Raw genomic sequence first — 119,609 nt, 5'->3', positions numbered from 1 at the left:
GTGACTCTCCTCACAAGGACACTGCCTGGAAGCAGATGGGAACTGGCTTGCTACAAGCATGAAAGATACTCCTCCCCTTTCTGAGGGTCCTGGAGTCTACACTGGCTAAGACCCATCCTGCAGAATTCTGCCTCTGTCACAGAATCACCAGGTGGGAAAAGACTTTTAAGATCATCAAGTCCAACCATTCCCATCCTGTGCTAAACCAGATCCCTGAGCACCTCCTCTACCCTTTTTTAAAAACATCCAGGGAAGGTGACTCAGCCCCCTCCCTGGGCAGCCTGTTCCAGCCCTGACAACTCTGCCAGGGAAGAATTCTCTCCTAACAGCTGCTCTGACCCTGCCCTGGGGCAGCTTGAGCCCATTGCCCCTTGTCCCATATCCTGGCAGGTCAGTGGACATGGGGATAAGGTCTCCCCTCAGCCTCCTCTTCTCCAGGCTGAACACCCCCAGCTGCTCCTCAGAGGATTTGCCCTCCAGCCCCTTCCCCAGCCTGTCACTGCATTAGTAAATCTCTCTTTCTACCAGTTCCCCCCCCAAGTCGCTGCAATCAAGCCAGCCAATTAACACATTGGTCATCAGACCCACATTGAGGGGACTTTGAAGTCTTTTCCTTCTTCCCCTTAAGAACAGCTGCTGTGGAAAGAAAGCACAGCTAAAACACTGCTGGCAGGCAGCAGAGCTTGAAATGGATGGAACTCATACACACTCAGTTAGCATCAGACAGCACAAAGATATGAAAACACAAGGTGTGAAAGCAAAATACTGCAGAACAGGAGAGCCTGTTGCTCTGAAAGCTATGGACAAACACCGACACTCTGGCTATCAGTAACAAGTTGTGTCCCCCTTGCTAGGAAGCAAAGTATTCAGCAACATGTTACAGTCCAACTGGATGACTATTTCCAACACTAATCCCAAAGTCAGCGTAGAAGAGGAGCAGCACCACCTGTCAGTGAAGAAACAGAGGTTATGGAAGCTCTTTTTCCATCACCAGGACAGCACCATTTACTTCATTACCCTTCTCCTCAACGAGTGTTTTGAGGCTGAAGGGCATCTCTCAGCTGTGGGCAGTGTGCTGTTGCTGACAGAGTGCATTATCTGATTAAAAAATGCAATCAAGGGACTTACCGAATATTTCCCCTCCGCTGGCATACTCTGTCACCAGATAAATCATCCTCTCTGTCTCCATCACCTGGACACAAGGACAGAAAAGCAACAGATAAGGAGACTGCTGTGCACAAAGCGCAGCGTGAGCAGCTGAGAGCTTTTGTTCACAGAATCACCAGGTTGGAAGAGACCTTTAGGATCATCAAGTCCAACCGTTCCCATCCTGTGCTAAACCAGATCCCTGAGCACCTCCTCTACCCTTTAAGGACATCCAGGGGTAGGGACTCAGCCCCCTCCCTGGGCAGCCTGGGCCAGGCCCTGACAACTCTGCCAGGGAAGAATTCTCTCCTCACAGCTGCTCTGACCCTGCCCTGGCGCAGCTTGAGCCCATTGCCCCTTGTCCCAGCTCCTGGCCCCTGGCTGCAGAGACCATCGCCCACCTCTCTGCACCCTCCTGGCAGGGCAGGGGAGGTGGGGAGAAGGTCTCCCCTCAGCCTCCTCTTCTCCAGGCTCAACACCCCCAGCTCCCTCAGCCGCTCCTCAGAGGATTTGCCCTCCAGCCCCTTCCCCAGCCTGGTTGCCCTTCTCTGGACTCACTCCAGGACCTCCATGTCCTTCTGATGCTGAGGAGCCCAGAACTGGACCCAGTACTCGAGGTGCAGCCTCCCCAGTGCCCAGCACAGGGGCACAACCCCCTCCCTGGGCCTGCTGGCCACGCTGGGGCTGACAAAAGCCAGGATGCCATTGGCCTTCCTGGCCACCCGTGCACACTGCTGGCTCGTGTTCAGTCACAGTCACCCAACACCCCCAGGTCCTTCTCTGCCTGACAGCTCTCCAGCCAGGCTCCCCCAAGCCTGCAGCACTGCATGAAGTTGTTCTGTCCCATGTGCAGCACTTTCCCCTTGGCCTTGTTAAACTCCATCCCATTGGTCTCGACAATTCCTCCCATGACACACGTAACCAGAGCAAAAAAGTCCCTTCCCCAGGCTGCAGAGAGCCATGAGTAGGGATGGACAGGAGCTGGGGGAGAATCAGCCAGTCTTACACCCTAAATTAAAACACCACACTTCCCCACACCTTCCTCCTCTTCTATTTCCCTCCCTTTAGCACTTGCTCCTGGGTTCTGTCCTGTCCTGGCAGCCCTGGAGTGGTTTCAGAGCTGCTGCAGAGCAGTTCCCCTTTTAATCACCCTGCCCACCGCAGGGCCTAGGCCAGCCCACGCCATCCTGCCTGAGGGGGAGTGTTCCCTCAACAGATCCATGCCTTAAGCCAGGGCCTAGCAGAAACAAAACAGAGCTCAAGCTTTGCTTTGGGGAGCCCACACCTCTCAGCCAAGGCATCCTACACCTCCAGAAGCTTTTAAGACTCCTGTTGAAGCATCTCTTTGGATTTTGGGGCTGTAGCAGCCCCACACACCCATCCAAGGGACAGTGGGTGAGGGTGTACAATCACCCTGAGCACACAGAAAGCGGCACTGAACACCTCCCTGCCTGCAGATTTGGTAAGGGTGGCTCCGAGGGTGGCTCCAAGGGCTCTTTTGTGACCGGATTACCGTTCGTGACCCGCCTGCAGGCAAGTACACACATGGGTGTTCTCCAAAACCTGTAGCTGTTTGTTTAGCAGTCTCCCCAGCTTTGTCAGTGGAAAAACACACCGTGCCTCATTCCCAGGAGCGCGGCGCTCAGCCGCCGGTGCCAGGCACGGCAGGTCTCCCTCTCAGAGACAAGTGCAAGTCTGCCTTTTGAGGCACTAGCCCAGCAGGGAAGGTCAGTGCTTGGAGCCCAGCACTGCTAAGAATCAGGACTCCAACATGTAGGCTTTGTGTTTGAAAACACATAGGCCTGATCCAACCAGCAGCTGCTGAAACAGCTGGATGGCCACTGCTCTGCATGGTACAACCAGAGAGTAACAGGGGTGAAGTTCAGTTCTGCTCAAGTGCCACAGGGCTCCCACACCACAGCGGTACCACGTGGCCTTGGGTAGGTATTTCTAAGGGCTTGCTGTCCCAGGCAGAACCTCTTCTGGGGCAGACTTCTCACAGATACTTCCTCCTTTTTCTGCTTACATCTTCTAAGATTTATAAGCCCAAGGAAATGTGACTTTTAGACTTGGATTCCTGATGAGAAGCTGTGAAAGGCTCTGAATCCCCAGCACTGGGGTTTAGTAGGTTTTATCTAAGAATGAATGCCACCAGAAAGACCCCAAAAAATGGCCAGAGGAAACATATGCCACAGCTGGCACTCCCTTCTCACCTTGCCAAGCTGAGCCACGAGTGTCACCTGTTCAGTATCATGATGGAGTAAAACAGGGTGAAAAATGGGGTTTTGGCTCAAAAGAAGAAAAAGCTTGGGGGAGTCAGCTTGCAGAGAAGGGTTCCAAAGGGACCTTAAAAACACCACAAATTCTGCAGCATCTGCTGCAAACATCTCACACTTGGCAGTTTGGCCAGAATAGCTAAACATTAACCTCTGTCACTTCTACTCACTTTAACTCTTGGGAGTCTAAACAATTACTCTCACCCATCAGGCACAGCGGGGAGATCATTGGGCTGGAACAGACACAAGTTGGTTCTGGGGAACAGTCACTTCTGCTGAGGGGTACCACCAGAGATGAGTGACTCCTTGAGAGCTGGTGCCAGGACTGGCACTGTTTAACCCCAGTGTCCCACAGCTGCCCAGAACCAGGGTCACCAGCAGAGGAGAGGTCACCCAGAGCTTTTAGCACGCTGCTTCTAAGAGCCCTTGTGTCAGAACAGCCCAGGGTGAGAGCTTTTCATCTCCCCAACAGCTTTCACACTACAGCATCTCACCAAGGTGCTGTCTCCTTTACTGCTCTGCTCCCAGCTTGCCCCTGGCCCAGTGCACCTTCCCTGCTGCACCCTCTGACCGTGAGCTCAGGGGGCACGGCCGAGTACGTGCGCAAAAGGCAACGCACATGGGGCCTGTTCTCTGTGTGGGGAGAGTTGTTTGCAGACTAAAACCACCCAGTGAGCTGCTGGAAAGTCTGCAAACAGCATTCAAAAGCAGGTCTGCTGCTGCTGCTATTGATCCCCTTCCAGGAAAGGAGTGGATCACCAAGTTGTGGGGGCACAGGGTAAGTAGGCAGAGGGGAGGAGAGCTGGGGACCTGCCTGCTCAGTCCTGCTAGAGGGTACAGCTCTCTCCCTCCCATTGAGAAGGGGAGCCCGCATCCGGTTTCAACTGGGAAACTGAAAAGCACACAATAGCCATAAACAAATGGCAAGAGGCCAGCCCACAGAGGAAGTGTGATCTCCCAGAAGAGAGGGGATTAGCCACAGGCCTCCCCTCCAATCCAAAGTACTCTGAGACCTTGGAAGCATAAAGGACTTTCCCAGGATCTCACCTAGGAAAAGGGAGGGACAGCCCTAGAAGGCAGCACCGTTATTCAGCACAAAGCCACAGCACAGAGGGATGGAAAGCCTGCTGCAGAGTGCTCCTACCTGGTATAACCTGATGATATGTGGGTGGCAAAGCATCTTCATGATCTGAACTTCTCTGAATATCTTCTTCAGGTTCTCTTCATCCAGCTGCGTCTTATCAATTATCTTTATAGCAACCTAGGAGAAAGGAAAACAAGAGAGGTTGACCCAATCCCATGCTAGGATAAAGTGCTTTTTAAAACACAGACTGCTCATAAGAGTCTGCTCTGAATGCTGTACAGAGCCAGAACACACCATCACCACTCCAGGAGCCTGGGAGCCTTTGAGGCTGCTGCCTGTTACTGCAGTACCACAAATGTACTTCAAGGGAGTCCAAACCTTTGTGCTGTTGGCTCAAGGAACCAGTTTCCTAGATCCCAGCACTGAGCTTTGCTCTTCAGCCTTGCCACTTGCATTAACTTGATGCCAGTGGACGGGCCCTCATGCTGGCTTGAGCACTGTGGTGCTTTAGTGTAAAGACAGCAAGACAATATGCAGGAGCTGCCAGCTGGCTGTGGAGAGAGGGGGACAGCTTTGAGGGACCCAGCTTCGAGGGACCCACACCTGGGTGCCTATCTGACTAACAGGGCTGATAAACATGATTTAAATGTGTGTGTGTGCAGGGGGGATGTTCAGGCTTCCGACAACAGAGGTATTTATTTATCTGTTTTAAACCAGAAGTGCTCCATAACGCTACACTAAAATACTTTAAACAAGTCTAAGTGCTTCCAGCCAGCTGCTGTCCAGAAATGCCCAGCCTCACAAGGCTCCTCACTCCTCTTCCCCGAGCATCCTTGCCCAGCACCCTTCCCCAGTGCTGCCAGCTACCAGCTCTTCCGGGCACGGACAGCAAAGCCATCAGGCTCCACACAGGGAGATGGATATTTGTGCACAAAGAAGCCCAAACAGAGGTAATAAGGCAAGAAATCTCTTCTGTAAGGCCAGGCTTAGCCAGGGAGAGGAGGCAGTTGCCTGTGCTACACCTTGCCTGAGCAACCAGCTGAGGGAAGAGGCAGCTCTTGCCGGCAGCAGAGCGCTTGCACTGCTGCTCCTGCATCACATTTCAGCCCTTGCATTAATAAGCACCTTCTGCCCCACCAAGAAACATCAGCATGAGCTACAGCGTGCCAGCCTAGCTCAGGATTTGTGGGCTGAATTACCAGCCACCAGCAGGTCCTTGTTTGGAGATGGCACTTTCCCTAGGAGAAGAGCCACCGTTTCGCATCTCCCGGTTGCTCTGCGAGCCCGTTCATTCACCCACCTCGTGTGAAGGAAGCCTGCAGAACCATGCAAAGCCCTGGGGAAGGGCATGCAAAGCAGCACTGCGGTGAAAACCGCTGATGATGCACAACCAGGCAGATCTGACACAGGAGCCCAAAGCCCAATCACAGAAATGCCTGGCTTGTAACAGGCTCCAGCTCTCTCCGGAGACGAGGGCTTGTGCCGTGCCACAGACACAAAGCCAGGGTGGCACGTGATGCCAAACACACGTGCTCCTCCTTTTCTAGTGCCAGGCCCCGAGTCAAAGGATGCTCTAATGGGCACAGTGCTGGCTGAAGACTGACACACAAACAAAGGAACAGGATCTTGAGCATCGCTAAGGGAACATCCTGAAGCACATGAAGGTTCAGCTTCACACCTGACGATAAAATCTTTGCCGGGGAGTAACAGCCCTGCACAGCCTGAGCCTGAAAAGGCACCAAGCACAATAAGCTGCTGCTTTCATTTCAGACCTTCAGCTCAGCGTACAGGAATGACTCCAGACTTGTAAGCCCCTGAGCACACTTCCTACAGCAAGGACAGAAGCGGAAAGCAGCCAAGCCTGGCACTTGGCAGGAGAAGCTGCTGGCAAGAACAGGGCTAGGGGTCGAGACACAGGGTGAAACGGCAGCATCAGACCCCGGCTGTGAGGCTGCCAAGCACTAACGGGCAGTGATTGACAGGGTGACAGGCTGCTGCTGTCCTGTTCCTGGCTGGCAACACCCAGGGCTGCAGCTCCTCTTCTGCTGAGCAGCAGGCAGGCAGGGAGCCCACGTTTCATCAGCTTCAGTTCTGGCAGATCCACACCGCAGGGTTTCAAGGACAATGCTCGGCAGCGGACTGGGAAAGTTAAGAGAGCCGGAGGGGGCTGAGAGAGCTCTTCCCCTGTGCTCTGCACCAAGGATTTTCCCCACAAGAGCGCAGTCGAGCCAGCAAACACAAAAAACTGAGAGGCTTCCTCAAAGAGCAAAGCCAAGATATCCTCCAAGAGAGACGAGTCATCATCAGGCACACATACATCACTGAAAATCCACCCAGCTCCTCGGTATTCCTGAGCTCCTTGCTCATTTCCCAGCTCTAGTACTTGTTTTAAGGAAATCTCATTTCCCAGCGTAATTTATGGCTTGAGTTTGACACTCTTGGCCAAGTTCAAGGTATGCAGAGCATTTGCTTGCCTACAACTCGGTCAGTAGGGCCAGACAAGAGAGGAGAGTGGAATGACTCTGTTTTCTCACTGATAACATGGGCCAGGGAGAACCAGGCTGCCGGTGTGCCTTGCCTGCCCCGTGCCCTGTAACTCCACACCCACAAGACACACAGTACCTGAGTTGGTGGCAAGGGAACACCAACACCAGCTGGGAACTGCCTCCTTGAAGAGGACCAGGCCAAGAGTTTGGCCAGGTGAGCAAACCTCCCAAGCAATGAGGAGAGACCTGGCAGGTCTGAAGGGGTTTCTTCATCTCCATCCAAATGCCTCCAGCAAGCCACGTAACATGAAAGGTAAAAGGCTCCTGAAGAAGCCTGGGGAAAGTACCTTGTACTCTAGTTTCAGGAAATTCAGAGCTTCCTCACGACCATGCGAAGGTGGAAGTAGGAAATCCCCTCCACACTCACTTACAGAAGGAAAGGCACAGGGAATTTTGGGGGGGTGGTGGGGGCTTGCTCTTCACCTAGGGCTCCATCAGCAGAGGGGTGGCAGCAGGGACAGGGAGGGGATTGTCCCTCTCTGCTCTGCCCTGTGAGGCCCCAGCTGGAGTCCTGTGTCCAGAGCTGGGGCCCCGGTACAAGAAAGATGTGGGACTGTTGGAGAGGGTTCAGAGGAGCCACAGAGATGATTAGAGGGCTGGAGCAGCTCCCCTACGAAGAGAGACTGAAGAAGCTGGGCTTGTTCAGCCTGGAGAAGAGAAGGCTGTGGGGGGACCTCATTGCAGCCTTCCAGTCCCTGAAGGGAGCAGAGGAACAGGAGAGGAATCAGCTTGCAGCTTGAAGGGAGCAGAGACTGGCAGGACAAGGGGGATGGATTAAAACTAAAGCAAGGAAAGTTTAGATGAGATATTAGGTGGAAGTTTTTTTACAGAGAGAGTGGTGAGGGGCTGGAACAGGCTGCCCAGAGAGGTGGTGGATGCCCCCTCCCTGGGGGTGTTCAAGACCAGGTTGGATGGGGCCCTGGGCAACCTTGTGTAGCTCCAGGCTTGGAGGTTGGTGGCCCTGCCTGTGGCAGAGGGTTGGAACTGTATGACCCTTGGTGTCCCTTCCAACCTAGACCAGTCTGTGATTCACACTCTCCAGTGCTGCTTATGCAGAAAGAATCTGGCTCAGGTAGTCTCATAAAATGCTCCAAAACCCCCCAAATGAAGCTCCCTCCCTCATGCTTACACATAAAGAGCACGACTAAATGTCATTAAATAAAGCACAAATTCAGCTGTAAGTACAAGGGGAAGAAAACCATGATCTAATTTCTTAAACAATGGAATGCCATAAAGACAAAGTCTGAAGAATTAACTATTCTTTTATCAGGAGTTAATGAAGCTTACAGGCAGCAGGAGATATGCCAAGTCTGGAGCAGACATGCTGCTCCCAATTAACAAAATGTTCCCTCCATCGCTAAACATCACATTTTTTCCTTCTTGGATCCAAGTAAAACTCACACTAGTGATTAGAGGCAGAAATTGTTACTTGGAAGAAGTGTTAAGCTGCTAAAAAGCAACTAAAAGATGGCAGAGAGGTGCCCCAAGGGACCCCTGTAAGTCACCACAGAGGTCTCACGCATGTCGATTCCCGGAGCGCTTTGGCCCAACACTGCTCTGTTTTACTGCTGATTCCTGAGCCACACTGAGTGCGTGGCAAAGGCCCTTGAGAACCAGTGGAAGCTTCAAGTACAGATGTAAACAGGGTGGCTGGGCTGCTCCAGGAGGTAGAGGGACATGGCAAGGCCACAAGGGCTCAGGTGGTTATCACCAACACTGCCATGTCCCTCCGCACCGCACAGGTAGCCAAGAGGGACAGAATGAGGCCACCACACCAAGCTGCTTTCACTGCACCCCAAAATTACCAGTTCCTGTTTCACACTGAAGGCACCAGATTTTAGAAACCAGGTAGTTACCATAGCCAGAAGATCATGCCATGGGTGACAGCTCCCTAAGCCAGGCACGAGGCTTGGGAGAGGAGCCGAGAGCTGCTTGCAGCAATTGGTTTCTGCAGACATCCTGTCCAGCAGCTAATATTCAGACAGGCTTCCTTGGCTCAATACTGCCCTGCCAACAGGAAGGGAAAGGGATTGCCAGTGCCCAGGCAAAGGACATGGGCACAGGAAGGATAGTCACTGTGCTCTTAGCTGCTCTGACTCCTTGGTAAGTACCCAAGGTGGGGAAAAGGTAGGAGCAACACTGGTTTTAGTGGAAAGAAGCCACTAACCAGTGAACCTTTTGCCTCTGTGCAGTGAACAAGGGAAAAAAAGACCCTGTCCTCAGCTAGCACCTATTACTTCATAGCACACATTTGCTTGGATCCAATTATAACCATAATTAAACTATAATTAACATTTCCTGCACAGATGATCATTCCACCAGAAAGCCACCTTTTCCATTTCAGTCCAGTTGTTTCTCTAGCTGCCCAAGTCAAGAGTCAGGGAAACAAGCCCATTTCTTTTGGAATGGGACCATGGGATCAGTGTAATCAGTGGTCATTACCAAGGTGTAATTACACCAGTAAGCATTCCCATAAGTCAGCAATTGATCCCCTCAACGTAACGAGAGCCAACAGATGGCAACGACAAACTGACTGCGCTGAAAAACAACCCAAACCCAGCCTGTTTATTTAGGAAAAACATTTCCTAGAATTGTTCTGAGGAGTCCTCCTGCTCCAAATCCCTCCTGGAAAACCCTCAACAAACATTCCCTGGACACTTCTGACATGGATTTCCACAGCTATGTAACTTGGTGCCCTTGTCACCCTGAGGGCACATGGCCAAGTGCAAGCGAAGGAAAAAAACCCCACTATCTCCAAATGTGGGGTCTGGGGACTCCCAGGTGAGCTCCTTCCACATCTGCATGTGGGTCTGGGGACTCCCAGGTGAGCTCCTTCCACATCTGCACCTTAGGGCAGTTGGGAAGCCCTCTCCTTTGCTCCAGTGGGAGACAGAGTTGTACAGGCCGGTGATGTGAGCTGTCCGAGGGGCTGGTGGAGAAGAACTCCACTTTCCAACTGCTCCAGCCTTCCAGAACCACTTGGGAACACATCCCATTCGGATTAGGCAGCTGCTGGAGTGATAAAAATCACCGCTGTAAGCCACACAGGACCTTCAGGAGAACTCCAGTAGCAAAGACCAGGATTAAGACAGAAGAGGAAGGAAAAAAAAACCCCAAAAACAAACCCCAGAAGAAAAACCAGAAGAGAAACCCCCTGACATCAGCAGGAGACACAGACTGTGAGGCCCAGGGAGGCCCAGCCCAGCACTGACAGCACAACATACCTCAGGTGGTGTTTTGGCATTATCTAAAGTCTCCTCCAGAGCTCTCTGCTGCCCATGGGACAGTGAGCAGGTGCTCACCAAGGGGCTGACACTGGGGCACTCACCCTCTCCAGCATACCCCACCACATGACACACTCAGGGGGTCACACATGGCAAGCTGTGGATCCGGCTCCTTCCTCCCCTTCCCTCCCACTGCTGGGGCTGCCCAGGCAGACGAGCTCTGCACGGCTGAGAAGCAAAGCACAGAGGGAAGACAACGTGTGGAGGCTCTTGGCTGGCATATGGACAGACGTCTGTGATGAAAACAAAGCTTGAACTCCAGGCTGCTGGGGGTTGTGCCCCTTCCCAGGAGCTGGCTCCGTGTGATAGGTGTCACTCCACGGTTCCGTACGGGCAGTGGGATGGCAGAGGCACATGTTTTCCAGGCAAGCTGTCATCACAAGCCTGCTCGTGCGTGTGGGGTCACTAAAAGCCACTGCTCCAGCTTTACACAGGCAATTTGTGCAGTTTTTAGTCAAAAGAAAACGCTCAACACAAGATGCACTCTGAGTGACGTTCCAGATACCCAGATCATCTAAACAGAACTTGTTCCAGAGACTTCTCATGGGCAAAACCTCAGCATCTCCTCCTTGGAATTAACCAGCTAGCAGAATGCACCCATCTAAGTGGGATACAGCACACAAAGCCAGGCCCTTTTGCAACAACATTGGTGGCTTCTGGAGGTGGCACCAACACAACTAGGGAGCCTGCTTTGGCAGGGGGGTTGGACCCGATGATCTCTTGAGGTCCCTTCCAACCCCTAAGATTCTGTGATTCTGTGAACTATCAACAGAAGCTGAAGGCAGGAAACTGTGGACAGTGATGCACATAGAAGAGTTGCATTTGCTCAGGAAGGAAGTTATCGCCTTGTCCACATCCCTCTGCAGAATCAGTGCAGCAACTCGCACCAGGGGAAGAAAATACCCCTGGTGTACTGAGGAAAGTCAATGTGGCCAAATCCTCTCGGCCTGCTGTGCATTAATACCCTGCTTGTGTGAACGCTGTGCTTTGCTGCAACCTTTCCTTGTCCCAGGGAAACAGAACTGGGACTGCAATGATGGAGGCACAAGCCCAAGTTCATATCTACAGCTCTGCAAAGTAGGGAAGCCCAGCTTAGAGGCAAACAGTCACTTCAGTGCAAATCCCACAGCCCACCAAAGGGCTGGAAGGGCCGCAGGACTCTCATGTACAAACCCCTTTCCAGTCTCCCATCAGCACTACACAGGCAACTGCAGCTTCTCCTTTCAAGAAGCAGCCCGATGCACACGAGGTGAACGCTCCCACCCAAAAAACGCCCTGCTTCACACTGTGAGCCTCCAGTGGCAGCAGAAGCCCTGGCACAAGCTCTCCTTTTCCCCACCCTGGCAGATGCAGGGGATGACGCGTGTGCTCGTGCACGTTCAGCTGCAGCAGGTGAGAAGTGGCATTCTGCAAGCAGCAAGCAAGCTCGATGGCATCGCTGCATCTGGCTTCCAGGAACCACACTCTCCTCCACCTGCCAGCTACCTCCTGCTGCAGGTCAGCAGCAGCACGGTGCCACAGAGCTTCAGGCTGCGAGCAGGGTGCTTGGGAAGTGCTGGTGCTGAGCACCGGGCTGCAGCGCTGTGCTCAGAACTGCAGCAGGCAGCAGCTGCTGCTGCTGTTGGCTGCCAAGAGCTTCCCCAGGTTATAGGGCACTACATTGTACCACAAAAGCCAACAGCTGCTTAGTGCCTTACCTGGGCTTTGGGCTGGCAGAACTTGGCCAGAGGACCAACCTGCAGCCAAGGAGGTCAGCCATCAGCAGTGGAGGTGCAGGAACCCCTTGAGCCACACCACATCTACCTCCTGCCACAATCCTTTCCACATCCTGGTCAGACTCTGGACCTCCCAGTCCCAGCCACTACTGCCTTCCCTTCCCCAGCTCCCACCAGAGACCTGACCAGACTGAGGCAAAGGCAGAGCAAGTTTTTGCACACCGGACCACAGCTACCAACACCTAACCAATTCCCTCCCCTCTCCTCTCAATTCCACCTGGTCACTCTGCACAGTGCTGACACTACAACTGGCCCCTTCACCTCTTCATGCAGTGCTCTGTTACCAGAGGAGGAAACCCCCCAGCTCCACAGCTTGGGCTGACATCGGTGCCAGTGATTTGGTTTTAGTTCAGAAGCCCCATAAACTTGCTGTAATGCTTAACAGATGCAAGTTGAAGAACTTCACAGGACTCAGAACCACGAATTAGAGGTGCTGTGGAAACAGCATTTCTTTCTCCCAGTTGAGGGGAAAAAAACCCCAAACCCTACCCACAGGTGCCAGCCTACAGTGATGGTGACCCTTCAACATACCCACATGTCTACCCACAGAGAGTGGCATGAAAACCTGAATGCCCAACTACAGGATTAGATCAAACTCCTTCATACCTTGACTACTAATGTAGAAGATACCTAAGAACTTGTATTAGAAGTTTGCTTAAGCCTACAGGAAAAAAAAGCTTGGGTGAAAGCCAAGTAAAGGCCCCCAACCTCATGCTGAGCTCTTCCTTGGCTTCCTCACATGTTCTTTCCACCTCAGGATCTAACGAGAGGCTTTCCAGGGCTGAGGCTGAGACCTTCAAACCAGCACATGCTTTAATCAGCTCACAAAACCCAACTTGCAAATCAGGCCAGTGTCTGGCCAAATCTAAGCTGAGCCACAAGTCACAGACGTTTAGTGGGAAAGCAGCCCTTGTGTGTCACCTCAGCAGTGGCCCTGCAGCCTTCTAAGCTTCTAGGGGACGTGCCCAGGCATTGAAAGTACTCTGTGGGTTTGCTGGAGTGAAAGGAAAGAAAGCTCAGCAGTGAAGGCTGCTGCGGCTCAGCCGCACGCTCAGTCTGCAGCGCTACCTCCACGGGTGCTATGCAAATTCAAAGCAATCTTGGCACTTGCTACACAAAGACTGTGTTTGCTAATTAAAACCAGTTTTTGAATGAGCTTAGACTAGTGAGGAACCTTATGGAGGTACATTTAAATCGATGCACGCCAGTTAACCAGCTGAATGCCATGTGGAAAGGCAGATCCTGTTCTGCAGAGGAGGCTCAGACACGGCAGATGGGAACGTGGTGCTTCTGCTTCAGCCTGACCAGACTCCAGTGTATGCCACAGCTTGGCCTCCCTGCAGACTGCACGAGAGAAGCCAAGAGGATGCTCACCCACCTTGGTCCCCTTTCGATACAGGTCATCCTCTGTCTCAGGGCACCACATTCAAACTGTTTTCTTAATTACTTGATGGGTGGAGGGTGATGAAGCAGCAAGGTCAGGGCATGTCTGCGCAGCTGAAAACGTGGCACTGACCTCAGTTTAAACCAGCCAACTGGAGAAGAGGTCTGGGAGAGAGATGACAACACAGGATGCTCCTGCCTTGATCAGCCATATTCCCCACACAGGTCGAGCAGCCTGCACCATGCTGCACGTAGGAGGGGAAGCACAAAGCAGCTCCCATGTGCTCGCTCTGCGCCTCGGCACCAACATAGAGCTGAGCATCTGAGGGGGAGAGCGGCCAGGACGTCACAGGGCAGGATCCTGCGGGAGGCCAGGTTGCCTGGAGACAGAGCCAGCAAGAGAAGAGAAGGAGAAGCTGCTGCTGGAGAAGAAAGTCAGAATGCCTGTCACAAGCAGAGTTGGAGCCCATGCCCTGACGCAGTCACTGGGAGGAGTTTAATCAGAAAGGACACCACCACCATCCTCCACCACTGCTGCAGCTCTGCCAGGTTTCTTCCAAGAACCACAATACCCTGGTGACATCCAGTGTACTGCAGCAGGCTGCAACAGCAGCAGGAGATCTGATGCCTCCTGAGAAAAGCTGGCTGATACTGAGCACCCGTCTGACTTGTGGGAGTTACACCCAGAGCGATGCAGAGTAGCAGAAGGTTGAAGACACCACTTCCCCTCCATGCTGATACAGCCTTTTTCCCCCAAGCACAGTGGGGTGGTTTCATTTGTCCCTAATGTCACAATCTCTCTGAAGAGCCCAGTGAAGGAATAAGAAGAATAAAGTGGTCTGGAGAAGCGAGCTGGATCCCCTATGAGCAAAGCCAGTGTTTGAATCAGCGTGTGCACCAGCCACTCTACCCAGCTCATCCCAGCAGCCAGAGTCAAGACCTGTTTGTGAGATGACCCATACTCCAAGGAGCCAGTTCCTTACACTGCTAACGCTCCTGCCTGCAGCCAGCAGAGCTGGAGGAAAACATACAAGCCCGTTACTCACTGGCATGGCGTTAGAGCAACACTAGACTCTGGGATCGAGTTGCTTAGCAGCAGAGTTTTGGAAATGTAGTCGCAGGCAGGAAGAAATCTGTCACAGCAGGCGACGCATCAAGAATGCTGCACGGCAGCGGCCACGGGCTGCCTGCTGAGAAACTAAGCCCAGCTTGCTGCAGCACAGAGACCTCGTTTGGGAGCAGATGGGGAACGAGACTCAGCCAGCCTTCCAGGATTTTAGGCAAGACAAACATCAATAGGAAGTCTTCACAAAGCTGCTAGGACATCAGAGCAAGGAGGTTTTAGGCATTGCTGAAAGTTCCCCTGGATCATCATTTTGCTTGAATTCAGCCCTGACCTGAAAATGCAAGTGACAAAGGAAAAGCAGCACCTTTCAGGTGCACAGCTGGAAGCGAGGGTCAGGTTTGAATGCGAGCAGATGGGAGTACTGACAAGGAGAACACAAGAAGGCAGTCAGTATGCAGGAAGCGAGTGCTAAGCAGCACACCACGCTTTCAGGTTCAGAATGTATTTAAGCAGTACTTACAGCAAAGGTAGATACTCCCATCAAGGGCTGTCTGATGAGAAGCAGGAGCACTGTGACCCTGCTCATGCCAACCACTTCCACGAGCGGCCAGCGCTGCTGCACAGCACCAGGTCCCTCAACAAGTAGAGTAGTGGCTGCTTTTTAATGACAGGAGTGACACACACAGAGCAAGAACGTGTCTGGCTTGGCTCCCCAGTCTGCCACACAGCACAAGAAATCCCTTTGCCGCAAGCTGCAGTTGGGAAAACTAACTGGCACCATACCAGGATGTGCAGCGGAGCCACGGGGAGCCTTTGCACCAGCTTCCAATTTATTCCCCGAGGCTCTTTGAGGGTTAAAGCAGAGGGCTTCTGGAAGATATTAAGCCCCGATGCCTTGGCTTCCCTCCTGCAAACAGCAACAACCTCCAGAGGAATCTGTCATCCCGGATAGCAATCCCTTTCACTCAACCTCAGCAGCCCGTTCCCTCCGCGGTGGCTCCGTGCTGCGCTATTACACCGAATTATGCCCACATTCCAGGGAGGAGGCCAGGCTCCGCAGCGACGCCGGCACACGGAGAGCTCGTAACAGGGAGTCCCATTACATGCTGTTAGAGGCAGAGGCATGAGAGCTCCTGGGAGGAGAGGTGGCCACAAGAACATGCGGGATCGCTTCGGGATCACACCGGTACCAGAGAACCTCAAGGGACAGAGGAGGTGGAATGGATCAGCTCTCCACTTTGTGTGCCATCGAGCCTGCTTGGGAAGAGGGAATTCTGGGCTCTGGAAGGCCAACTTGCACAGCTATTTCCGACCATTGTAAGAGCGTTGCATTTATTTCTGCCCTTATTCTGAGAGGTGCCACTAATGCTATGGGATCTGGAGTCTCCTGAGCGGGAAGGGACTGATGTCTTGACAGGAAAGTGAAGGATAAAGCAAATGCCAGACCCAGATGATGTATTCAGAAACTCTTCGACACTGCGTTTCCAGCAACAGCCTTGCTACGCTTGCTGTGATTAGATGGCAGTTTCTATGGGAACAAATAAGCAGCAGCCCCATCACACCGTGTGCCTCCCCAGCAGCACTTCCCTGTGGCTTTGCAGGAAGCCCACCAGAGGCGCAGGCTCCAGGCCCTGCAGCCTACACACACTGCTGCGAGGGTGCCCGCTGCTCAACAAGGCTGTGCAAGCCAACCCGCTGGGCACTTGCTTTGACAGGGGCAGCTTCCTCCTGGGAGCAGCCCTTTCCTTTGGGAAAACCACAGGAAGCAGCACAGCACTAGTGCCACAACCCACCCTAGCACAGACCAGCCAGGACAAGGTGCCCGCCGTGGGAAAGGCACAGCAACGGAGAGGTGCAAAGCACCCTGACAGCCAGCATCTCTTACCTTCTAAGACAAGCATGAGAGCTCAGTTTCGCTCCAGACCACTCAGCCTCTTCCTCTCCAGATGTCCAGGGCTGAATGTAACAGCTGGCAAAGCATCTGAGCCAACTAAAGCCCAAACCACAGAGCGATTTCCCACGTGGCAGCAAAGGTGCTCTGCATCAGGTTCTCAACTTGAGGCAGAATTGTAACAGAGATGCCAGGAGTACTTCTGGTACCACACCAGCACCATCCATATGCTTGAGAGAGTCTGGTATCCATGTGCCCACAAAGTACCAATACAGACTGTGAACACTGATTTCAAATCCCAAGGCAGGGCACCTCCAGAAAGGCTAACCAAGCAGCAGCAGATACCCACTCATGCAGAGTGAGCATGAAAACCCAGCCTGGGAACACCAGCAAGGTAAGGAACACAACCCCAGCAGCTCTGCCACCAACTCACTCCTCAGTTTGACTCCTGCCTGCTCAGGATGGTTTTTGGAAGGCTGTTGGTTACCTCTCAAGGATGGTCTTCATCAACAGCAAGTTCACTACATGCCTGCAAAGCTGAGTAATTTCAGTCTCTATCTGGCTCCAGAAAGAACAGAAGTGACCAAATCAATGCAACACAAGGTTTTAGCCCTAAAACGTGGGGATTTTCACTGCAGTTATAAGAATACAGGAGAAAGCAATTTTCTTTTCAAAACCACTGCTTCTACTTACTATCTCGACTCCTTCAGTTAATTAGCCCCCCTCCCCAACTAGCTGACTTCAGGAGGATTACCAGTATTGTCAGGAAGATGTGTCCCACACCTGTGGCTGCCTGCATCCCCCCAAAGGAAGATTCTGAGAGGCAGCAAAGGTTCCAGAGCACCACCACCCCTCACTCCAAGGCTGTTATGAAACCAAGCGGAAATTTTTCAGAAGAGAAGCCAAAAGTGAAACTGTAAGGAATGCAGCCTTCAAGACATTAACCCTCAGCAACCAAGCACTGGGTAACCCCCCACCTCGCCCTGGTCTTGCAGGCACTTTGCAGAGCCTCTGAAAACCAGAGCTTCTGTGGGCCCAAGAGGAATAGCAAGACTTGAGGAAGCTCATGTTGTCTGCTCTTTGCAACCTATTGATCTTCCAAAACCAGAAAGCTCTGAACTCCTCCAAACTCCCTCTTAGGCCCGAGAACCACCAGCTGCCTTCACCCTTCTGCTTTCAGCAGGGGTTAGAGAAGCACAAAGGAAGCTGTGTGGCTGGCAACTTGCGTGCTACCATGAAGTTTGCTTTAAAATGAACTAATATTCTTCAGAGGATGATTAGGGGGAAATACTTCAGTGACATCTTAGCAAGCGAGTGGCTCCTAGCTGATGAGGACAAAACCATCCCTGCAGTCACTTCCCCTCAGTCACCAGTGATGCCAGAGCATAGTACCTGCCTCTTGTAGCTTTAGGAAGCTGATGGCTTCTCCCCAAAAAGCACACAAAGAATATAGCTTGAAAGTTCAGTTCATAAGATGATCCTCCCACAGCAGGAACTGCAGGGACCAGCTTGTGAAGGAATCACCTTTCACTGCAGTGCCCAACTGATTTACAACACCAGAGAAGCCTCCAAGCCACTTCCAACAACAGTATTTCCCTTATCAGTAGAAAGGGCTTAAACACACAGATAACACTCCTAGCTGAAAGCCTACTTCAAAGTCAAAAACACCACACAGCAACAGCCCCTCAGGGAAGTGCAGTGCAAGGAGAACAGCACCCAGACATCAGCCACTGTGCAAGGAGAACAGACTGCCAGAGCCAGGCCAGGGAGTGGGCTTGCCCAGGGGTTGGTGGGCTTCTGCCTCTGCCAGGTGTGGATGCTGCTTCACTGCCAAGAAACAGGCCTGGGAGACAGTGGGCACTGCTGCAAAGCTCCCGTCCTCCCAGACCCTGCAGTCCTGTGACACCTCTTTGCACTGCTCATGAGGCAAGTGAGAGCCCCCAAGATGCATGTTTCTCCTTTCCAAAGGTGGATAAGCTGGGTCCTCCTCCCAAAAGCTCAACGAGCCTCTGTCTGCAAAGAGAAGAGAGCCCCCTTCATGGATTATCATAAGGCACAGAGCAAAGACTTTTGTTCCAGCTTTACTAGCAAAGCAGGGACATCATCCTCAGAAGAGGACCCAACCATCACAGCAGCTGGGAAGCCAGAAGCACAACACAACTCCTGGGAGGAGTTAACCTGGGTGAGGCCAGGACAACTGCAGAGCTTCGCAGGGAGCACCCAGGCAGGCAGCCCACTGCTCTCCAAGTAACGCCTGCAGGCTGGTGACAGTAAGTGGCACCAGGCCAGAGACAACAAGTCAAACAGCAACAGACAGCATGGCCTTACTGCTGCTGCTCCATCTACACCAACAGGGCACGCTCCCACGAGCTGGCAGCATGGACAGGCAGAGCAGGAGGCAGGCAGCGACCATGGGCTTGGTGCCCACAGAGTTTGGAGTTCAAGGTTTCCGCACCACAGCAGCCCTGGCGTGGATGGTGAGCAGCCTTCACTGCACCCCTGCTCCACATCACCAAGTGAGGGACAAGGGGAGTATTTCTGGAGCACAGAGACACTGCTGATTTGAAAGCAGCCTTCAGTACTACAGTGCTGAAATTCTAATTGTGGCTGCTGCTGCTGCCTTGCCGCCGTAAACCCCGTTCTGAGGGAGTCAGACAGCAGCCAATACAGGAGCGTAGGCATTGCACAACTGGGCTTCTGCAAGCACTTGGTGTGAAGTATAATGTTCTTAAAAGATTTAATTTCTAGGGAATGTTTAAATACTGAAGAGTAAACACTGAGTCAGAGACAGGCACTAAATGCAGGTAAATGCAGCAGGGGCACGTGGAAGCAAAGCCGCAGCCTGGAATTCACTCAATGCCTCTCCTTGTACGTGGGAACCTCAGGGCCCAACAGAGGACAAAGCCTCTTTTATATGGGCAGAAACTGCAAGAAAACAAAACCCAAACAAATAAAGCCAACCAACAGATCTGTTTGGGGGTCTGCAACAAGGCTGCGCGTGTCCACCTTGTCAGCACGTGAGCTGTTCCACACCTTCAAAGCACAAGGGTCAGGCAGCAAGCACTGGGAAGCACCAAGCAGGACAGTGATATGGGCCAATGACCCCAGCAAACAGCTAGGAAACTCCTGGGCATCTTCAGGGAAGTGGCAGCCCAGTAACATCGCTCCCTTCCACCCACTACAGTTACCAGCCCAAACACACGGTGCTTTCCCCCTTCACTCTATTTCCTATTTCTTACAGGAAACGGGTCTGGGAAGCTGAGAATGCCTTTTCATTTTCCTTTCAGCAGAGTATTCACTTTCACAAGCACAAACTGATGCAGCTCTTGAACTATTTCTCATGCCAGATCTCACACTGGTTCAGAGCCAGCATGGCCAGCAGGCCCAGGGAGGGGGTTGTGCCCCTGTGCCTTTCCCTGAGCACACCACCAGGAACCAACACCACTGGACAACGTCCAGGGCTAAGCAGAAACATCCTAGCACATCCCAGCGTTCATTAGCACCCTTACACAGCTAAGCTGCTGCCTCAAAACAAGCTCAGCAGACCACGATGGAAGCATCGGGCACAGCTGAGAGCGCGCCTGATCTCCACAGCCTCAGGAACACAGAGTGGGACAGGTCAGTACAGCCAACTTGGGGCTTCCCTACCTGCTCACAGGCTGGCTCTGGGGGCTGCCCCACAGCACAGTGCCTGCTGGCCTCTGTCCTCGCTCCACAGCCAGAGATCAAGCCATTTCTGCCCATGGAATCTCTGCCATCTCCTCATCCTCCTCAGGAGACCACAGCTAGTTCTCTGCAAGTTTGGCAGACCATGTGGGAACCGACATGGCCAGGGTGGGCAAGCTGGAGCCAGGAGAACAGTTTTGGCTCCTAAACTAGAAGCCTGAAAAATTGGAAGTGGCACTCCATTTGTTTAAATTACCTCCTGAAACCATGCTCCATATGTGGGAATAAACAGTCGCTCTGGTAGCCCTAAACACAACCAGGAGTAAATTGTTCCAAGATGCACATCTGCATTTACCAAAGATTAGACAGACAGGCTGCCAAGTCCACATCTGATTCTCCTTGCAAGATTTTTTTGTATCTTTTAAGGAGCTCCTAACTGAAAATGGCAGCAGGGGAAAGTAGCTCATGCAGAACAGCACACTGTCTTTACCTTGTTCATGTGAAGGACTGGGTCTGTCCTGCTGACCACCGAACAGAGCACACCCTGCTTGCCCCTCTCACTGCCCACATCACCCTGGAGTCTGAGAGAAAACTAAGACCTCATGCATCCTGCCCACGTGGGCATTATTCTGAGGGCAAGAGAAGAAAAAGCTTTTCATTTCATCTGTGCACCAGCAAGGACTCCAAAGCCCTCAAGAGTGCCAGCTCCCAGAAAGGCATCTGACCTTCCTGAGGTCTTTTCTAGCACCATAGTGGAATGGAGCCACCAGAGTCCTGGCCACAGCCAGGAAGACCAGCAACACCAAGGCAGTAAAGCCTGTCTGGGGGTCATTTCAAAAGGTACAGTGGGCTGGGGGAAGCAAAGCCTTGGCCTGAGGTGGCTCAGCTGCCCTCACATTTCAGGCTGAGCTTTGTCTAGAGCCACCAACATGAAGGTAGAGGTTAGCTCCTATTGATCCACTTGACAAGCATGGCAGCTGCTGACAGTAAGTGCACCGAAGGGGCTTTTGGGTATGTGAGTTCTGCCCTGCATGTATGATGCTGCTGAACGTAACTGGAGGTCAGCTGTGTGGATTTGGGGCAGCAATGGCTGGGGAACAGCACTGCAAGGAGGAGCAGTTAACTCTAGAGTTTCACATGCACTCAGCCTTGCTGTGCTGTACAGTCAGGGTGGAGGGATTTTCATGAGGAGCTCATACTGTACGGGTATCGAATGACATGTCCAGTAAAACAAGCTGCTTGCCTTCTAAACCTGGACTATCACAAGACCACCACAGAAATGTCAAGAGCAGCAGCACCCGCTGAGCAGCCACAAGCTCACTCACTGCTCGGCGTGAGGACAGGGTCACAGGCAGCAGCCCCCACAGCAACACGAGCATGGTGCCCTCAGCAACCCTCACCCTGGCATATGCTGTGAGGCCTGGGGGTAGCTAAGCACAGCTATTGGGGTCTTACCTTTCCAAAAAGGGTTTTGGAAACTTTTTCCAGCACTCTAACCAACCTGGAAAGCTTTAGCTCAGTTGCAGACACCCCCTGAGCAACACCAGCTCTGCTTTTCAGCAGCTTTTGACTACTCACAGCAAGCACTTTGTACATACAAGGCCACACTCTATAGCTAAGTCTTGTTCTACTGCATCCAGACTCTCTGCTCCATGACCCTGCTGATCTGGCGTTGGCTGTGGTGTTCCCAGAACGCATGCCTCTCTCTCAAGCACATGATCACTGCTAGTAGGAAGATGATTTAAAAAGTACTTGGCAAGAGCTTTATGGCAGCTGTATGAGAAAGCATGGCAAAAGCCTCGTATTCCAGACAGTGTCACACTCAGAATCAGCACTTCACCCAGATGTTGGCTACCTGGCCTTAGCTCATTCATTTATGAGCTGTGTTCCTCCATTCCTCAGCATTTTTAAAGGTGTGAGCTGCCCAAAACAGCTGTACCACCAGAGCAAACGATGGTATCAAAGGCAGGAGAGCAGAAATCCAGAGGCTCCCCACAGAGCTCCTCCTGGCCAGCCGCACCACCATGCACCAGGGCAGTGCAGCTTTCTGCTGAGCATGTACCAGGAGCATCCAGAGACCCACAGCACCTCAGGAGCTATCACATTACAGACCCTTACGTCAGCACAGTGACGTAAATACCATCTCCCTTGACACATGGAGGGTGCGGGATGAGCGAGCCCGCAGAAGCTTCAGATCACATTTCCCATCTCCTCTATTCATTCATTTGTATCACTTGATGACCTTGCTCTCCAGGGACACCTATTACCAGGAGCAGATAAATGATATTTCTATTAGCTTAAACTAGACCAGCACAAAGAAAAAGGCGCTGTCCCACATGCTCAGTTATTATTCTTCCTCTCTCTCAATGCAGGTGAAAGCAGCTTCCTTGCCAACTGCAAGAACGGTCACACCAACGACCACTGCTGCCCCCAGTGCCAGGAACAGACAACCCAGCAAGTCTGCACTGCAGCTCCAGGGCAGAGAGAGAACACCCTGAGACACATCCAGGCCAGGGAAGAAGCCTCCAAGGCAACATGCTACCCCTTCTCTCTGCCCACTACATCTCCAGATTCTGACAAACTTCTTTCCACGAGGACCACTTGATCCCCATCCAAGGAAATTTAAAACCACACATCACAATCCTAACTGGCAGGGATCAAAAGATGGTGCTAAACCAGACCATGAGCTGATTTCAATTCCATCCCTGCACCGTGACGCAGGCAGACATCAGCCCCTGGCAGCATTTAATGCATGCCTGAAGAGCTGCTCTCCCCCTCACTGCAGAGCACACAGCAGGATCGCAGAGGCCAGGAAGGCAGCCTGCACTGCTGAGGCTGCTGAGAGCATCGAGCCCGCAGAGGCTTGTTGCTGCACCAGGCCAGGCGTGCGTGGGGTGCTGCTCAGGAGCCACACCGTGTGCCAGCAGCTTTCCAGGAAAGTCTCTTTCCACACAGGCGTTTTCCCCCAGCACCTGCCTCAGGGACAGAAGCACAGGCAAAGTTTAAGGGTACCCCATGGTGTTCAGCAGAGATACGGTGCCCTTGCCATCCCCAAGCTGAGTGTGCTTTGTTTTCTTTCAAAGGCACAGTGTTTAGAAGTGCCACATTCCATGTCCCCCAACGCCAGTGGGGCTTGGATACAGCCATGAAAGCCCAAGTCACCCAACCCTACCACTGGCAAGCCAAAGTGTGGTGGCGCAGCAAGCTGTTAGCCACCCGCTTTGCTTCTAGCTCAGAGCACCTAAACCAGACCCATCAATATAAGCTAACCACTCCCAAATCAGTGAGTGAAGCCACCTATATGCCCCCTGCCCCATGTGAAAGGCACCTTAGGGTGTTTCCTGCAAGCAGGCAGAAAGTCTTGGGCTTCCCCCACAACTGGCAAGGGGAATGTCAAGCTTCCCAGAACAGCACCTTGATCTTCAGGGCCTCCCAACCCTCGTCAGTCATGGTTCTGCTGGAGCTGGGGCGGCAATGAGGGGAAGAGTCAAGCAGAGCTGGCACAGCCAGAGATGTGTGTGGTGCAGGAGGCCTGTCTGGCTATCCAGAATGGAGCTTCAGTGGCATCAGCTTGGCTTTCTGTGGTTCAGGTACAAAATGAACATGGGTTTCTATTCCAGCACGTATGAAAAATTCCTGAAATGCAACAGCAGCCTCAGGGAAAACAAGAACTTTCCCCTGGTTATGGAACACAGCAGTCTCAGGGAATAAACAACAGTGACATCTGAGATAACTCTAATGGGCCAGGGCCAGAACATGCACCTTCTGAAGAAACCACAAGCCTGCCAGGGAGCAAGTCACTCCCATCAGCCAGGCTTCTTAGGAGCTGTGGCTTCTACCCCGTTACACACCACATTCCTCTCCTCACACCCAGGAGCAGCCGTGGGGCTCGGAGGTCAAGCCATAAAACCTGACTGTAAAGTCATCAGCTGCACCACGGTGTCACACCAGCAGCCTGCGTATCCTGGGAGCTGTGAAAGGCAGACCCATCATTCCAGCAGGATTAACAGCTTGGAAATGCTTAAAATTTTTAAAAAAATACCAAATCCACCAAACCAACCCAAACCAAAGGGAAGCACAACACCACCACACCTCTCATTAAAGGGGAGCGACAGGTTAAATACGGTGTCACACCCCAACACAGGTAAATACAGCTTGAGGGGCAGCTCTTGGGAGTGATGCAGGCAAAGTGTGCTCCAAGGCTACAGCCACGGCAGGTGACGGTGTGACATGTCCTCAGGAAAGCAAACTCTATGCTGGTCACTGCATGCATCATGCTCAGTACAGCCTGGGGGGTTCAAAGCTTCCCACAGGCACAGGGTATCAGGGGGACCTCATTGCAGCCTTCCAGTCCCTGAAGGGAGCTTATAAACAGGAGGGGAATCAGCTTGTTAAAAGGGCAGATAATGGCAGGACAACGGGGATGGAGCGAAGCTGAGGAGGGAAGGGTTAGATGAGAGATTAGGGGGAAGTTCTTTGCAGAGAGAGTGGTGAGGGGCTGGAACAGGCTGCCCAAAGAGGTGGTGGATGCCCCATCCCTGGGGGTGTTCAAGGCCAGGTTGGATGGGGCCCTGGGCAACCTTGTGTAGCTCCAGGCCTGGAGGTTGGTGTCCCTGCCTGTGGCAGGGGGCTGGAATTCTATGATCCTTGGTGTCCCTTCCAACCCAGACCATTCTATGATTCAATCTGAGTGCTGCCAAGCTGAAATAATATTCCAGCTCACTGTTCAGGACCAACTAATCCATGGCCACAGCTTCCCAGAGCACAGATGACAGCAGGAGACAGGGAGTGCACCTAAGAACAGCTGCAAGCGAGCCAGTGAGCTGGTACAGCACTCCTCAAGCAGGAAGGTGCAGCTGCTCAGCAGCAGGACAGGCAAGCAACTCTTGAAGAAGATATGGTGTATGTACATCAGGTGCAGCTTCACAGCCAGCAGGAAAAAAACCTCAAGGTTAATGGGACTCGAGGAACAGCCTGGAATTCCATTCCCACAAGCCTCCTCAGTGTGCTCAAGCACAGCCCCAGAGACGAATGTAAAACCAGCCTGTGTGTGCTGGGAGCCCATGGAAACCCAGCCACAGTGCTGATGGAATAGCTCTCGAAGCAAAAATGAACAGCAGCACAGCACCTCAGAAAGTGAGATGCAAACACAGCATCTACTCCATCTCTCTGGCCACACTCTCCTCCTCTTCCCCCTCTCACGTTCATCGTGCTGTACTTGGGAACTCTCACCTCCATCGGGCTGGGGGAAGCTGGCTAGCTGAGGGTAAACAGTTCTCCCTAGTCCCTCTGGGGAAAAAAGAAAGAAAAAAGCCTTCCAGAGTCACCAAAATGGAATGCAAGGGAACTGAGCATGCTTGGTAGGGGGAGAAAAAGGCCAGCCTGATGCTCCAACCTGCTTGTACACAGCGCTCGGCTGCAGGAAACACAAACAGAGCCTCCAACAACACATCTGGGCTTGTGCTTGAGATCCCTTTTGCTCTGAGGGTCTGAAGAGATATTTTGGTTCACAGAAGAGTTATGTTAATCGAATGAATCACTCGATAGGAATGTACAGTCATTCCAATGCAATGGAAAATCTCGAGATTAAAGCCTTCAATCTAGGCAGGCAGCAGAAAAGGTTAGAGTAACACTCCTTTCAAAAGCATTACTCATCCCTGCTTCAGCTGTACATCACTGCAGAGGTGTGGAGAAAGGATGAACAGCATCACTAGCTTATCAGCTGCGGCACACGACAGCCAGGTGAGAGTCATAAAAAGCATAAAGAGCCAGACCTCAACCACCTTGAGGCAAAGAACCTTCGTGCAGCAGGGCCACCTCCTAGTCGCTGGCCAGAGGTGCCACAGTCAAGGCAGGATTTCAGCTCTACCCTGCTCTTAACTCTGTCTGAAGGCACATGTAACAGTGGCACTCACACACATTAGGAGGCATTACAAGAAATTCCTTGTCTCAAAGAGCTGACAGAGGGTTTCTGGAAAGGCTGTAGCTATTGACCTAAGGAGGAAGAAAGGAAAAAAAAAGGAAATCATGCAAGTCTTGGTGGAAAATAGCACAAATTCCACCACTCACGTGTGCTTTCTGCACACAGCCTTTCCCAGCTACACACAGGAGCTGTGGGTACACAGTTACAGGCCAGAGTTTGGGCACCAACTGCTCAAGGAAATTCATCTACAGAGATCAGGCACCATAGCACGGCCCATTCTTTACTGGGGGGGGGGGGGAGGTCACATCACACCTTTGAGATACCCATCCCAACTTGGTTTTACAGTGCTGTACGTGGTATGATCTAGAAGCACATGAGTGGGTGAGTTCCTCTGGCAGGTGAAGCTCCCTGCCCAGCCCTTCTGCAGGAAGCCCAGCAGACAGGCAGCGAGTTGCCCTGACAGGAGGCAAACTGGAGTCACTCCCATGCCACAGACCCTTCTCCTCAATCGCCTTCTGGTCCCTCGAAGACTAATGGAAGACAGAGAGCATATGGATAGATGCAGAGGTACTCTGCTTCATTACTGAATGCCAGCAGACATATTGCTGTAATTAGCCTCAAGCTCAGTCACAAAATTTGTTCCTGAAAAGACTTTGAGCCAACAGATCTGGTTACACAAAGCTCAGACCCATCCCCTCTCAAAATGCTGGCAGTTTTCAATGGGCAACTGGCCTTCACCCCTCCTCAGAGGAACAGCCTCTCATCAGAGCAGCTTCCCAACACAACAGTCTGCCAGGGGTCTAACCAAAGCTGGCACTAGCACCCAATTGTTTGGTATCCATGATCAGAGCCTCCCTCAGAAGAGGTCTCACTGTGAAGAGGGAAACCCCAGCAGCCAGTACCCAGGGCCACTGCCAGTTCTGCACCAGCAAAAGCCTGCTGCACCTCATGCAGCTTGCATCTTGAGGCAAGCCAGCCAAAGATGCTTCAGACACAAAGCTCCTTTACCATACAGCCATGCATGTGCTCCTTCCTTCCCTGCAATACACCCGCTGCCCGTAGGTCACACATCGTGCCTTGCCACGACCCACCATCCAACTGCTCTGGCTGAGCAGGGGACCCAGCAGAGAAGGACCACGAAGTCACCCAGAGCCTGGAAAAAGCTGCAGGTTACTGCTGAACCTTCTCTGTATCTTATCTAAACAAAATGCTACAGGACCAGGCTTGTTTTATGCAACAACGCCCTTGCAGCTTCTACTCCTGATAGCAAGTGAGCTGCTAGCCCTGTACGCATCGCTGGGCCATCAGCTGCCTTGCCTTTTTCCACCCCTTACAAACTGATGCCTGGAGAAATTAGCTGTTCTCCCTTCTGAGCTGTGCCTCCCCTTTTTGGTGTCTTTACAAATGAGGACATCACAGGACACCCCATCCCCCCAGGATTCTGATAAACTCCCTGTGGTTTAGGCTTTACTGGAAAGCCTGCTTCCTACCGTGCTAGCTTGTCAGATTTCTCTCTCTCATTAACCAACTGAGGTACCCAAGCAGCAAACTGGAAGTGAAAGGAAGGTTCTTAATCACGAGATCTAAACAAAACTGGTCCTTCATCAGCTCACAGCTCCCGGTAACTACCTCATCTTCTGGTAAAAGCTGCCTAACTCTACGTTATCTTCAGCCCTTCGGATGTCTGAAGGAGGTCAGACAAGCACGTCCCATCCCTCACAGGCAGCTGGTGCTGCTGCTGTGGTTGGTTCACGCTTGCAGTGGTGATGTACTAATTCACTAAGCTATAGCAACTCAGCAGCTTGCAGTCAGCTGGAAATAACCAAGGGCCCTGTCCTAACAGCCACCATCTGAAGAGACAAGTCGAGCTGGTGAAACACAAGGAGCCATCGATCCCAGCACACCCTCCGATTACTCCTCAGACTCCCTGCTTCTCGGTGAGACTGCAGCTCTAGGTGTGCTGGATCCAGCAGTTCTCAACACCAAACCCATAAACAGTCCCTGGAGCACAGATGGGAGCTGATAGCTCTCCCCTCCCAGGGGAGTTCCCTCTTCACTAGGCTACAAAGTCATGTTCCCTCTTGCCTTCAGTCTTTGAAGATACAAATCTCGTGCTCCTTCCTACGCAGCACGCAGGTTTCAATGCAAGCAAGAGCATCCCCTCCCTTACCAGCCTGCAGCTCAGCCATTAGGGCACCCTCAGAAGCCTGAGCCAGGGCTGCCCCAAGGCTCGAGGAGAGATGGCTCCACTATCACAGTAAATGCCATTTCCCACCTCCCTTTCCCTCATCTACAGGGCACCAATCACCCACAACCGATGGCCTCGGGTGTAGCTCACGAACCTCCGAGTCATCAGAAGACACTCCAGAGATCTGCTCTTCCTGCAAGAGCAGGGTGCTGAAGAAAAGGGCCAAGCTGGTTAAAAGCAGAAGCCATTCAGTTTTTCCTCCTTGTGGCACACTTTGCATGAGGAGACTTGAGAAAGGAGAGGAAACCCTTCAAAGCCAGCTTTTAAAGGAAGGAAAGCAAACCGAGGTAGATGGAGAAGTACCGACTTGGGTATGAAGCTTTTAGGTTTTAAGCCAAACTATCTGCAGCAAGGCCAAACTCCATCCACCCAGCATCACCAGTTAAATCTCTCTCCAACACAAGGATCCCAACATGAACATCTCCATCAAACAAGAACACAGGTATGGCTCATGTTTCTGTTGCCCAAGGGCTCCATCCTCCAGACATCCTGCAGCTCAATCATCTGGGAAAAAAAAGTCAGCCATTTGCTACTTGTAATACAAGTGTCTGACCTTCAGAGTTTCTAATAACCTTTAAAACACTGCCTCTGCACTCTCCAAGCCTGGAAGACAAAGAAATCCTTTGCTTTTCCCACCCTGGCAACAACACTCTGGTACGCTTTGGGATCCCAGGCAGCCGCCTTGCTGGTTCCCCCAGTGCCAAGAGCACAGCAGAGGGTTTCCACCAGCTACTTCTCCAACCCAAGCACAGCAAACCCAGAGGTGCCACCTCTGCAGCCTCAGCCCAGGCAGCCACCTGCCCCTTCAGCCCATCTCACCCATGACTGCCCAAAACCAAGGTGTAACACAGCAGCTTTATGAGCTGCAGGACACTGTTTCAGTGGCTGACAAAATCTGGAATTACTCAGGTCTTCATTTGCTTTGGAGAAAGCCCACCTCCCAGCTAACTGGGCAGCATGCTGTCAGCACTCAGAGCTACTGCTAAGCACATTTCCCCATGGCTGCTACTTCAATGAAACTGTCTGCAGAGCCAGCCACCAGGTTCATTCATTTCAGGATTAGCTCTTCAGCACGGTTCCTTCAGGCTGGTTTCAAAGGGAGGAAATGAAGATAACACAAAATCAACAAGGTGAATACAACAAAAAGCTCAGGGATTTAGGAGCTTACTAAACAACAAGTCGTTTTTCCCTGTCAAAGCTTTCAAGCCCACATGGCTCCACTGCCTCTGGAAAGTTTAATGCATTAGAGACTGCAGAAGTCACAACGAGCAGTGGCAGATCCACAGCAGCTCAGCACACCCTCAGAATCAGGTGGGCTCAGAAGAAAGCCAGCAGACACATAGGATCTGCTCCCAGTGCCAGGGCAGAGCTGCTGTCCCAAGCATCCACTTGGGGCAGAGCCATCTCTAACACACTCTTCCCCAGCCCACCTGGGACTGCCAGGTCCCAGGAGCACATCGTCTCCCAACCAGCTCCTGGGATCATCCAAGGCTTTTGGGAAAACTCAAGCACAAGGCTCAGCAGCTCGGACACTTACTGCTGCAGACCATCACCTCCATGAAATATTGATCCCTGCAAGAAGCATCTTCCCAGGCATCCTGTTGAATCACCTCCCTCCTGGCCATGGCACAGCCCAATATCGAATGCAGCACCACCCCCAACTCACCCACAGCACCCATACAACAGTGCAGGTCATGCAAGCAAACACACAGAGCAGGGTGCAGGTACAAGGAGGTCACCTGTTACTGGAAACAGTCAGATTCAGGTAAGGGCTTGTGGGATTTCACCAGTAGAACAGTTCATACTAGTTCCCAGCCCTGAACACTAACCAGCTTCCAGGAGGCTGCCCTGGCTCTCTTCACCCACACCTACTATCCAGGTGTAACATCTCAGACTTTGACCTAAGTCAAACTGCTGTGCTGAACTCCTCTTACTCCAAGGCTACACACACAGAGCTGCTTCCACACACTCCTGACACCAAATCACTGCAAAAACATAACTCTTGCCCTTCAAACAGAAGGGGGTTTAACAGCACACAAGGAATCTTGACTCTTCCAAAGATAAAATGAAGCAGTGCTGAGGTCACCCAAAGCCCAATCCAACCTGGCCTTAAACACCATAAAAATAAATAAATAAATTTTAAAAAATCAGTTTTTACTCAGTGAAGTTCATCTTAACTAAGCAGCAACACAATTATCTGACTCTAAAAAGATGTGGCCTTGCCAGCTGGCCATTTGCAGATACACAATCAGAGCCCACCACAGAGATCTGAAGTGCCCCCAGAGCAGCAATCCTCTGTAACAGCTCCCAGAGTGACAGCAGAAGACGCTGCCACAGCCAAGCCCAGCTCATAGCTGCTACCTCTGTCAGTGAGGGGAGGTTTCCTGCCATCCCAGCTGCTGAGCCACCCTCTGCCCTGCTCACAGTAACGACTCACTGGAGAAAATACGTTCCTCAGACACGTGAACCAAAGGACAATTTTCCAGAACTCCATTAGTGGTTTCAGAATATTTCCCCGATGACTTCTAATTAGTCTTCTGACTTCTAATTTGCTTTTTATCAAACATGGATCTAAAGTGCATCACAGGTGCACAAGGCAGCTTGCCGAAAGCTGGTATTCCAACCTACATGGGTGTCTAGGCACATCTATCACAGCTGCTGAGTGAGCAAGAGCTGACAGGGACCAAGCCTGTCATTCTTCCCAAAATGAGATCTCAGGCCAGGGCTCTCCACGTGCCCTGTGGTCACACACACAGCCCCGGGCAGCTGGGAGCCTTCCAAGGCTGAGAAGGAAGGGACACGTGGGCAGACTCGGAAAGCCCTAGAAAGCATCCCTCATGGAGTCACTGAATCAAAGGCTGACTTGTGTCCACGCCAACAGACAAGCTCACTCTTACATTAGGCGCCTTCTTCTCAGGAGTTACTCAAAAGCTGGCGGCCAGTCGCCTCCTAGAGAACAAACTGCTGAAGCCTGAGCTTATCTTGTCGGCCGTTCACACTCATGCTAACATCAGGAGAGCCTGGGACCTTCTGCACTGCTCGACTTCTGCTCTGTCAGCCATCAGCAGCCGTGCAGCTGGAGATGCATGTGGATAGCTGCCGTCCTTCCAATCGCATTCCCTGGGGCTGAGCTGCCCACAGCAGTTTGTTTCTCTTCATCTTAATGCAGCTCAGAAGCTCCAGGAAAGAAAACTAGACAAGTCAGGCCTATCCTACATTTCCTAGGTCGAGTCCACCACTCCCATACCTTCATCACCACGGTCCCTACTAAGAAGCCCTTCCTCCTGCCTGCTTGGGATGAGCAGAGCATGCTGACAGGCCTCCAACCCATGCAAGGACCACAGGACACCCTTCCTAGCCAGAGAATACAGGGCATGGTCCCAGTGGACCCCTACAGTCCACTAAGGAAATTCTAAGCAAAGAGAAAACAAGAGGGGCCCTGGCACATGCTCCTGGGAAGGTTTTTCTTGCCACAGCTGGCTTCCTTGTGGAGACTCCTGCTGCTTGTGACTTCTGCACCGCTGGTGCACAGGTACCACCTCACCCTCACCTGCCTGGTCACCCCAGGCAGGCTGAAGGGGAAAGATGTGCTGCCCAGAAGTGGCAGGGAAGCAAAGGCTGGGTCCAAGGAAAAAGCATGCAGTTCATGTGCTGCAGGTTACAGGAAGCAGCCGATCTGGTGGCTCGAATGATGCTTTTCAGAAAGCCCAGCTGAAATCCAAGCTCCATCACAGCCCTGTGCTGCAGCTTCCCAGGGGTTGCCAACCAAGCACTGCGCTGTGGGATTAGCCAATGTTTATGGAGCGCTTTAAAGATTAGAAGTGTCACCTATGTGCTAAATATTTCTCTGGCACTATCAGCCCAAACAGCAGCCGAGTACCTTGTATCTGCTCCTGCTGATCTCGAGCTGGTTGCTGAAGGCGTCAGTCAACCCGACTCCCAACCACCAGCATGTTTGGCATTAACTCCACGAGAGTTTAGATGTGTTGCAGGAAAGGACAGAAGTGGAGAACTCCTGAAAGTAACTTCCAAGCACTACTAGCAGGGTAATGACAGCTGTATCACCAGAAGAGGCTGAGGGATTTATTTCTTTTAAAACATTCTCATAGGCGTGCATGAGGCTGGAATACCTTGGAAGGAAGCCCAGCCGTGCGAAGAGAGGCCCTCGCCGTCATTCACCAACAGAACTGGCTATGAAAAGGTACTTTGTAGGCAGCAGCTGGATGGGAGCTGAATGCATGTGGGTTCAGAAACATTTCAAATACCCAGAGCTTGGTCTGCCCCTCAGCCTGGGGGTCTGAACCAGCAACAGAATCCAGTGACTACTGTGAGTAGGAAAAGGAGAAATCCAGTTCTAAGAGTTGACTACACCAGAGAAAGAAAAAACAAGCTGGAAACTCCTACTGGGAAAGTGCTGTCCATAGGAAGCTGTGGCACTAAGCCCTGTATGCATTTGGCTCACAGTTTGCCAACAAGGAGAATCAACTGCAAGGAAGGATTCCCATAACATGAGCTGGGTCACCAAAACTGGAGAGGTCACAGCACAAACACCAAGGGGAACATTGCCCGAAAGGGATGCTGCACTGCAGAGGAGGAGTTCTACTGCAACAGCCTGGCCTGCACCACAACGCTCTCACCCCTACTCCTGAGCAGGACCTCACGCCAGTGTGCCAGTCATGTGCAAGCTGTGGCTGCAGCCTTGAGCTTTCAGAGCTGCTCCCAGACGCCCCAGCGAGCCACAGCAGCCCCGTGCCCAGGCTGCACCTGCCCCAGCGCTGTGTCTGCCCTCTGGCTCCCAAGGTGAACGCTCCGATAGCCACCAACGCAGACGCACAGAGCCCAAGGACAGAGGAGCCCGGCGCAAAGGCAAACATCTCCCAAAGCCAAAACAGGGTCACCACAACGCTTTCCAACTCGGCAGAGGAGCCAGCGGACAGCCAGCCTGTTAATGCTTAATGGGTGCGGAAACGGCAGCGAGAACCCCCAAGAGAAGCAGCAGCCATCAGCTGGAAGGTTCCTCAGCAGCACAGGAGAGCGTTTTGGGGTGGAATCCTATAAAAGAGGACAGGGGAAGAACAGAGCAGGGGGTGCAATGCACGTGGGTCAGAGTGGCTGACAGCTGCCTCTGACTTCAGGTAAACCACTCAGGTCACATACCATCACCTGCTCTTACTGAAGCCATGGACCAGTAGCACAGGAGAGCCCAAGAAGTCTGAAGTGAAGATGTGCTTAGTACAAGTGATCCTCCCAATAACACATGCCATTCCTGCAGAGCCACTCGCACCCTCTCTGTGAGAGGCCAACTGAAACTGAAGGAACAAACCAAACTGGAGACAGACACTGCTGTTCAAGACCTTGAAACACGTTTAACAGAAGCACAAAGAGGAGCCTAGCAAACAATAAAAACTCCATCTTAATCGGGAGCAGATCCTCCTAGTCAAATAAAGGGCTGGAGCATCCCAGGCACTGAACATCACCACTAAATTCAGCTGAGCAGCTGAGGCTTCCACCTGCGAGGAGGCGGCAGCACCACCGCAGGAGGCTTTTTTCAGAGCAGCCTTTGTTCAGGGACCCAGCAAGGAAAATCCAACCCCTCAGCCCACCCCACTTTCCCCTCCCTCCAGCTCAACAGGGTCTGAACGGGGAGGCCAGGAAGCAAGCTTTGTTTCAGGCAAGGAGAAAGGTGGTCTTATCACACTGAGGAATGAGGAAGGTTTTCAAATGTGGAGACCTCCGTGGGGTAGAAGGAAAAACGTAGCAACACGTAACGTGCTTTGAAAGAGCCTGCTTGGGTACCTCTGCTGAGCTTCTCTTGTTTGGACAAGCACGTTGCTCTGGGGACTATTTGAATGATGACTCACTCAAACAAGCCAGGGCACCCTACCCCACCAAACCCCAAATTGCTGACTTGAAGCTTTGGGATGCAAATCCACCAGGAAGCAGCGCTTCCACGCTGAACACCAAGACACCCAGGCCTGGTCACTGCCGCACATGGCAACAGGACAGGCTGTGGCAGCCGGGCTGCTCCACGTGTGGCACGCAGCCTCTGAGCCCACGCTGCAAGAGGAGCTTTCCATCACACCCCTAATATTGAACACGGCTGCAAACCACACTGGGGGACAGTCTAGGGTCTGCACTGAAACACCTAAGCCAGTTGTAATGGTCTGAGACTGTCACTACAAAGAGAAAACCCCACTTCAGCTGCAGTTCTTACCTTGAGGATAAACTTGGAGAGAAGGCATAAAGAATAAGCATGTTTTCAAAGATACTCCTGCTCTCCTAGTGCTTCTTAATTGGCTTCTTTCCTTTTTAATCTTTGCACTGTGCAGAACTCACGTCCAGACTGCAGCTCCTGCACTTGTCCTCTCAGGGCTGGCAACAAGCAGGTACAGGCTGGCCAGCCCAGCATCCTGGCTCCTCTGGAGCCCGAGCAGCACGGGCTCAGATGCAGGCCTGGTGGCACTCCTCCAGCCACCTCCACTCTTGTCTCACATGAGAGTCACAACCCGTGACGGGCCTGGCAGCAATTGCCATATCAATTTCGATGCTCCTCCAGCCAGAGCAGTGCCTGTAACTGTAAACCATAAACCTTTTAATATCCCACTCCATTATGAGGACAACAGCTTCTGAGCAGCGGCACGGCAGCAGCATCGTTCGGCACCTGCTGCCACTTATTCCTCTGGGACCTGGCTGGGGATGGGGAACCCACATGGGGAGGGATTGTGTTGAGACACTGTTAGGTGGACAGGAGCAGAGACAGTGGTGACACCAGCACTGCTCAACCCTTCTCCTGCTGACCCCACTCAAGAGCTCAAGGCCCTGGGATGCATGGGATGAGAAGGCAGAGGCAGCAGCCATCAGAATGTGATCTGGTGCTAGTGCAACCCACTGGCTGTTTACAAATGCATAAGAAAGAGCCTAAGAACACAGCCTCTGCATCGGCCACTGTCAGGCAGAGCTGTGATACAACCGCTCCTGTTGTACAGCTGTCAAGGGAAGGGAACAGTCTAAACGGCTGTTGGAGTGCACAAAACCTTCCCATCCACTGGAGCCTTTAGAAAGGAAGCCAGATGCTGTGCCAAAGCAAGAACAAGATCAGCAGAACTCACTCCCAGTCCCTGATGCTAAATCCTAAAGTTCAGCATCACCTCAATGGCCCCCTGTGTCACAGGCAGCTTTTCCAGCCCAGGAATTGAGAGGGAAGAGGGGTTCGGAGAGGCACAGGCACACAGCCTCACCAACAGCTCCCCCCTTGCTGCACAGGGCTTGGAGAGGCACAGGCACACAGCCTTGCAATGGCTCCCACCTTGCTCCGTGCAGACCTGACCCGTTTTTGTCTTGCTGCGCTGTGAGCTGGGCTTTGTTGCCATGGTGAAAGCTCTGACACATTTAGTTTTCCCACTAATTTCCTGCTGAACTACAAGCTACCGATGCTTTGCACCTCGCTGCTCATCAGAATGGTGACAAGGAACCCCAGCACCACCCTCAGAAATGAAGAACCAATTCTGCTACGTGCTGTCCTTGCCCCATCAGGCTGCCAACAGCATGTTCCAAGGCAATCCCTCCTCAATCTCTCTGAGGACAACTTATGTACTCCCTTCATGTTGTCTCATGACATGCAGGATTGGATGTACTTTCAAAGGCTTGCATCCTGAATCCCTCTGCCTTTAAATGAAGCCCTATGAAAGTTCAAGAAATCTGATCATCATCCAAAACCACTGCTCTGCAAGACAGACAGGCATGCCTGCGCTCACCTTGCCTGCAGTGACACATAGTCCCAGTCATGGGACAACCTGCCCAACCTCCAAACTGGGAGTCCCTGCTGTCACACATGCTCTCACATCATCTCCCTCTCTCACACCAGCTGCCAAGGAGCAAGAGCTCTGGTCCCTGTAACAACCCAGGGTTTCTGCAAACCCTGAGCTGCAACACAACACACAACTCCACTCTGAGCAGAGCACCCTCAAGCCTGACATTTCCTCCAGCATGCTGTAGAAAAAAACCACTAACACTGCTTCCCCATGTCCCAGAGACCCTGAAGCACAGCCAGTACAGCCCTTCCACACCTACAGTCTCCTGCAAGAGAGAGGAATGACCATTGCCACCGAACAAGAGGGTCGAAAGGGTGTGTTTCTCCAGGAAATTCACCCGACGGGGTCCACACATGGGCTTTCCAGAGCTCTGAAAATCTACCAAAAGGAAGTAGACAATTGAATCACCCTCAGGCTGCATCCCATCCTTATCTTAGGAAGGAAAAAAGGTGGTAAGAGTCTCAAATCCATGCTGGAATTCCTGAACGACCGTACTCTGCTCAGAACTCAAGCGGAGCAGCTAACTCAATCCCCATCAGTCTCAACGGTCAGCAAAGGTGATGATCCAGTTTTGTCTGCGGTACCAATCTGGGACCAACCGCACACACACCAGCAACAGAAAGTAGAGATTAAAGCCCACATTGTCTAGCAAATGACTCAAGCTGCAGAAGCGCCTACTAAGTGGGAAAATACCTATAGTCACTCTTTGCTTGCCTTTTTACTGTGTAAGGGGAGTCTCAACTTGGCTGAAAACACACTAACATTTTGTTCTGACTAAGCACAGGTTTCCCCACGTACCTCAGAGGCTGTGGGAAAGGCACACAGCCCCTGCAACTCTGCCAGGGCAGTGGGCACACAGCACCCACGCTGCAGCAAACACAGAGGTAACAGCCACAGCTTCCTTCTCCTCCAACACTGTTTCTTGTTGCTAATAACGTAGAACAGCCCAACTGATCAGCAGAAAGGAAAAGTCTCGGGGTTTTGTTTCTATCTTACACTTCCCAAAGCAGCTCAGGTGAACAACAACCACCATGGAATATTAAAATCCTCGTACACAGAGTGAATCACAATGATTTTTTTACTGGTTTCCAATCAGATTGTGCCTGAAAACAAACAGTTGCTGTGTAACTGACAACCGCCTCACTGTGTCAGAACGCACGAGACGCAGGAACAGAGATGGGCTTTGTACAGCCAAGGACACATTCCTTAATGGCTACTGGGTAACGATTCCATGTCTTTAGTGCTATGCTTACACACACAAAAAACATTGGTATGAGCTAAACTGTGTAATAATCAGCCTTACTGGGGAAGCCCAACGACCTCGGAAGCTGCTAGAGCCATCGCCAGCCCCGGGAAGGCAGGAGACAGCAGTGACAATGGGAGCTTCCCACAGGAGATCACTGCTGTCTTCTGGCCACCTGGCAATGAAAAAACCATCCATAAATCAAGTGGTACATCATCCTCTCCAGCACTCACGTTGGCCAACGTCAGGAGCAGCCTCGGCTGGGAGGTGCTGTGCGTGCTGCCAGGAGCCCTGTCCGTCAGCGGCACTCGGGTCTAGCTGATAACCTTGACAGAGCCACTTGCAAGATTACAGCCCAAGGATTTCCTACAAGCACAGCTAGAGAGGAAAGACTAAGTACAAAGACTAAAGCTTTTCATCTTCAGTGGCTGACAGTGCTACTGAGCTTAAATGGAGCTTGGAGAAGTACAGATACACAGGTCACGCCGTCAGGGTATCTGGCCAAAGCTGCAAAGGGAACTACAGGCAAGGTTAGAGATCCCTGCCTCCTCCCACCAAGGCAGAGCACAAACTCCCAGAGCAGACGTTCCAGATCTCAAGCCTGTAGTATGGCAGCTTGGTAGCTCACCCAGGCACTGCCCAGGCTGCTGTACCCAGCAGGCAGCAGCAGCCCCAGGCCTCGAGGCAAAGGTAGGTACAAAATCTCTCCTGACAGGAGAAAGCGAAGCAAACTGAAGTGCCATGAGGAGCTGCATTGCTGGCTAAAGGAGAGCATGGATGAACATCTTGGTCAGAATTCAGACACACAGACTACGATAGGTGTTTCTTCATCTCATTTCTGGACTTTCATTATAACGCAGTCTGTAGCCCAGAAGATGTAATCAGCTAAGCATCAGGCACACTCACGCTGCCCTAGCAGGGGGAACCTGTGCATCGGCACCGCTCCAGACTCCCACGAGCCTTCGACAGCAGCACCATACCCCACCAGCCCATATCCTTCCCTCCCACAAACAGGATCACTGCTGCAATTCAGCGTGTTGTCTGGCCACACCTCACAGACAATTACACACTGCTCGTCACCTTCTTCCTTCCATTAAAGAGACCTGGATGTTGAAAAACACTGCAGTTTGTTTTGAGGTGAGGCCACGCCAGTTCCAACTCAGCCACAAGCCCGTCAGCAAGGGGCTTGAGAGATGCTGTCCCCCAAAAAGGACCAGAAACAAGGCAGCAGCTACCTGACAGACCTGAGCACAGGAGAAAACTCGGGAACTTCTAATGCCTGAATGACAGCAGATCCCTGAGCCTTTCAAACCCCTGTGCCTGTGGTTCTGCTGCGTCCACCACCACCATACTTCTCTAGATGTTACATACAGACTTCTGCACATAGCATCCCATGCTTGCTAAGAGGCTGAAAAAACTTTAGGAAAGCATGTCCTGCATTCTGGTGAGGAAATCCACACATGATCTCTCAGCCCTGAAAGCTCTTCAGTGGGTCCATCTCAAAGCCAGTTCCAAGCAGGACCAACTATACTTCAAAAGCTCTTGGTAGGAGACACGAAACATCCATCTGCTTGCTGAAAGGCAGCAGACATAAGCAGCCTCCAAATCCAGGCTTTAATTGACACACTTTAATCTGGTGCCACAGCCCCACATTCTCTTTTATTCCCAGTAGCACCAAGGCATGCGTTCTCCTAATGGAGCTCTGACAGTCGCCCTGTGCCTGGCTCTCTGTCAAACCACTCTAGCCTCCAGCTCCAGGCCCACAGTCGCATGCTGATACCCAACAGAGACTCCTTTTCTTCTAAACCATCTTCGAAACTCGATAATTAATGTACTATAACTGCATCAGATATGTTAAGAGTCAAAGGCAGAGCTTCCAGTTGCCAAACCATACGGGAAAGCAGCAAACACCGAGCAGGCGTGGAACGATTATGAAAACATTCCATCAGGCTGTCAGTAACAGTCACCCCCTGCACCACACAGCATCAAAACTTGGGCCACTCACTTTACCCATCTGCCAAGCAAGGCAGTAACTCAGTGCTTCTGTGAACAGGCCCACTGGAGAGGGCTGGGGTAGGATTCATTCCGTGCCTTGCTCTGGGAAGGTGGTCACACCAGCTCCCTTCACGGGAAAGGGATGGGCAGCTTCCCTCTGTGGCTCAGCTGAATCAGTCAACCCTGGGCACTCGTGTCCAAAGGCAGGTGAAGCATCCCACCTCAGGTGGTCGATCCACTACACCCAAAAAGCATTTGGTACAGGTATCTGCATGCCTGCTTCCTTCTCCCACATCCTTCTCCTGCAGCTCCTGCCCCACAAATCCTTCAGGGGGGTTCTCAGGAACTCAGCTCCCCAACTCCCACGAGGTTTTCCCCAGCAAACTGTTCACCTAGATGGCCTTCACCAGCTCTGCAGGACCTCCAGCAAATAGGCACAAAACCAGTGCATGTCTATACCCCTCATTCCATTTCTAGTGACCAAAACACTTCCAGGAGCATATCCCACCTGCATACAATGACAGAGTCGGTATCAATACTCAAGGCTACCCTGGCCACCAATGGCAGGCTTCAGCCTGTGTCCCAGTGGCTCAGTCCTGTGCCTTGCTGGGAGACACAGAGTCACTCCAAATGCATCCATCCCATGCAAGGGCCAGGTCTGAACACTGCCAAGGAGCAGAGCAGAGCTCGGGCTCAGCTTCCCCCACACTCGCAGGCAAACGCTGCGCTATTTCTGAGCACAACGTGTCGGTGCCACCGGGCACCGTGGGAGTTTGTTTGTGTGGGTTAGGATGATTCGACTACTTTGAAACTTTGGCTGAGGCCACATAATTCCCTCCTTATGGAACCCCTTTGATGGCCATTTAACAGAGAGGGTGAGGTTTAGCCTCAGCCATAGAGACTCGGGGTCAGAGCTACTAGAAAAAGAGCCACGGTGACTAATAATGAATCAGCCTTCAGTGGTTTCTTCCTTTGAGTGTTAATGCAGCGTATTAAGCCCCCGGACTGGGATCAGCAGGAAGGCCCCCTCAGTAACAGGGTAATGGCTTCACCAGAGTTCCCAAATCGCTCTCCTTGAACCCAGGAGCGCTCCAGAGGCAGACACTTGAGCCGGTCTAACCCTTGCTGGGTCGAAGGCAGCACCTTGCTCACGCTGCGCAGACGACAGCAGGACTGATAGGTGACAGCATCCATCAGGCTCACGAGGGGAAGTCACAGCTCACACCAGAGTCTCTTCAGCTGAGGGAGAACTTCCACTACAAACTGCAGTTTCCACTCAGCTGGTGACACTGGAGCTGCTTCCTAAAGCTTCACTGTCCTGGGGAGAAACAGAGCCATTACACAACTGTCCCCACAGGAGCGGGCAGGGGCGAGCTGCTGGGGCTAGCAGATTCCTACAGCAATTGCACAAGGCTGATCCATGACCCAGCCAGAGCACATGGGCAAAGCCAGGCATTTGGCTGCTGCTTCCCTGTGGAAACACCAAGCACCCAAGGAGCACAGTCTCCCAGCAACACGCTGCTATTTCCTTGTTCCCCTCTAATGTGAGATGCCTCCTTCCAACACAAGAGAACACGAGCTCTACAAACCCTCGGCAGGGCTCCACAGCCTCCACGACACCCCTGCAAGGCACCTGCCAAGGCAAGAAACATGGATCCCTCTGCATGGCAGGGCCATTCCTCCCCCCCCTCCCAGGGCCATTTCTGTACCTGGCCAAAGACACTGAGTGTGATTCAGTTTGCTCCCATAGCTGTGCCTTGTCTCCAGCCACACCAGCCCCAAAGCTCTAGCACAGGAAACATTTGGGAGGAAGGGACCCGGGAGGTGGCCGGGTTGAAGAGGCACCAAAGATGTACCCACCTCGCCCTCCAATTTGGCTAATAACACCTCAGCTGAGAAGAAGGTACTAATCTTCTTGGCTCTATTAGCCTACTCCCACCTCCTGAAAAGGCTTGACACAGGATGGGTGCCACTCACCATTGCTGCAGGAACACCACCCCTGCCAGCTGGCTCTCCCAGCCCTGTTCCTACACATTCATGCTGTGAGGCACATCAAGGAACAGCCTGGGCTCAAGTTTAACTGAACTCTTGCACTGATCTCTCAGGAATCACAGGTTATCTGCTATGGCAAGAAGAACATTGTCACAAAACATACAGTGCTGCTACCTCAGCCTGTGGTTGATACAGTTAATGGCTCTGTGAGGGTTAAGAAGCATTCCCTTCTACCCCCAAGGGCCACACCACTTAGGCTAAGTCCACTTCTATCTTTCAGGCTTCCACTACATCTCCCCACCAAAGGAGAACTGAAGTACAACTCTCCCTCAGCACGCAGCTGATGAGAACAAAGGCCACGTGAGCGACCCACGGCCGTCAGCTTTTCTTACAGCCAAGAGAAGCAGGGCAGGCAAAGCACTGAACTCTGAAGGAAAGGGGAAATGGTTCAACTAAGGTGCCCATGCAAGGCCCTCACCCAGCCCCTCAGGAAATGCACAGCACCAGTATCCCACAGCAGCCACTGGACACACTGCCGATGGGTCGGGGTGCAGCAGCAGCACAGAGATTCTCCCAGCCAGTGCACTGACTGGAGGAAGCCCTCTGTGGTCATCCTGCAGCCACATGCCCTGTTGCTGCACGTTGAAGCTTGGGAAGAGCAAGATGGAGCAGCTGCCAAGGCTTTTCCACTGGCTGGGCTGAGCATGCTTGGCTTGTGAGGAGTGGGAAATTTCCCCGGGCAAGTCACCGCGGCTTCCTGAGCCTCTCACACTCAGCAACCAGCGTGTGTGGAGTTGAGCCTGGCTCCTTCCACTGCAGCAAAGCCCTGTCACCCACAAAAAGCCTACCAGCTGGATTTTGACCCCATGCTGCAGTGCTCACCCCCCAAGGAGTAAAGCCTGATCTGCTGCTGACTCCAACTGACCCAAAGACAAAGCACAAAACTTACACTGGTTCTCCCAGGCAAGAGAAGGGAACATCCCCTCGCTCTGAGGAAAGCAGAGATGCACCCCACGCTCCAGAAAAAGCCCAGCTCCTTCAAAACCTAGAAGAATACACATCAGCATAGCCCTGGTCTTCCTCTGAATGTTCTGGTGATGGTGGAAGAAGGGCTGCCAGCTTGGGTTACTAGCCAAGAACACACCTCAGGTAGCCCCTTCAGGAGGGTGCCGTGGCACACAGCTGGTCAGTCACACTTGTTCCTAGCTTTGGCCACTGCCCAGAGCTTACTTACAGTGCTGGGGAACTCAATAAGGGGACAACCCACCTGGACAGCCCAGCAGGAAGATCCCTGGGCTTGGGAGGTGGCCTTGTTCTTTTCCAGGACTGGGAATTCGTATCTCCAAGAGAAAAACTGAGGTGGAAATTCCCACTCCTCTGCCAGTGAAGCACTCAGCTCCACGCAGTGTGATGGTTTGAGATCACAGAATGAGGGAAGGTTTAATGTTTGGGGTAACAGGGTGCTTGCAGCAAGATCACAGGGCAAATTACCAAGGTGGGAACACTCTACAGGCTGGCTGGGTCCCACTCATGCCATAGCTAGTGGAAAGGGAACAGGAGCAGGCAAGGGAGGCCTCAGCATCACACAGCAGCCACAGAGGGTCTTCTCCTCCCTTCTCCTCCCCAACAGCCCCTCAAAACTGCAGTGTGGCATCCAAAGAGCACAGAACCACAAGGAAGGCTCTTCACAGTGCATCCACAAAGTCTCCTCATTAGGGTACAGCTCCAGAGTCCAAACAGAGCTGGAATCCTAATGACATCACAGGGACCACTTAGAAGACACTGCCTGGGAAACAATTCATGCAGTAGGTCGCTTGGGAGATCTTGATAACTGAAACCAGAACAATGGGAAGAGACAAAGGAAAGGGGCACAGAAGGCAGGAAGCAGGAGAGCAGAGCTGCAGCAAGCTACCCTGCAGGTACCCAACTAATCCCAGTCATAGAAATGGTTCCTGCTCCCACCCAGCCACCAGAACAGCCCTCCCAGCACACAAGACTCCCAACTCTGTGGAACCAGGGGCTGAATGTAAATTGCTGGCTTGGTTAACACACAAGTTGTCGACTGTTCCCTTCCATCCCCGCAGTTCCAGCAGAGACAATTATGAATACAGGCCCCCTGCCCTTTAGGGTGATTAACATTCCCTTTCGTTAGTGTCCCCAGCTCTGCTGACCCACTTGAACTGGTTGGAGTTCAGCTCCACGCAAGCTGCAGCGTTCTGTGTCAGCAGGATGCACCAGGGCACACACCCTACACCCTCCCCTCCTCTCACCCCCTACCCCCAGTAAATAAACACCATCCTTGAGTTCAGAGCAGCTGGAAGAAAAGATACATGCCCCAAACTATTCCCTGCTTCCCTTTTTTTTCTTTAGGGAAAAGGGGACACAAGCCAGGAGCGCTCAGGCCGTTATCGTGTCAAAGTCCACTCGCCCTGGTAAACATCCCTCAGAAAGGAAAACACAGCCCAGTGCCCCATGGCAGACCACCTTGGGAAATCTGGGAGCAGCAAGCATGAGCCCTCTCAGAGCAGTTCATTTCCCCCCACCCCCCCTCCATCCCCACCCCCAGAAAGGTCTCCAAAGCCAGGGTATGATATATTTTTAAGCTGACACAGGCGTGGAATTCCTCTCAAGACGTCAGAGGAGCGCGGTTCCCAAGGAGGGGCCGTGATGAGCAAACCAGCTTTTCTCTAAGAGAATGTGACACGGGGTCAAGTTTGCACAGGGATTTGGTGGCTATATTTGAACACCCCTGCCTGACTCTCCTATGCAGCTACTCGCTGCTGCAAGAGATCATCACCTCAGCAAGGGGCTGCTCAGCGACGGGGCGATGCAGCCCCTGGGATCACGGTGCAGGAGCCTTCTGTCAAAGGTTTCCTTGCAGTCAAATGACTAAAAGCATCACTGTGGGGAAAACAAGCCCTCAGTGGCACTATTTGGTAGGAGCGTTGCCACTCAGAGGCCTCCCTGGACAGACTGGCCCTTCCCAACATGTTTTACAGCAACTGCTCCCCTCAAACCTCCCAAATCCCAGAGCTTGGAGCAAGTAGCTCCCCTCGCCTTCTCCGCTCCTCTCCCAGCATCAGGACCAGAGGCAGGAGCCTTGCAGCGAGGGAAACGTACCAAAACATCACTGCTCTGGGTTTGCCAGCAATAAAAGCAATCCCTTGGCTGGCACTCCTCTGCCAAGGCTGGGATTTGAAAGGAAACCTGACCTCCCCAGCGCACAGAAAGCCTCCAGGTCAAGTTTCGGCTCCAAGCTATCCCAGCTGAGCCTTCCAGGCACCGGCATGGCTGAACAGATGGCACTGGTTCCAGCACAGGTATTTCCCCAGTCTCTGGGAGAACACCCGGAGCTCAGAGGGATTGCATTGTCTCCTCACAGCAAAGGCACAAGCTCACCAAACCATGTCACTGTCAGAACTCAGCACTCTACCAAGCTCAGTGGCTGCTAAGCCTATGGACCCACCAGCGAAGAGCTGCTCTGCTCCCCAAAGCCCACAAGCCTCCCTAAACAAGCATGAACCACGGGTCAGCGAAGCAGGAGTGTTCCTGAGCTTGGCAGCCTCTTCCATCATCCGTAAGCAACACGTAAAACCCAGCCCTGCCAACGTCAAACTGGTTTTCCAGATGAAGTTTGCTTGCTCTTTGCCACCCTTCAGAAAGGAAAAAAACCCCACAACTGTTGCCACAGGAAAGACCAGGTAGAGAGCAGGATGGCTACAGGAGCCATCCATACACAAGAGGATCAGCCTCCTGCACTCGAAGCATCAGAGCTCACAGCTCCTGTTGCCACCAGCAAAGTTCAGTGTTCTCAGAGGGAAAACAACCACCAAGCCCCACACCAGCCAACAGCCTCTGAGGCTCAGGTTAGGCCACAGCACGAAGGCACAGGTAGAGAGGGACCAGTTCATACAAGATGGAATAGAACCCAGTTCTGATGAGACCAGTCCAGGAGGTGTTAAGTAGTTAAGCTCTACCAGGACCCCAAAATTCATTTACCGTGGCTACCAGGGCAGAGCTACAGAGTTCAACCTGCGAAACCAACTCTGGGTTTATAGGAACGGTTCAAGGCAAGCCAGCTGTCCATGGATAGGCTTCCATGGCTCCCCTGCACCAGGCAAAGCCTTCTCCACAGCAGCCCAGAGCCAAGGCCCACCCGCTCCCCACAGCCTTCCCATCCCCGGTTCTGCTTCCTCCCCGGTTCCCATCCTGCGGCAGCTCCTGGGGAAGGTGCTGCCATGGCCACGGGCAGCGGGAAGGCGAAGCAGAGGAGAGACCCCCGACTACGGGCACCCTGCTGCGCTCCCAGGCTAACGGAGCCGCCGAGGCCGCTGACCTCGGGAAGGACAGCGGTACCTGGCGACAGACACCTGCGCACAGAACCCGCTCCCGGGGCCGGGCACCGCCAGGCCCGGGCAGGCAGGCCCCGCGTCGAGCCCCCCCCTTGCAGCCGGGTCTCCGTGGGGCGGCCTCCCCGTGCCCGAGGAGAAGGCGGCGAAGGCGGGCGAGCCGCCCCGCAGGACCCCCCCCCCACACACACACACACACCCCCCACCCCCCTCCCGGCCCCGTCACCGCGCCCGCCGCAGCGCCGCCCAACCCCCGGGCCTGCTGACAGCCGCCCGGCCGCTGCCGCCGCTGGGAGCCGGGATGAAGCGAGGGGCCGGGATTCCGCGGGGCCGGCGGCGCTGCCCGCCCGCAGCCCCGGCCGAGCCTCCCCCGCTGCGCTCCGGGCCGGACCCCCCCACTCCCTTCCCGCCGCCCCCCCCCACCCCGCGCAACGGCCCGGGGCGGGCAGCGCTCCCTCCCTCCCTCCCTTCCCGAGGGGCTCCGGGGCCGGTAGGAGGCCCGCGGCCGCGGCGGGCCCCTCACCTTGGCCCGGGTCACCAGGTGCGTGGCCAGCTTCACCACGGCGAAGTTGCCCTTGCCGATGGTCCGCTCGATCTCGTAGTAGCCGATGCGGGCGGGCCCGGGGGGCCGCGGGGGCGGCGGGGCCGGGGGCAGCCGCGGGGCCGGAGGGGGCCCCCCCGCGCCGCTCGCTGCCGCTGCCGCCGCCGCCGCTGCAGCCGCCGCCGCCGCCATCTTGTTGCGAGGAGCAAACCCCCCCCCCCCCTCGGGGCTGCGGCACCGCGTGAGCTCATCCGCGGGGGGGCGGGCGGCTGCCACGGCAACCCGGGGGGGCGGGCCCGCTGACGCCAGCGCCGCCGTGACGCGCCCGCGCGTCACCGCCCCAGCGCCGCTCCGCATTGGCGGCGGGACCGGGGAAGGCGGGGAAGGGGAGGGTGGGGGGGGGAATGTGGGGGCGCCCCCGCGTGGCGGCGGCAGCGGCGGGGCCGCACCGGGGCGGGAGGACGGGAGGACACCCCCCCCCCTACACACACACAGAGCGTCCCGCCGCCCCCCCCCCGCGTCACGCTGTGCCCGGCCCCAAGGGGAGGGGGGACACACACGGGTCAGCGCCCCCCCCCCCCCCCCCCGCCTCACCTGGTATCGCCGGCGGGAGAATGACGCGGCGGGCGTCACGGCTCCGGGAATGACGTCACCGCCAAGCCGCCACCACCACCACCGCCGGGCGCCGCCTAGAGGCCAGTCAGAGCCGGAGCGCCGGGCGGGACTTCCGGCAGCGCGGAAGCTGGGGGGGGGGTGAGGAAGGCGCCCCGGTGATGGTTGGCCGGTGGCCGCGACGGAAGCGGAAGCGCTGGCGGCGCAGGCGCGGTGTCAGCCCGGGCCGAAGGGAGGGAGGCGCCCGCCCGAGAGCGCCATGGAGTCGCGGGGGCAGCCGCAGCCGCCGTGAGTGCGCGGGGGCGGCGGCGGGGAGCGCGGAGGGAGCGGGGCGGGGGGGGGGGGGGGGGTCCCGGCCCTGCTGGCGCGGCGGCCGCCAGCTCGCCAGGCCTCGGGTAGAGCAGAGCGGAGCGGGGCGGGAAGGCCCGGGCCGCGCCCCGCCGCCCGATGGCGGGGAGCGAAGGGCGGGCCGGCGGCGGGGGACGAGCCACCGCCCGGAGCAGCGGCGGAAGAGCGGGCCGGGGGGCGGGAGGCCGCCCTTATAAGCCCGGCCCCGCCGTGATTGCCGCCCAGGCGCAGGTGCGGCTCCCCGCGGCTGGGCCCTGGCTCGCGGCGTTCCCGCCCCGGTGCGGGGAGCGGTTGGGCCTCGGCCCCGTCGGTGGCAGCCAGCGCAGCCCCGATCGAGTCCCAGCCCGGCGCCGCCGCTTTGCCGTGATGCTGACGGGCCCGCACCGCCCGCGGGAGGAAGGGCCGGGCTTGGCCTCCGCCCGGGGAGGCTGCGGATCCCGCGGGATCGGCCCCGCCGCGATGCTCTGCCCTCTGAAGCCAGATAATCCCCCCGAGCTGCGGGGCTCAGCGGCTGTAAGCCGGGTATCGCGATGCTAAGAGGGGCTAATCCCTGGGTTATTAGCGTGTTATCCGGGCGTGCGCCGGCGGGACAGCCTCTTCAAGGAGCTTTCCCGGGGGTTTTTAGGATGCCACCTTCTTGTGGCTGAACACTGAGCGGGCAGGGGGCTGCTGCAGGCTGGTCCAGCAGCCGTGCGTGGAGTGAAACGCATCCAGCCATCGGTCAGCACACGGAGCCAGAGGCACAGCCTGTCCCTCACAGGCATCTCCAGCCAGACAGCTGTTCCCCCATCCCTAACCTGCTGTCATAGCCACTGGAAATGTTCTTTCCCCAGGAACAGAATGAGCCAGGGCAACTTGAATCCAGCTGCAGTTCCTCACGCCGCTGAAGATATTCAGGGAGACGACAGGTGGATGTCCCAGGTAAGGCTGGGTGCTCGTAGGAGGCCAAGCCCTCTTCACCAGGGGGTTGTTGGGCTAGGTTGGATGGGGCCCTGGGCAGCCTTGTGTAGCTCCAGGCCTGGAGGTTGGTGGCCCTGCCTGTGGCAGGGGGGTTGGAGCTCTATGATCCTTGGGGTCCCTTCCAACCCAGACCATTCTATGATTCATTCTATGATTCTAGTGCTGCATGGCCCCTGGCTGCCCACAGTCCTCATCCTGGGGTTGTAAAAGCCCCACTACCCTCAGGCTGGCAGGCCGGCTGTACATCTCAGTCCTGCAGTGATGATCTGCAGCAAAAAGCAATGTGTGTGTGCCAGCAGAGAGTAACGTCCAGCAGATACTCACTGTGGCAACCACATGTTGTTTTCCCTGTCCTGCAGTTGTTGAATCTCATGGGCACCTGCTCATACAGAGCCTGGCTTGTTGCCCAGGGCTGTGTAGTCAGGAGGAGAGTTCAGCAGTGCGTGGGTTAAGGCAGATGGGGGTGTTGGGGGGAGAGTGAATGGGCACAGAGTAGCTTCCAAAAGCAGGGAGTAGCAGGGGGAACTGGTTGGACAAGTGTCCCTTTCTGTCCTGCGGCGCCAGTGTGTGTCCCCTGAGGAGTTTGAGCTTACCCTGCTGCTTTATTTCACAGCACAACCGCTTTGTCTTGGACTGCAAAGACAAGGAGCCCGACGTGCTCTTCGTGGGCGACTCCATGGTGCAGTTGCTACAGCAGTATGAGGTATGGGCAAAGGGAGGAGGAGGAGGATGGGATTTCAGGAGCCAGAGCGGTGCTCTCTACTCTGGTGACTGCTGATAGCTTCTCCCACTGCTCCCCATTCCCTTGGGGTTTATCCTGCCCCACTCCCTTTGCTTGTCCCTGCTGACAGCCCTTGTCTCAGCGCTGGCTTTCACCCTCTGAAGCAAGTCTTGGTCTCTGGTTGCAGATCTGGCGAGAGCTCTTCTCGCCGCTCCACGCCTTGAATTTTGGGATTGGTGGAGACACCACAGGACACGTCCTATGGAGGCTCAAGAATGGAGAACTGGAGAACATTAAGCCGAAGGTACAAACAGAACAGCAGCCCTGTGCTGACTTAGAAGAGACTCTGGTGCCCGTGTGGTGCAGAACTGAGGGAGCTGTTACTCTTAACACAAATTTTGGGTTGAGCAGCCGCTGGCACTGCACGTGGGTCAGGTGTTGCAACATGTTTGGCTACAGCAGGAATATTTGGGAGTCAAGCCACACATCTTCCACATGGGGTTTACGCTCCTCGATGTTGGAAGGTGCCACCAAGAAGTGGAGGTGGCCCTCCGGTCCCAGCTGAAACGTTGATCAGATCTGCAGTTGGCAATAGTTAGAGACTTCCCATGAGCCAGCAGTGGCTCTTGCAGCTGGGAAGGGCGATGGGATCCTGGGTTCCATCAGCAGAGGGGTGACAGCAGGGACAGGGAGGGGATTGCCCCTCTCTGGTCTGCCCTGGGGAGGCCTCAGCTGGAGTCCTGTGTCCAGAGCTGGGGCCCCAGTACAAGAAAGATGTAGAACTATTGGAGGGGGTTCAGAGGAGCCACAAAGATGATCAGAGGTCTGGAGCAACTCCCCTACAAAGAGAGGCTGAGGGAGCTGGGCTGGGTCAGCCTGGAGAAGAGAAGGCTGCAGGGGTACCTCATTGCAGCCTGCCAGTACCTGAAAGGAGCTTATAAAGAGGAGGTGAATCAGCTTGTTAAAAGGGTAGATAATGGAAGGACAAGGGGGATGGATTAAAGCTGAAGGAGGAAAGGTTTAAATTAGATCCTGGGGGGAAGTTTTTTACAGAGAGAGTGGTGAGGGGCTGGAACAGGCTGCCTGGAGGTTGGTGTCCCTGCCTGTGGCAGGGAGTTGGAGCTCTGTGATCCTTGGGGTCCCTTCCAGCCCAGACCCCATCCTATGATAGTTGTGGAGTTGTGGCATGCTGCTCAGGCCAGGGCTGTGTTCTTGGCCTCCAGAAAGGGCTGGTGCAGTATTTCATACAGAGTGAGCAAAGATCTCTGAGGTGCTCCGAAAAAGCTCCAGCAGCACCAGTTCTGCACCAGCACTGAGAGCCAAAACCAAAGCTTGTCAGATGCTCTGCAGAAATAACTGACAGCCACCGGCCTCATGCAGCCTGCCTTTGCCCCACAGCCTGACCCTCTGCACCCCTGGCTGGTGGCAGACGATGTTTGTAGGCTCAGCAGGCCTCCCCTGAGGCCTTTGGAGCAAGCTGACGATGCTTTATGTCCTCCTTGTAGGTCATTGTGGTTTGGGTTGGGACAAACAACCACGACAACACAGCAGAAGAAGTAGCAGGTGGCATCGAGGCCATCGTGCGCCTGATAAACACCCAGCAGCCACAGGCCAAAGTCATCGTACTGGTACGTGTCTGGAGGTTTAAATCTCCAACCAGACCCTGCAGGTGGGGGGGCAGCTCCTCTGGCTCCTTGTGTTGCACTTCAGGTGGACAGAGTCTGATTTGGGGAGGTGGGGGAGGGGGAGGAGTTCCCCTTGTCACAGAGGTGTGAGGCTGTGACAGGCAGCCCGAATCAGGAGGAGGGGAGGCAGGTGCTGATACGTCATGTGAAGCTCTTTCATGCCTCTCCCTTGTGCCAGGGCCTGCTACCTCGTGGAGAGAAGCCAAACCCGCTGCGGCAGAAGAACGCCAAGGTGAACAACCTGCTGAAAGCCTCGCTCCCCAAACTGCCCAACGTCCAGCTGCTGGACGTGGACGTCGGCTTCGTCCACTCAGACGGCACCATCTCCTACCACGACATGTTTGATTTCCTGCACCTGACGGGGGGGGGCTACGCCAAGGTCTGCAAACCCCTCCACGAACTGATCATGCAGCTGCTGGAGGAGACCCCCGAGGAGAAACGAGCTGCCCTGGCCTGAGCAGCTGGCGGCCGCATCGACAGCATCATCCAGCCCATCAGATCCGTTCTGTCACTGGCACTACAGAATCCTTCTTTCTTAAAGCACTTTCCATTGTAGAATGTTGCTGGATGTCCGTACCTAGTGTTTTGAGGGGGAAGGCTAACGTTAACAGCTGGCCTGGCGCAGAGCAAGGGCCAGCTGGGTTGGTTTTACCACAGGAGGAAATTAGTGGAAGGCAGAGTTTTACTTTTAAACCATTCCTCGTGTAAACCCAGAACAGGACTGTCGCTCTCTGCCCCTCTCGTGTCTCGTTGCCGTGTGGTTGTCCTAGAATATCCCACCCCCACCCCCAACCCCACCCTGTAGCCTGTCTGCGACGGCCCCCCCACAGCTCCTGGCTGCAGGGATCGTGCTCTGTGTTGGCTGAGAGCGAGAATCACATTCCACCTAGGAAAGCTGGAACAGATGCATTTTTCCAAACACATTCCCACCTTTTAAAAGTTTTTCCTCAGCTTGGGTTTTACTGGAGGGGTTTTCCTGGGGCAGGGAAGGGAGCGGTTCAGTCATGCCTGTTGCTTTCTCCCCCCGCTTCTTCCTTCTGAAGCAGAGTGGAACCTGAGTTGGGAACATAAAGGAACAGTTAACTGACCTCGTGGAGGGCTCCCTCCTGGGTGCTTGTTCTTGTGCTTGTTCTGCCCTGCCAGCTAGCTGAGGTACCTTTCCTCCCCTCCCTCGTAGCTTTCCCTGGGCAGCCTCCTCCAGGCGCTGCCGGCTGTCCTGCTCTCTGCTTCCTCTCTGGGGTGTTGCTGGCTTTTAGCAGTTGCTCAGTTGAGGATTTTAATTGCCCAGGGTGCCCCGCATAAGGCAGCTGCTTCCTTGCGTCTCCAGAACTGATGTTTCCTTCCTCTGAGGTGCCTGTGCAGTGCTGTTCGTTCCTCTCAGTTTGGTTCTTTTTCCTTTTTAATATGTGACTGTTGTGACCTCTGTCCCAAGGTGACCTGTCTGACTAGCCCCCTGTCTGTGAGCCCTAAGCCCACCTGAAGCTTTGCAGGCTCCAAGGTGTATATTTTGTTACTGCTCCCATTTCAACATTTTATTCGAGCAACTGCAGCCTCTTAGCCTAAAAGGTGAGGTCAGGGTGTGTGTAGCTTCTCCTGGATGCTACTCCTCACCTCCAGCCACGGGAGCTGGTGGGGGGACACACACACAAGTGTTTCCTTGTGGGGACAGGGGTTTGGTTCGGTTATTTTCTTGCTGTTCTGGGCTGCTTGGAGTCTGCTAAGGATTGTAGGGAGCCAGGGCTTGATCTCCAAGTTGACAGGTTCTCTTTTTGCAGAGAGAAACCACTTTGGGACCCGAAAGGCAGAGTAGATCACTGGCCCTGCAGATAAACCCACCTGAATCCAAGTCCGTTCCTCCCTGGATTACCTGCCAGGGCAGCAGCTCAGCCGTGCTGCCCTAGAACCTACCCATGCAGACCCCTGCCTCCATGTGAGCAGGGTCTGGGGTGCTGCCTGCTCCTCTCAGCAGGTAAATCCACGGAGGAACAGACAGCCTTGTAGCAGTCACTTCGTGCCATGGTCCGAGCAGGCGGCGTTGGGGTGTCCAGGTTGCTTGCTGTGCCTGGCACTGGAACGTAGTCTGTCTGCCCTTGTGTGTGATTTAAGAGGGTGCTGGTGGTTCATCTCCTGTCACCTAGCAGTAAGGAGTTACCTTCGTGTCCCTGCTCCCTTCCCCCTCTCCCTGTAGATTTGCTCGTAGCAGGATTTCTGCCTGGATTGCATGCGTAGTGTGTCCTGTTCCCAGTATATGTGACCTGCACACAGATGAAGGAAGGATGTAGCATTCCACTTAGCAGGATGAGCAGCGGGAAGCTGCTGAGCACCGTGGTAGTGGGGTTCAGTCCTGCCCCTTGCCCCCCCCAAAACCAGGCTAGAGACATGCTGCTCCCCAAGGCTCACTCAGCCTCTGTGCTCCAGAGCTCCGCTGCCTCGCAGGATGGGCCTTAGGCACATCCAGTAAGGTGCTGGCTGGGGGAGCTGGGGCAAGGGGCAGCACAGAACCAAATGCTGAAGGCAGGCTGCAGTGAAGGATCCCTAGGGAAAGGCTGATCCCCCCCACCCCACCGCAATGCACCCCTTGGGGGTGACGGCTGAAGCACGTTGCGCTGCTTGCACGCTCTCGCTGGGCTCCTGGGTGGTGTCACAAGGCAGTGTGATGGTTTCATCGACACATCCCTGCTTCCCTCCCTGCTGCTGCTCCTAACCAGGAACATGCTCTTCCAGTAAGAAGCTCCAGCTCTGCAGCTCGGTGGCTGCACAGGCCCAGGGGTTTGGCAGGCTCCTGAGCCCACCGCAGCGGGACCGGGGATGGCTCTCCTTAGGCCTGGCTTGCTGCGGCACCACGCTCATGTTGGTGCTCCTGGTCCTCCTCCCCTGCTCCTGTAACCATCTCCAATACATGCTGGCACTGTGTAAAGAAGGGAGGATGGCCTCTCCACTCACACTTTAGCTCTGCTTGTTGTGGCCTAGTAAGAAGAAACTGTCCCACTTGGACCATGAGGTTTTCGGGGAGTGGGGGGAGGAGGGAGACACTGCCCCTTGCTGACCTAGTGCTACAAACCCAGTGTAGAAAAGCTTCGGTTCCAGCTCTCCAACCTCTCTGCAGAGCCGTGAGGAGGGAAGCCTGGAGCATACTGTGTGTGAAAGGAGGCTGCAGCCTCACGGTGTGCTGCCCCCCTGCGAGGAGGCACTGCCAGCTCACCGCCTGAGCCTTCCCCGGGACATAAACTTGTGATTCTGCTTTGGCAAAAATGCATCAGCTGGTAGAGCTCACTCTGTTAGTGCATATTCAATATAAACGTCAATGTTTCACCCCACCGTGTGTGTGTGTGTGTGCACATGTGCCTCAGCGCCTCCCTCCCTCCCTGTGTTGGTGATTCCTTTTGTTCTGGTTGTTTCTGTGGGGTGTGGAAGCAGCTGGGGGGGAGCTGCCTAAATAAAACTACTCACCCACATACACACACGCCCCCCCTCCAGCCTCAGAGCTCCTGGGAGTTGTCACAGCTGGATCTTCACCCCCTCATCCAGGTCCTCTCCCTGCTCTTGGGTGCTTCTCTCTGTGTTCTTCCTCCTCTCCTGTCACCACGCAGAGCTCAGGTCCTGCACCCCAAGCTGCAGGTGCCATTCCACAGGCAAAGCACACCAGATGTCAGCTCCTGTTTGCTTACTGGGTGATTTATTTCTGACACACACCCCCCCTGAAACGAGCAGGGAAGGTGCAGCACCACCCAATCCCAACCCACAGCCATCCCCGCAGAGGTGATGCTCACCTTTGAACAGCAGCTCAACGAGTCGGTCTGAGTTCTTCTTGCTCCTGCATGGGTGTCTTGTCTGTGTCCCCCCCCTTAGCAAAGTCGTTCCATCTGCTCTCAGTGTCACCACCCATAACCTGGAAACAATGTGCAGACTGTCTGAAAAGTGCTTTGGGATCCTCGTGGAGAGGACCTGTAGAAATAAAAGTGCACAATAGCAGCAGTGCTCTGGTCTCTCTCCCTTTGTCCCACAGAGGATACAGGGCAGGGCAAGCAGCAGAAGCCTTGGGTGCTAGTCCCAGCCTACAGAATGGGGTGCTGAGCTGTTTCAGGGGGGACCCTCACAACCAAATAAACCCAACGGCGTATGCACAGGACGGGGTGCAACAGCCACAAAGCCCTTGGAGAGAGGGCAGCCTGGGGGGAGCTGGGTGCTGGCTGGGGTAGGGGCTGTGCAGAGCGACGTGCAGCTTTGCTCCCACCTCCCACCGAGCTGTGGGGAAACTTCAAACTGCCTTCAAGTCACCCCCTGGTAAGGAGCAAAAGGGAGGGGGAGCTGCGGGAGCCCCCCCCAAGAAATCTGGAGAGGAGCACAGGATGGGAAAGGTGCCCATGGGGACACGGTGCCATACCTCACCTTGCAGGGATTTTCTGTGCCCCCACCGCTGGCCAGCAGGCTGGGCAAGAGGCTGGGGTGTCCTGAGTGCCGCCTGGTGTCACCAGCGCCAGCCGGAGAGGTGCCACTGGCTGGAGCTTGGCACAGGGCCCTGGCCAGGGAGGAGTCCCCAAGCCGAGGAGGGAGCAGGGTTTCCTCCTGTGGCCGGGGTTGGGTACGGCTCCTCCATCGCTCACCCCACGGTTACCGCAGTAGCTCGTCCATCCGGACCGGGCAGCCACAGCGACCTGAGCCGGGAGCAGGGTGGTGGCACCATCCCACTGCTGGCAGTGGGGCTGGTTCAGGTCGGGTGCCAGGTAGTCGCTGCCACGTGTCGGAGCGTGACAACCCCATCAACGAGGACACCGGCAGCAGTGAGCGTCACCCAGCGCCGGCTGCTGCTGGGGCTTGGGGGGGCTGCGAGGATCCCGCTCGTTCCCGGCTCCCCTTATCAGAGGGGCTCGGGCAGCGTCTGTGCGACCCCCGGCCACTGCTCAGGGCGGGGGTCGGCTGTCCCTGCCCAGCCCCCGAGGCCGGACTCTGACCCGTGGAGCTGGGGCTGCCCCGTGGGGGTCCCATGTGGGGCAGGGGCTTCCTCCACAGCCCCCACCCCACCCCATCCCATCCCATCCCATCCCATCCCATCCCGGGACCGGGACCGGGACCGGGACCGGGACCGGGACCGGGACCGGGGAGCCCCGAGAGCAGGGAGTTCCCCGCCGGCTCCCACTCTCCAGCGAGGGGCCGCCCGGAGCCCCAGCACCGCCCGCCGCCGCGTCACTTCCCAGCCTGGCCCTTTAACGTGTGACGGCGCGTGACGTCACCGCCGGCCCCTGTTTACAGCTGCTGCGGAACGGGGAAATACAAAGTACCGGCAGCGCCACCGGGCACCGGCACCGCCAGCACCGCGGGGATCCAGCACCGGGCGGCGGCAGCAGAACCGGTACCACCCGCCGACACCGCCGCTGGACCCGGCACCGCTCTCCCGCATCGGCAGCGGGGTCAGCGCCGGCCCGGGGCCCCGCAGCGGCACCGGCGGCTGAAGGGGAAGCGGGCCGGCCATGGGGCAGGGTGCCCGGGCGCGCCCCGGCTGACCCGTCCCGTCTCGTCCCGTCCCGTCCCGTCCCGCCCCGGCGGACCTTGGCCGGCTGGGGAGCGGAGCTGAGCGGCGCGGCGCGGCGCGGCCGGGGATGCTGGCGGGATGCCGGGCACCGGGGCGGCCGCCGCGCTGGCCCGGGCGCTGCTGGCCTGGGCGCTGCTGGCTCTGCCACCCGCCCTGCCCCAACCCCGCGGCCAGCGGCGGGTGGAGGAGAAGGAGGCCCGGTTCAACACCACTTACGCCGACTGGGTGGACGCCGACCTGCTCAACATCTACGCCTTCAACCACAGCGTCCGCAGGAACAGGGTGAGCCGGTGGGGCGCACGGGCTGGACCCTGCCTGCCGCCTCCGTGGGTTCCCCATCCCGTGGGGTTCCCCCAAAGGGTTTTGGGGCGTGCCGGGAGGAGACGGTGTCACCCCGCGGTCCCCTGCGGCCGGGAGGCATCGCCTGCCACGAGGGCCGAGCAAAGTCCGGCCGCCCGGGGCCGAGCGGCCCTGCCCGGCCAACGCCTCAGCTTCCCGCTGTCCCGCAGACCGAGGGCGTGCGGGTGTCGGTGAACGTCCTCTCCGACCACAAGGACTTGCCCGTCCTCTTCGTGGTGAGGCAGAAGGAGGCCGTGGTTTCCTTCCAGGTGCCTCTCATCCTCCGGGGCCTGTGAGTATTGGCAGGATGGGTGCTGCCCACCCTGCCTGGCTGGGGTGTGAGGACCTCGCTGGGTGGGTGGGTGGGTGGGTGGGTGGCACATCTCAGCGTGGTGGGTGCTCTGCCTGCCCAGGTACCAGCGGAAGTACGCGTACCAGGAGGTGAGCCGCACGCTCTGCCAGCCCCAAACCAAGGCAGAGGTGGAGACCCAGCACTTCTACGTGGACGTCTCCACGCTGTCCCTCAACGCCTCCTACCAGCTCCGGGTCACCCACGTGGAGAACTTCGTGCTGCGGTGAGGAGAGCCCCACAGCTTGGCCCCCTGTCCCTGCCCGCCCGCTGCCTGCACGCTGCCTGCTGGGGCCGTGGGCTCCCTCGCCAGCCTTTCCTGTGCTCTCTCTGCAGGACAAACGAAAGGTTCAGCTTCAATGCCACGGCCGCCCAGCCACAGGTGAGGAGGAGCTGGCGTGACGTGGCGCGAGAGCGGGGTCGGAGAGCACAGCCACCGTGGCAGTGACGGGCTCTTTCTCCCCTCAACATCCCCCCAGTATTTCAAGTACGAGTTCCCCGAAGGGGTGGAGTCAGTGATCGTGAAGGTGACCTCGGCCATGGCCTTCCCCTGCTCAGTCATCTCCATCCAGGACATCCTGGTAGGTCTGAGGGGCAGCGGACCTCTGGCCCGGGTGACCCACAGTGCCCCAGGGGTCTGATGGCTCCTCCATCCCCGCAGTGCCCTGTCTATGACCTGGACAACAACGTGGCCTTCATCGGGATGTACCAGACCATGACGAAGAAGGCGGCCATCACAGTGCAGGTGGGCACGGGGCTCGTGCTAGCTGGGAGCAGAGCTCATCGCTCCAGAGCAGCCCCCAAGACCCCCAGGGAGCCCTGGCAGTGTGGGAGACCCCTGCCCAGGCTCCACTGACACCTGTCTCTCGCTGCCCCCCCCCCTCCCCGGCTCGGGACGGCTGCTGCAGAAGAAGGATTTTCCCAGCAACAGCTTCTATGTGGTGGTGGTGGTGAAGACAGAGGATGAGGTGTGCGGGGGGGCTCTGCCCTACTATCCTCTCTCCAAAAATGCCTCCCCAGGTACAGCCAGGGCAGGGGCAGGTCGTGCACAGAATGGCATTGAGCAGTGTCTGCAGGGGGCTGAGCCCCCACCCAGGCAGGCACAGCTCCCCTCTGAGCAGTGCAGGGGGCTGATTGTGGCTCTCCCTGCCCTGGTGCCCTCTTCCAGATGAACCCGTGGATCAGCACAACCGGCAGAAGATGCTGGAGGTGATGGTGTCGCCTGCCATAACCTGTAAGCCTGGGGGGGTTGGTCCCTTTGGGGCCAGGGGTGCTGGGCTCCACAGGGGTCCCGGCGGCAGGTCCCTGGGGGTGGCTGCTCCCCCTGAGGGCTTGTCCCCGCTCCACGCAGCTGAGGCCTATGTGAGCAGTATAGTCTTCTGCCTGGGCATCTTCCTCTCCTTCTACGTCCTCACACTGCTCATCGCCTGCTGGGAGAGCTGCCGGTGAGTTCCCAGTCCCCTCCGGGCGCTGGGCCCATGGGTGCTGTGCCGTGCTGTCCTGTCCCGGTCATGGGGCGATGGGGGACCTCAGGTGCTGGCACAGTGCTGCTCATGGCTGCTTCCCTTGACAGGCAGAAGAAGAGGAAGGGGCTCCTGGCAGCCATGGACTCACCCAGCCTGGACACGGGTGAGGAGCTGGAGGCCGCTGCACACGATGGTGTCTGCCTGGGGGTGGCTCCTGGTTATTTTGCCCTCTGGCTCCCTGAGGGCAAACCCCGATGTCAGGGGCAGAGAGGGACACAACACAGGGATGTCCTGGGGCTTGGGCTTCCCTGCTGTGGGGCTGGCAGGGCTGCTCCGGGGCTTGGGCGTCTCACTGAGCCTGTCTCTTTCTTCCCATGGCTTTCCCGGGACTCCCAGCGTCTCTCCTGGGTAGGTGCCAGCATCTCCTGTGTCCCAGGCCACGAGGTCGCTCCCGTGCCAGGGCAGGGGCACCATGTGTGCCGTGGCTGGCTGCCACTGGCTGACAGGGACCCTCCTGTCTTACAGGGCACACCCGCAGCATCCCCGACTCCTTCCTGGGCCATCACCCTTACGAAAGCTACGGTTACGGCTCCTTCGGTGAGTGCCAATCACCTTCCCCTCCCCTCCCTGCCTGGCAGTGGGCAGCCGTGCCCACCCCGTCCATCTGTCCCTGCAGGGAACGGTTCCTCCGGCAGCACCGAGGGCGTCACGGACACCATGGGCACCTCAGAAGTCCCGTACGGCTACGCAGGTGAGTCCAGGGCAGTGGCACGGAGGCTGGCAGGGCCACAGCACCGTGGAGCCATCGAGCCTGGGCAGTGCCGAGCTGCCCCGACAGTCTCAGCGCTGCCCCTCTCCACCCCACGGCACCCCGGGTTGCCAGCCCCTCCGCACGAGCCCGCAGCGGGGTCTGCACTGGCAGGACGGACAGAGACTGGGGGACCCCCCCACCCGCTCCCCGCGGCCGGGGCTCAGCCCCTCTCCAGTAACTCTCGCTTTCCTTTGAAGGCCAGGAGCGGTTCAAGCGGCGCACGTCCTCCGCCCCGCCGAGGCCGCTGAGCATTGCCATGGGTAGATGCTGGTACCGGGCAGGGATGGGTCAATCAAGCCAAAATCTGCCCTGCCCTGAGCACCTCTGCCCCCTGCTCCCTCCTTACCTGCCTCCCTCCTTACCTGCCTCCCTCCTGGGGAGCGAGGGTGGCCACCCAGCAGCCCCTGTCCTGGGCACGGCGGTGTCCGAGGGGCCGGTGGGGAGGACGTCGTTCTCCTTGGCCCCCAGCTGTCCCCAGCGCGGTGGGGCGCGGGGCAACGCTCGCCCAGTGGGTGCAGCCAGTGCCTGTCCCCGGGGCAGGGGCAGTGCAGGGGCTGCTCCGAGCCGGGCCCCGTCCCCAGCAGAGGCAGCCGAGTGGTTAATCGGGGGTGATTGGGGTTCCACGGGGGTGGGTGCTGCGTGGGGCTCTGCTGACTGACGGCCCCGGCTCGGCCGCAGGGGAGCGGTCGCTGGAGAACGTGGCGGGCCGGCCGCGCCTCGACTCGCTCAGCTCCATCGAGGAGGATGACTACGACACGCTGGCCGACATCGACTACGACAAGAACGTCATCCGCACCAAGGTGCGTTCCCACCCTCCCCCCCCATGCCCCAGGTTTCCCCCCTCCCCAGCCCGCTGGCCGCTCCCCATGGCCAGGGTGATCCCCTCTCCCTGCCTCTCCTTCCAGCAATACCTCTGCGTGGCTGACCTGGCCCGCAAGGACAAGCGGGTGCTGCGCAAGAAGTACCAGATCTACTTCTGGTGAGCGGGGGGCAGTGAGGTGGGGGGCACAGAGCAGCCCCCTGTTCTGGGCCGGGCACAGGGACCCCCTGACACCCTTCTGCCTCTGCCAGGAACATCGCGACCATCGCTGTCTTCTATGCCCTCCCTGTCGTCCAGCTCGTCATCACCTACCAGACGGTAATTGTGTCAGCGGTGGCACATGGGGCTCCCCACAGCTCTGGGGACCCCCAGCCCCATTCCCCAGCCACGATGGGGGTCTGCTGGCAGCCCAGCTGTCTTCCATTGGCCCCACATCTTCCACCACCACCACCCCACTCCGTCTCCCACATCTGCAGGTGGTGAACGTCACCGGCAACCAGGACATCTGCTACTACAACTTCCTGTGTGCCCACCCGCTGGGGAACCTCAGGTGGGTTCTGGGGGGGGGGGCCCTGCAGAGGGAGGGAGGGGGGGTCTGCAGCACCCACAGTCCAGGCATCACCTCTCTCCCCGCTCCGCCCCGCAGCGCCTTCAACAACATCCTCAGCAACCTGGGCTACGTGCTGCTGGGCTTGCTCTTCCTGCTCATCATCCTGCAGCGAGAGATCAACTACAACCGGGCGCTCATGCGCAATGACGCCCACGCCCTGGTAAGGGCTGGGCGCTGCTGCCGGGCTGCGTGCTCAGGAAGGGGCGTGTTGGAGGGGGGCCTCAGTTGCCTAGGACCCCCCTCTTTACCCTCCCTCCCTCCCCCAGGAGTGTGGCATCCCCAAGCACTTTGGGCTCTTTTACGCCATGGGCACCGCCCTCATGATGGAGGGGCTGCTCAGTGCCTGCTACCACGTCTGCCCCAACTACACCAACTTCCAGTTTGGTGAGTGCCTCCCAGGAACCTCCCCCCCAAACCCCAGGCCGCCCCCCTGCCCCACTCACTGCCACCTCCCACGCAGACACCTCCTTCATGTACATGATCGCTGGGCTCTGCATGCTGAAGCTCTACCAGAAGCGCCACCCAGACATCAACGCCAGCGCCTACAGTGCCTACGCCTGCCTGGCCCTCGTCATCTTCTTCTCTGTCGTCGGGGTGGTGAGTACAGTGGGTGCTGGTGGAGGGTTTGGGGGGGGTGGGCTGGCCGGGCACCCCCCACTTCCCACCACAACCCTCGCCCCGCAGGTCTTCGGGAAGGGGAACACAGCCTTCTGGATCGTCTTCTCCGTCATCCACATCGTGGCCACCTTGCTGCTGAGCACCCAGCTCTACTACATGGGGCGCTGGAAGCTGGGTGAGGCAGGGGGGCACTGTGGCAAGAGGGGTGTTAGGGGGGTGGCCCCCCCCCCGCTCCCTGCTCCCCGGCACGACCTCTCCTCTTCCTGCAGACTCGGGCATCCTGCGCAGGATCCTGCACGTGCTGTACACGGACTGCATCCGGCAGTGCAGCGGGCCCATGTACGTGGTGAGTGCTGGCACTGTGGCTCGTGGCACTGGGCTCCTCAGCCCTGCGGAGACCCCACCTGGCAGTTCCCCCCCTGCCCCTTCCCCTGCCTGCCCCTCACTGCCCCCCTCGCCCTTTGCAGGATCGAATGGTGCTCTTGGTTATGGGAAACATCATCAACTGGTCGCTGTAAGTGCAGAGCCACCCCACACCGCTTCTCCCAGCCCAGCCAGAGCTTCCTGTCCCCGTCCCCATCCCCACTGCCATCCCCACCCCACTCCGCTGGCACAGCCCCCCACCCCATCGGCTGCAGTCCTCTCCGCTGGGGCTGGGCTGAGGACTGCTGGCTCGTGACAGCTGTGAACCAAGCATGGCAGGTGGCCCCTGCAGCTGTGGCAGCCTCAGTGTTCCCCGGTCTCCCCAAGGCTGCTGACATGCCTTGAGGACAGCGGGGTGCCTGGGCAGGGCGCGCTGGGGGGAGCTCCCAGGCTGTGCTGACCCCCTGCCTCCCCAGCGCTGCCTACGGCCTCATTGTCCGCCCCAATGACTTCGCTTCCTACCTGCTGGCCATCGGCATCTGCAACCTCCTGCTCTACTTCGCCTTCTACATCATCATGAAGGTGCGAGCAGACCCCTGCCCAGCTGAGCAGGCACCCCGTGCCCTGTGGGGAGGGGAGGGCAGGGATGGGCACCCCTGCCAGCTCCTGCCTGCACGTTGACTCTGCCCCCACCCTGCAGCTCCGCAGTGGCGAGCGCATCAAGCTCATCCCCTTGCTCTGCATCATCGGCACCTCGGTGGTCTGGGGCTTCGCCCTCTTCTTCTTCTTCCAGGGGCTCAGCACCTGGCAGGTGAGTGGGTGGCACGGCAGGCTGTGGTGGGGGTGGCAGTGGGCTGGCAGGGTGACAGCTGACCCCATCCCCAACAGAAAACGCCAGCTGAGTCCCGGGAGCACAACCGCGACTGCATCCTGCTCGACTTCTTCGACGACCACGACATCTGGCACTTCCTCTCCTCCATCGCCATGTTTGGCTCCTTCCTGGTAGGTGCTGGCTGCTGCTGGCACGGCTGCCCGCTGCCCCCCGGCCAGCCTGGCTCACGGCAGCCCCCCTGCCCTCGCTCCACAGGTGCTGCTGACGCTGGACGATGACCTGGACTGTGTCCAGAGGGACAAGATCTACGTCTTCTAGGGGTGCCCAGCCGCCCGTTGCCCTGGGACCATGCCAAATGCCTGGCCACAGCCCCCAGGGGCTGGGGACCTGCTGGGGTCACGCATGCCCCTGGGGAGGGATGTCTGTGCTGCAGGGTCCTGCCAGCCACTCCGTCCCCCTCCCTACACAGCCCAGGGGTCCCAGCGCCCCTCTGCCCTGCCAGCCAGGTCCCTCCCTGGCGCTATGTGCCCGTCCCCGGCTCATCATAGCCAAAAAATGGGGCTGGGGGACGTTTGGGGCGCCTGTCCTTGGCCACAAGTGACACTGGAAAATGTGCTGCCGCTGCTGCTGCTGCTCAGCAGGCTGCGGTGTGAGGGGCCAGGCCCAGCGTCATGCCAGCAGCCCTATGGCCCCAGAGGGTGGGTCTGGGTCTCTTTTCAGTGCCTGAGTCCTACGGGTGGGCGGTGGGCGCACGGGTCCGTGGTGGCGGGGGCGGGACAGGCCCCCTCCCATCTCTTTCAGCGTCCCGGGGGCTCCAGCCACCGCTGCCCCCCGGGGCTCTCCGTGCTCTCTTCGCGTCCGAGCGTGCCGGGAAGGGACTCGCATTAAAGTGTCTGCACTTTGCCTGCGCCTGCAGCCTCCTGCCCGGCCGGAGAAGCGTCCTGGGGGTCCCGGGGGCGGCGGGCTCTGCCCTGCCGGGCTGCCGCCGGGTGTCAGCCGCGCTCCGCCGCGGCGCCGGCTCCTCCTTCCCGCCGGGGCTCCAGGTGAGGGTCGATGCCGCAGGGGCCGCAGCTCCCCGACCCCCTCCGTGGGGTGCTGGAGGGGGGGAAGTGTGGGTGCCTGGCAGCCCCAGGCGGGCTGGGGATGCTCGGGGAGGCCCTGGGCATCCCCAGCCTGGTGCCTTGCCCCCCCCGCCGCCCTCCCAAGCGGGGCAGAGCGCATCCCGGGGGGTGCCCGGGGGCCGCCCAGCTGCCCTGCCCTGCCCCGGCCCGGCCGGCCCCCGCCGGGGCACGCCCTGGATACTGGCCGGGCCCCCGCCCCAGCCCGCGGGAAGCAGCCCCGCTCCGCACGGGGAAGCGGCCGCCGGGCCGGACCAGCCGCCCCCGCGCCCGGGCGAGCTCCTGGCTATAAAAGGACTTGGCTCCAGCAGCCCCCGGCCCGGGCCCTCCCCGCCCCCCGGCCGGAGGCACGCAGGGAATGCTCGGCCGAGAGCCCGGCCCGTGGGTTTTCGGAGTCTTTCCCCAAATATGGTGCCGGGGCCGGAGTCGGGGTGCGCTGCGGGGCTGGCGCGGCCCGGGGGGGTAGGGGGGGCGGCCCGGGCGGCGCTGACATCACTGTCCCGGCTTTTAGCGCAGGGCCGGCCCCGTAACTGTGCAGTGCGCCGGCTCCCGCGCAGAGCATCGCCCCTCGCCTCCCTGAGCAACCGCGCGTAAGTCCCGCCGCGGGCCGGGGGGCCGGGGGGGAGCAGCCGGGAGGGTGCCCGGGGCGGGGACGCCGGTCCCCGGCTCCGGAGCGCTGGTGCCCGGACAGGGATGCCGTGCCCGGGAAGGCGGTGCTGCTCCCGGGATGGGGATGCCGTGCCTCCCAACGGGATGCTCGCCGCGGTGGGGACCGTGGGATGGATGGGCACCGGGCTGGCAGGGCCGGGGCAGCCGGGTGGCGAGGGAGTGGTGCCCGGCGAGGTGGGGGTCTGTGTACGGAGCCGGCTCTGTGCCCGGGGTCGAGCCGAGGGCTGCCTGTGAAGCTGGTGGTGGGGACTTGGGGTACCCCTGCACCCCTGGCCACAAACGGGATCGGGTCCCCTGCTGCGCCAAGCCCAACTTGCAGGAGCCAGGGTGCATCTTTGTGGGGAGCCAGCCCAGGCCAGGGTGTGGGTATCGGGCACGCAGGTCCCTGTGGGCGCAGCTCCGGCACTCAGTGGCTCGATGTCAGGCTGGGATCCGTGTGGGGAGGTGCAAGGCCAGCTTCCATGAGGGTTTGGTGGCCGGCTCCCATTGCATCTCCCCCCCTGGCACCCTCCCTGCACCCTCTGGCTCTGCCAGCTGCCAGCTACCTGCCGCCTGTGCCCGCAGCATGTCCTTACAAGGGCACGGGCATGGCTCCCACCACGGTCCGGCCTTGCGTGCGCTCCTCCCCAGCACCAGGACCTGCTGTGCCAAGGCCACTCCACAGCACCACAGCCACCATACCCCAGCAGGGTGCTGTGGCCACCCAGCCCCACCATGGCCACCCCAGCACCTCGACCCCTCTGCTCTGTGGCCCCCTGGGGCAGCACGGTGGCTTTATCCAGGCGGCATGGCCATGCCAGAGATGTTCATGCCAGCCAAGAGCTGGCAGGGGACAGAGATGAGGCTGCTCCTTGCACAGCCTGGGCTGGGACATGGCCCCTCTGCCGTGACAGGAACCATGTGTCTGGGTAGGTGGGGGGAGGGTCCTGGCTGCTTACTCACATCCAAATATGCCCAATGGCACCCAAGGGCTGTTGCGGGGCATGGGAAGAGCCAGGAGGAGGGTAAGTCCCTGCTGCACCAAGGCAGGAGGTGGGTGCCTTGGGCTGTGTCCCCGTCCCCCTCCCCGGGCAGGGGCACAGCACTTCTTAAGCCTGAGGGTCCCCGTTCCCCCTGCCAGGTCTCCCACCCGCCGCAGACATGGCAAACAAGGGCCCAGCCTATGGCATGAGCAGGGACGTCCAGTCCAAGATCGAGAAGAAGTACGACGATGAGCTGGAGGACCGGCTGGTGGAGTGGATCGTGGCGCAGTGCGGCTCTGCCGTGGGGCGTCCCGAGCGCGGCCGCCTGGGCTTCCAGGTCTGGCTGAAGAATGGCATTGTAAGTGGAAGGGCCAGGTGCCCGCCGTGCCCCGGGGCTGGGCGGGCGGCTGCTGGGGTGCTCCACAGCCAGCGGCACGCGTGGCGCGGTGAGCCCAGCCTCTCCTCTCCTGGCAGGTCCTCAGCCAGCTGGTGAACAGCCTCTACCCCGCCGGCTCCAAGCCAGTCAAGATCCCCGACTCCCCCCCGACCATGGTCTTCAAGCAGATGGAGCAGATCGCCCAGTTCCTCAAGGCAGCTGAGGAGTACGGCGTGGTCAAGACGGATGTCTTCCAGACCGTCGACCTCTTTGAAGGTGTGGGTGGGCGGGTGGGGGGCAGCTGCAGGTCCACCACATTGTGCCTGTCCTCACACCCCTCTGTCCCTTGGCAGCCAAGGACATGGCGGCGGTGCAGCGGACGCTGATGGCCCTGGGGAGCCTGGCGGTCACCAAGAATGATGGGAACTACCATGGGGACCCCAACTGGTTCATGAAGTAAGTGGGGGAGCATGGCCCCTGGTGTGGGGACCCTCCTGCTGCCTGGAGGCACCTCAGTGTGCACAGCTGAGGGATGCCAGGCTTTTGGCTGGGAAGCAATAGTGGCTGGGGACCCCCTTGAGGAATGGGGTGCCCTGGGGGTGGGGATGAGGGTCTAGGCTGCCTGGGTGGGGGTGGGGTAGGGTGGTGGGGGGATGCACGGGTGCCGCATGACCCCTGCCTCCGCCCCACAGGAAAGCGCAGGAGCACAAGCGGGAGTTCACCGAGAGCCAGCTGAAGGAGGGCAAGAACGTCATCGGCTTACAGATGGGGAGCAACAAGGGGGCGTCACAGGCGGGGATGAGCTACGGCCGGCCCCGGCAGATCATCAGCTAGGCTGCCCCCTTCGCCACCCTCAGCCCTCCCACCGCCGGGAGAGCAGCCCCAGCCGGGACCCCTCCGTCTTCGCTCCCCTTTGGCTCAGCGCGTCGCAGCCGCCCGAGCACCGGCGGCCGCCACCGCCCCTCACCGATTGGTATTTATTAAAAAGAAAACTCCAGCCAGCCCCAACAACCCTTCAGCTCATCCGACGGCAGCAGCAGCACCCGCCCAACCGCAGCCCCCCCCCGCGTGCGGCGACACCCCCAGCCTTGGGGATGCCGGGGCAGCCCCCACCACCGCGCTCACAACGGGCCCTTGGGGCAGCCTCATCCCTCCGGCCTCGCACCTTCCCGCCGCGCCCTTGCGAGCCTGCCGACAGCCGGTCCTACCCCCCCACCGCACCGCGCCGCGCTCGCTCGCACCCACGGGTGCCCCCGTCGCCTTCCCCCGGGACAGCGGGCGGGAAAGGGGGAGCACCCCACCCGCCCGCAGCCCCGCACGAGCTCCGCGCCACCGCCGCAGCGATCCTCGCGAACGGGGAGAAAAGGAAATTGGCCTCGGTTTTGTACTTCGTTTTTTGTCAAAATTAAAAGGTTACTCATCCAGCGTGGCCCGGCGGCGTTTCCTCCTGCCTGCCCCGTCTCACCCCCAGCCAGCTGTGCCAGGAGAGCCAAAACCACCCACCGTAAAAGCTGCTCCAGTAACCGGGGCCATGGCTGCTCCAAACCTGGGAATAACTGGAGCTGGGGTTGCTCCAAACCTGGGAAGAACCAGAGCTGGGGCTGCCCCAAACCTGGGAGGAACCAGAGCTTGGGCTGCCCCAAACCTGGGAGGAACCAGAGCTGGGGCTGCCTCAAACCTGGGAAGAACCAGAGCTTGGGCTGCCCCAAACCTGGGAGGAACCAGAGCTGGGGCTGCCCCAAATCCGGGAATAACCAGAGCTGGGGCTGCCCTGGGCTGATGGCTCTGATGGGTGGCTCTGCCCACTTCCCCCACCCAGAGCCACAGCACCCACCCTTCTCCTTGCTCCTTCCAAGCACTCACCTCCCCTCACCCAGCACAGCCCAGGGGTCTGGGAGAGCCAAGCACAGGCTCCCCCCAGGGCTGGGAGATGGAGAGTGACTCGGTGTTTCCACAGTGAGAAAGGGCTGGGAAGGCAGAGGAGTGAGGGATGGGGGCGAGGAGGGTTTTTAAGACTTTATTTGGAAAGCTACGCAAAAGGGCTTTGCTGATTAAAAAAACCCACCCCAGCTTTAAAAAAATAAACCAAGGAACCCAACCACACGTGACCAAGCCAACCCCGCTCCCAGACCAGCCCCTGCTCCCGGCCCGCAGCCGGCATCGCCCCTGGCTGCTGCCTGCCTGGGGAGAGGGGGCAAGCGCTGGTTTGATGGGCAAAACGCTGCCCTGCGTTGAAGCTGGTGCAGACCCCACCTCTAGCCCAGTGGGGCAGGCAAACAGTGCTGGGGGTCCATGCCTGGCCAGGCGGCTGCAGGGAACCCTGCCACATTTTCGAGGCTCGTGCTGCAGAGATGAGGGTACAAAGCCACCCCTTTCCCCAGTGCTGCGAGGCCCTGGGAGCCGGGACGTGCAGGGGGCTCCGTGCGTGGCTCCGCCACACGCCCAAGGAGCTCCGGCACGGGGCCGAGCTCCACACGCCAAGGGAAGCGCCGAGCGTCCCCACTCCATTGGGAGTGGGTTTAAGGCTTGCTTTTGTTTCCCAGAGCGAGGGAAAGGGAAGCTCCCCTTCTGCTGCCAGCACTCTTTCTCCTTGATTCGGAGCCACTGCTGATGTCAGCTGCTGCAGGACCCGGCGATGGTCCCCAAGGGCTCAGGAAGTCTCCACCACCCGTGCTGGGGAAGGACGTACCGAGTAGGAGGGAGGGAGGGAAGGAAGCAGCCCAGAGTCCCCGCTAGCAGGTCTGGTGCTCCCTGTCCTCTGAGAGCAGCTCTTCTGTCGCCTCCCGGCCAAGATAGCCTGCTCTGCCAGGGGCGGCCTCAGGGAAGCTCGCGGCTCTGCCGCTGCTGGGAAGTTTGGGGTGGGTGGGAGTCCAGGAGCCCTCCTCCCCTGGGGAAGGCTCTGCGTGCTCGCACTCCATCTCAACGTCCTCGACATCCTTCTCATGGTAGAGCGGGACAGACTCCATCTCCAGGCTGTTCTCCAGGGCTCTGTGCTTCCCAGCCTGCTGGTACCACTTGCAGGGGGTGGAGCCGCTGCAGGTCAGGTCAAGCCCTGTGCTGTTCCTGGTCAGACAAACCTCCAGCGTGTAGTAGAAAGTCCAGAAGACTGCGAAGCACCCCAACAGCAGGAGGGTCTGCAGAAGAGCAAAGCCCTTAGGGAAAAAAAGCCCTTGGCTGCCCCACAGCCCTGTCCCGCTGCCCAGCAGAGATTGAACAGTGTCAGAAGGATCGTCCTGCTCCTCTGGTCCCTCCTCACCCTGCGGGCCCACTCACCTTGAGGGTGTTGGCCGTGATGGCATAGTGCTCCTCCTCGGGGATCTCCAGCCCTGGAGGGCAGGGCAGGGAGAAGTCACTGCTCAGGTACTGCCCGCTCATAGCTTCCTCCAGCAGCCTGGGGGGACAGAAGCACCTTGTGAGGGTCCTGCAGGCAGGGCTGCTCCAGGGAGGGTCCCAAGCGCCCACACAGGGCCCGGAGTGCTGCTTCCATCCACCAGAGAGTTGCCCTCCTGGGTTGGCAGCTGGGCTGCAGCCTGACCCGGCCACGACGCTGCTCCAGGCAAGCAGCTCCTGCTCAGCTGATCACACCCTCCCTGTGGAGGCAGGGCTGTGGCATCCTACCTCTGCCGCTCCTTCATCTCTGCCAGGGACCAGGAGGAGCCGTACAGGGTCAGCTGCCACTGCTTCAAAGTCCCGGGCCTCAGGCTCTCATCGCCTGTGGAAGAAAAGGGTTGGACCAGTGGGCATCCCTCCCACCCGGCTGAGCAGCTCTGCATGGAGACAGAGCTAACCCACAGCCACCCAGGTGCCGAGCTGGTGGCTCCCCAGGGCACAGCACAGAGGCACTGCCACAGCCCCAGGGACAGCAGGACTCACCGATGTCCCTGATGACCAGTCTGTACACGCCTCGCGCTTCCTCACCCCAGCACCGGACCGTGGAGAAAGTCCAGTCGGCGAAGCCATTGGGGTCCCTGCCAGAGGGTGAGGGAGAAACAACCAGTGAGAGGGTGCTGCAGCCCAGGGCATCCTGCCCTGCTGCACGAGCATCTGTCCCCCTGTCCCCCGTGGTGCTTACGAGTCCATGCTCCTGGTGGTGCCTATCAGGGACATCATGCCGCTGGGGCAGAAGAGCCTGATCTCCAGGTTGCCGCGGCGGGGGTGGGTTATGGTGACGGTAACTGCCACGTGCTCCAGGGTTCTCATGCCAGAGAGCTCCAGGTCAGCGGTGGTGACTGGCATAGGGAAGGCAGGGTTTTCCCAGGCTGGGGGCTGGCATGCAGCCTCCCCTCCCAGCCAGCCCCTAAGGGCTGCTGGGCCACTCTGCAGGACACCCAGAGCTCTGGCCGCTGCGATGGAACATCGCCTCATCCTTCACCAAGTCCTCCCTGCCCCAGACCTGTGCTGGCTATTGGTGGCCACAGAGGCTGCTTTGAGTCCAGAGTTATGCAGACAGGAGCCAGGTTTGGAGACAGGACTGGGATGATAAGCCTGGTGTCCATCTCAAACCCATCGTGGCTGCACAGACACTGACAGCTCCAGAGCTGCTAATTATAGCATGGGAAACCCCAGCATGCTTCAGAGCAGATTTCAGCTCGTGGCTCAGCCTCCTGCCGCCACAGTGGTGGTGGGTGCTCCCTGACACCTTCTAAGAGGAGGCAGGCAAACCCCAGGACCAGGCAGACTGCCTGCAGCACCAGCCAGCACGCTCCTGGGGGGAAAGGGTTAATTCCAAGCCATCCTGTGGTACCTGGGGCACAGCAAGTGGCCCCATTGGACCCTACACCTCCCAAGGGCCTCCTTTCTGCCTCCCCCAGAGCCTGCTCGAGGCCAGCTTTCAGCTCACAACTCCTTTTAGGGCAGAAGGAGCTGCCTGAGCCCCAACCCTCTCCGCCAAGGCAGAGCAGGGCCAGCTCTTCTGCTGGCCAGGCAGGGACAGGAGGGAGGGCAAACGTGTGCCCTGTGCCTGTCCAGCATCTCCTTAGCCTGCAGCAAGGACAGGAGGTATGGGACCACCTGCAAGGGGAGTGCTGGTTTGCTATGCTGCCCACTCTGTCCTGGGGAGCAGCCTGTGGGCGCTGCCAAGCCCCAGCACCTCTGCCAGGAGCTGCAGCGGGGCAGCAAGGGGCACGGGGCCAGCTCCCCCTGCTCCCAGCACAGCATCCCTGGTGGGACAGGGAGGGGACCGCTGGCCCAGCCTCGCACCAGTGGCTGTGCCTGGCCCAAAAGCCAGGCCCAGCTGGGGGCTGGGAAGGGCTGGGGGCCGAGCTCGCCTTCCCACTGGTAGCAGCCGGAGCAGCGCCTTGTTTATGTGGACAGAGGCTGGCCAAGTCGGGAGCTGGAGCATTACCTAAAATGGTCAAAGCCCGAGGAGCAGGTCTGGCTGCTGCCCAGCCGGCCGTGCGGGCTAAGGCCCGTCTGGGCTCCTCAAAGCCCTCGGTCTGGGGGATGGAGTTCTGGGCAGGGGACCACGTCAACAGACCTGCATCCCCTGGGGAAGGCCAGTGGAAATGCAGACAAAAAGCCCAGGCAGCCCAAGACTTAACCCCTTCTCAGCCAGCCTCACGTGGCCTGGGATTTGCCCAGCTGCATCCCGTGCCAGCAGGAAGGGGGCTGGATCCCCGGGCTCTCCTGTGGCACACCTGTGCTTACCATTCCAGGAGACCTCCAGCTCCTGTGGGAGGAAGGGGATGCTCCTGCCCTCCTTCAGCGCAGGGCTCACGTACGAGGCCAGGTACGGGACGGACTCCCAGATCTGTCAGGGGAAAGGTGAGGGTGTTTGTTTCAGCACGAGGTTGGGCCCTCCCTGCTTGCCCACCACCCAGCCTCCCACCTCTCTGGTGAGCTGCTCCTGCCCACAGCACACCTAAGATGTGCAGGCTGGCCTGGGGAGCAGGCTGAGGGGCTCTGTGTGAGCCCTGGCAGCAGCATGAGCTGTGGTGAGCTCTGGAGTTACCAGAGAGAAGTGCTGCTGGTCTAGGAGGGGAAGGAAAGCGACTGCCTGCTGTAGATAGAGGCTTGGGACTGCCTGGCTCTGCATCTGTCCCCACCTGGGTGGCTTTGAGCAGTTAACCAGAGCCTTTCTGCTTTGGGGCAGCGGGGCAGGAAGCACAGCAGAACCCACAGGCCTGCAGGAAGAGAGCAGCCTGGAAGTCCCTGGAGAGAGGGGGCACCGCTGGCAACTGCAGCAACCCAGCGCAGCTGCGCACGACCGAGGACTGGGTGCCAAAGGGATGTGCCCTGGTGTCCATGCGACCAGAGGCACAGGGAGGAAGAGGAGGGGATGGCCCTGCCTGCTCTGGCTGCATCACTCCCTCGGCAGCTGCTGGAGCTGCCAGCCCAGAACGCCCTGCTTGCCCAGGCACAACGCCCTGCCTGGAGCCCCACATGCAGGGAGGATGGTGCTGGGGGCTGCTGAGGAACTCCCCACCCCGTGAATAATCAGAGCTGTCCTCTCCCCCCAGCAAAGGCTCTCGCCCATGGCTATATATAGTGCTGAGAAGCTCAGGGGCAGGTCTGAGGCATTACCCAAGCATCATGACTTCATACTGAAAGCAGCCTTACAGCGAGGGCCGGCAGAGCCAGCAGCCAAACACCGGCCCCCAACGGCAACCACGTCACCCCGCGGCGCTGCCAGCGCGGCACCCATCCTGCCACGGGGCTGGGTGGGCTCTGCGTGTCTCCGGGGCACCCCGGGCCTGGGAGGGGAGTTACCTTGGCGGCGTTAACCAGCCTCCAGGCGTTGAGCAAGCCGAAGCCGTGCTGATGGCTGTGGCTGAAGCCAGCCTGGTTGGCGTCCCACTTGGCGTGACGGTCCTCGTACTGGAAAGGAACATTGGGATGTGCTCGTTACCTTGGGGCACAGCAGCAGCCCCCCCTCAAACCCAGAGCGAAGGGAACTGGGCTCAGGCACATCCCAGAGCAGCAGGAAGCAAATGTGTGGGGCCTTGTTGGAAAGGAACAGGTTGCCCTCTGTCTGAAATGAGTCCTGGGACAGAGAGGCTTCCCAGCTCCTCAGAAAGGACTTTGGGCAGCACAAAAGGGCACGGATGCCTCTGCTCTGAAACATCCCAGCTGCAAGCCCCAGCCCAGGGATCATCAGCAGCCTTGGGGAGAGGAACGAAGTCCTTTAAATCAACAAGAGCCGGGCCAGGACAGGTCTGGGCCTCGTCACCTATCGGGCTGTAGTACTCTGGCAATGCTGGCTTGCTGTGGTGGAAAATTCCACCCCGTGCCAAAGTGAGTACCACCTTAGCTGGAGGCAGAGTCCTGCTCCCCAGAGGGGTGAGGAAGAAGCCCTGTCCCCAAGCCAAATCGGGCAGCTCCATTCAGCTCCCAGCCCTGCCTCCGAGTGGAGGCTGAGCGAACTGAAGGGCTGTGCGTGCTGCAGAGCTCTCTGCTACGGCTGTTTCCAAGAGCCCGACTCCCCAAGGGCTGGAAAGGCTGGAGCAGGGCAGAGCTCCTTGTGTTCCCACTGCATGGGCTGTGGGGTGGCACTGCAGAGATGCATGCAGCCCTCCCTGCACATTCCTGGTGTCTGTGGGGGAGGCATGGCGAGCCCCTGGCAGACAGAGCCACTCCTGGGGCCAGTACCCCATTTATTATCCTGACAGAAGAAAAGCTCAGCCACATTCCTGCGAGGAACACAGGGTGAGTGAGGGGAAACCACGTTCCCTTTGCTGGGAGCCAGACCACCGAGAGATTTATAGGAGGTCAGGCAGGCAGAGAGAGATGTGCACAGCAGGACCTGGCCATCCTGTGGTGTCCCTCAAGGGCAGTGGGAGGGAGTGGAGGAGGAGAGGACTGCTCACCTTGGTGGCGGTGAAGACGATGATGTGCTGGACGTCTCGCCAGGTGAGACACGGCCGCACCTGCAGCATCAGCGCGATCATCCCAGCGGCAAGGGGAGCGGCAGCCGACGTGCCGGTGTGGCCCTCGGTGCAGCCCGTGCCCTTCTGCAAATCCCAGTCTGTCGTCACCTGCCAAGGAGGAGCGGGAGACACCTCGTGTCAGGATCACCTCTGGCACGCCAGGGAGGCTGGCACGGGCTGTGCGGTGACCGAGCGCGCGCAGCCCCGGCCCCTCGCCACACCGCTGAGCAGGGAGAGAGGGGTGAGGTTTGGCACAGAGCTGGAATCAGAGCATGGCAGCCCAGAATCATAGAATCACAGGCTGGTCTGGGTTGGAAGGGACCCCAAGGATCACAGAGCTCCAACCCCCCCCTGCCACAGGCAGGGCCACCAACCTCCAGGCCTGGAGCTACACAAGGTTGCCCAGGGCCCCATCCAAGCTGGCCCAGGCTGAAGACAGATGTGGGGACATGGTACTGAACCCCCTGCCTGCACACACTGCATCAAATCTGCCCTGTTCCAGGCTGCCTCTTCTGTAGGGGCAGCTTCTTCCCCCAGGCAGGGGGGAGGAATTCGAGCACATGAGCTTCCTTTCTCTTGGTGGCTGCTGAGATCAGGCTGGGAGACTAAAGGGAGCAGCTAGAGATCCGTCTCCTCCCTCAGCCACCACCAGAACAACAACAAGAAGGGCAGAACAACAACAAGCACAGGGCAGCCACAAGGGAGAGGGTTGGGGATTAGCTGCTGGAACCATTTCCCAGCCAGTTCCCTGACAGCACAAGGGTACCCTGCAAAGCCCAGTACAAGGAGGGAAGGACACCAGAGCTCCCCAGTTGGGAGCTGTGGCCCTGTGCTGGGAGCTGTGCAGGGCACGTGCGGGGAGCCTCGCTGCCTTAGGACCAAAGTACCAGTTCAAACGAGCTGCTCTCATAGGGACCCCACACTCACCATCCCCTCGCCTCACCCAGCCCCCTGAGACCCCCTGGGCACACACTGCTGGTGCTGATCTGTGCTGGGATGGGGAAAACCCAACCCCAAAGAGTCTGGCCTGGGAGACAGTGGCATTCACAGCAAGCCACCCTGGGGTGGCTTAGGCTCTGCAGTCCCTGCTGGCCCCCAGGATGGGAAGGGGTCACAGCCACACAGGCTGGTTAGCTGGGCAGCCCCCTGAGAGCACCAGCACTGAGGGAGGAACATGCTGGGTCAGAGCTGGGGCTGGAGAAAACAGGCCTGGCTGCTTGGCTCGGGCAAGAAGGACATTTTGTTGTCTAGAAGTCATTTTCTGGCAAAAAAAAAAGGAAAAGCTGATAAAAATATTCTGAAAAATTCAGCTGGGGAGGCACACGTGCCAGAAGAGAGAGGGAGCTGTGGCCAAGTGGTTTAAAGAGCATGATGCTGCTCTGAGCACCCCCCCCACACACCCTGTGCTTGTCTGTGCTCCCACATCCCTTCTGAGTGGAGGTGGGGGGCTGGCAGGGTAAGGCAGGGCATGTGGCAGCCCCCCTGGAGCTGAGCCCTGCCCCTTGTGCTGTGGGAAAGCCTGCAGAGCACAGGACTTTGATAGGGGTCATGCAGTGGCCCCCATGCCAGACATTTGCCTGCAGTTCCCTGCAGGGCAGGGAGATGAGGGAGAGCAGCCCTGTCCCCTTTGGTCTGACAGTGCTCAGGGTGACAAGCATGATGCACACAGGGCCTGAATTTGGGGCTGGGAACTCAGCATGCCCACCAGAACACTTGCAGAGAGAGGGCCAGCACACTGCAAGTTGCAGGCTGATGGATACTGGAACAACTGGAAGTGGGAAGCTCCTCCCAGAACACTATTTATGCCTAGATAAGAGGCACTCTGGTTCCCTGCCTCACCAAGGAAGCCAGCTAGCAGCCTAAGGCAGGTGTGTGGCAATCAGAAGGGACCCATCCTTTCTCTGTGGCAGGCTGCTCTGGGCAGACACATGCCCTGTGCAGTACTCACGATGCTCCTCATCATCTTGTCCCCGCCGCTGAAGGTCACTGCTAACATGGAGGCACATTCCTCAGCGTAGAACGGCATGGAGCCTGTCTCATCCACTGCCCCTGGGAACAAGGGAAAGGTCCTGGTTGATGACAGGTTGGCCATGAGCCAGCAGTGTGCCCTGGTGGCTAAGAGAGCCAATGGGATCCTGGGGGGCATCCGGAGGAGTGTGGCCAGCAGGTCACAGGAGGGGATCCTCCCCCTCTGCTCTGCCCTGCTCAGGCCCCACCTGGAGTGTTGTGTCCAGTTCTGGGCTCCCTGGGATAAAAGAGACAGGGATCTCCTGGAGAGAGTCCAGAGGAGGCTACAAAGGGGATTAAGGGCCTAGAGCATCTCCCCTATGAGGAAAGGCTGAGTGAAGCTGGGGCTGTTCAGCCTGGAGAGAAGAAGACTAAGGGGGGACCTTATTAATGTTTATCAATATCTGAAGTATGGGATGCAGGGGAAACGGGCAGCCCCTTTTCAGTGTCTGTGGGGACAGGACAAGGGGCAACGGCTGCAAGTTGGAGCATAGGAAGTTCTGTACCAACATGTGGAAGAACTTTTCCCCAGTGAGGGCAAGGGAGCCCTGGGACAGGCTGCCCAGGGGGTGTGGAGTCTCCTTCTCTGGAGAGATTCCAGCCCTGTCTGGACCTGTGTGACCTGTCCTAGGGAGCTGCTTTGGCAGGGGGGTTGGACCTGATGCTCTCTGGAGGTCCCTTCCAACCCCTGTCATTCTGTGAGACAGAAGGTGTGTGGCACACTCACCTATGGTGACAGTGTAGATGGAGTTGGCGTACCCATCGTAGTTGCAGTTGTCGCTGTGCTGCCCGCCGTTGCCGCTGGCCACCACGAAGATGCTCCCGAAGCCCCTGCGACCCGCTATCACGCCGTGCTGCAGGGCAGCCTGCACAGGAGGAGCCAACACTGGTTCACGGGTGGCTGGAGCAAGGAAGCTGCTCCCCAGGGGGTAGCAGGGTGCTCCTGGACCTCGCACGCCCCTCACCCAGCCCAGGCAGACGGGTGCCCATCTCCAGAGCTGGTGTGCAGGATGTGCTGGAAAGCTCTGCCCTGGCATCTCAGCCCAGAAGCCCAAGTCCACCCTCTGAGAGTCCAATATCCAGCCTGGCTAAGTACTGGGGTGATAGCCACAGCTCCCCCAGGCCCTCACCCCAGCCCCTTGTTGCTCCTAGCACTTGAAGGCACGCTCCCTGCCTCGAGAACCGCCCTGAGCACGGGGAACACTCCAAAGCTGTCCCAGTAACACCACAGATTGCGAAAGAGCATCTTCCTGGCGGGGACCAGCCTCTCCTTGGAAAGCTCATCTAATTCTGCCCGACTCCCACAGCAGCATCACCACTCCCCACCCCATGCTGAGACACAACAGCTCTGCTGGCAGCGACAGACGCCAACAAACACACCCCGTGCCACAGAGCCACCCCTCCTTGCCTGTCCAGGCAGACAAGAAACCACAAGCACCAGAGGGGCGGGTCAGGGGTGCCCTGTGTTCCCCACAGTGATCTTTACCTTTCCCAGTTGATGGGGGCCATCCACGGTTTTCCCATCATCATCTGGACCCCAGCTGCAAAGGGAGACACCGTGAAGCGACCGGCACAGGAGCTGCAGAGAGCGACTCTTCCGCACGCTATGGCCAGCCAGACGCAGCTGGCAGCGACCCCCAGGCAGCACCACGATGGGGATTGGAGGGTGCCACGCTTTCCCAACCCCCCCAGCTTAGCCCCTCACTGCTGGGGTCTTGCTGTCGTGTTTGGGCTGCACCCCTGGGTCAGACCCATTCCAGCCCCGTCACACAGCGGAGGGGCACGGTGCCCCCAAGCTCAGCCAGCCTGTGGGATGCACTGGAGCAGCGCTCTGAAGGCCAAGCACAGCCCAGGCTGCCTCTCCAGTAAATGGAATATCAATGCTAATCAATGTTACTCTTCACAGTGCCAACAAACGTGCCTGGCTGCAGACCCTCCCCTGGCTAAGGGGTGCAGGGCCCCCACGACGGCCTGAGCTCTCCAAGGCCAGGAATTCCGGGTGTGGGACAGGCCCAGGGGCTGACCTGCAGCTGTAGATGTCGTTGATCTGATAGTGCTTGTTGAAGGCGATGGCCTCCATGCTGTCAGTGAGAGGTCCGTCCAGCACTCGGATGCCTGCAGCACAAAGGACAATGAAACGTGGCTGAAGCAGATCACAGGAAGCGCTGCAAACACGTGTCTTGGTGGGTTCATGCTGCAGGCACTCGCTCCCCCAGCCTGGCAGAACCAGATCTCCCAGAGCCGTGTCCTGCTGATGGGTCCACGGGGGCTAAACACGTGTCAGGGGCTGTTGGTGCACACTCAGGCATAGCCCCAGTCATCTGCTGGATGCAGTTTCCCTGCCAAGTGAGTCAGTGGCAGCACAACTGAATGCTAGTGAAGCCTGTTCCCAGGCACCCCTGAGCCCCCCCACCTGGAATGCGGCTCCCTGGGGGCTTTCTCACATCCCACCCTCCATCAGCCTGCTGACTTGCAGGGGTAGTCCCTGCCTGGGGTAAGTGCTTCCCCTTCCAAGTGCCCAGAGAGTTTGGGATGGATGGCATGCTTGCTGCTGAGGGCAGGGCTCGGGGGACACAGCATGCCCAAATACTGAGCTTGGAGCAGGGGGGTGAGGCCACCCCTCCAGCAAACCCACAGAGGCTGGATGCTGAGCTCTCAGGGACACAAACCACTGATGATGGCAGCTCCACATCACAGCTTAGACTGGCAAAGAGTGTTACAAACACAAGCCAGGCCTGTGTCTCAATGAAACCCCACCTACAAACAGCCCAGCCATCTCACCTCTCGCCCCACATGCCAGAGCTAAGGGGGAGCACCGGGGGGGCTGGCACACGTTTGCTTCCCCTGTGTCTCCAGAGGCAGCCTGTGGTGCAGGACATTGGCATAGGTTTGCCTGGTTTTGGCTTTGTGGTACGGATGTGCACGGACATGGAGCTCCAGGGCTGGGCAGGAGGCGTGCCAGGACCTCTCTGGAAAAGCTGCCCCAGCACACACCTCTCCCACCCCACCAGGAACCGGCTCCTCCGGAGAGAAGCGTAGGCAGACACCAGTTCCTCCCCCTCTGACAGTCCAACCCCAGCTGACTCAGAGGCACCCGGGGCCAAGCTGCCCCTCCCACAGAGCTGCACCTTGGCCCCACAGAATCGGGGTGAGCCAGCCAGGCACGAGCGCAGCGTCTGGGGGTGCTGCAGTCCTGCACCCACCTGCGATGCGGCTCCCGTAGGCAACCCCCACCGTGCAAAAGCTGTTGTTTGGCACAGCAGCGATCTCCCCAGCACAGCGGGTCCCGTGGTGGTTGCCGTTGTCCTCGTCAGGGTGAGGCATAGGGTCAGGATCGTTGGAGTTCAAGTCATAGCTGCCTTCCGGGCTCTGAAAACAGACCCAGGGCAGTGAGTTAGGGCTCTGCTTCCCTGATCTTTGGGAGAAGCAGAACCTGAGAGCGTGCTACACGCTCTGTAACGCGGCTGGAAGCCGTGGGAACTTAAGAGGCTGCTTCCACACAGCACTGCGGCTCAACACTGCTACCTGCTGCTCTGGGAAAGGGATGGACACAGGCAGCGGTGTCCGCAAGCGCTGCAGCTCAGAGGCAGCGCAGCCCTCAGGCCAAGCAGCTGCCTCCCCAGGCAGCACAGCAGCTGGCTGGGAACCCTGCAAAGCCTCCCCAGGGGAAGGTTTGGCTTGCTGCTGGCCGGGCCCAGGGGACCATGTGCCCCCTTTGCATCTCCCTGCCCAGCCTCCAGCCTGCCCTCGCACCCGCCCGCCGCGGGGCCGGCGGCACTCACGTAATTTGGCTGTATGTCTTTGATGGTGTGCTCCACGCCATCATCCACCACCACCACGGTCACACCGCGCCCGGTCACGTTCCGCTCCCAGACGCCCGTGACGTTGATGTCCTTCCCAGGGCTCTTGCGGTTGTTCTGAGCACCAGAAACGACAGCGAGGGGAAGAGGGAAAAGCGGAGGAGGGGGGAGGGGGGGTCAGCTGTGGGGAAAAGGGCTCCCAGACCTTTTTTGGGGATGCTGCCTATGATGTGTGGCTCTGGAGCCAGGCCAGGAGCGCAGGGAGTCACAGGGCAGCCCCGGGGAGATTTATTTGAGGCAGGTGGCAAGCAACGAGCCACTGACTCGAGCCACTAAGCGGGCTGCTGGCCCCACAGCGTGCTCTGGCTGTAAGAACTCTGCCTGACCCCAGCGCCGGTGGTGCACAGCCCGCTGTCGGGGCCGCCTCCTCCCGCTATGGCGGCGAACCAGCGTGTGGTGGGCAGGGCGAGCTCCCGGAGTGCTTCCTCCTCGGCGCACTGGACAGAAGACGACTGGTTTGTGGGCACACAGACAGCCCCCACCCACGAGCACACCGGGAGCCAGAAACCACTCACCAGATGCCACTGCTGGGGGTATTTGGGGTCGTTAAAGTGCAGGCTGCGTTTGGAGCGCTTCAGAAGCTTCTGTTCCGAGTGCCACCGCACGCTGTCGTGCTGTGCAAACAAAGTGTCCACCGACCTCCTTATTGCTTCGGGTTCGCGTGCCCCTTGGCCCCCGGGCTGGTAGGCAAAGAGGTAATGGCCCTTGAGTTCCCCGACGCGGCCCATGTTCACCAGCCCCGCGGTCTGGGCCAGCTCCTCTGCCCGCTGCTCCAGCTCCTCCTCGGGAGCGTCCAAGCTGACAGCCCACGTCAGCTTGCCGGGCCGGGCCTCAGTGCCAGCAGCGTGCTCCCCGCTGCAGGCCAGTCCGTCCGATGAGGCCAGGGGGATCCAGGCGGCACTCAGCCAAAGGCACGTGCGGATGCAGAGCGCGGCCTCCATCCCTGCGCTCCATAGCGGCGCCCTCCGCTTCCAATGCGGCATCAGACAGGCGGGCTGCAAAGGGCAGGGAAGAAAAGCAGTGAGAACCTCTCCCCACACAGCTCGAGGCGGCCGCAGCCTCACCCCAAGGTCCCACGGAACCCCGCAGCTCCCCAATGCTGGCACACACGGGCTTCCCAGGCAAGCAGAGAGCCCCTTCCCGGGCACCGGCAGCCGAACCCAGGCTGGGCAGGGATGGATGCCACAGGGCTGGGCCAGCTGGCGGAAGCAGGGCCTCTTCCTTATCTCGCCGCGGCCCAACACGGAAACAAACCTCATGAGAAACACCCGGTGCCCGCAGCCGGGAGCCGGTTCCCGCCCTGGGGGAGCCCCGGCGAGCCCGGACCTCGCCCCTCGCACGGCCAGAAGCGCCTGGGTCCCTATAGCACAGGGCTTCTGGGGACCCCGCTTCGTCCCCCGCACCCTCACGCTGCCCGGGGGGGGGGGGGGGGGGGTCGGCGCCCCCCGGCCGCTCCCCGCCGAGCCCCCCGGGTCAAAGCGGGGGCTGTGCCCGCCCGCCCCCGCGCCCCGCACCTCCGCGTCGGGCCGGGGCTCCCCGTTCCTCCCCGGGCACGAACCGGAGTCCCGAAAGCCGAAGCTCGGGGGCGGCTCGGGAAGCCGGACGCCGCCGAGCGCCCAAGCCGCGGCCCTTCCCTCGGCCCGGGCGAGCCGCCGCCTCCCTCCCCCCCCCGCCCCGCGTCGGGGCTCCGGGAGCCGGCGGCAGCTGTGCCGGCAACTCCCCTGCCCGAGCGATGGGACGGGCAGGGCCCGGGGCCGCCCCAACCCCCAGAACCCCCGCGGCGCGGCGCGGCCCGTCCCGCCGGGTACTCACCGGGCATGGGCCGGCGCCGCTGCCGGAAGCCCGCGGCCGCTGACAGCGCCGTCACGTCCGCCCGCAGCGGCGCGACCTCCCCGCCGCCAAGGGGGCGCCGGCGGGCGGGCCGGCCGTGCCGCCCCTCTCGGCGGCGGAAGGGGAGGAGCGGGGCGGCGGGGGCGCGGGCCGTGCCGCTCCGCGCCGCTCCCCGCCGGGCCCAGCCCCGTAGCCCACCCCCCGCAGCCGGCCCCATGGCGCTGGAGCAGGCGCAGGCCGACGGCCCCGCCGCCAGCCCGGCCCCGCCGCGCCTCTGCGAGCCCGGCCCCGCCGCGCCGCCCGGCAGGTGGGTAGGCCCCGGAGGGCCGGCAGCGGGGCCGGGGGTGGAGCCGGCGGAGCGAGCGAACGATCCGTTTGTTTCCCGCAGCGGGAGCGCCCTCTCCTCCCCCCCAGAGAGCCCCAGCGAGGCGGCGCCCGCCGGCCCCGGAGGAGAGGCGGAGCCCCCCGCCACCGCCCCCGGCCGGCCCCCGGCGCTGCCCGGTGGCGAGGGGGAGCCCGGGCCCGGCGGCGCGGAAGCCGGGGCTCAGAGCGGCGGGGCGGCGGAGGAACCCGACGCCGAGGCGGCCCCGGCCAGGCCCTCGCAGAACATCGCGGTGCAGGTGGGTGCCCGCGGTCGGGGAAGGGTGGGGGGGGGAGCGGGGAGCCGCGCCGAGCTGCCTCCGGGAGTGCACGGCGGGGCCGCGGGGACCGTGGGGGTTCGGAGCGAGGGTTCTCCCTGCGTTAGAGGGTTCTCCGTGCCTTCCGTTGCCGGGCTGCGGCCGGTCTGAGCCCCGGGGTGGGATGCGCGGCAGCCGGTTGTGTTTCTGAGGAGCCGGTCGGTGAGGGGGTGGGGGGGGGGGCTGATGGCACCCACCTCCCTTCGCAGACGGACTTCAAGACGCCCGACACGGATGTGAACGCGGATCAGGACATCGAGAAGAATTTGGTGGGTATCGAAGCCCCGCTGTGGGTCCCTGGGTGGTGGGGAGGAGGAGGGGCTGGAGGGCAGCTCTGCCCCCAGGGAGGTCTTATCCGTGTTCACCCCTCAGCCTTGGGGTGCTGAGGCTGTCCTCTTTCAATCTGCACTAGCTGCAGCTTCAGGCAGTGCCTCCCTTTGTCTTTTCAGGGCTAACAAGCCTGAGCTTTGACAGCAGAAGCCTTTAACCATGGTCCTTGATGGGTGCTTTACCCGCTGCTGCGCTCTCCTGCCCGCACCCTCTTTAGTGTGAGGGAAGGAAAAGGCTCCCCCTGAGTTTCTTTCCTCTCTCTGCTGCAGGACAAAATGATGTCGGAGAGGGCGTTGCTGAAGGTGCGTTACCAGGAGGTGCTGGACAAACAGAGGCAAGTGGAGAATCAGCTGCAGGTACAGCTTAAGCAGCTCCAGCAGCGGAGGGAGGAAGAGATGAAGAACCACCAGGTATCTGGCAGCATCCTCCTTTGGTTTCGCCCGCTGCTGCTGACACTGTTATGATGGGCTGCTTTGGCCTGGTGGGGAGGGACAGGGAGGGATGCAGACCATGAGGAGCAGCTGTTCCTCTTGTTAACATTTCTCTGCGCTGAGGACGGGTTGTGGCCTGAATCGGGGTGCAGAGTGGTTCAGAGCTGACTGCTGGCACCCTGCTTCCGTGCCTGCTCCTGAGCAGGGTCTTGATGTATCTCTGTGACAAGCGTGGCCCTTTTTACCCAAACCCAAACCGGTGTGAGGGGAGGAGAATTTGCCCCCCAGCGTTACTGAGATCCCCGTGGCTGTTGCTCCTTAGGTCAAGCGTGTCATTCACTGTGGGTCCTGGCTCAGGACACAAGGCACAGCGTGTGGCTCACAGGCTAGATGTAAAGCAGAGTAGAACTCCTTGCCCCTCAAAATCCTTCTGAGGAGGCAGGAGGACGTGCCCTTTAGAGTGTCTGCTGCTCTTCTGGCTTTCCTTGTCACAACTGCTCTAAATCTTGTCTGCCTCTATTCGAAAGAGTTTTGATGAGGTGTGGGATCTCACCATCTCTCTCCAGTTACTCTAAAACAACAGATTCAAACCCAAAAGCGTTACCTGGGCACGGTGCTCTTCACCTGTGTGATGCTTGCTTTGCTCCAGGAGATCCTGAAGGCGATTCAGGATGTTACGATCAAGCGAGAAGAGACCAAGAAGAAGATGGAGAAAGAAAAGAAGGAGTTCTTGCAGAAGGAGCAGGATCTGAAAGCAGAGATTGAGAAGCTCTGTGAGAAAGGCAGAAGGTATCAGTGTGGGAAAGCACCCTGTCCTGCCGTGGAGGTCTGGGATTGTTAAGCCTGAGGGCTGGGCTGTGGTGTGGATAAAGCTCCTGCAGTCATGGCTCTGAGCACTGGGTCTGTTTGCCCTGCCAGTGGGTGGTTGCAAAGGGTGTGTTGCCAGAGCAGTGCGGTTCCCTGCAGTGGGTCCTGGTTTGATGCTGCTGTCCTTGTGTGGTGTCATGATACAGCACAGATTCTGCCCCAGAGGATGCTAGCAGTTGCTTCCCCCTGGGACACGGGCCTTTGCTGGGGGGGGGCCTCCACCTGTCCTCTCTCCCTCCTGCAGGCTGCTGAAAGAGCAGGAGGAGAAGGAGAACAAGATCGCTTCTCTGATTGCAGAGCAGTCTGATGAAAAGTAAGGCTCCTCCCCGTTGCTGGTGAGCGCTCCTTTCCTCCCAGCTCTTTTGCCCTGCTGTGAATCTGACCCTTCTTTCTGGTGGGGAAGGTTGGAGAGGTTGTCAGCTGGCCTGTCCGTGCCGCTGCAGTGCCTGTGCCCAAGGGTCTGTTTCTCTCCACAGGCAGCTCTGGGAGATGGAGCTAGATAAGCTGAAGAACCAGCACAACGAAATCAACCGCAACATCCTGGAGGAGACGGAACGGGCCTGGAAAGCAGAGGTTAGTAGGTGACTTGCTCCCTGCTGAGCGGGTGTCAAAGAGTCTTCTGTAGCTGAGGAGGTGGCCAAGGCCCCCTATCCATGGGATAAGCAAATACCAGTGTGGCAAATGTTAGTTGGGACTGACTTGACTTGGTGCTGCGCTTAGTAGAGAGGTTGCAGTCGCAGCCTGACAGCACAAAGCAGGGGAGTATGAAAACTGCCCTTGATGTGGGGTCTCTCTGGTAGATCCTGTCCCTGGAGAGCCGAAAGGAGCTGCTGGTCCTCAAGCTAGAAGAAGCAGAAAAAGAAGCAGAGCTACACCTCACCTACCTCAAGTAAGTCTGCTTAGTCCTGGAAATGGCAGGGCAACTCGGCTGTCCCTGTGCACTCATCTCCTCTTCCTCTGCCTGTGCTGGTGGTTTGGCTGAAATACTTCAGCCTGCTTAGGGAAAGGACGTGACTCTCTCATGTCAGAAGACAAGGGGCTGTGCTTTTTCCCTGCTAGCCTTCATCTGCAGCTGGTGTGCTGAGCTCGAGGCAGAGCTGGGCTGTGGTAGCACCAACCTGCTCTCCTGGGTTCTTTGGCCAGCTGCGAGCCCCTCTTCTCACCCTGCTGAAGGAGGGAGGGTGGGGGGTGTTTGCTGCTCCTGCTTTGCTGCCAGTGAGACCACGGTTGCAAGAGGGAAAGTTCAGTTGTGCTTTTGCAGGTCTGCGCCCCCCACGCTGGAGACGATGAGGCCGAAGCAGGAATGGGAGATGAGGCTGAACAGGATACGGATGACCAAGGAGAGCGTCCGAGTAAGCTCCTGCTGGGTGGCTCCTGGCCTAGGGGTCTTGACAGGCTGGAAAGGTGGGCTTGGGTGAACCTAATGAGGTTCAACACTGGCAAGTGTCAAGGGTTGCACTTGGGCTGGAAGAATCCCAGCCATAGATACAGGCTGGGAGAAGAGCTCCTGGAGAGCAGCCCTGCTGAGAAGGACTTGGGTGTCATGGTGGGTGAGAAACTTCCCATGAGCCAGCAGGGTTCAGAGGAGCCACAGAGGTGATCAGAGGGCTGGAGCAGCTCCCCTACAAAGAGAGGCTGAGGAAGCTTGTTCAGCCTGGAGAAGAGAAGGCTGCAGGGGGACCTCATTGCAGCCTTCCAGTCCCTGAAGGGAGCAGAGGAACAGGAAGGGAATCAACTTTTTAAAAGGGCAGAGACTGGCAGGACAAGGGGCATGGATTAAAGCGAAAGGAAGGAAGGTTTAGATAAGATGTTATGGGGAGATTCTTTACAGAGAGAGTGGTGAGGGGCTGGAACAGGCTGCCCAGAAAGGTTGTGGATGCCTCGTCCCTAGGGGTGTTCAAGGCCAGGTTGGATGGGGCCCTGGGCAACCTTGTGTAGCTCCAGGCCTGGAGGTTGGTGGCCCTGCCTGTGGCAGGGGGTTGGAGCTTTGTGATCCTTGGTGTCCCTTCCAACCCAGACCAGTCTATGATTCTATGATTCCAACGGCAAGTGGCTTTTCATGGGGAAGCTGCTTGGCATGCTTAGTCTGAGCCCTGTTTGGGAGAGAAAGCTGTGCCCCCAAAGGCTCAGCACAGCCACCCTGCCCTTGGCGTGTGGATAAACTGCTTGTCTGCAACAGCTGTTTGGTGGGTCAGTCTCAGAAGCTGTTGTTATGTTTCATTCCCTTGACCCCCCTGGGCCCAGCCTGTCCCCACTGGGGGCCTGCAAGCTGCCTGGGGCTGGGAATGCCCTGCCCAAGCTGGGAACCCACCTGTTCCAAGTGCCCAAAGCTTCCTCAGGCAGAGGCTTTGATCGGTGTGTCTCACTCTTCTTCCCTCCCTGCCAGGATCAGTTCAACGACCACATCCAGATGGTGAGAAACGGAACAAAGCTGAGCAGCCTCCCTCAGATCCCCACGCCGACACTGCCACCTCCGCCCTCAGAAGTGAGTGCCTCTCCAGCCCAAGGGAAGGTGCTGGGAGGCTCTGGGGACAGTCTGCCCCAGCCCCTACCTGGCACTGCCTCCGCCACGCGCGCTGAGGGCAGCTCTGCAGGGTTGTGCTTTCTGGAGTCCTGTGCTCATGCCCGGCGACCGCGGTGCAGCCCACCTCCTGCCCTGCTGGGAGGATTTGGGGGGAGGCTGTCAGCTCTACTTCGACTGGGCTTATTCCAACTGGCCTTTTCCTCCCCCCCCCCCCTGTTTTTCTCTCTCAGACAGATCTCATGCTGACGGCATTCCAGCCCTCCCTTACTCCCAGGCTCCCCTTTCCCATCGGACCAGTTCCCGTTCCCATGGTCATGCCAAGCGCCGATCCCCGGGCGCTCTCCTTTCCTCTCCTGAACCCTGCCATCTCCCGGCCCAACCAGCCTTCCCCTCCACTGCCTGCATCCCAGGGCAGGAACAGCCCCGTCGTGGCATCGCTGATGGGCACGCACAGCCCTCACATGGCTCCCGCTGCCTCCATCCCTCCACCACCCGGCCTGGGAGGAGTTAACGTCGCCCCAGAGTTTCACAGGCTGCAGCCAGCTGATAAGCTGGAAAAGCTGCTGGAGAAGCTGTTGGCTCGGTTTCCACAGTGCAACAAGTAGGTGCCCTCGTGTGTGGGCCATGAGCAGGGTCAGGCGGCAGCAAGGTGGGGTGAGGAGCGAAGGCTGGGTGCTTCTGTCTGGGTGCTTCTTCCTGGGTGCTTCTGTCCGCCTTGCCTTTGGGTGGGGGGGCTGCTGGGCTCGCTGGCGGTGCCTGGGAGCTCTTAGCAGGCTGCTGTCTGCGCAGGGCCCAGCTCACCAACATCCTGCAGCAGATCAAGACTGCTCGGAGAACCATGGCGGGTCTGACCATGGAGGAGCTGACCCAGCTGGTGGCAGCCAAGCTGGCGGAGCAGCAGGAGCGGGCAGCGGCCGGGGCTCAGGTGGGAGAGCGGCGGTGGGCTGCAGCTGGGGGTGGGGGGCTACTGTCTGTTCCTCCTGAGCTTGCTGATGCGCCTCCTTTGCCTCCCTGCAGCCACTGGGTCGAATCAGGGCCCCCATGTTCTCTGCTCCACTGCCTCAGATCAGTGCACCCATGTTCCTGCCCCCGGCCCAGGTGGCGTACCCTGGAACGGCATCACACGTAAGGCATCCTGGTGTTCCTGCAGCACTTTGCCAGCCCCAGGGAACTGGGAGGGAAGGGAGGCTGAAGGGATGAGCCCATAAAGGTGGGACCTCCTGCCTCAGGTGGCTCCTTGGGCTGGTGTGTGAGGAGGGTAGGGGCATGCATCCTTCACGGTCCGCATCGGGGAGGGGCGGCAGTGTAGTGGGGCTGTTGGAGGTTCCATCATTGTGTGACAGCTGTGGGTAGAGGGGGAGTTGGGCAAACTCTGCAGCTGGAACAGGGAGCAGGGGTTCTGTGCTGAGGGGTCTGACTCCTCACTGTGTTCTCGCTGCCCCTCCCAGACCCCGGCTGCCTGCAAGCTGTGTCTGATGTGCCAGAAGCTCGTGCAGCCCGGTGACCTTCACCCCATGGCCTGCTCACACGTGCTGCACAAGGAGGTGAGCCTGCTTTTGTATATCCAAGGCCTGGAAATTGGTGGCCCTACCTGTGGCAGGGGGTTGGAACTCTATAATCCTTGGGGGGGTCCCTTCCAACCCAGACCAGTCTGTGATTCTGAGTCCCCTGGGTGAGTTACTTACCAGTTCCCTCCTGGGGCCCATCATGACTCCTCTGTACCATGGGTGATCAGCGCTGCGCCCTTGCGTTGTGCCATCTGCTCCTCACCAGTTCCTCCTCTCTCTCTTGCAGTGCATCAAGTTCTGGGCACAAACCAACACAAATGACACTTGCCCCTTTTGTCCAAGCCTCAAATGACGCTGCTCGAACAAAGCGATCCCACGGGAGGAGTTGCTGTGAATAGACAGGATCAGTTCTAAGATTTCTACAGCTCTATATTTATACAACCATGTATACACATGTACATTTTTATTATATAGGCAATGTGTGTATAGAAAGTCTGTATACATACAAATTCATAAATAAAGTGTGTATATTATGCAGTGATCCAGTGCTGCTCCCTGTTTCCTACTCCCATCTCCAGGCTGGCTTCCTGGTCCTTGCACATCCAATGTCTACACTGCTGGCTGGGATGCAGGTGCCCACTGCAGCTGCCTCTTCCCTCTTCCCACTTCCCCTCACCCAGGCAGTTTCTGCTCCATGCCTGGTGCTCCCAGCACCTCCCAATCCCCCTCCCAGCTCCCCCCAGGCCGTCCCCCCTCCAAGCAATGACCAAATTGTAGGTGAAGAGCAGGTTTTAGGTTCAGGTTGGGTTTTTTTTCCGGTCTTTTTTTAATGTAATAATCATAATTTACTGTGTTAACATTCATTGTTCTTACACAGACCATAGGTTACAGAGTACTGGAGTCTACAGCGACAGCCTGCAGTGACCGTCCCGTGGCGCTGCTGCGGGGCAGCGAGCTGCACCTGCCCCTACCCAGCCTTCCCTCTGAATGGATTCGGCTGCGCTGCAGCTTAGGATGCCCAACCCCTTGCGCTCCCCTCCTCTCCTGTGCCGTCTCCTAAAGCAGGGCTGACACACCGCCCCTTCCTCCATGGATTCCGGTGGGATGGCGAGGCGCTCAGCACCCCTTTGTAGTGTTTTCCTCCCCTTACTCACAGCCTGTGGCACAAATTCAGCCCCATTCGAGGTGCTGGTGCCTTGGGGAAGGGTGGGTGGTGGGGGGGTCAGTGCCAGCACCGCCTGGGTGCAGCTGAATTTGTCCACAGTCCAAACCTTTCTCGGTGCACGCCGGCCAGCGTGATTTAAGGCAGTGGCCCCACTGCGTTCTCAGGGGTCCCAGGCAGGCAGGAGGGCGTGGGGAGGGGGTCTGCATGACGTTGCCCTCTTGCACAGGGGTGGAATCGCGGGGTTCTTGCTGCGGTGCTGGGCAGGGGAAACTGGGTGCTACTCGGACGCGCACTGGCAGCGACGTGGGACAGGTTAGGGGCGCGTGTCACCAGGCTGCTGTGGTGGGGCCAGTGCTGGGGCCGGCTCGGTGCTCCTATGCTGGGTTATTTCCTCCTCCTCCTGCCTTGGGTGCTGGCTGCCTCGCTGCTTTTGCCAAGAGATACCTAACTGCAGGCCTCAGTTAACGAGCTTGACGCTGGCGGTTGCGGCGGCCCGGCGGCGCTCCAGCCCCGCACCCAGCCCCGCCTGAAGGGAAGCAGGGCAGCGCCTGCACTCAGGGAGCCACGCTGCCTTTTAATTAGCAGGTCTCGCTGTTCAAAGCGCTCCCCCATCCTCCATCCCTCGGCTGCTGTTGCTGCCACCTCCAAAACCAAATGGGATCGCCTCCGGCTCGTAAGGTGCTTCCACCCACACACGCCACGGCCTCAGGCTGTGGCCAAGGGCCTCAGAGGGGGCAGAGGGCTAAAAATACTTTAAAAAAAAAAAAATTAAAATAATCCCCTACCCCAAAACAGAACAGGACCACACCCCCTAAACATTGGGTGTCACGGCTAGAATTAAAAATATAGATATATGTATATATTGTACAGGTGAGAAGCGACCCTGGGCAGCACGGGACCTGCTATGGACACCTTCCCCTTGGGCACAGCCAGTGACTCGCAGTATAAAAAAAAAAACCCCAACAACAAAACAAAGGAAATAAATACAACCAGGTGTTTAAAAAATAAGAAACGCCGCAGTCCCCACAGCCACCACCTGTCCCCCAAGCTGCCAGGGTCGGGGGCAGGAGCCAGGATGCAGAGATTGGAGGAGCGAGCGGAGATGAGCTGCTGGTGCCCCATGCCGGCGGCCACGCAAGGCAGAGGCTGCAGGAGGGGGCTGGCCGAGCCCGGCGCTGGCTCCCCTATGGCTTTTGAACAGGCAGGCGGGCTGGGGAGCAGCCGGGGCCGGGTGCTCGGCGCTCTCCTGGCACACGGTCTCTGTGCGCGGCGAGCTGTGCCATGGCGCAGGGAACGTGGCTGCTTTCCCTCCCCAGGCAGCCCATGGGGGTGAGTGCCCATGTCCCCGGAGGCTGTTTTACCCAGGGCAGGAGGGGCAGCAGCTGCTGGGTTCTTTGCAATGGGTACCGTCGATGCTGGAAGGGTGGCGAGGTGGTTTCCCGGCCCCGGAGGGGATGCAGCGAGCGAAAGCGGTGTGGGGAAGAGGATGAGTGCCTGCTCCTGCCGGTCCTGGGAGGCAGCTTGGAAGGCAGGATGGGTGCAGGGAGTCCTGGGGCTGGCGGCAGCAGTTTGGAACGGCAGGGGGAATGTTAAGAGCGAGCAGCACATGGGGGAGCAGAAGGATGGGAAGGAAACCCCTGCCTCTGGCTGCTGCTGTCCAGCCCCAAGCCAGCCCTGTGAATGGCTGTCTCCCAAACTCCTGCCTGTCTTCCTGGCAGGGCAGGCTGGGGAGGGCGGCAGCTGCCCAGGGATGGAGGGAGAGGGGACAGGCAGGGGACAGTTCATCAGCGTGACCCCCTCAAGCCGTGGGTGCCAGGCAGTAGAGCTTGGGACAGCCAGAGCACCTGTCCCTACCCAGCCCCCTGGACAAGGTCACCACATGCTCATCCCCCTCCCCGGCCACCACGCTCTACCTGTTGGTCCCAGACAAATGCACCCCAGGCCTGGGGCTCCTCTGGCTGCTCCCAGCCCACCGGCCCTGATGGGCACTGTGTCCCCCAGGGCCAGGAGAGCCAGGACCTACCTCTCCCTGCCCTGCTGCCTCACCCATGCCCCCGGGGCTGCCCCCGCGCTCCGCTGTCACTTCAGCAAGGATATGTCATCGGCAAAGTCATCGTGGTCCCGCCGCAGGCAGTGGAAGCAGCGCCACTGGAACACCATGAGGCAGAGGGGCAGCATGAAGAGCGCGCAGATGGCCGCCATCACGTAGGCGATGGTCATCAGGGTGGACTCATCCGTCTGTGGGATGTTGTAGCCGCAGTCCTCCATGTTGGCGTGCAGGTAGGGCCCCTCCACCGCGGCCGTCCGGTACTCGTCGTGCACTGTGGGGGGCAGCAGGCAGGGCTCTGGTCATCGTGCCACCATGGCATCCCCTCTGCCTGTCCCTCCCTCCCTCCCTCGGGGCTCAGCCCTCACCGTGGCAGGCACTGACAGCGAAGCCGATGCGCTTGCGGGCACGGTCAAAGACCACGTAGAAGCCCTCCATGATCACGGCGCCCATCACGGTGCCCGTGGAGGACTGGGAGATGGCGAACTTGTAGCAGTCATCCTGAGAGGTGGCCACGTCCTCCACCGGGCGCAGGTATTGCTGCAGCAAGAGAGGTGCCATCAGGAGCAGGGACAGGCTGCCTGGCACTGCCCTGCCCACCTCCAGCCCACTCTCCAGCTCGGTGCCGGGCAGGGTCTGGCCCCGGCGACACTCACCTGGGGCAGGATGGTGATGCGGAAGGACTGGTTGGTGGCCTCCCCCATCAGGTAGAGGGACAGGGCTGGGAAGATGTGCCAGGGGGTGGTGCCGACCTGCCAGCAAACCAGCTGCTCCCCCAGCCAGAAGCCATCTGGGAACTTCTCGGTCTGCCAGATGGGAAGGGGAGGTGAGTGTGGCTGTGCCAGGCAGGTGGCAGAGGCGCTCAGGCTGGTGATGGGTGGCCGTGCTGCCTGTGGCCCTGCGCTGGGCCTGGGGACCCGCTCGTGGAGGGGGAGGGATGGGTTTCACTCACTGAAGAAGCTGTTTTAATGGATTTCACCGCAGCCTCAAAGACCTTCTTTGGCAGCCTGAGGTTGGTGGTCCCACTGTCCACAATGCTTTTGTCGTAGTTGTACTGGGGGCAGAAAAGGAGAGGCAAGGGAGGTGCAAGACCCCAACCCCACTGCCCTCCCCTCCCACTCCCCCTCGGACCGAAGGCACCCCGTGGGGCACGTTCCCCTGCTGCCCTCTCACCTCCTTGCAGTCCATGTTCAGGTCTTGCCCATTGACCTCCAGCTTGACGATGATGACCTCGTAGTACCACTCCTTCCGGATAGGTGTGTACCAGATGTCACCCACGTACAGCGAGCGGTCGATGCCACCAATGATCTGCGGCAGAGACAGACAGACGCTGCTGCCACGTGCTGGTGCCCATGGCTGGGCACGTGCTGCTGTGGCAGGGTTGCTCACCATGCTGCCCCCCACTGAGGCCAGGGCCTCCGTCTCGTTGGGAGAGAAGCCTGCCCCACAAAGCTGGAGGGAGAAGATGTTGGGCACCCGGGTCTGCTTCACCAGGGAGTCAAAGAAGGGCTCCAGGCTGTCGTCGGGCTGTGGGAGGAGAGAGAAGGGGCAAGACAGGGACGTGTCAGAGCTGTCCCCTCTCCAGGGGCTCTCTGTGCCCCGGAGAGCTGGGACCCAGCCAGCTGCAAGCCAGGACTTACCCGGGCGATCTCAGCATACGCCAGCCCCAGGATCCCTTCCCAGTTGGAGCCGTTGATGAAGAATTTGTCTGACTCCGTGATGGCAGCGATGTTTGCTCTGACTGTGACGTTGGGGCCATGGGGGATGGTGACAAGATCGGTGCCCAGCTCCCCTTCCCACTTGCCCTGAGTGTAGGGCACGTACACCCCCTTCCGCAGGTCGCGGTAGGTGCTGGACCTGCAACAGCATCGAAGAGCCGGTGTGAGACCGTCGCAGAGCAGGAGCAGTGTGCCACCACGGGGCTGGGGCTGCACCACAGGCACAGGCAGTGGTGGCTGTAGCCCTCATGTCCCCCCCCCAGCATACTCACAGCTGCCGCTGGTAGTATCTCCTGAGGAAGGGGTGAGGCGCAGCTCCCACAGCAAAGTTACTGCTCCCTGTGTCCACCAGGATATTCAGCTGGAGAGGGAAGAGACACGGAGGCTCATGGCTGCAGTGGGACCCTGCTGTCCCTCTGCCCAGCACCACAGACAAGCAATGCTTTCCCTGTCCCCACGCCTGGTGTACGTGGTGGCCGCTGGACCAGTATTCCCAGCAGCCACAGCTCAGAGTCCCCAGTAAACCTCCCAACCAGAGCCAAGAGGGATATCCAAGCAAGTGCCCCTCTCTTTTCCCATGCCCAGGGACAGCTCAGAGATGCCGTGCGAGGGGACACGGCAGCAGAGCAGGAGTCAGAGGCATCAGGCTGTTGCAGGAAAAGCAAACACTGTCCAGCACTGTGCAAACAGAGCGAGCTCTCCCCTCAGCATGGCCTGGCCTTGGGGCCCTGCGCCCGTGCCTGGACCTGCCGGCGAGGTTCGGCAAGCACCTGGCAGGGCGTTGTGGGGCTGGAGAGAGCAGCAGCAAGACGGGGCACCTGGGCACCCCCTGCCAGGACACTGAATTTGCTGGCCAAGCTGGTGGGAAGCACTGACGGTACGTGAGCCGCAGCGGATTGCTGGCTCTGCTAATCGGCCACCCGCACGCCGAGCTCTGCTCTCACTTCACTTCTGCCCACGCCTGGATTACTGGCTCACAGGCCACGTTTGGCAAGCGTCCCGGCAGGCTGGGAGCGGGTTAGCCAGATCCTGCCCCCAGCTGAACCCTGCCTGCAGCCCCCTCAGCCCTGCAAGGAGCTGGGGCAGGCGGGTGGGCACTGCTGGGGGAGAGCAGGGCTCCGGCGGCCGTGGGGCTCCTGCCGTACTCAGCAGCAGGGCTGGGGGGTGAACCCTGAGCCCCGGAGCTGCTGCACCAGCAGCATCCCAGAGCTTTGGCCCTTAATCTGTGGGGATGGGGGGAGAGGAGGGAGGCTCAGGCGCTTGTGCTAATCGTTAAAGCGCTGGGCTACAACTGCCAGAGCTTCCTGTGTGGCCTGCTGACAGGGGCTGGCTGCAGGCAGCATGGCCTAAGCACCCCCTGCCCCCTCACCCTGCTGTGCTGGGGGGCAGCTCGCCCCCAGCCCGGCTTCTTGCCTGGGGGAGAGTCACGGGCAAAGATCAGAGCCATCAGCCTCGGGTGAACATGAGCCCGCAGAGCCCGACCTTCCCCTGGCAACCAGCACCTGCAGCCTTCCCCGCTGTGCCTGGGCTGCTCCCGGGGTGGCTGTTTGGTGGCTCACTATGGGCTGTTTCCTCCACACAGCTTCTCTCCGCTTGATCCCTGGGGTAGCCAAGAGCACTCCAGGGTTTCCCTGGAGAAAGGCCTGGAGCTGATGCTGCAGGGAGGGGACGCAGGCTGTAGCTCACCAGCACAGCCCAGAGCCACAGCCCAAATGCAATAAAGGAACTTCCTTGCCAGTGCCAGGAAGGTGAAAGGAAAGGTGAGGAGGGAGCCAGCCAGCGGGCCAGAGCGGGGTGCCTGGCCACATGCCTGCCTTTGAGAAGGATGCACACAGCCTCCCCGACAAACACCCCTTCCCATGTCCTGCACAGGCACAGCCATGCTCTTTCAGGGGAATCTTCTAATTCCATTACAATGCCTGGAGGGATTTTGCTCCAGCACACGCACACACACGCACCACGTTTGCGCCTGGAAGGAGTCCAGGGCTGGGAGCTGCTGCCCAAATGGGTGACGGGCTCAGAAACACACGGGTGCCTGGAAACAGGTGGCTTGCACGGAAACTATCTGGCAGCTGCAACGCGCGTGGCAGGTCCCAGGCGAAAGATGATGAAACTCCATTTAAAACCTCCTTCCTTTTTCACTAAACTCACCCTGCCAGAGCAAGGAACAAATCCCAGGCACACAGGGACAACACAGAACCGCTCTGAAGCGCCCGATTTCTGCGCCAGTGGTACAACTTGGTTCACATCTCGCTCGCATCGTCCTCTCCCACCACACACGCAGCGCCACACCAGCTCCCTGGGATGCAGCCAGCTCGTGGGGAGATGCCAGCCCTTATCTCAGAGCCTGCGTGGGCACTGGGTGCTCTGGCAGCACCCACCCTACGTGGTGGGTGGCAGGTGCTTGGGAGCCCGGCCCTGTGCCAGAAGGAGCATGGACCTTCGAGCATCAGACTGGCCCCCTTGACCCTGTGGGCCAGACTCGCTGCTGATGGCATATGGGCACCAAAGGATTCAGCAGGGCAACCTCAGCAATCTCACCCATAAGGAGGGGAGGAGCTGGCCCTGGGTCCCTGGTGCACAGGGGCACCGAAAATGGGATGGAGCAGGAGCACAGCCCCACAATGAGCTCCTGCCCTGCCTGCCATGCCTCCTTTCCAGTGAGGCCATCCCTGGCCCTGCACGCTGCCTCCCCACATCACCCCCCCGACTCCTGTGCAGCCACAACCTAGAAGAGAGCCTCAAGAAAAGCAAGCTCTGGAAAATTCCCCCAGGTCTGAGGCAGCACACAGGGCCAGGCAGGCAGTGGCTGCACCCGACACCGTGCTGGGAGGACAGTGCTCCCCCCCGTGCCTGGCTGTGCCTGCTCCGGGCGAGCGGGTGGGCACACGGCTGTGTGGTACTCTCACAGATGGGCACGCCACATTCCCAGCCCCTCGCCGCCCACACACCCGCGCCAGCTCCTGCGTGGTGGCATCCTTCGACTCGCCAGGAAGGATGCAGGGAGGGATGCAGGGAGGGATGCAGCCGGCCCCACTCCCCACGCAGAGCACCCACCCGCCTCACCCCGCAGCTTCTGGGTGGAGGGAAGTCACCTTCGGCCGGTGCCCGCAGCCAGCTTCCATCAAAAGCCAGAGAAAAAGCGGATTCGGAGGCGGAACGGGAAAGCTCCCCGGGGCTACGACGGCGTGCCCGGGCCTCCGAAGGGCCAAGCGGCGGGACCCCCGCCTCGCCCGCCCCCTGTGCCCCCGCACCCCCCGACCCCTCCCTCCTCCACGCACCGAGACCCAGGGCCTCGCCGCCCCGGGAGCCCGCGACCGAAGGTTGTCCCCGGCCTCTTACCTTCTGCGGCGGGCTGCCCACCGTCATCTCCACGTAGTAGCCCTGCCCGGACTTGCCCCGCAGGTTGTCGATCATCTCCACGAAGCTGCCGCCCCGCTCGGCATCCTCCGGCGCCCGGCGCGCCCGGGGACCCGGCGGCAGAGCCGCGCCGCCCCGCAACGGCAGCCGGATGCGCGGCGGGGCCGGGCGGGCGCGCAGGACGGCCGCCCCCAGCCATAGCAGCAGCCAGGGCCAGGCGGCAGCCATCGCCGCAGCCCTGCCCGAGCCCTCCGCGGCACCCCCAGAAAGCCCTCCTTCCCCTCGGGCGGGCTGGGGGGGGGAAGGGACGGCGCCTAACGGGCCCGCAGCGCCCCGCGCCTCGGCCGGGCGGCCGCGCCGGGGCGGGCAGGCGGCGCGGCGGGGCCGAGCGGGGCGGCGGGCATGGCGGCGCGGCGTTCCCCGCCCCGGAAAGCCCTCCTGAGCCCGCCCCTACCCCGCCCCGCCCGCCGGCGGAAGCGCTCGCAGCTGCAGCGCGACCCGGCCCGGCTCACCCACCCCGGTGGCGGTTCCCCGCGTCTCCCAACTCCCGCCCCGCCCCGGCACAGCCCAGCACAGCGCGGGGCTCCGGCCCGGGCCGGCCACGACGCGTCGCCATGGCAACGCGCGCTAGGACCCGCCCCCTCCCCTGGACTACAGCCCCCAGCGGGAGCCGCTCGGCGTGACGTCACACGGCGCGGCCCTCCCAGCAGCCAATCGGCGGCGGCTGCGGGCCGGGCAGTCGCCCGTTCACCGACGCCGGAACGCGTGGCGAGGGTGGCGGAGCGTTGCTGGGGAGCGGTGTGCGGTCCGGAGCTGGTCGGCGGAGCAGAGAGCGGCGTGCGGCGGCGTCTGACCTCACCCAGCGGGGAGCCTGTGTCCCGGGGACCGGTAGCGCGGCGGGGCCGTGGCCGTGGCCGTGCGTGGCGTCCCGGGGGTGTCTGTGCCGGCCCACGCTGGGATTAGTGCTGCTGCCGCGGCTCGGTTAATCTAAGAGACTCGGCGGAGGGGCCGGAAAGCGGCGGAGGCCCGGCCGAGGGAGCCCCGGGAGCCGGCGGTGCGGGCAGGGGGGTGTTTGTTACCGGGAAGCCTTCCTGCCCTTACCGGGACCGGCTTCCAAGCGCTGCCGACCGCTGCGGCTCTTCCCGTGGCTTGCTCGCACAGGGAGCCATGGCAGGGGCTAAACTGTGCCTCGGTAACTCGCTCATCCTGGACGAGGATTGCGCCCTGACGTACGTCCCCACGGAGCAAGGTAACCCGTGTGCCCGACCTCCCAGCAGCTGCGCAAGGGACCGCGACCCTGGGAGCTGCTCCTGGGTCCTGCCGGAAAGCAGGAAGGCGGGTGGGGAGGGAACAGCGGGGGGGGATCGAGTGGTGGCAGAGGGGAATGCCGCTTTGCAGCCCACCTCCCTGCTTTACCAGCCTGGCAGGAGGGGCTCTGGCGTGGGGGTGTCCTTTTTGGGACCCGTTTGCCCCAGCATGCCCCTTGCTTTAGCCGAGGAGGTTGGCTTGGCGTAGAGCATCTTCACGGGTTCCTCTTCTCCTTCCCTAGAAGTCTGTGATTTTGCTCGGTCGCTTGGGATTGACCCTGAGAAGGAGCCAGAGCTGCTGTGGCTGGCCAGGGAAGCCTTTAACGCCCCGCTGCCGTCCAACTGGAAGGCCTGGTGAGAGCTCTCTCCCCTTCCATCCCATGTGCTGCCCATGTAGCTGGCACAGCACGTACCTGACAGCCGGTGTGGGGCACAGGATGGGGCTGCACCCTTTTCACTTGTCACGCTGTTTTTGCTGCACAGCCAGGACGCCAGCGGTGATATCTACTTCTTCAACTTTGCTAACGGCCAGTCCATGTGGGACCATCCCTGTGACAGCCTCTACAGGGAGCTTGTCATTAAGGAGCGGGAGAAGCTGCTGGCCCGCAACAGCTTGAAGAATAAAGAGAAGAAGGAGAAGAAAGAGAAGAAGAAGAAGGAGAAGAAAGAGAAGAAAGAGAAGAAGAAAGACAAGAAAGAGAAGAAGGAGCAGAAGGAGAAGCAGCTCTCCGTGAGTAGGCTCTGGTGCTCGCAGCGCGCCTGGGGAGGAGCAGGAGGGATGGGTGGAGGAGGGAGTGAGAGCAGGGTGATCCCACCCCATTGCCACTTTGGGATGGGAACTGCGATCCCCTGATGAGGGATCCTGCCTGGCAGGGTGGTGAGGTTGGTGAAATTCCAGCTGAGGTGGGGTCACAAACCCACAGAGGTTGGGAGGGTTTGGTTTAGGAGGGCACGCTTGGAGTGGGGGAGGACGTGGCACCAGCCAAGGGTGCTGGTGCTGTTCTCAGCAGCAGGTACTTGGAGTGCTGGGAAGATTTCCTTCCTTGGAGAGGACAACAAGCAGTGCTTACACAGCATCCCTGCCTGCACTGCTATGATATACAGGCAGCCAACACAGATTCAGACTAGTCTTCTTGGCTGCTGGTCTCCAGGAGCAGAACCAAATTCCCATTATATCCCAGGCGATGACAAGCCTTCCTTACCTTCCACTTCCCAGTAAGGGGGGAACCTCCAAGGAGAAAGCTGGTGCCTTCTGGTAGATGGTCTACTCAAGCTGTAGACCTCTTTGAGTCGGAAAGCCTTTTCCTTCATCTGTGTCCCTGTAATTCAGGCACTTGGGAATTCACACACCTCTTCCCATGTAAAAAACACACGTTAAGCAAGTAGCTATCCCTCCTTGAGATAAGTAAGGGTGTGTAGAGTGCTAATGTAGTTATTTGCTGCTGTTTATCCACTCAGGGAAGGCAGCCAGGGATTTCTTTCTTGCCAGTGCTGCGGCAGTGTCTGTGAGGGTGAAGCACCGTTGCATGCTCCCTGCCCTCTCCCCCAAGTGAATCAGCTCTGTAGTCTCATATGGACAGGGAGAGCAGGAGCTGGACAGGGAGAGCAGGAGCTGTGGTTTCTGAGCCCAACACTCAAGCGTTGCCAAAGCAATGGCACTGGGCTGTACTGGGGAAACCCCAGGGTAGCTGGCCTGTATGTCAACCCATGAGCAGGGAGAGACTGCTTGGGTGGGGAACTCTACGAGGTCAGGCACAGCTCTGGGTGAAGGTGACTCGGTGTCAAGTGTGCCTTGCTCGTTGGCAAGGCTGCTGGGTGGCCCCCAGGGCTCTTGCTGTGCTTTGGAAGGGCAGGGAGGTGAGTGTTTTGAGGGATGTGCCGCAGCAGAGCTGCTTTCCACTGCCCGTGGCTCTCCCACTGGTGTAAGCTGAGGAAGCAGCCTGCATTCCCATCTCAAAAGAGATGGTCTCCACAGCTTGCAGAGAGTCGGAGGCTTCTTGCCATCAGTGTGGGTTGTCCTTAATGCCTCCCAGGGTGGTGATTCCTGGGGTGGGGTCTCATAAGCTGCTTCACACCGGTGGTGGGCTGGGTGTTGTTAGACAGCGTTTGCAAGGGGAGGGGAGTGCTTTCTCCCTTGCCAAAACCAGCAGCATATGCCATGTGTCCATGCCCTCCTGTCAGCGAGTCCCTTCTGCACTCTGCAGCTCCAGGGCACCCTGCTAGCACCCATCCAGGCACCCCTCCCTCCGCTCCGTGGAGTTGCAGCTCCTCTGGCTGGTGCCCTTCCTGCGTCGCTGAATGTGGACAAGAGGAGCTGGCTGGACTCTGGCCCTGTGGCCAGGGGAGGAAAGAAGGTAAGGCTCCATCTTCCCAGGGAGTGGCCACAGGCCTGCTGATGGTTGGGAGCTTGAATGAAACATTTGTGATGAAATACCCTTGTGTCCCTACAGAAACCCCACTTCCCTACTCTCTTGCACTCTTATTTTGTTCTTTGTGCTGTTTCTTGGTGTCCCAGAGCTGTGGTGGGCTTTCTTCTGCAGCTCTAAGGGGCCCTGAAGACAGAACTGTTTCTGGTGGGAGGGAGAAGTCTGCTGAGGTCGTTCAGTAGGGCTGTGACTCGTGTCCGAGCGGAGTGGGACACACAGCACAGGTTACATGACCTGATACAGAGTGCCTTCACTTGGCTCTCACCTGCCCAGAGTGAGAAGGTTTAAAGAAGGGATTTCTGGGTGAGCATAGGGCAGCCACAGCGGATCTTTGTCTGCCTGGATCCCAGGACACACTAGGGAAGTGCTACAAAGCTGTCTTCTGAAGGAAAGCAAAACACCCTACGAAACCACTCTGGCTGGAGCTTTATGCCCCAGGTGTGTTTGGGGGTTTCAGGTGCTCTGGCTTGGCGTGGTCTGGAGCAAATCAGGGTTATGAGGCAGGTTTTGCAGACATGCAGCTTCGGAACAGGACCCCCTGGGGTCTGGATGCGGCTCTCCAGAGCAAGGCTGGTGCCCTTATCCTGAGCACCTTCTGGGGACTCCACGGCTTCCCTGCGTCCAGCCAGCATCTGAGGCTGGTGTGCCTCAGTGGGTTAGTGTCTCCCCTTTTCTTTGGCTGTCCCCTCACTTCTCTCTCTTGATCTTTGCAGCCCTCAGAGACCTGTAATTCCACCAGCCAGGACGAGGAGTTGCTGGGCTTGGTCTACAAAGAGAAGAGTTCCTTGGGCGCAGCTGGCCTGGCTATGGGGAGAAAGGAGGAGGAGGAGGAGGAGGAGGAGGAGGAAGGCAGCGAGTCTGAGGTACCTGGGCTCATAGCCTGTGTTGCTGAGCAAAGCTGTGTGTGAAGCCTTGAGGAACGAAAAGCCACACTGCTGCCCTGGGAATGGCTGGCTGACTGAGATCATTCCCTTTGACCCGGGGCCTTAACTCGTGCTGCGTGTTCTGTCTGTTTGGTCATCCTGCCCTGGTTTCCCCTTGTACCCCCCATGAATCCACACAGGCCACGATGCATTTCCAGAAGGGATTGGCTGTGGGTGCATCACCTTGGCGTGTGCCGTGGCTGCGCTGCCCTGGTGCGCTGGCTGGGCAAATGCCTCTTCCTCCTGCAGCACCACAGGGCTCTGAACACCATGTCGACCATATTAACAGTTCCCTTTCCATACCCTTAGACTCAAAGTGGGGCACTGAGGCTGCTGAAAAAGCTGCAAGTGAGCATCAGCGACCTGCAAGACTGCTTGAGCTCTGAGGTAAGACAGCGGGGAGCCAGATGGGCAGGAGAAACCGCCTGGGCTGAGGAGCTGGAGTGCAGGAGAGGGGCTGGAGGGACAAGGTTTGCCTGTCACCCCTGAGTGGGGGACAAGCTGGAGCGTGGTGATGGGGAGGAAGCACCACAGCAGAGCTGGGGGAACGTGTCAGGAACCAGGCATGGGCTGTGCAGGCACGGAAGGTGCCTGCCTGTTGTGCTGGTGGTTCAGTAGCTGGGATGAGAGGAGATGGTGCCTTCGCACAGGTTGCAGCTTTGCTTCTTCCTGAATGAAGCCAGAGGAACTTGGAGCCTGTGGTGCAAGAGGGAGAAAGGCTTGTTGAGGGAGAGGCAGGTTTGCTGCTTCATTGCTTCGTAGTGTGTGCAGAAGGGAGGCTCATCCTCAGCTGAAGCTGGTGGTGGTGGCACTGGGGAGAAGAGGGGGGGGGAACGTGCCTGGGAATGCCACTCTGGCTCCATCACTCCATGCCACAAGAACCCATCAAATCCACAGGGTCGCTTTTCTGTGGCAACCTAAAAGCTGCTTTCTTCTTGTGCTGCTGGTAAAGTCCCCGGCTGGGACACAGGATGTCACAGCGAGTGGGGGACACGCGTGGCCTCACGTGGCACTGGGCTGTGTGCTTTCTGACTGGGCTTTCTTCACGGTGATCAGGCTCCAGATGACAAGGGTACAATGGGAAGCACCTTGCAAGCAGCTCTGCTGATTCGACCCCGCTGTTTGGGCTGACATGAATCCTTTCTCACCGCTTTGAAAGCTCTGCTCCCCTCTCTGAAAGGCAAATTAATTTCCTTCAAAGTGGTTTTACAGCATTTCCTTTTCAAAGCCTATGAAAATTAAGCTGTGAAGTACTTTGCTGGAGAAGCCTGTTGATGGTGCTGGGCAGAAAGGCCAAAGTGGAGGTGTGTAGCTCCAGGCATGGAGGTTGGTGGCCCTGCCTGTGGCAGGGGGGTTGGAGCTCTGTGATCCTTGGGGTGCCTTCCCACCCAGACCAGTCTGTGATTCTATGAAACAGAAGGACCTGACTCACCCATCTCTGAACGACGTGCAGCCTGCCAGGACCCCACCTTTCCTTAAAGTGTGTGGGAGCAAAGAGCCACCCTGACATTTCAGTGCCCTTCTGCAATGGCAGCGACCGCCCGCAGCCACACTCTGAACTCCCAGATGGGTGATATCTTGGGTCCTGAAAAGAAAATAGTGCCCTGCTGAAATAAAACCCCAACCCACAGCCATAATTCACTTGTAGTTCCATGAGATGGCAGCAGAAAGGCGTCCCTAGGAAAGAGCTGCAGCCAGCAGCCAGGCCCTTGTGAAACGGGGAGAAGGAAAGGGTTGGTGTAGCAAGCTGAACCTCGGGGAGATCCCTGTGGCGTGGGGTGAAGTGAGGGAAGGAGCTGGTGCCGTGTAGGCTGCGGGGCTGGGTGAATACCCATGTTCAAAGGAAGTAAGAACGTGGCTGTAGTGACTGGCTGAGACAGGAGGGTGTCTGGTGAGAGCGGAGGCTGCGTGGCAGATGGGATGACATCCCTCGGTGGGCTTTTCTGGAGCAAGGAGTAACTGAACCCCAGGCCAGGTGCTGAGCGAGTTGTGGTGTGAGGTTTACATGCAGTAGTTTGAATGTGCTCTTGGAAAGAGGGTTTCTTCCAGGCAGCCTGGTTTGCCTGTGGGGCAGAAGAGGTCAAAAATGTCTGGAAGTGCCTCTGGATGTCTGGATAGAGGGTCCTGTGGCAGCAGATGCGCTCCCCTGACGCTGTGCCTGCAACTTGAGGGGGCTCAGTGCTCTGCTTCCTGAGCATGTTGACACTGGGGGCCGAGGGGGTCCCTTGTGTGATGGGAAATCTACAGGCAGAGGCTTCTTGGCCAGCTGGAGATGTGTGAAAGGGAATGGGCTCGGTAAATACACATTGTGCAGCACAGCTCAGTCACTGCAAGCAGCAGCACGATGCCTGGACAGAGCCCCTGGGAGCTCTGGGAATCTGGGTGCACGAGGTCCTGAGCAGAGCCTGGAAAGCTGTGTGGGTGGGGGAGAGCTCTCTGCTCGGGGTGATGCATGGCACGCTGACCCAACCAGCTCGGTGGGGGTGTGTGTGAGGATTTTTGCTAGCAAAGGCGTTACACCACTCAGCAGGAGAAGAGCAGAGCGGAGGAGGAAGACCCTGGCAGCCCGTTAGCTGATGCTGCTGATCTCCAGCACCGACAGAGCCCTGTAGAGGAAGCTGGTGGCCTGAGAGAGGTGATGAGTGGCTCTCTGACATCACCGGCCCGCTTGCACGATGTCACTGAGGCTTTGCACGCAGTAGATGGCTTCTAGTGCTGTGGTGTGGATCTGGTGGTTGCTTGTTCGTTTCTCTGGCTGGCTAAAGCATTGATGTGCATGCAGAGGGGTGTGAACTCAAAACCTGAGGGCAGAGGCTGCCCAGGTGAGGTCTGGCAAAGCTGACCTACCTCTCTGTGCCTGAGAGGAGCTGTAAATTGGGGGGCAAGCTGTCCTGGTCCAAAGCCATCCTGTGCAGTGGGAGCTTCCCCCGCTGCTTTCACAAGGCAGAAAGAACGTGAAGCTTTTTCATTGTGATAATTCACCTTCAGCCTGTTCAGAACCTGAAGAGGTGGCATAGTCATCCCCTTGCCCAGGATGAGCAGGATTCTCTTTTGGTGGCTTCTGTTCATGCTGCCTGTTCACCTCAAGATCAGGTGCCTCTTGGAAACCCAACCCTGTTGGTATGGGTGTGCTTTTCTCCAGACTTCTGCTGGCCACAGGAAGTAATGATTTGATAGGCAGAGGGTTTTGCATCAGTTAGTGTCACTCAGCAACAGGCAGGATGCATTCTTGCTTTTGAAAAGATCAACTAAAGCCAGTGATGCCCTGACAGACTTGCCCTGTTTCTGAAATCCATTGAAAATCCATATCCTGGTGTGTTGGGGTTGTCCTGAAGAGAAAGCAAACAGGTCTTGAGGTCACCCAAAGCTTTGACTTGTATGCTTGTTGCTGTGCCGCCGCTCACCCTGCATCCTCCCAGGGAGGGGGTCAGGCATGCTGCAGCTATAATGGTGTTTGACTTGCTGCCTAGAAGGAGTCTCTAAAATCCAGACCCACTGAAGAAGGGCAAGAGTCTTCCCTGGATTCTGACGTGGCGTGCCCTCCGACTCCAGTCCATGTCCTGCCTGGAGATGCTGAGAGCAGCCTGTCTGGCCCGAACGAGGAGCCGTCCGATGGGAACCTCTCTGGGGATGCGATAGTGGCCGAGAAAGATGCCAGGGTGGAAGGTGACGTCTCTGCAGCTGCTGAGCTGCCACAGTCTCTGGGGGAAAGGAGTGAAGCCGGGATGGGTGTGCCCAGAGATCCTGGGCCACCGGGACTCGCATCTCCGGCTGCAGCGGCTGCTGAGGTGGATCACCTGGTAAGCCCGGCTGCTGCGGTCGGCACCGTGTTTGCTGATGGAAAGACAGTGAATGGTGTGAGGGAAGCAGCAGCGGCCGATGGGAGAAGGGGCAGCAGGGCAAGAACCCTGCCTGCACACTTGGGAGTGGCTGTGGCTGTTCCTGTGGCTCTGGAAGGGAAAGCTGCCTCCGGCACTCGCTCGCTTTCCATTAAGCACTTCCCTGGTCAGCGGGGTGTTCCTGGGGGGGGGTGTGTGGCTGTCCACAAGCACTCCAGATGCCCAGATTGGCATCTGTATCACTGAGCTGGGAAGTCATCCTTTGACACCTAGGCTCAGCGCTGTCCAAAGCAGGCAGCAGGCACAAACCCTGAACTGCGATGTGTGTTTTGAGTCTTGGAGGAGAAATCAGTCTCAGCTTTCGGTGCTGCCATCTGTACTAAGCAAGCAGGTTTGATAATGAAGTTCACACCAAGCCCAGCTGTCCGTGCTGCTTTGTTTCTCTCCTTCTGTTGTTTCTCGCAGCTTATGCAGAGATGGGGCAGAAACACCAAGCGAGCTGCCAGCTGCGACGTTCGCAGGGAAGAGTGGCACCTCAGGGCTGGCTCCAGAGCTGTAGCTGGAGTACCTCCCAGAGCTTTTCCAGCACCCCCAGGAAGGGATCGGGCAGAGCAGGGTCCCTGGGTGTGCGGGCTCTGGCAGGAGACCCGCCATTAGCAGCGCAGATGGGTTTGTGGCCGGGGTGCCAGACAGACGCGCGCGATCCGCTCTCGTTTGGCGTCTCCTGGAAACCTTGGAAGCTGAGAGCTGAAAGCCTCTCTCTTTCCAACCCAGCTTCCTTCCCTGCTGGTTTGGATGGGTTTTCTCCCTCGTTCCGCCTCGCGGTGCATAAAGTCCCTGTGGGAAGCGCTGAGCTGTAAAGCCCAGCCTGGAGAGTGTGTTCTCTCCCAAAGAGCTCCAAAGCTGTGTGTTATCCCAGCACCCAGCTTGCCTGCTCTGTGTGTGGCTGGGCAGGACTGGCTCAGGTCAGTGGGCCTACCTGGGGCTTTGTTGAGCAGTGCTGTGTTGTGGTGTGGTGGCTGGGAGCACGGCGTCCCCGCTGCAATGGGGTAGGTACAGCCAGGTCTGCCTCCCCAGCGCTTTTAAGATGCTGGTGCCGTTCTGCACAGCTCTGCCCATCTGCACGGGGGGCTGGGGAGCTCTTGGTGCTGCAGAGATCCTTGTGGAAGGACCGGAGGTCAGTAAGCAAGTGCCCTTGATTAGGGCTGTTTGAAGAGCAGCTCTCTGCCTGCCCCGGTCCCATCTGCCACCCCTGCCCTCCTCCCCCAGGCCTTTTTCTCTGTGAAGTGCTGGTTTGTGCCTGTCTTTCCCGTGATGGGCAATCCCTGTTTCACTGCCACGTTACAGAGAGGCTGGGTTTGTCTTCCCAGCATCGGCTGTTGAGCTGTGGGATGCACCACAGTGACGCTGTGGGGGTAAGACAGGTGCAGGCTGTAACACACTGTCTCCTCCTTGCTTCCAAATGCATCCCAGACCAGCAGCTATAGGGAGGACTTGCAAGTCTCTGAGCACTTGGACCAGCAGCGGATTCAGTCTAAGGTGAGTCACCAAAAGCTCCTTGTCCCTTGGGTTTGGATGTCATGTCCCTCTGGGGCATGGCAGGGGCTGGCAACGTCACCCCACGCTTGGCAGGCTGTGTCTGAGGGGGAGGCGATATCCCAGGACAAGTAGGTGATGTAGAGCTGGGACTGGGCTTGTTTTTTTCCTTGGAAAAAGGAAAAAGATAAGCAGCATTAGGAAAACTTAATGCTGGAAGAAGGGATGGGGCTGGTTCTTCCAGGGACAGGCTGTATGGCCTGGAGACCTGGGAGTCCTGGGGGGAGAAGAGGTGCAGGAGGACGTGTGGCCTCTGTCCTGGGGCTCAGCTGTCACACACACCTGTGAAACAATTGCTGTCAGTGGGGTGTGAGTGGGAGTTCCTGGCTGTGCCAGGATTTTGGGCTGACCTCTCGGGATCGCTGGCAAAACTCAGGGGTGCCCATGGGAGACTGATCCCGCTCTGCTTTCCTCTGTAGGGTTTGGGCTTCCGGAACTGGCTTCCTGAGCGTGTAATGGATGCAGGGCTTCTGTCTCCTGTCTCCCACAGCCCCTTGAGCCAGGTAAGTGCTGAGTGCTGGTGGCAAGTGCATCTTCTGTAGGGCAGGAGCGACCCTCAGCCCATCACGGCGCACAGCACGGAGCTGCTGGGGCTCTTGGTTGTCTGGCTGGAGCTGCTCTGCCAGGCATTCCTGCCATGTCTTGAGAGGCTTTGGTTGCCCATGGCAGAGGGGAGGCTGGCATGTCTCAGCCAGTTCTAGAGCAGCCCGTGGATGCTCCATGGTCCTCAGGGCTCAGCGGATGCGCTGGAGCATCGTGGCGCTGCCCTTTGGCAGAACGAGCCACTGTGAGGTCCTGAGAGGCTCTGGTGGGGAAGGACCAGCAAACTCCACCCTGTTTGCTTTTACCCACAGGCCCAGGCACTGGGAGAAGAGGAAAAAGACCAAAGCAAAGCCAGTGTAGAGAAAGAGCAGAGCAAAACATCAGAAGCTGCAGAGAGGTATGGTACAAACAGTCAGAGCCACAGAGGAGGTGCAGACAGCCAGATGGCTTTCCTGGCTTGGCTGCCCTGCTCTGGTCACTGTCACCTCTGCAGCCACTCCCCATAGAACCTCCTGAGGTGCATCAGCTTTTCACTTTTCTCCCACTAACCCCTCTGTCCCATCTCAGCAGCTTTCAGCTTTGCTTCAGCCTCTGGCTCGGCAGGCAGGGAAACTGCCTGTCTTTGGCCTCCTTGCACCCATCTGTCACCTCCTTGTGCCCATCTCTCACCTCCTCACACCCCTCTTTCACCTGCTGGCCACTGCCCCAGATGTGGAGCTGGCTTCCCTTTCCCTACAGCTGGCTGGCTTTAGGGCTCAGAGCATCACACCCTGCTAGCATTGTGTGTTGCACCCTCAGCATTGCACCAGGAAGGCTTAGCCGCTGGCCATTACCCCAGGAACAAATTTTTCTGGGTCCCAGGCAGCCCCCAGCATCATCCAGCAGGAGAGTCCAGTTCTCTTCTGCTTCCTCCTGGGGGAGGTGGTCTAGAGCAAGTCACTGGTTGAGTGGGTGTGGGCATCGGGCTGGTTTGTGTCCCGCTGTGTGGACAGCTCACCCAGAGCGATGCTGGTGTCCAGACCCACAGTTACTGCCAGAAGCAGCCTGTCTGGGAGCCAGTTTCAGCCTGTTTCTGGAGCCTTGTTGGAACAGCCAAACTGGTGTGCTGAGCGGTGAGCTCTGTGCTCTCTCCAGCCCCTCCTCTCACCCCCTAAGCTGCAGCATGTGGTGCTTGTAGATGAGTCGTGTCAGAACCCTCAGCCTCCACATAGTTAGTGCTCTGGGGCACTGGGAACCAGGGAGCTGTTGGCTGTGCCAGGGAACTTAGGAACAGGAGCTGCAGTCCACGCTAATGACGGGCTGGGGAGTCACAGCCTTGTTCTTAGAGGGGCTGTTGGTGTGATGGTCCCTGAAAGCATCTCCTGCCCATGGGAGTTGTCTCCTTCACACTTGGAACCTGCTTCCCTGCTGTGCATCCCCTTTATCTCCCCGTCTGTGGGGCTGCTGGTGCTTGCCTTGTCTCTCTCTGTGCTTCCAACATGGAGTAGGACTGTGGGTGTTAAACATGCCTGCTGATGGGCCCATCTCTGATCTGTACAACAGCACGAGTCCTGCTGATCGGGCTGACTTATCCTGGGGAAACTCTGAGGACTTGGAAAGAGAAAGGGATTAATCCAGGGCCAGGGTAGAGGGGGTCAGCATTGACAAGCTGACGCCCATGAAATGGGTTTGGAGCTCTGCTGTGCCCTTGGCAGCCCCACGTTGGGTGAGCAGGTCCTGTTGGCAGGCACAGCACAGTGCCCATCCCAGTCAGCCCCACATCCTGTCTCCCCTCTGTCCCGCTGCAGCCCCTGCAACCTGCTCTGTGTTAACCCCATCTCCTTTTACCTCTTTTGTGCCTCAAAGCAGCAGGGACCGAAGCGCTTGTGAAACACCTGAAGAGAAGTGCGTTGCTGTAGAAAATCCTGGTCAGGAGGCAGCAGCCACAGCCCAGGAGCTGGAGGAGGGGTCTCTGGACAACCTAAGCAATTCGGAGGAGCTTGCTGCCCAGCAGAAAGCGTAAGGGCTTCCTTTCAGTCCCCAGTGCTGTGAGTGGGACACCTTTTGGTCCTTCTGTTCCCCTTGGTGGTGTTTGGAGTTGGTGTGTGAAGTCAGCACGCCGGGGGGTGCGCTTTGGCAGGCACAGCGGAGCCCAAACACCTCCAGGAGCAAACCCAAGCAGCTGTTTCACCAGCAAGAGCTCCACTCTGTGCTGGGGAGGGATGAGAACAGCTGCTCAGCCCGTGGGGTCTGGCACAGCGCTCGGTGGGGTGCGGGAAGAGGGTTCGCTTGGTCCTGGGAAAAGCCGCCTCCTTCCCGGTGTAGGAATTCACCCTCCCTCCATAAACCCTTCCGTGGGTCCTTTCATGGTACGTGGTTTTCTGTCAGCCTGTTGGCAAAAAGAGCTTTGTCTTTCCCTCAGGCCAGCCGAGGAGGGGATCAAGCAGGAGCAGTCCTTGAGCCAGCCTAGTGAAGAATCCTCGGAGAGAATAGCTGAGGAGACGGAGCTCGAGCAAGCAAAAATGTGTTTCCTGCAAGCAAAGGAGGAGAAAATTAGGCAGTTCCAGGAGGAGATGAGGCAGCAGGAGGAGGAAGAAACTCAGGAGCTTCTTCGGCAAAAAGAAGAATCCCTGAGGTACTTCCCTCTCCTTCTCTGTCCCCCTGTATCTCTGCCAGGAGCCTATCCCAGCTGTGATGTCCATGCTGGTGGCTGCAGGCTTGTGCTGTGCTGAGCCACCACCTGGGAAGTGGGGCTGCTTTGCTGAGCTGTGGGCAAAGGAGGCAAGAGGGAGGCTTTTGGGGAGGAGGAGTATGGGACTCTGCCTGGCAGAGAGAACCAGAGCATCTTCCCATGTCCTGCAAGGGAAGCACTGATCTGCATGCAGCTTTTTGTGCTCCCAGCGGCCTGATGGCTGACCTGGGAGAAGTTTCCCCTTCAGCACGTGTTGCTGAGCCACCTGGCTGATGTTCAAACCCCTGGCTAAATGGGAGCAACAGGAGTGGAAATTGGAGCATTAGAGGAGATGAGGTTACCCCAGAGGGAACTATCTGGAACTCTGGTGCTGTATGTTTGACAGAGAGATGGCCAGATGAGACTTTAAGGAATAGGGCATGGATGTCTGTGTGAAACCCAGCCAGTGTGTGAGGATTGAACAGCAACCCAGAGCTGTGCTGCTCACTGTGGGGGGGTTGCTCTCAGGGCTCATGTCTTACTTCAGGTGGCCTTGATGTTCACTGAGCCAGCCAGAACCATATCTTGACATGAAGTGTCACAGAAAGGCTGGCTTGGGGGTGAGGGGAGACATTGAATTCATGCCCAAAGGGAAAAACATCTGAGTGGTCATAAAGCAGTCCTAAAAAGCATCTTGTATGGAAATGCAAAGCTCACAGAGCTGCTGATGCAGCCAGGCCCCTCAGCTGGGAGCCTGCTCTCAGCTAATGGCAGCTGATTTCATTTACCTGGGGAAAACCCCACACAACAGAACCCAACCAAACGAACGAGTGCCACCTATGCTGGCATTGTGCTGCAGAAGAGGGATGCCTGAGGGCTGCATCTCCTGTGCCAGCAGCCAGGCTTGGAGGAGAAGTAATGGTCTAGAGCCCTGGGAAGGCATCACTTGGGCAGCCACAGCTACAGGGTGCTGCAGCCAATCTATAGGTTCGGGGGGGTGGGGTGGGGGTGATTTGGAGGTATTGAAGCCTCCTGAAACTGATTTCCTTTTCCTTTCGGTGCTTATCTCTCAGGACCCTGAAAGAAGCTTTGGCAAAGGCTGCTGAGGAGGAAGAGTTGCGTGTCAGAAAGGAAGAAACAGAGAGACTCTCAAAGCTGCGAGACAAAATCATCTCAGAGACCAAGGCAGAGGAGGAGAAGATAAGGTGAAGAGCTTTGCTGCCCTGCATAGGTAGAGAAACTGCTGGTTTGGGAGGGAGGTGACTACTCAGAGTGGAGGTGCTGGCCTGCTGGAGCCTCCCAGAGCTGGTACCCTGCCTTGGGAGTGGGTACAAGGACCTGGCTGGGATGCTGTGTGTCGATGGGAGGTATGGCTGGAGGACCTTGATGGTAACAGCCCCGCTGCTTCAGAGCTGATCCCGTTCAGGTGAATGGGCGCCTGAGTGTCCCAAGAGGTGTTGCTGTACGTCAGACTGGGCAGAGCTTTGGGGCACATAAAGGCTACAAGGGCAGCTGGGCTCGGTGGCATAGCTGTGTGCTGGTGTCTCTGCCTGATGGCACCCTGGCTTTGCCTGTCCAACCCTATAGCAGTTTCTTCTGTCAGCTCTGGTCCCTAAATGGTACCCAGGGGCAAAGCACCAAATTCTGACCTGCTCCTGTCCTTGTGTCCTCGTTGCCAACCCGGCAGGGCAGAGCAAGAGGCTGCACTGCAGAAGCTGAGAGAAGAGTGGGAATCCCAGCAGGAAGCAGAGAAGGAGAGCCTGAGGAAGAAACAGGAGCTGCTTTTGGAGAAAATGGAGCAGGACATGGAGGAAGCTCAGTGGAAGGAGGTAGTCAAGCAGGAACAAGAGAAGGACCGGTTCCTGAGAGAATACAAGGAGAAATTAGACAAGGAGAAGGAGAAGGTGAGATGCTTATTGTGGGCTAGTGTCAGAGCCCCTCTATTCTTGCTGCCCTGGCTCACATTGCGATGCTCACATGTCATGATAAAGTACATGCAAGTGTGAATTAATCAATGGCTGCCTTACTGTGAAGGGCAGGTGTTGGGCACGCTGTTAGAGACACGACTGGGGCTGGGAGGAGCACTCCCCCAGTTTTTATTAATCCTAAATAATGGTTATTAAATGGCCATGCTGTGTCTGAGGTGAAGAAAGGCCGCTGAGTGTCCGTGCCAGGGAGGATGGAGCCATCGTGCCAGATGCAAACACCTCTTTGGGCTGCTTGAGCCCTCCAGAGAGCTCGAAGTGCTGCAATGGGGACAGTCCGTGGTCCTTCAGGCTGAGATCCGTGGAGGATGAGGGGAGGGGAGGAGCACACAGAGGGGAAAGGCACCCCCTGTGCGGTCTGGTTTGGCAGGGCTGTGGACAGGTGTTAGTTGCCAACGCGTCTCATGCGGCGCGTCCCCACGTGAGGAGGGTCTCAGTGGGGTCTCTCTCTCTCTCCATGTGCCCACAGGAGGTAGAAAAGCTTGAGGAGAACTTTGCAACCAAACTGCAGCAGCTGAAATCTGCAGCAGAGGAGAAGCACCGTGAGGTAAACGGTGGCGTCCTTGGTGTAGCTCTTTCCCCACGCTGTCCCCAAAGGTGGCCCAGGAGATGCTGTTACTTTTCCCCACCTCCTCCCTGTGGTTCTGGTCTGGCTCAGCATCCCCGAGGAGGGGGTGGTGTGACTGCACACACCAGCCTCTGCTGTGGTGCTCGTGCTCTGTAGGAGGGCACCGGATGGATCTGGTCAGAAGGGTGACATGTCTCTGTGGGTGGCTTCCCTGGCAGGTCATTTCCAGCCTGCAGACCCAGCTAGCGGAGGCGCAGAGGAGCGAGGAGGCTCAGCTGCGGGATGACTTGCAGAGAGCGGAGCAGAAGGCGCAGCAAAAAGCACATCAAGTGGCAGAATACGAGCACGAGGCGAGTGTTCCCTGTGGATCTCTGGGGGTTCTTCACTCTCTCCCTCCTGGGAGAGGTCTGAAAGGCCACTTCCCCTGCCCTGGGGTGACAGTGATGATGCTCCTGGGGACTGGATGCCTCTTGCCAAGGTGCTGCCTTTGTGCTGCCCAGGCCACATGTGGGGTGCTCTGATCCTCAATTCTTCTGCTGCTGTGAGAGGCTGGCTAATCTCAGGGTGGCGGACACACACAGCTGTAGTGCCAGGCTGTGGGTCAGGGAAATACATATCGGTCTTCTCCCCACAGCTCAGTGAGCTGATGAGAGAGAAACGCCAGGAGGTGGAAAAAGACCATGAGCTGAAAATGGAGAGGATGAAAGCAGAGCACCAGGAGGCCCTAGCACGGCTTCGGGATCAGCATGAGGAGGAGGTACTGCTGGGGGACAGCAGCGAACCCAGGGGTGGCTGTAGCAGCTCCCTCAGCTGGGCTGTGCCAAGGCTGGCGCTCGCCCGCTCCGAGATCCAGACATCTCCACCCTTGGAGGAGAAGTGGGGGGTGTTGTTGCTGTGACCCGCAGTGGGAATTGAGGCTGGGGCCGTGCTGCACTCAGCCACTCCTGTTTGTGTTGTGCAACAAACCAGGAGAGGAAGCAAAGAGCGGAGCTGCTGGAAGAGCTGCGGAGCGAGACGGCGCGGCTGCGGCAGCTTCACGAGGCCAAGGCCAAAGCTCTGCAGGGGGACCTGGACAAGCAGCTGGCTGCGCTGCGGAGCAGGCACAACGACAAGGTGAGGAGGAGAACGCTGGGCTGGGCTGCTTGCTGTCCCTGGGCTGCTTGGGGGGTGATGCAGGTGACAGATCGTGCTTGGTGCTGTCCCTTGTTCCTTCTGGTTGCAGAGCTGTGCCCCAGGAGTGAGGAACTTGGGCTGTTCTCCCTAACTCAGTGTCTCTGTGCAGAAAAGAAAACTCCAGGACTTGGAAAAAAAGCTTGATGCACGCACGAAGAACGTCAAGGCCAGATCAGTGAAGCTCCTGAGCCAGGTGAGCCAGAAGTTTGCTAGTCTGTGCCACTCCTCTGGCTGCTTCCTCACTGGGATGTTCCTCCCTGCTGCCAGGAGAAGGGAATTTGTCTTTCAGGATCTTGGGTGGCAGAGCAGGAGAGGGAAGCACTTCAACTGCTCTTGGGAAGCGGGCAGGAATCGCTGGCTAATGCTCCTGCCTGCCAAGTCTCCCAAGTCCTGGCCTTGACTGAGGGCTGGGGATGATCACTGTGCTTCCATCAGCCTTTTTCCTTCCTGAGGAGGGCCAGGGTGAGGACATGGAAAGGTGGAGAAATGCTGGAGGCAAGCAGAGGCCTCTCCAAAGCAGAGCCCTGCTGATGCAGCCTTGAGCACTCTGCAGCCGAGCAGGGAGGGGTGCCCTTCCCATAGGAGCACCAGCATTCCCAGCTGCTCACCCACCTCAAGTGCCACAGAGTGAGGGGCTTAAGTGCAGGCTGGGGGGGGGTTGGGGATCAGGCCAGACTGACACCAGCGCTCAGGTGTTTGGAAATAGTTGTGCAAGGGCTGAGCTCTGTGCCTGGTGTGTGGCTGGGCCTCGGCAGGCTCCTGGCTCTGACGCTCCCCTGTTTCCTCCTCTGTGTGCAGGAAGAGGCGCTGCAAGAGAAAAAGCAGCAGCTGCTGGATGAAGAGCGGCAGGCTGAGCTGCAAAGAGAGGTACTATGTATGGCTGAGCTGGGCAGAGGTGCTGTGCTGCTGCTCAGCTCTGCTGGTGGGGGGGGCGAGGGGAACATGGGAGAACCCCCCCTGGTCCAGGGTGGGCACGTGGTGGGTGCCCACGCAGGGCTGGAGCCCCCTGGGTGCTGTGCAGGCAGTGGGTCTCTCACAGGTTGCTTGCTTTATCTCTCTGGTGTTGGTGTGATCAGCATCAGGTGTTTTCTGGTTTGCTTTTCTAGGAAGCAGCTTCAGCTTCCCAGCGTCGCCTCGAGGAGAACAGGAGGGAGCATGACAGCCTTAGGGAGTCCATCCAGCAACTGCATAAGTCTCTGCAAGAGCTGCAGGACCAGAAAGCAGAGCTGGAGGCCCAGGTGGGCTTGCTGCAGACCCAAAGCCAGAAGCTGCAGAACCACATCAGGTGTGTGCACGAGAAGCTTCCTCTGAGGCAGAGGAAATCCACCCCGTGCCCCTAACAGTACCCAGGACTGCTCCTTTATCACTGGGCTTCTCGGCTACATTCCTTCAGGGATAAGCCAGGACATCCCCCCACACACCTCCAGCCCCTCCCCAAGATAACTGAGCCCTGGGCAAGGGCTTGCCAGAGGTGGGTGTGAGGCAACACTGCCCTGCCCAGCCAGGGCTATGTTTGACATCCCCTTACTGACCTGGCACTGCCGTGTTGCCTTGCACATCTGAGGGGGGCCCTTTCCTTCCTGGAAATTGGAGGTTCCTTTGGGCACAGCTGTGGATGGTTACTGCGGGGGAAGGACTAACCCAGTCTAACCCAGTGCTACCACTGTGGCCTTTTCTTGGGGCAGTGAGCTGGAGGCCACAGTCAAGAGCAAATGTGAGACTCTGAAACAGCTGGAGGCAGAAGAGAGCATGGACTCTCCGAGAGGGAAGCCGGAGCTCCTTGCTGAGGACCTGAGGGAGACCACTCCAGCTGTGAGTACAGCAGGCTGTCAGAGTGTTTGCCTTGGAGATCTGAGGCTGTAACTCCCTTGAAAGTCCCAGCTTTGGCTCCGTGTGTGTGGCCTGGTTTGGGATGCAGTGCTGCGTTCCTCTTTGCCAGAGGACGTGTGTACCTTCTGTAGCCCTTGCTGATCTGGTTTGGGATGCAGTTTCTGTGGCCTGGTTTGGGATGCAGTGCTGCGTTCCTCTTTGCCAGAGGACATGGGTACCTTCTGTAGCCCTTGCTGATCTCTGTTTGCCGCTGGGGGTAAAGGAGTGTGGGATACTCCAGTGCCCTTGGAGTTAAAAGCAGGGTTTGAGTTGGGGACAGAGGAGCCTTTTACCTCTTTGAAAAAGTTCAAACCATCCCTGGCTGTGCTCTTGGATCTGGGCAGCACCGTGGTGATGGCATCCTGCATGTTTGCTGCTCACTGGGTCCTGATGGCAGCCTGGGGCTCTGAGCCCTGTACACGCTGCTTAGTTTGTGAACTGCTTTGACTCCTCAGCACTCTCCTGCAGAGCCCGCTTCCCCGCCCTCCCAGAGCCACGAGGAGAGAGACTTCCAGTTTGACCAGTGAGTGTCTGTGGCGCAGCTGCTCCTGGGGAGTAACTCTGCTCCGGTGTTACAACCAGGCGGTGGGGCTGAGGGTCCCTTTCTGGGGCAGCTGCCACGTGAGGGCCCTTGGGACAGCCCAGCACAGAGCCAGCCCGTCTCTCCCGTGCAGTGTCAGCAGCTACATCTCCGCGGAAGGGATCTCCATCAGGAAGGCCAAGGAGTTCCTGATGCGCCAGACCCACTCCCTGAGGAAGAGGCACGTGGTGCAGAACGCAGCGAAGCAGCAGAGGCCTCAGGAGACGCAGGAAGCGCAGCAGGCGGTGCAGGATCCCCACAGCTCCCAGGTCCTGGAGGGTGTGTGCAAGAACCTGGAAGAGGTGAGGGGCTGAGCACCTCCTGTGTCGGGGTGCTGTGCCTGTGGGAACGGATCCACAGCCCTGGGGCCGCGTTCTGGCTCTGCAGGGCCCTGTGTGCCCCACTAAGGCGGCTGTGCAGGGCTCGTCCCGCTCGTGTCTCCCTCCTCCTAACGTGAGGGCTGGAGTCCTGGCACATCCAGGGCTGGCTGTGGATTGTGTCAGGAAGGCTGAGAGCACCGTGCCGGAACACAGCGTAAAGGCAATGCCTGAGGGGTCGCAGTGATGTCATTGCATGTCAGATGAGTGGCCAGCAGTGCCCGTGTGTGGCAGAGTGGTGCCGTTCTGTCCGTGCTTTGGGCTGGGAAGGGTGTAGGAAGCTGTGGCTGCAGTGCAGGCGGGGCTGAGTGGCTGGCTGGATTGCAGGTCCTTCCTTGTTAGAGACCTTAAAATGCAGAAAGCTCTTAAAGCCTTGGGGGTGAGGTGAGGGAAGGCACCCTGCCTGCTAACACAGATCCCTTCCTGTCCTCCTTGTGCCACGCTTGGTGGTTGACCCGCTGCAGGAAGCGGAGTGGCCGGACAAGATGAAGTCGGCCATGCGCAGAGGCCAGGCGCTGCTGAAGAAGAAGGAAGAGAAGCTGAGCCAGCTGGAGTCCTCGCTGCTGGAGGAGGTAACCACCAGCACTGCAGCTGCTTGTGCCCTCCCTGCTGCACTCCCGCCCTGCCCAGAGCTCTGAGCCCCCTCCCCAGGGCTGGACTCTCCGCAGGGCTTCCCATCCCTGGGAGGGCTCGTGGCTGATGCAAAGGCACGGGAGGTTTGGTCGAGGGCTTGCAAAGAGAGAGCCCAGCCCAGAGTTCAGGGGGCTTATTTAAAGCACAAGATGCTTTGCTGTCTAGGGGGGGGCATTCTCAGGGCTGCTGGATTTGGCCTCTGGCACAGGCACGTCCTTCTCCAGAGACCCAGCAGGCTCTTGACTTGCCGATTCTGCTGTCAGGGACTGGAGATGAGCCTGCCTTGGCTTGGCTTTTGCCTGCCTGTGCAGTGCTCCACGGGTTCTTCTGTTGGGGGGTGCAGAGCAGCAGGTTGTACTGGCTCTCTGTGCCTTCCTTTGGCCAGCTTTCCGATGAGGATACGCTGGAGAGTGCTGCATGCAAGAAGATTGTGACTTTTGATCTCAGCACCTCTGAGGACACGAGCAGCTTGTCCAGTGTCAATCTGTGTCCACCTAAATGTAAGTGCCTGACTGGCTGGATGGGCTGTGCCCCATGGGTGACGCTTTAGGCCCCTGTACGTGGCTGTTCTGCCTCCTGCTCAGCTTGTGTGCACTGAGGTACACTTGCCTGTGCCAGGGCCTCACCTGAGAGGCAGGGTGCAGGGGCTTCAGTGGGGAGGGTGCAGCTCTTGCAAGGGGATTGCTGTAACGTTCATGCTATGGGAGAACATGGAGGGAGGAGGGGAGGGGGCAGGGAGGCAAAACACCTGCTCATGCACATCCAGGCTTGTCCTGCAGACCCCGTCCTCGTAGCACAGGAGGGTCTTGTCCTTCCTGTCACAGTCTGTGGCCAGAAGCAGCGTCTCCTTTGCCATCCCAGTGATACCTTTCCCCTCTCTCTTCTGCCAGTCGATTTGGGAAGCGATGTGCTGCCTGCCCTGCAGCTGGACAAGGTCCGGTCCCTGACAGAGTCTCTGCAGTGCATCACTAGTGAGCTGAACGGGGTCCTGGGCTCTCTGAACAACCGCCAGCCTCCGCTCTTCTCCTCAGCACCCTGCACTGGCATCCCCCTCTCTATGTACACCTCGGCAGGGCTTCAGGCGGGCGGCTCCCTGGGGTCCCCCGCCGGGGTGTCCCTGGCAGACCCATGGGCCTGGAGCACCAGGCTGAGCTCTAGTCACTCTTCCAAAGCTGGACAGTCGGTGGACAGGCTCCTGGCAGAGAAATGGCACAAGTGTTTCCCAGGTAAGGGAGAGGCTCTGTGGATCCTTTCGCAGCCTGGCAGGTGCTACCCAGCTCACCCCGCTGGTGCTGCTGGGGCCAGATGCTGGTGTTGCCCATAGGAAGGGCGCTGATGAGACAAGGAATGAGAACCTCGTGTCAGGAAGTGCAGCATATGGCTGATCTCATCCTGCTTCTGGAGCTGCTCAGCCTTTAATATACACCCAGGGGGGTGGTTCTGGCTAACGAAGGGGTGAAAGAGGAGACAGCCCTGCTGTCCCCTGAACTGGAGATGGGGATCACCACGCTGCTTTCCTCAGCGCTCCTAAGGACAGCGTGCCTGCAGTCCAAGAAAGCGAATGCACCCAGGACTAAAGACCATGGGGTTTGATTTATTTCTTCTTTTCCTCCCTGCATTTACTGTCTGCTTTCCAGGTGGAGTCCCATCACCCAGTGAAACTTCAACGCCTCTGGCCAGCAAGCTGGGATACGTACCTGCAGAGTAAGGGGCTTCTTTTCCTTCAGTGGTCCTTGTGCCACTGTTCTTTCTCCAGAGTGATTTATAGGTCACTTTGTATAACCAATAGATCAGGGAATCATCAGCTGTGTATTAGGCAGGTGAGCTCCACACCAGGGGTTATTCTCCCTCGTGTGCTTGGCACAGCCTTGTAGCTTTGGGAGTGAAGCTCCAGTTACAGCTCTGCTGACAGCCCTCTTCTCAGGAGCGGGGTCCCAGGGGGCCATCACTGAGCCTGTCACAACAGGGGGTGCTGCAGGGGGGTGCTGCAGGGGTGGGTGGTGCAGAGGCTGCCACCCAGACCTTTCTGATGGGCAAAAAGGGGGACAGCAGCACGATAGTGGGGGGCTGCGGCGTCTCTCCACAGCGCCACTGGGCAGAGGGCTCTGCCCTGAGGGGAGGTGGCTCTTTTGGTACCTGTGGCTCGCTCCATACCTGCCTGGTGCTGTGTCACCTCTGGGCTTGTTTCCACTCAGGCCTCTGTGTCCCACTTGTTTCTCTCTCATGCAATAGAGAGCAAATACGGCGGTCCCAGTTCCAGCGGTCCCAGTTCCAGCGGTCCCAGTTCCAGCGGTCCCAGTTCCAGCACCACGAGTTGGGCACGAGGAGTATTGAAAAAATGATTGAGACCAGCAGGAAATGGCTGAGGGACATGACGAGGGACTCTGGAGTGTATCCTTTGCCAGGCTATGGTCTTTAACTTCAGCTTCCTGCCTCGGGTAGGAGGCAGCAGGACAGGAGGGGAGTCAATCAGGAGCACTGAAGGCCAGTTTTAGTAGGGTGATGTTCAGCAGTTGCAGCCTGCATGACCTGTGTGCTCTTCCTGGAGCTGTACTTGACCAAGAGCATCTCTTCCCTGTCCCCTGCTGTGCTGTGACACTCTTTAGAGCCACTGCTCTGCTGGAGTATGCAGCAGCCAGAGCTGCTAATGTGAGAATTTAAAAGGGAAAAAAGATAATCAAAGGGCATGGAAAGGAGGAGGCATAGAATCCTGGAATGGTCAGGGCTGGAAGGGACCTCAAAGATCACCCAGTTCCAACCCCCTGCTGGGGGCAGGGATGCCTTCACTAGAGGCAGTGGGGCTGTAGCCTGGAGATCAGCTCTCAGTGCCCTCACCACAGGCAGCAGCATCACTGTGAGGTGTGGGTGGGTGCCTGGTGTGTGGCTGGGCAGGGAGGGCTGGATCAAATGAGTGAGACCTCTGGGTGCTAGAAGCAAGGACGTTTCCAGGCTGTGTTGTAACAGCATCATGCTGGGGCAGCCTACACCGATGTCAGATGCAAATCCCTCGGGCCTCCGATGGCACAGGGTGCTCCTCTGCCTTCCCTAATCCCCCTGTAATTCCATTTGCCTGGGATGCAGCAGGCTAAATACAGGCTGGCTCCTGCCCCTCGGTACCGCTCCTGTCTGCTGGCTGTGCTCAGGCTTGTTAATCCCTGCTGCAAGCCAGGCTTTTCCTTCACCTGGCTGCCAGACCTCTCTTGCCAGGGGCGTGCAAGCCCCCCACCAGCAGCCCCAGCCTGCTGCAGCTAGGACTGGATGAGAACAGACAAATTAAGGTGTACCATTTCTAAAAGGCAGGATTCGGCTCTATAGAGAGATGGCTGTGGGGCTGGTACCCACACCTCCCTCACGATGTCTTGAGTGTGATGCTGGCCATCTCTGTCCTTGAGATAAAGCCTCTGTATGAGAGAGTGGGGGAGGGAAGACATGAACTTCCCAGGTGGATTCTCCTAATCCTGTAACGTGTCCAAATATACTTTATAGACTGTTTAATCCAGTGGTGAAATACCAGGGCTTCAATAAATCAACAGTTCTCTCATT

At 58.3% G+C, this 119,609-nt stretch overlaps 7 protein-coding genes across 7 annotated transcripts; 5 read left to right on the top strand and 2 right to left on the bottom strand.

The window, feature by feature from the left end:
• Positions 1-47,042: 47,042 nt before the first annotated feature.
• PAFAH1B2 (platelet activating factor acetylhydrolase 1b catalytic subunit 2) lies at positions 47,043-51,103 on the top strand. The gene is made up of 6 exons (XM_084275083.1): positions 47,043-47,119; positions 48,013-48,100; positions 48,753-48,842; positions 49,048-49,164; positions 50,366-50,488; positions 50,724-51,103. Exons 1-6 carry the CDS (start codon positions 47,091-47,093, stop codon positions 51,000-51,002), a joined length of 726 nt encoding a protein of 241 aa, XP_084131209.1. The 5' UTR covers positions 47,043-47,090; the 3' UTR covers positions 51,003-51,103.
• Positions 51,104-56,605: 5,502 nt separating this feature from the next.
• On the top strand, positions 56,606-63,186 carry SIDT2 (SID1 transmembrane family member 2). The gene is made up of 26 exons (XM_084274818.1): positions 56,606-56,706; positions 56,828-56,989; positions 57,100-57,145; positions 57,243-57,344; positions 57,425-57,508; positions 57,672-57,783; positions 57,932-57,997; positions 58,115-58,208; positions 58,337-58,392; positions 58,755-58,826; positions 58,906-58,980; positions 59,238-59,300; positions 59,719-59,840; positions 59,946-60,019; positions 60,112-60,178; positions 60,337-60,410; positions 60,507-60,630; positions 60,737-60,854; positions 60,931-61,067; positions 61,155-61,263; positions 61,358-61,434; positions 61,556-61,602; positions 61,928-62,033; positions 62,152-62,262; positions 62,340-62,453; positions 62,539-63,186. Exons 4-26 carry the CDS (start codon positions 57,303-57,305, stop codon positions 62,599-62,601), a joined length of 2,007 nt encoding a protein of 668 aa, XP_084130944.1. The 5' UTR covers positions 56,606-56,706; positions 56,828-56,989; positions 57,100-57,145; positions 57,243-57,302; the 3' UTR covers positions 62,602-63,186.
• A 726-nt stretch (positions 63,187-63,912) lies between these two features.
• On the top strand, positions 63,913-66,837 carry TAGLN (transgelin). The gene is made up of 5 exons (XM_084274819.1): positions 63,913-63,991; positions 65,191-65,390; positions 65,507-65,684; positions 65,762-65,864; positions 66,101-66,837. Exons 2-5 carry the CDS (start codon positions 65,211-65,213, stop codon positions 66,240-66,242), a joined length of 603 nt encoding a protein of 200 aa, XP_084130945.1. The 5' UTR covers positions 63,913-63,991; positions 65,191-65,210; the 3' UTR covers positions 66,243-66,837.
• Positions 66,838-67,419: 582 nt separating this feature from the next.
• PCSK7 (proprotein convertase subtilisin/kexin type 7) lies at positions 67,420-80,123 on the bottom strand (the record flags this gene model as incomplete). Its single annotated transcript, XM_084274859.1, has 15 exons — positions 67,420-68,542; positions 68,682-68,799; positions 69,027-69,120; positions 69,282-69,376; positions 69,481-69,637; positions 71,055-71,157; positions 72,117-72,224; positions 73,214-73,381; positions 75,222-75,322; positions 76,008-76,146; positions 76,767-76,821; positions 77,305-77,395; positions 78,484-78,649; positions 79,063-79,197; positions 79,656-80,123. The coding sequence occupies 15 exons, from the start codon at positions 80,121-80,123 to the stop codon at positions 68,141-68,143; spliced, it is 2,400 nt and encodes a 799-aa protein (XP_084130985.1). The 3' UTR covers positions 67,420-68,140.
• A 1,004-nt stretch (positions 80,124-81,127) lies between these two features.
• Positions 81,128-87,951, top strand: RNF214 (ring finger protein 214). Its single transcript, XM_084274985.1, has 15 exons — positions 81,128-81,277; positions 81,359-81,590; positions 81,857-81,916; positions 82,247-82,387; positions 83,058-83,197; positions 83,520-83,588; positions 83,752-83,848; positions 84,076-84,164; positions 84,537-84,627; positions 85,662-85,760; positions 86,030-86,400; positions 86,589-86,724; positions 86,817-86,924; positions 87,248-87,343; positions 87,594-87,951. The coding sequence occupies exons 1-15, from the start codon at positions 81,186-81,188 to the stop codon at positions 87,657-87,659; spliced, it is 1,887 nt and encodes a 628-aa protein (XP_084131111.1). The 5' UTR covers positions 81,128-81,185; the 3' UTR covers positions 87,660-87,951.
• A 128-nt stretch (positions 87,952-88,079) lies between these two features.
• Positions 88,080-95,825, bottom strand: BACE1 (beta-secretase 1; the record flags this gene model as incomplete). The annotated part of the gene is made up of 9 exons (XM_084274876.1): positions 88,080-90,793; positions 90,888-91,059; positions 91,176-91,325; positions 91,472-91,573; positions 91,693-91,827; positions 91,909-92,046; positions 92,160-92,376; positions 92,510-92,598; positions 95,580-95,825. The coding sequence occupies 9 exons, from the start codon at positions 95,823-95,825 to the stop codon at positions 90,552-90,554; spliced, it is 1,491 nt and encodes a 496-aa protein (XP_084131002.1). The 3' UTR covers positions 88,080-90,551.
• A 545-nt stretch (positions 95,826-96,370) lies between these two features.
• On the top strand, positions 96,371-119,359 carry CEP164 (centrosomal protein 164; the record flags this gene model as incomplete). The annotated part of the gene is made up of 31 exons (XM_084274926.1): positions 96,371-96,846; positions 97,147-97,258; positions 97,388-97,634; positions 99,109-99,258; positions 100,044-100,193; positions 100,563-100,640; positions 102,760-102,888; positions 103,724-104,152; positions 105,566-105,631; positions 106,108-106,191; positions 106,543-106,628; positions 108,077-108,229; positions 108,633-108,845; positions 109,955-110,086; positions 110,569-110,785; positions 111,336-111,413; positions 111,653-111,784; positions 112,069-112,191; positions 112,404-112,547; positions 112,717-112,800; positions 113,406-113,474; positions 113,714-113,892; positions 114,293-114,419; positions 114,932-114,999; positions 115,151-115,358; positions 115,898-116,005; positions 116,452-116,566; positions 116,957-117,292; positions 117,704-117,770; positions 118,299-118,457; positions 119,260-119,359. The coding sequence occupies exons 1-31, from the start codon at positions 96,765-96,767 to the stop codon at positions 119,357-119,359; spliced, it is 4,425 nt and encodes a 1,474-aa protein (XP_084131052.1). The 5' UTR covers positions 96,371-96,764.
• Positions 119,360-119,609: the final 250 nt, after the last annotated feature.

Source organism: Gallinula chloropus (assembly GCF_964237585.1).
Source record: "Gallinula chloropus genome assembly, chromosome: 24".
NCBI classification, from domain to species: domain Eukaryota; kingdom Metazoa; phylum Chordata; class Aves; order Gruiformes; family Rallidae; genus Gallinula; species Gallinula chloropus.
This window is presented reverse-complemented; position numbering and strand designations above follow the sequence as displayed.

Coding starts and splice junctions, on each gene's coding strand:
- SIDT2 (XM_084274818.1), top strand. CDS start 57,303: ATGGCCTTCCCCTGCTCAGTCATCTCCATCCAGGACATCCTG. Junction 60,411..60,506: donor CACCCGCTGGGGAACCTCAG/GTGGGTTCTGGG, acceptor TCCGCCCCGCAG/CGCCTTCAACAACATCCTCA. Junction 62,454..62,538: donor CCATGTTTGGCTCCTTCCTG/GTAGGTGCTGGC, acceptor CTCGCTCCACAG/GTGCTGCTGACGCTGGACGA.
- RNF214 (XM_084274985.1), top strand. CDS start 81,186: ATGGCGCTGGAGCAGGCGCAGGCCGACGGCCCCGCCGCCAGCCCGGCC. Junction 81,591..81,856: donor CGCAGAACATCGCGGTGCAG/GTGGGTGCCCGC, acceptor CTCCCTTCGCAG/ACGGACTTCAAGACGCCCGA. Junction 85,761..86,029: donor TGCCACCTCCGCCCTCAGAA/GTGAGTGCCTCT, acceptor TTTCTCTCTCAG/ACAGATCTCATGCTGACGGC.
- PAFAH1B2 (XM_084275083.1), top strand. CDS start 47,091: ATGGAGTCGCGGGGGCAGCCGCAGCCGCC. Junction 48,101..48,752: donor ACGACAGGTGGATGTCCCAG/GTAAGGCTGGGT, acceptor TTTATTTCACAG/CACAACCGCTTTGTCTTGGA. Junction 48,843..49,047: donor AGTTGCTACAGCAGTATGAG/GTATGGGCAAAG, acceptor CTCTGGTTGCAG/ATCTGGCGAGAGCTCTTCTC.
- TAGLN (XM_084274819.1), top strand. CDS start 65,211: ATGGCAAACAAGGGCCCAGCCTATGGCATGAGCAGGGACGTCCAGTCC. Junction 65,391..65,506: donor TCTGGCTGAAGAATGGCATT/GTAAGTGGAAGG, acceptor CTCTCCTGGCAG/GTCCTCAGCCAGCTGGTGAA. Junction 65,685..65,761: donor GACCGTCGACCTCTTTGAAG/GTGTGGGTGGGC, acceptor GTCCCTTGGCAG/CCAAGGACATGGCGGCGGTG.